The sequence below is a fragment of the Crinia signifera genome, chromosome 5 (assembly GCF_055691185.1).
Source record: "Crinia signifera chromosome 5, ASM5569118v1, whole genome shotgun sequence".
Classification (NCBI taxonomy): domain Eukaryota; kingdom Metazoa; phylum Chordata; class Amphibia; order Anura; family Myobatrachidae; genus Crinia; species Crinia signifera.
The window spans coordinates 123,198,147-123,315,885 of NC_139221.1; the positions used below are offsets into that span (position 1 = coordinate 123,198,147).

The following is a 117,739-nucleotide window of genomic DNA, read 5'->3' on the forward strand; positions in this document are numbered from 1 at the left end:
CCTCAAAAGCAGCTTGCAGTTTGTCAAAATTCTCCTGCTGTCACAAACCTATATTGTAGCTGTAGAAGATCATGGCTCTCCAGTAGTGTGCATTGAGCTCCATACTGAGTTTGAAGAAGTCAGCATGATCACTTCCTTTGCAGTGTGGATTATATTCAGTTCTGTGCCTTGATATTTCACAAGAACTTCAGAGATTACAATTCACAACCAGACAGTCAGATTGTGTCTACCCATGCACTGTATATCCGAAAATGTATTGCACCTCCCCATGGATAGCTGTCAAGCATTTGTGAGCTACATGCAAAAGCAGCCAGTATTAACTATACATGCAAAAAAAAAAAATTATATTTGCATCCTTGTATTGCAACATGATTGTGTAATTATACCTAGGGATAATTATCAGGCGCTACTATGACACCCCTAATGAGCTCTCTGCAGGATCCTGTTCCTATAACAAATCTGTTATAGAAACAGGATCCTGCACAGAGAGTTCATTAGATGTGTCTGTACTTGTTTAGTTTCATGGTGGCACTTCCCAGCAGATCGAATTGTATGCAAATATCGGATGCGAGTTGCATATGATTCGATCCGCGATGCGATTTAGCACATCCCCACTATCCACATCAGCCCGAAGCGTAGCGATCGGACGCGGTACGCGTCCTCACGACCTGTTCATACCCTACTATCCACGGCGGCGTGGAGTTTATGTTATAAAGTGTGGCGAGCCCGAAGCGTGGCGAGCCCCGCGAGTGGACCCGTAAAACGACCACGAAGCATGGCAAGCAGATGTGGAAAATGAGCACGAAGTGCGGCGAGCGCAGCGAACCCCGCGAGGGAACACTGATTACTTGATGTGTATTCCGTGTCACCTCGCCACGTTTTACAGGCTCGTTTTTCACGTCCGCTCGCCACACTTTATAAGATCAACTCCACGATCAACATACGATTTGCTGGAAAGTGCCGCCGTGAAACTAAACAAGTACCGAGGTGTCTTTTCCCCCCAATCCAAGGCTATTACATTTTTATTTATTGTAATAATCTATTTTTAACAGTAAAGGTGTTACATTTATGTGAATAAATTGTTCAGATTTTACTACACGCTGTGTGTTAATCCTTCCTCAAAATGCAGTTTTTGTATTGAAACTTGTTTTGCTCAGGTGTACTTGCTTTCTTTTACCGCTATATTGGGCAAAAATGTTTTCGAGGAGACCTCTGTAATCATTTACAGTAAGTAGTGTGCTATTTTATAGATGTTCAAGTACAAAAGATCAGTCTGTGACCATGTTTTAAAATATGAATTTCTGTTATATAGAATGACCGTTTCCCAATATTCCAGTGACAGGGGACCACAGCAGGAAATATGGCAATTTATTGCCGCCACTAACTTATATTTTGAGAAAGACTCAGGAATCCTACCTTCCTGCCAACAATCATTTGGAAATGTTGTCATGCCTCAGGGGTAACAGAGAAAGGAGGGGCATGGCCGATGTCCCCAGGGATACAAACTTGAATAAAGAAGAATGTGGCTCAACATTAAAAGGTTCAAATGGCAAACAATGTGTTATCAAACATATATATTTGGCTGTGCTTGTAAACTCAGTGCCTTTGTCTCTTAATACAGAAGTATGTAAATTTACCATTCTAGAACTGGTTACTAGGCTGTGAAGAATGAGTATGCTATCCTACATCACCAACAGGCCATAGTGAAAAATGCATGCATAAAATATAAGCAATGCATGTCCCAAATTTGTCAGTATAGTCCCCATATTTTTTTTTTTTTTATAAATTCTTTATTCAAGAACATTTTTAGCCTTACAACATATAAATGGTATAGTCCCCATTTTTATCAAGTGAATGTTTACTTAGGAATTATTATTTTTTTTTTCAGTCTACTTTCGGTAACTACTGATAAAAGTATATATAATCAGGATTGTTGAAAATAGAGCAGCAGAGAGCAGTTTATGTTTTTATCTTTAATCATTAAACCATTAGCTGAGACTTCCATACAAATTATTAAGGTAATGTCACCAGTGCAGTTGAGTGATATTCCGTTCATTAACAATAATTGCCTGCAGCAGTGAGCCTGAAATCACCTCTTCATTGGCCAGTCTGGCTGCCTATGCATGAATCATATAACAGTGTGTTACAGAACAAGATGTATACTGTATATTTCTTATCACACAGATTCGGTGGGTTTCATCAGACGAAAACTAACCTGCCAGTATGTCTTTGGAATGTGGGATAAAACTGGAGCACCCAAATGAAACCCAAACAAACAAGGATAACATATAAACAGATAGGATCCTGGCTGGACTCAAATCCATGAATTCGGGTGTGATAAAGCAATATTAACCACTGAGCTACCTGAAGGTGTGTACACATTCTTCAATTTGCTTTAGATTCGCAGTCCGATTCGATTTTCCATTAAATTTGGCATTAGATCTGTACTTTTGCATTAGATATCGAATTAGATTTACATTCAAGGTACAGTTTACACATTCAATTTACTGGATTCGATATTTCCTTGCCTGCACCGTCTATTTTTCTTTTAGATATAGAGAAAAAGGGAGCTTGCATCAAATCGAATGCAGATCGAAAGCATCTTAAAAACCATTGGATTTCGATATGATTTTGCTTCTATAAGCAAAATCGAATTGAAAACCTGTTAAAATCGAAGCGTGTGTACGCCCCTTGAGCCACGTCAGATGTCTTTCAATGAAATTTCCACTGGTTGAATTGATATTGTGGCTGCATTTTAACAAGAATAAAAACATTTATACTGATAAATCATGCATATTTATTTTTAAAATGCATACAGTCATAAATATTTATTCAATAAAAAAAAATAGTAAAGTGTCTCTCCCCCCAAATAACTTGGGGGGACTGGGCAGATGTGACTATATAAGCATTGCATGCCTATACACACAGTGTAATGTTACCAGCTCATCTGTAAGATGATGTGTTACACAGCACGTCTGTACTGGACCTTGCTGCACATCAGCAAATTCCCTATTTGCCTTTCTTTGTTTTTGCCGTTTTCTCTTTTCTTTTTTTCACATGTTTTGGAATCTTGTTCTTCCTCTTCTCCCTCTGTGCTTCTTTGATCGTTTTTTTTCTTTCCTATTAAAAGAAGTGAATGTCACAAAGTTAAGAGCTAGCTATAATCACTTTAATCCACAGGAGCCCATGCGGGAATTTACACAAACAAGGCCAAATAAGGAAAGACTTGGCAGTGCATCAGAAAGGATGAAAGTGGCCCGCACACAGCAGGTTAACCAGGAATCTGAACCCGATCACAAGTGTGTTAGAACGTATTATAAATCGGAATGAAGTTACAAATATTTAACCCTTTGAGTGCCAACGTCGCTGTGAGCGATCCTCAAAATATCCACTAAAAAACGCCAGCATTGCTCACAGCCACTGTTCTTTTAGTATAAATAGAGCCAAGCCAATTAATTGAAGTTTAGGTAAATATTGCATTCAGAAATAGAACAGTCGCAGTGAGCGGTGCTGGCATTTTTAATGTATATTTTGATAAATTCCCTTGGCACTCAAAAGGTTAATACTCACGTCCCCTGTACTGTGCACAAGGCCTCAACTGAATTGCTCCTGCTGGATACATGTCACCATTTGCTCCTACAGCCCCGACTCTCCTAATGTGTCAGACATCACTGACGGCTTACTGTTGATGGGAACTATGGTTCAGTAGTTTTAGAGAGATCCAGAGACAGCCATACAAAACTTTCTCCAAATAAATAACAAAATCAACACTTGTTATTTGTAAATGCATTGCGTGTTATTGCAAACAATGTTCTCTGCTTGAGGTTATTGAGGTTAGGGGCATTGGGCCTAAATCAGATGTGGTTGCTGCATCGCTGCAGTTTATTTACACAGATATGGTAATGCAGCAGAAGGCATCTGGTACCAGTAGACGCCTCCTATTATGATCCAGTGCAGAATCCGAGACTGCAGCATTGGATCACTTGCGACACCATTGGCCGGCTAAGTGTCCCATGGGGTCACGCAGGCCGGCTGCCGCAGCTCCTTCCAAGCCGCCATTACATCTCTGTCAGGAGATGAACACCCTTACTAGGACTACAAAAAATGGAGCCAACACGTAACCTGACCCAAACAGCTGCAGATTGTCAATCACTTGATGCCTGCAGCTGTACGGTGTCCAATGTAGCATTACGGGTCTGGCGAAGGAATACTGTTCTTTGTGACAACGCACTGTGTCAAGACCTAAATCAGGCCAAATTTAATGCGGAAATCTGGTGTATTTAGTACAAGGCAGGAGCTTGTCTAGCAATACGGTCATGTCCTTCATTTCCCTACTCATCACGTCCCACCCAATCTACCTCAACGTTACACTACCTGCCATCAATCTCCCCAACTCCATCACCTCAGTTACTCATGGCCACATGGCCATATATTTGCCAGGCAGTATTATGCCTAACAGAACTGGATGGTGTGATGTATATAGTACATGTACACCTTACTGAACTACAGTTCCTTAGCTCTGCAGAGATAATTAAGGCTAAAATGAAAGGGAGAGCACCACTTTGTTACTAAATGTTGTGACTCATTGAGTGACTCACTGACACTCCTTGCATTGGCATGGAGCGGCACTGTAAATTTTAACAGCATCCAACATATGCACAGACCCACCCTGGATGCTATGTGTGCCGAGACAAAGATCTGGTACACAAAACCATCCACGGAGTTACACTTCTCAGACTGAATTTTTTTCTGCAACACAGACAGTATTAGCGCTTATGATTGTTTTAGTTATTACATTTTCTTTGTTCACTATTGAGGGTTGTCGGTGTTAACCATATCGAATTTCAAAAACTCCTCATAGCTGCTTCAGCGCAGATCTTCAGTTACACATTCTACACACATTATGAGGTTAAGGTCCCATGGCTGATCTGTAGGAGCATGGTGTTGTTGGACATGCAGCACACACCCCCTCCTGAATATTCTAAAATTCAGGAATGCTGGGCAGTTTTTCCTAAAGAAAATAACCAAAGTAAAAATTTGTACCAACAGGGAGGTCAGCTTTATCTCCTGTCAAGCAAAAATGAAAAAGGGGTGAACCGATTAAAACAATGATATGTGGAGATTCTACTTCCACGCCAAGGGATGAAAGACTCCAGTGGTGGCACTGCAGCACAGTTCAAATTTGGGAAAAACAAATTGCCAGTGAATCAGTTTGGAATGGCAGTTGGTGTGGCTCTCACATAGCCTCCCCTGTAAAAATCTCATACTCTATGGTGGGTTTCGGAAGTTATTAATTTTCTGTCAGAATGATACAGCTTGTATAAAGGAAAAAGGTTACAATAGTGTTGTAAGGCAATAGCAAGATGAATGGATTGCTTATTCCCCTACGGGCTATGGTTAAAATATGGGCAGACAGGATGCCAGCAGTCAAAATACGGATGCCAGCATCCTGAAAAGCAAAGGTTAGGTTTGGGCTGTATGTAGGAATGATAAGATTTATGCATACTGGACTCCTGCCGAGATTCTATTTGGATGCCAGCGCTGATAATGTGACCGCTGGTCATCTGTATGTATACCTTCTCCACCATCTGTAAGGAAATATTAATATGGTACAATCTCCTAACCTTTTTATCCACTTCTGGGTTAGTACTCTGATCTTTTGGGTGAGTTTCTTCTTCAGAGTCTGTAGCGGACTCATCGTCACTGTTAGCCTCAGACTCGGATTCTCCCTGCTGTTCATCATCACAGGTCTGCAGTAACGCTGGTACCTGAATACAGACAGTATTCAAATAAAACATGTAGAATTCATTCCAGATCACATACACAAGGAAGACCATCATAGCAGACATTCAGATTGACTTATATTTGGAGAAATAATTTGATGGTCGGCGACCATCGAATGATTTTTCCGACTGCGGCACATAAGGGGATGTGTCTTTGTAGATTGTAAGATTGCCAGTTTGACTGTAACTTCCCATTTTGTTTTATCCCTATTAATTGTAAAGCACAATGGAACTTGCTGTGCTGTATAAGAAACTGTTACTAAATACATGACAGCGGAGCATCCTTGTCATTAGAAAAGTTACCTACAATATAGCATACCGATGTGCCAGCCGATGTTTGAAATGTCAGATTCACTGATTGTTAGAACAGCTGCAGCTGTCAATGCCCCATCACTCAGCATTGTCCCAGGCTGTCTGTTCCCCAACAGAGCCGTGGGTGTGGCTATTTCTGACAGGCACATACACAGAATGTATGCAGTACCGGTCAGTGACAAAAACAGCCACAAGAGGAAGGGTGCATGTCGGCAAACAGGTACTTAAATACTCTACCTCTATAGCAACTAATTATTAATACAATCTACAATTGCATGCTTCGATGCGCTAAATGGGAGAACCTGATCCTGTCAAATAATGGCAGAAACAGAATTATGACCGAGGGGAGAATGGAGATGGTATAAAACCACAATTCACCTTTACGGATGTAAAAGATTTTACTAATCCGGTGCTATATTTTAACCAAAATTCTACAGGAATGTCTTAAAAAAGGAGAAATTCACAGAAAATGCAGAGCTCTTACCGTCTCAGCACCTGACAAATCCTTCTTCAGGCCAGTCACAGTCTGATACAGAATCTAAAGGAAGCAAAAAAAACATATCAGTAAAAATGAAATGGTTACTTAAGGCCTATACACACTAGAATATATTGGCACCAATATCATTCAGAAAGGGGATTCTAAACGATATTGAGGACAACATCTTCTAGTGTGTATGCCTAATCTAATCTTAACAATGCACGTCCTGTTATCGAGCGTCGGCATCTGCCGAACATGCAAGTCAATCCGGCCAATATCGTTAGGCCCATCATTACGCGTGTACGCTGTGCCTAACGATGGTAACGATATTGCGATATTGCCCCCGCCGCCTCCGTTACACACCGACGCCTCTCCTCCGCCGTATCCACTGCCTCCGTTACCCGCCTCCTCTGTACCTCCGCCTCCACTCACCCACTGCCTCCTCTCCCCAGATAGGCGGGGGAATGGAGCAGCAGTAGTAGCACAGGCACGCCGTAGATCTAAACAATGAATAAATAATTTATTCCCCCTGCCCACCAATGTCAAAACATTATTATCCCCACTGCCCACCAATGTTTTATCATGTATGCATGCAACCCAGCAATCAACACTGAATGAGGGCCATTATGCCCTTACACATTATGCCATACACTTGATACCCCCGACACAGTATGCCGCACACCGCAATGCCTTTTACACAATATGCTGCATACCGCAAAGCCCCCGACACATTAAGCCCCACAATAAGCCTTCTAAATTAATTTTTAGTTAATAAATTGCAGCACAAAGGGACACCTTCCCACAAATACTGGCCCTTTATTTAAATTTCAGGGTTTCACACCAGCCCATTATTTAAATGTAAAGTCACTCAAGTGTCTCAGAAGATTGTCTCGGAAGATTGGTGCCAATATCTTCTAGTGTGTATGGGCTTTTAAAACAGAGCTTATCATTATGTAAATATTGGTAATGCTATACAGCAGAACACTGAAACCACCCTGATTAAACATAATGCTCACTATTGTAGGCAAAAGTGTACCCTTGCATTATCTACATGGTTCAGAAACTAAACTTCACTTTTAAAACACTTTGAGCAATCTCTGTAGGTTTATTTTTTTATTCTTTCAAAATAAATTTTATTAGAGATGTCATGAATACAAAGAATAGGAATCACAAGAAAACCTACGTGGAGGTTTCATAATAAAAAAAAGAAAAATACTAATTGGCACACAACATATTATATAGATAACTCTTGTTTTTTTTAACTCTTTTAAGATACTATAATGTTAAAGAGTAATAAAAACTAGTAATGAAAGAGGAAAAGCCATAAAAAGGCCAAAAGGAGGAATAAAAAGAAAAGCGAAAAGAGGGGGAGAAAGGGAGTTGGGTAGGGTGGGAATAGAAAAAGGATCCAACCCGGCTGGACAAAAAAAATCACCTTAAGGCAGTGGTTCCCAAACTGTGTGCCGTGGCTCCCTGGGGTGCCTCGGGGCACATGCATGGGTGCCCTAGATTGGTGGTCCAGGACAGACTCAAATTATTAATGGTTAATTATTTATGAGGAAAAACAGCGCAAATGGTTAATTATTTATGAGAAAAACAGAAGCAAATCCTGCCCTTTACCACATAACTGACCCTAAGAATCACATATAAACCCAATCTAATGAAAAAAAAAAATTGGCCTAGGGGTGCCATGAAAAAATTCTGATACTCTAGGGTGCCGTGATTCAAAAAAAGATTGGGAACCCCTGCCTTAAGGTCAAGCAAACTAACAAAGGGTCATTTCTCAGGTCAATTAGTTAAAAGCCAGTGGGACAGGGTTCCCAGACTTAATTTTGTAGAAGTTCCTTTCAAAATGCTGGTAATGTACTCCATAGAATAAATATGCCAGATCTTGGCAGTGATTTCAGCCAATGTCGGTAGAAGATCTACAATGTAGGAAGATCAACAATGGCCCACAATACAGGATCTGGCCGCAAGAACTATATGAGTGAACAGTTTGTTCTGCGCGCGATATTCCTCTAGGACAGTGGTAGCCAACCCTAGCCCTCGAGAGCTACCAACAGTTCACATTTTCCAGACAACCTAGCTACTGCACAGCTGCACTCATTAATCACTGACACATTTTAAAAGATCCACAGATGGAGCTAATTAGCTCACTTGCTCTAGGATATCTGTGGAAAGGAGAAAACAGCCAGCCCTGAAAGGAATATGTATTGATAAAATAGAGTTAAGCTGGCCATACATCTACAGATTTATTGTCTGGTTGGAACAAAATCCTGTAATGGATGAGCGTAAATGACAGTTGACCATTTGCATTGAAATGCTGGAAAAAAAAACTGCCATTCAGATATTACCAGGACTTTGTTCCAACCAGCCCAATCTGACAATCGATCTGTAGATGTATGGCCAGCTTTAGCCAGAGCTGCTATATTTTACCAGAGGCGCACTAAAACAGGGCAATCCCACCAAATATGTAGAAATGTGCCATCCATACATTTACATCTCCAACAAAGGGGGGAAATATCAGCGTTCATTTTGTTAAGCCTGACTGGGACATAGTATCATCTATAAAATTAATTTGTATGCGTTTTCTTTTAAACTTACACATATCAAGCTAGAAACTACATTTGTATAAATATCGGACCATTCATCATCCTCAAGTGTCTCCCCTAAATCACTTTCCCACGCTTTTTCATGTGAATCTAGTTCTAATTTAAACTATAAAGGCAACAATAAAAAGGTACAGAGAAGATATAAGCCCCTTAGTGGATGCTTTACAGAAAAATAGGGGTTTATTTTTGTATTGTAAAGTAGTACAGTGTGTGTGTGTGTGTGTGTGTGTGTGTGTGTGTGTGTACACACACTTAGGGGAAATTTACTAAAGGTTCTAATAATAAAAAGAGGTGAGGATGTTGTTTCTCTATTGCATCCTAGAAAATTAAATACAGAATCAGATTGGTTGCTATGGGCAACATCACGGGTGACATTTATTAGAGATCAAGGTTGGGTTTTTGGCGATTTATATTGCAAAAACTGCCGTTTTTTTCATTTTTTTCCCAAATCGACTACTTAATGGGTGGCGATTTGCGGCATAAATCACACTTTTTGCCACGAAATCGCACTTTCTGAAAGTGCAATTTTTTAATGAGATGCGAATTTGGAAATCGCCAAAAAAAAATGGTCTAAAGTTCAAAAAAAAAAAAATAGACCTGATCCTGACTGGCGATTTTGTCAGAAACATGGCGATTTTGTCAGAACCATGCACAGATCATTGTGATCTGTGTATGGTTCTTTGGTAAAATATGTGTAAAAGTAAAAAAAAAAAATTGGCGTGAGGTCCCCCCTCCTGTACATAACCAGCCTCGGGCTCATTGAGCCGGACCTGGTTCCAAAAATACGGGGGCCAAAAAGCGTAGGGGTCCCCTGTATTTCTGAAACCAGCCCCGGACTCTTGGACCGGTCCTGGTTCCAAAAATACGGGGGACAAAAAGCGTAGGGGTCCCCCGTATTTCTGAAACCAGCCCCGGACTCTTGGACCGGTCCTGGTTCCAAAAATACGGGGGACAAAAAATCTGGGGGTCCCCCATATTTTTAAACCAGCACCGGGCTCCAACAGCCCGCAGTGTCATGCCACAGCCGGGGGACACTTTTTACACAAGGTACCCCGGCCGTACCATGAGCACCGTGGCTGGTCAGCCATGGACGGGATACCTGGAGGAGTGGGGTCCCCCCCCCCCCAGGCTTCACCCGTCCAGGGCTGAAGCCCGGGGCTGTCACTGGCGTCCCTGGCCATAGGGCGCCGGCCTGACATTCCTAACATTGCTTAATACAGGAGAAATACAAGTGCCAGCAGACCTCCCCGCATGCTGGGACTTGGAGAACCACAAGTCCCAGCATGCGGGGCATTATGTACAGGAGGGGGGACCTCACGCCAATTATTATTATTATTTTTTAAATCACAAAATCGCACATTTTAACAAAATCGCACCTTTTCATGACTAAAAAAAAAAATCACACTTTTCATCCCGAAAATCGCCCTCTCTCGCACTTTTCATGCCGGAATACACACCTCATAAAATATGCGATTTCTGGGAAAAAATGAGATTTAAAAAAACGGCGATACAGGGATGATTTGAGCAAAAATCGCATTTTCGGAAAAACGGTCAACACAATAAATCTCGCCCCACCTCTTCATTTTTAGGAGCTTTAATAAATGTATTATACACAAACCATATATTAATTACAAACACTCTTTCCTATCTTGAAACAGCAGGATAACATAAAAGCCCTTCTTAATTAGGGAGGCTAATGCCGGGATCGGGGGGGATCCCGGGATAATGGTCAAAAATTGGCAGGATATGAATACCGAGATTGAAGCTTCCAATCCCGGGATTCCAGGATTAGTACGCCCATGCAAAATTAAACTTTCTTTTTAAAGCCGGGCAGCGCTGAGCACCTTAGTATATGGCTCAGATGCTGCCCGGTTGCCTGCTACTGACCCCCGGCGGAGCGGATGTTTTATTTATTTATTTATTTATTTATTAACAGTTTCTTATATAGCGCAGCATATTCCGTTGCGCTTTACAATAGCAGACAGTGATACAACAAAACAGGGTATTTACAGACAGTCAAAATGTAGGAGGACCCTGCTCGCAAGCTTACAATCTATAGGTCAGAACCGTGTGCTGACAGTAAGAAGTGGCATGGTGGCAGCGGGCCTGTGCAGCGTGGCCCCTGACATTACGGTGAGCTGCGCATCTATCCAGAGAATACGGCGAGGGGGTTTGGCAGTGAGGATGGCTTATATTAAAAACACCTCGCCAGCTGCATTGAATACCCCTCCATGCCGAGTCATAGGTTGTAGTACAGGGTTTGGGTCATAGGGTCAACCCAATTAAGGTCGGCAGTCAAAATGTCGACCGGTCCATAGGTCAACACATGGAAAAGGTCGACATGGTAAAAACTCATGTCTACATATTGACGTAAGGTATATCATTTCCATGTGTCAACCTATGGATGCACATGTTACATCTGCTGCCCCCCCCTCCCCCCCTGCAGTGCACATGGTTTTGTCCATTTGCAAAGGAATAAGGGCCACTAGGTCCATTTATCTCCTAAGAACTGATACCGGTTTGATCTCAACGGGGACAAGGGCATCACTACTTTTGACACTTTTGGCCAGACACTTTGGAGTGATTGATCAGATAGCAATACCACTGAATTGCCCCGATTCTCATAAGTATCCTGATGACAATCGGTTGACAACTGAAACGTTAATCTACACATTTTAGTGTACCGGCCATTTACTTGAACAGAGTGCCACACCTACAACATTTTCTCTCTTTCTCTGTGTGTGTGTTGAGAGTGGTTTTTTTTTTTTGTTATTAAAGTTGTCATATTAGGTTTTCTTATTGCTCTATTAAGAGTTAAACATACATCTTTACATTCTCTGTAAAATAACTGTCACAGCCAATACAAAACAATCTAATAATGGGGATTTCCGGTATAATAAGGACTTAACTGGAGATGCAGAGAATAAGACTGAAAAGTTGGTTATAGTACATTTTTCACCAGCTTAGTTCTGTGATTAATAAACTAAAGACAATGGCAAGACAAGATGTGGATGACTTCTATAGCTGCCACCACAAACACTGCCATGGTCTGCATGTGAGAGAGTGGTCCGAAGGAAAAATTTTCTATGACTACAACACGTGTCATTGTCTTAAGCAGTGTTTTTAAAGCTCGTTCCTCGTGAAACCTAAAAAAGGCACACATTACATAGACTACTCACTATACAATATGCCAAGTACAGTGTTCACAAACTATTGTTTCAGTGTTTTACCGATAAACCAGAAAAATCTTCCATACAAACATGCCCATCGGTCAGTTCATCTTAAAACCGTGACCTCAAATCTTCAGATATTGTGCAGCGTTTGTCCATTCTCAATAATCAGACCATATATCCCACGAGCGGGGTGGCAGGAAATCTGTTACTTTAAAGGAAACCTTTTAGGGTTTAGCTCAGATATTGGAGCCTTCAATTTCTTAAAAACCGTCTCAACAGTGCATGTTTTCAAGGTATCCGCAGAATAAAATTTGTAACACCTGCAGATTTTGTGTGTTAGTCATTCAACACACCTGTGTTACAGTTAGGTGACCTGGAAAATAGCCACTCTTATAGTGGGTACACACGGTGCGATTTTGCTTGCGATCTGATACCGAATGGAATGGTAAGCAAAATGCATTCGATTTGATCTGTACTATATAGTCTTGCCTGCCAAGACTATTTTTCTATTCGATGTACACTACACGGGATTGTGCATGATATCTAATCTGCATCGAATGTAGAAAAACCATTCAATGCCCATTCGATTTTCTATTAGATTTTGCTTCTATATAGTGTGTATCCTCTATTAGGGTTCTTCAAGGACAATGTTTGAAAAACTAAAGTCTGCAGAAAATAAAACAAAACAAAAATAAATCTGTTTTGTTGCAATCACGAAATATTGAGAAAAAATTATGTATTTATATTTTTGTCTTTAAAGCTGCCTGGGTATATGCATTTGTGATCACTTAGCCGATTGAGTCAACACTGCAGAGTATCCAAGCCCCATACACAATGTGCTAAGAATAGCTCAGTGTGTACAGGCTTCTATGGCATTGGAAGAATAGGAGACCTATATTAAACACTAGCTGACCCGCCCGGCGTTGCCCAGGAAAACCTTGGGGGTTTTTTTTTCATTCAAAAATTGCTGTAAAATGTTGTCTTATGTTGTGCCAAAGGCCCAAGATTGTAATTTGTTAAAACCTCCACCATAATGTTAGAATGTGTTTGCATTGATACTCGATGGCAGCAATGAAATCAGGTGTGGTGTTGTTGTTTGAAACACACCGCTCCTGACTTGATAGCTTGTGTGTGTTGATGAATACTAAATCCACTCCTGAGATGTAGCACCTATGATGCATTTATTTTTTGTGTTTTCTGTGTGTTGTACTGTATGTGGGTGTGTGTGTACTGTGTGCGGGGTCTTGTGTGAGGTGTGCTACGTATATATGTGTGTGTGTGTGTGTGTGTGTGTGAAGTGGTCAAACTGGAAATTTTGAAGTGGGGGTATGGGAAATTGAAGGCTGAAGTTATGTGCACACGCCAGCAAAAGAGGGTGCGGACACTCAAAAGGGGGCAGGACCTTGTATGTAGTGCACCATGTCATATGCCCCTTATACACATTATGCAACATAGTAGTTGACCCCCTTATATTTGCCCCTTAAACATTATGCCACGCGGAAAGAGCAAAAATTCCCCCTATATGACACAGAATGAGCAAAAAAATTACCATGGAATGAGCCAAAATTCACATTATACCACTCGGATTGAGACAAAATTCATGTTCTGCCAAACTGAAAGAGCCAAAATTCACGTTATGGCACATGGATTGAGCCCAAATTCTCATCTTGCCACCTGGAATAAACCCAAATTGAATGCCTCCCGGATTGACCTAAATTTACATTATGCCACACAGATTGAACAAAAATTCACATTATGCCACCGGCATTGAGCCAATATTCACAATATGCCACACGGCGGGGTGACGCAGGGACAGAGACGGTGGGGTGACGCAGGGACAGAGACGGTGGGGTGACGCAGGGACAGAGACGGTGGGGTGACGCAGGGACAGAGACGGTGGGGTGACGCAGGGGCAGAGACGGTGGGGTGACGCAGGGACAGAGACGGTGGGGTGACGCAGGGACAGAGACGGTGGGGTGACGCAGGGACAGAGACGGTGGGGTGACGCAGGGACAGAGACGGTGGGGTGACGCAGGGACAGAGATTGTGGGGTGACGCAGGGACATGCACCTCTATGTCACACTGCATGTCACATTCCTCCCACCTGCTACTGGTCATGCTGTAGGGTGAGGGCAGCAATTAGAGGGCAGATGTGGAGAAAATGGATGCAGGAACAATATATATTATAATGAGCACATATGAGAGGATACCATTGCAGGAGACAGCTGGGGTGGGGTTGGACGGATGGAAGCTGCACGGTGAAAGAGGCCAGCAGAAGTGGCTACAAAAGTTGTAGCAGAGTGGAGTGAGTGCAAACACTGTGCATGGGGGCAGCAGAGGAGCACTGTGTGTAGCTTGCTATGTGTATATGTGCAATGTTTAAGTTTGTGTGTATTGTACTGTTTTTGGGTGTGTGTTGTAGTGAATGTGGGTGTGTGTTGTACTGTGAGTGGTGTGTTATGTGTGTGTTGTGTGTCTGTCCAATGTGTAAGTGTCTGAGGTGCGCTACGTGTGTGTGTGTGTAGTGTGTATCTGTGCAATGTTTAAGTGAGTGTTCTGTTTTTTTGTGTGTTGTACTGCATGTGGTGTGTTGTGTGTGTATCTGTAAATGTGTGAGGTGCGCTACATATAAATGCTGTGTGTGCGTATATGGTGTATATCCCTTTAATTCAGGACACATTAACAACACAGGTTCTGTGGCTGGCTGACTTCAAGACTCCATTTCACCTAGTTTTAATCAGCCACAGAACCTGTGTAATTAATATGTGTCCTGAATTAAAGGGATGAGTTGGTAACCCTAAGTACTGTGTGTGTGTGTACAATGTGTACGTGAACAAGAAGGGGAGAGCACAGAATGTCTGGGTTGGTGCCCCTTGAAAAAAATATACAATAAAATTTAACTTTTAATAGAGAACGTCTAAAAGGTTGCGAAAGATAAAAACACACTAACATACATATACACACAACTAGTGATTTAAAAAAGGATTTAATCCTTATGCAGTGTGCCCCTGAGATATTATGTTTTATAATCAATGTAGTGTCATGTGTTTCTCCTGGTGTATTGTGCACCTAGGAGAGACCCACTTGGTATTTGCTTATTTATCAGGTATTAAGACAGATTGCGACTTTACATGTAACCCATATATAAGATCTACCATGAGATCGGGTTTAAGATTAATATTCCAGTCAGTGACCTAGGGAGGCTCAAGGCTAGTTTGGGTATGTAGGACGTGACCAGTGGCGCTGGGTGAGGAGAATGCCTCCGTCACCTGCCCGTGTGCTTGGTCACTGCTACCGCGTCCAAAAATTGCCTGGTCCCTCACAATTAGAGGACGCCTGGGGTATGTGCCCGTGCACGGCCTCAGGAGAGTAATACTGCTGCTGTGGTGGTAGGGTGACGGCCGTCAGACCCTGTCCAGTTAGCAGTGGGGTTCCGTTTACAGCGGAGACCCGTGGTGCGCAACTACAGAAATCAAAATGCAATAGTAAGTGGCGAGGGGGGTATCGGTGGACACCCTGAGTGCGGTCGGCGCACGCTTCACAAGAGCTTCGTCAAAACCCTGACGAAGCTCTTGCGAAGCGTGTGCCGACCGCACTCAGGGTGTCCACCGATACCCCCCTCGCCACTTACTATTGCATTTTGATTTCTGTAGTTGCGCACCACGGGTCTCCGCTGTAAACGGAACCCCACTGCTAACTGGACAGGGTCTGACGGCCGTCACCCTACCACCACAGCAGCAGTATTACTCTCCTGAGGCCGTGCACGGGCACATACCCCAGGCGTCCTCTAAGCGTGAGGGACCAGGCAATTTTTGGACGCGGTAGCAGTGACCAAGCACACAGGCAGGTGACGGAGGCATTCTCCTCACCCAGCGCCACTGGTCACGTCCTACATACTTAAACTAGCCTTGAGCCTCCCTAGGTCACTGACTGGAATATTAATCTTAAACCCGATCTCATGGTAGATCTTATATATGGGTTACATGTAAAGTCACAATCTGTCTTAATACCTGATAAATAAGCAAATACCAAGTGGGTCTCTCCTAGGTGCACAATACACCAGGAGAAACACATGACACTACATTGATTATAAAACATAATATCTCGGGGGCACACTGCATAAGGATTAAATCCTTTTTTAAATCACTAGTTGTGTGTATATGTATGTTAGTGTGTTTTTATCTTTCGCAACCTTTTAGACGTTCTCTATTAAAAGTTACATTTTATTGTATATTTTTTTCAAGGTGCACCAACCCAGACATTCTGTGCTCTCCCCTTCTTGCTCTCCAAATTTAATGTCTTACGGTAGCACACCCTTACTGGTTCTATAGCGAATTCCACACAAGCAACCTTTAATACAAGGGTCCACCTCACAAACGATTGTCAGTATATTTTCCTGTGCGACTGGTAAAAACCCTTGTTCTGTTTATACAATGTGTACGTGTCTGTGATGTGTGGTCTATGTATATCCCCAATTATTGAAAGCCTCCATCATAATGTTAGAATGTGTTTGCATTCATACTCAATGACAGCAATGAAATCAGGTGTGGTGTTGTTTCTTTGTAATCAGTTTCCCAGATCGTCAATCTTTTCTCCAGATCACCAATCAAGGCAAATTGAACCTTGGTGTTTTTTTAAATTCTAAGCAAAATTTCCTAAATTGGCTTCGAGGTGCAAACCACCAGGTCCAGAGGTACCTTGTTGCCAAATATGGTGGCTCTGAGTACCACGGTGTGTCCGCAATGCGACAGACACGCACACACACATTCTTCAACTTATTATATAGATAAGATAAGATGTGTCTTCCCGATCCTAACAGTGCTGGACCATTCAAAGTCATTTAGCAGGTAACGCTCCCACAACAGACCTAAATTCACACCTAGCTAACCATCTGCCTGTTCACCCAAGGTAATGACTAACAGGGGGCACAAATTTCTGCATATTCAATATACTCCGGTTTATGATTTTAAATCTGTAATGAGAAAAACACGAAGGCCTGCAAATAAGCGGTACTTCTGTATAAATATTTGCAGAGGTTAGGATTAACTTTGTACCATTTCTGTGGCCATGTTAACTGGTTTTCAATTATTAATTAAAACATACAATATGAACTTTGATGCCTGAATGTTTACAAATAATCAAAAATATAATACAGGTTGAGCATCCCTTATCCGAAATGCTCGGGAGCACGAGCATTTCGGATAAGGGACTTTTACGGTTATTGGATTTTTTTTTCCATACTTATATGGTCCCCCCCAATGGTCCCACGGCCTCCTCGGCATCCTTCAGGATCCTCTTCGGGGGTCCCAGTGGTGCATTGCGCAAGTTTTGCAGGCACGCCGGTGGGTGTCCCAGACGCACCCACACAATGCACTCCTGGGACCGCTAAAGAAGCTCCTGAAGGCCGCCGTGGACATCGGGGTACTGGGTAAGTATGAATAGAAGGGGCGGAGAAAATAAATTCAGACATATTAAAAAAAAAAAAAAAATGGTTTTTGGAATATTTCGGATGAGAGATCTCTCTACCTGTACATCATTTACTGTTGAGACCATTAAGGAAAAATAATTAAATCAATACAAAACTAAACAGTAAGGCATTCTTAAATTTTATTATGACACAACTGTTCCGATTTCAGATCGCAAGGCCAGGTCCATCACTTTCACATTAAATCCGGGTTGCCCATTATACAGAGGGCAACAAGGGTTTAACCTTACTTATATCCCAGGTTGAATTAGCGGGTCGGTCGACCAGGGTTATAAGGTTTGGTGCTTTCACACCGAATAGACCTGACAATAACTCAGGTTTGAGTTGTGATCTGAAAGAGTACTTAAGCGAGACTTAAGAAGTTAAACCAAAAGGCAAGTTACTCACATTATCCTGCTGTGTGTTAAGTGACATATCTTCCTCTTTCAACTTGTGCATTAAGTCTACATCCCTCTCAAAGTTCTTCACCTCATTCAGAGTTCTGGGAATGTAAGCCTTTTTGAAGACCTACAACAGTAGAAAAAAAAAAAAAAAAAACAAGCACTTACATATTTAAAAATGCAAAACAAATAAAAGGAGGAACAAATGAAGGGAATGACATTTATCCTGTTGGAAACCATATACAAAAGTAAAAAAGGATTTCCAAATTCTGTAAAAAAAAATAAAAATGGTGCAGAAGAGGGCTTCCCTGCCATTAATATTGTCATGGTGGCAGTTACTAATACCGCTTTCACACTGCCAAACCGGTATTTTTAAACGGTATTTCAAACGGGTCTAAGACTTCACATTGCAGTAGATTACCGTTTTAAATACTGTTTAAGTACCATTCACATCAGTCAACCCGTTAAAACCCCTGAACACGTTTCAAGGCAGAACGCAGGGGGCAGCCTATCACAGGTCTGTAATCTGTTGTTTTTATTAAATACCGTTTCAGAGCCATTCCCACTGCATAAAAAACGTGTAGGACTCTGCTTTTTAAACGTTTTGAAATACCGGTTATCTTTAACCAGTAAATGAACTCTGGCGCTTTCACACTGCAGCCTTAAACGTTTTAAAATGGTAAAAAAAACAGCAATATACCGTTTAACAAGTGCGGTGTGAAAGGGGTGTAAAAGACTTCCAACTAAGATGAATGTAGCCATGCTGTTAGAATCAGATTAACCAATTCATGATGGAAAAAGGTTCTTTGTGAAAGAACATTCCAGCTGAATGATGATAGCCAAAAGCCTGCCTATTGGTTGAAGTATCTCACCAGTGCATCACTGTACATTTGCACTCACGTGATCCCCCCTAAAAAAAAATGGCGTCTACTAGGTCAGTGCCAGGTGTATTTCCCTCAAAACTTAAATAGGTAGACCAGTGTCTTGTTATGGGGCATACACAAGGGGCAATGTAAGCCCAATTTCTAAGTGATCTCACTAATTCAGAAATGTACACTTACTAAATGTTAACGCATATTTCCGATAGTTTGAGATCTGCGGTGAAGCACAGTGCCCTGGCGCTCTCTAATAGACTGCTTCTATTGGGGTTTGGGGAGGGGAAGGGTTTGACATAACTGGACGCGTCAGCCTCCTATTGTTCGCATACCAAGCCCAAGGTCTGCTTGGTCTTACTGGCTTCTGCAGGTGATATAAAAGGCATCCTGAGGATCACTCAGTTGTCCCATGGTCACGAAGTTGAGCTGTTGCTGTGACCTCAGATGCAGCAGCAGATCACAGAACCACGAAGTATGTGGCTTATACAGATTTTCGCATTGCCGCTGCGTACAAAGACACAAAGTATATGTTACTAACCTCTTCATCAACCTTATCTTGACCTGATCTTTGTTCTTCTGTTCTTTGAGCTGCTATCTCCATTGACTAAAAGAAAAACAAAGCCATCATTCCTGTAACATTATCAGCAAATATGTCACTTACAAATGTGTTTGGGTAGACACATTTTTATTTAAATATTATATTATGTAGTATCACAGAAGCAGGGTATAGACCACACATACACTTTTCAGTGATAGTTAATGAGGGCCAATCTCATACGTGAATTATCTCCTCAACTGTAGAAACTGGAATTCAAAGCTTTTGCTTCGAGCGGCGCTCAACCCAATACAAAGACAATTGTTTCAAAGCGGCAGCCCAACCATTAGGTTCCCTGAGGGCCAGAAAACCAAAAATAATATGCAATCCAATAATGGTATGGCGCCTATATTACATATACATATAACTGGAATAGTAGTATAAATAACCCGTATTACAGGGTACACAGTTTTCAGTCCAATAAAGAAGATGTAGAGGAAAGTGTTTTTTTAGTCTCTCAACCGGAATATACAGGTAATGTGGTGGTACAGAAATGTTTTTGGCTTGAGAAAGGGGTTCATCCTCTGAGTGCCACCTTTTACGGTTCATATATATATATATATATATATCTCTATATATCTCTATAGATCTATATATCTCCACACACATATACATACACATATATATCCAATCTCCAAGGAGAAAAAAAAGGCACTCAGTAGTAGGTTTTTGCAATCAAAACAATTGTATAGGGGGGGACGGTTTCGGGGTATGAGCCCCTTCTTCAGCCCACAACCTACAGCACCGAATACATTACACAAACAAAAATTTATACTCACATACTGGCAGCTGATAGCACCCAGTCCTCCACATGCTGTGTCCCCACAACCGGAAGTTATGGGCCCCATACATCAGCAATTAATTGTGACAATCCGTAGATCTGGAGATGATTGTCACAATTAATCTTTAATGTGTGGGCTCCCCCTTGGGCCAATCGATTGCTGGATCAGATTTTTAAACATGATTAATAATCTGGTATTATCTGCGGTTGTTTTTTATATGTGTGTGCATTCCCGTTTTGTCTTCTTCTATTTAAATTATGAAAAGAAGTAACATCTGAAATCACAATCGATTGAGGTGATGTATGGGCACTTTCCAGATATGAAGATGCAATCTTTAGATGGGAAAAATCTGCCGATCACTGAAATAAATCTATAATGTGTGGGCAAGTCAAGTAGATTGTAGAAACCATTTATCTGGCCAAAAAAATCACTGGATCTGGAAAACCATTAATTGTGATTGCTGATGTATGGGTCCCATTATCCGCACCTACTTCTGGGCGGAATTACAAGCTCCGTTGCATAGCAACTGGATGCTTGCGGCCCAACCTGCAGAAGCACGGCCCGATCACTGGCAGGGGGACAGCGGACACATAGAAAAGACCTGTGGACCAGCGGCCAGATAACATATAATCATAAACATAACTGGCTGAACAACATGGTCTGGCTCCACTACTCCAAACAGCGTCTGCTAAAGCCACGGACACCCCAGGCTTACATCACACAGCATGGTTGCCAAGCATAAGATAAACTGAAATACATTATGTCACACTGTTCCAGTTTATCTTCTAATTAAGACCTCTGGGGTAAATCGTATCAAGCCTAAATATCCATTTGGATACTTTTTTGCTCTGCTGCCTCCCCGCATAGACTCACTGACATGAGCTATCATGTAATACAAAAGAGAATTAATCGGGTGGCCCATCTGTTTGAAATGGCGCGCCACAGGCTGATTAATCTCCCTCCCCATTAATAAGAGGTTGACAGCCGACCTGTGGAGCACCATCCGGTCGTGAAAAGAGCGTATCTTTTGCCCAATGTAATAAAGCCCGCATGGGCAAGTTATTACATAAATAACATGTGATGTCTTACACGTGAGCACAAATCTTATATCAAAGAATGTATCACGGTGGGGATGTTTAAACTTTTTGCACACTAGTGTTCATTCTAGCACCCGCCATATCTGAAAACCCAGGCAGTTACTCTTCCCTACTTGGGGTGTCGCGGTCTGCTGTAGTGCTTCTAGTACAGTGTGGTCTGTATATCAGCACTGATATGCAAACCAGACCTGTGCTAGAAACACCACAGCAGACAGTGACACCCCAGGCAGGAAACAGGAACTGCATGGGTTTTCAAATATAGCGGGTGCCAGAATGAACACTACCATATGCTTACAAGTTTCACATGAGAAACAACTGTAGCAACCAGGGGGTTTAAAAGTAGTATTAGGGGTTCTAGGGACACCCATTCCAGTGATCTCTGTCTTTACCAGACGGTCTCTGATATTGGGGCCCCGTTTGAATGCAGCTAATGGTCTGAGAGTGTTCAGACCCGGCAAATCTCAATCAGTTTTAATGATCGGCCACAGTGCATTCGTTGCGTGACGGATGACTGGACTTACAACAGAAAAGGTACTGGACCAAGGTAAGACACTGGTGGAATCCCTCTTTTTAGGCAAAAATAATTGTGATCTAGGTATGTTCAAGATGTGTTTTTTCTGTTCTAACAAGACGGATCTGTCATATCCTCTAGTGGTAAATGTCTCAATGAGTCTATCCAAGCGGGATGCATCACATGATCTGTCACTCATGATTCTGCAAACCCACATCATCTGAGAGAGAGGTAAACCCCTCTTCAGAGCCGGGGGATGACAACTAGATGCCATCAGGAACGTGTTGCCGTCCACATCATTAAAGAACACATCTGTACTGATTACACCAGATGTTATACTCACAGCCATGCTTGTGGATCGGGTATTCGTGATACAGTATTAATTAGCTTTTTTTGCCAATGACCTTCTAGCCATTGGATTCATTTAAGACTGCACCAATCTCTAATCTAGAAATTTGGATCACTTTATAAGTTTAAATTGAATTGCCGAAGAACCAAAGCTGTTCATTTGACAACACCCGCTCATGTGGTGTGGAGGCTGAACACTGCCATTGCATTCTCATGGCATCGGTCTACCCGATAAATCTGGACATTATATTTGGTATTGACAGGTCTAGTCAGTGCTTGGCAGAGGGACCTTTTCCTGGTTGGGGGGTCTTACAATAATTATTTAGATGCTTAAAATGCTCCATATACATGTCTATAAAAAACAGATCACTAGTCTAGACCATAGTCTTAAAGACTTTGTAAAGGACACAGATCTCTATGGATAGAAGCAATGCATCTGGCCGCCTTGCCAGTGTGGGTGCTGGTAGTAGGTAGGGTGATAAAGTATGATCTATTTCCTCACTTTGGGAAGTGAGCCATGTGCACTGGTACGGTTTCTCTACACAAATCAAATGCTTGCTATGTAAGGATCCAGACCACCTACATTCCTGTTCCAAATACAGGATGTTGGGGACATTTTTTTAAAGTCACCTGAGCAACCATAATCCAACTCAGGGCTAGGCAACGTGTGAAACTCCAGCTATTATATAACAAAACATCCCACAGTATGCCCTGCCAGTTTTGTTTTGGGGCATGTTAAAAAATGTAGCAGGGAATGCTGGGATGTTCTACAGTAGCTGGAGTTCTGAATACTTAACGCTGTCCTAAATAGTTCCATTTTGTCATTAAATTATAAAATTATTGTTAAGGACTGGTGACCACTAACTTTTTCAATATATATTTGAAGATATTACCTTATTTTCCTGGGAGTCTTTAAAATATACATTTGGATTTTTCAAACAATTATTTTTCCTGTACATTAAACATGAATGGTTAGCTTACCTTCTGTAGATAAGCATCCATGTTATCAGGAGTAATGGATGGATCTGTAATGAATTCGAACAGCTCACGCACAGTCATTACTGCGACTCCATACTTCACAAAGAAATCTGTCATACAACAAAAGAAGGTTTAATTCATTATGTTTTTTTGAGAATGAACAGAAAATAAAGAATGAGAAACCGACACCTGAAAATAGTCAGGGATTAGGCTGAGACATGAAATAGGTCGACATGGCTAAACGTGAAACTTATCTTGACCTTTTGACTGTCAACCTAATGCTTGTGTCGACCTTCCGACCCTCTTGACCTATTTCAAGTGTCCACCTAAGCCCCTTCAACTTCCAGTGGTTGACTGGATGCATGTCGACCCTATTACCCATACCCATATTTTGTCATATGAACTTGCCGAAGATGCTATAAAAAAAAATTCTGTGGACCACAGACAAGTATTTTCTCCCACACTCCGTCGGCAGAAATGTTAATACATTTCAGAGTTACTGCTTACTGTGTTCTCAGTAAGTGGTGAGGCAGGAAAAGCTATAGCGGCACAATAAGTACATCTGCCCCTTAAGACTCATACACACGGGGCGATTTTATTCCTACTTTTAAGTGACCTGTCTAGATCGCTTATAAATTAAGCACACATCGCCCCATGTGTACAGCCCATAGCGATGGCGATCCTGCGTGTCACCATCGTCGGACTAGATCTTGACTACATGCAGTCAAAATCTAGTCAGATCGCCAGTGTTTTCTAGTCAGTACAGACTGCTCAGCACACATCGCTGGCGCATCGTATGTGTGCTGAAATACATCGCTCAGCACAGGGCTGAAATCACCCCGTGTGTACGGGGCTTTATTGTGCACCCAAGAATTCTACCTATGTGCAGATCATCTTGTTATAGGCAGCTGTATAATTTACAGATGTCTCCTAGATAATGCAGACACTAGGATGGTTGTCCTCTTTGCATGCTGCAAAGACATCCAACATCGTAGAATTAAAATAAAAAGTGACGTGCAGATTTCATTTTATCCATGTACGATTGCTATATTTTAGCACAAAATAGTCCAAACTTGTATTATCATTATCTAACCTTGTATATACATCAATCAAGACAGTGCCTTATCTCTGGAATTGTTTGCACATCCATAATGCGGACATGCAGTAGACTGGAGTGAGTATATCAACACAGTTAAAAATGTTGCATTTTAATTGGGTCACCAGTATAATTGTAAACATGCCGCTTTATAGTTATACTGCTGACTTGACAGGTGTTCTAGAACTGTGTGGGTATATTAGTGCCGATCTCCTCCTTGTCAACATTACGGGATGCAGTTAAAATCCCGGCGGTCAGGATCCCGGCATTCAGAATCCCGACCGCCGAAATCCAGACACATTCTCCCTCCGTGGGTGTCCACGACACCCCTGGAGGGAGAATAAATTAGTGTGCCGAGCATAGCGAGGCACCGGGCCCGCTGCGTGGCGAGCCCGCAAGGGGGAGGGGGGGCGATCCACGTCCCCCCCTTGTCGGGATTTTGGCTGTCGGGATGCCGGGATTCTGAACGCCGGGATCCCGACCGCCGGGATTCAGTACTGAATCCAACATTACGTATGTCAAACAACTATATGTCTCCAGCAATGGGAATTGTGCCACATTCAGTATTATTTATATATGAGGGGTTTGCAGTAAATTTCCGGATGTGCAGTGCATAGGTAGAGTAGACAATCTGACTGGTGGTGAACCCTAATCTCTGACTAAACTTTTATGAAATGTTAAAGCAGAACCGTATATAAGAAGCACTGCACACTAAAGCAGTCAGCAGGATTACGTCCATCGCATCCTCGTTATGGATCTTCCCAGAGGCCAATGGCAAGCAATGATCATCTAGGGCTATGAGAGTGGTCTGCATCAGGAGGAAAGTTTTGACCGAATAAGATGTGCTTTTAGGAAGGAAGCACCATCACAACCCACTGTATCCTTGGTTTGCAGAATTTTGAAGAATCGTCCCTGGAAGACTAAGAGCACTGCAGCCGATTTGTGTCCACCATCACCAAGAAAGACGTTGCTGCCATGTGGGCCATGGCTCATAAGGTTTTTGTACCTCTTGACCAAAACGGGACCAGTGCTTGGCTGAGTGCAAAACAGAAGCGCATTTGCAGGTGACACCGGATACTGGAGGTGTGCTGCTGTTTTATAACAAAACTGCCTGCATTGGACACTTATTTGCTTGCTTGTACTATACCTAAGTTCTCATTCAGACTGCGTTCTGTTTATTGTACATTCCACCGTGTCCAAACCTGTGTATCCACAAAGTTTCTCAGATCATCTTGCACCTTTGGGGATATGCTTCTATTGTTCAGCCCTCCCTCTGTAACACTATCATGATTAGAGACTTTGCAAAGCACCAACATTTATTAGCTACATAGTTTTAGTGGTGACAGAAGTATAGGTAAGGGAGACACCTGCTGGGAGCATACATTGTGCTCAGTATGCAGAAAAATAATAAGACACAAGGTTCTGTTCCCATATCTTGTGAAGAGCACTGGAATAAATCAGTAGCAAGGAGTAGAACGCTATAAAGGGAAAACAATGCCTCCTGTAGGCAGGTATCTAACTTATAGTGTTTGGTCTCATACTGCAAATAGAGAAATATTAACTAAAACTCACCATTTACATTGCCACAGTCCTTCCGTAGGAATTCCAAAGCATGCGGGTGATCATGTTCCACTGACTGAGATACATCAATTATATATACCTGTCCATTGTTAAATCTGAGGAATAAAAAATAATTACATTTAGTGAAACCATAAGAGAGAGCCAGAGAAAATACAAATGGTACTACTTCCAGCTAGCTGCGATATTTACCACCATGTGCTGTATTAGCAACAATGGTTCATTTCAGAAATACAAGCTATACTGAGAACACTATTGATGTACAAATTTTCCCATATGCATTCGTTTGGCTTTTTGTCCCAATATGACCGTAAACCTGTTGAATGCAAGTTGCAGTTGTGTCAGCATTGAATGCGCAGTAATAAATGTGAACCTTAGCATGTACTCAGACAGAGCTATCTACATCTTGCAGATATATTGGCATGTCTGGCTGAGTGTACAGGCAACCAGCCAACCCCCGTATGCTGGCTGCAGGAACTAACATCACAGCTGGGTGGGCAAATTCTAATGCGCACCAAGCTGTCATGTCAAGACCAAAACATGGAGTGGTATGCTTTCCATAATCGGCTGCTTTATTGTCATGGTGTGTACCAAGCATTCAGCCGTATGTGGTGAGCAGACGATATGTATTTAAATCCACCAATAGTTGGTCAATGCTGCGTACACTTCGCTTTGATGCATTTACTGTGAGAAAACTGACTCCGCCCTATAGTTTTTACTTTCTGTCTATAATGTAACATTCAGAATTCTTGCAATATCAGCACACAGACATTTCACGTCCGTTTTAGGAAAAACGAGCCCGATAGCTTTTAAAGTCTGGTCCATTCTGTCGAGCTGCGTCCTCAATGCTGTTGGGACCGCCCGCCCGCATTTTGCCTAAGGCGTCTTCAATCCCTGACGCTGATTCCCTTAGGCAAAATAAAGGCCGGTGGTCCCGACAGCATTGAAGAGGCAACACGACAGAACGGACCAGACTTAAAAGCAATCGGGCCCAGTTTTCCTAAAATTGCCGTGAATTGTCAAGATCACAGATGGATCTCGACAACCACTGCCGTTTTCGCAGACACGCCACCTTTTTGCTGATCGGCAGGTGGGCATTGAATCCCACCTGCCGATAAACTTGCATGCTGATCGAAAACAGGCCAGGGTCCCGACTGCCAGGATGGGTGCCGGATGGGGTCCCGACAGTCGGGATCCCATAGTCATTTACCCGACATCGGGATCCCGACTGTCAAAACACAGACAGCTAGGTGCCCGACGGCCACTGGCTATTCTCCCTCGTGGGGGTCCATGACCCCCATAGAGGGAGAATAGAGTAGGTGGCGAGCATTGACAGCCACCGTGCCCGCAGCGTGGCGCGCACAGCCCCGCAAGGGGCTTAGTTGCGCTCACCATGCTGTCTGGGTCCGGCCAGTCGGGATCCTGACGTTGGGCTAATGACTGTCGGGATCCCGACTGTCGGACCCCTATACCACACCTGCCAGGACTTACCGACAGTAGGGACCTGGTATTGAATACCCCCCTTTAACCTCGTCATTAATTTCTCCACTACACATCACATGTCAATTACTAGCATATTAACTAACTTACAGCATGTTAAATTCACTGAGATCTGCATGCACCAGCCGGGCATCCTGGTACATTCTTCTCATATAGTGTATAACGTCCAAGTAAATTTCTCGGGCCTTAGAATCGGATAACTGGACATTCTTCAACAAAGGTGCAGGCCTTACAAAAGGAAGCAGAGGTATCACGTAAAGGACACTTAATAGACAATAACAGGAATTTGGTACTTACCGATAATTCCCTTTCTCCGAGTTCACAGGGGACACTGACATCTGTTTTACTTTGGGAATAGAGAGTATTAGCTAGGATTCGGGCTTTTCAAATTTTTGTTGAAGTGAGGTAGGCTCCTCATCTCTACTTCCCCACAGACCTCAGTCTTAAAAAAAAAATATGCCTGAGGGAAGAAGAGACCAAGGGCCAAATGTTATAGGGGGGGGGTTTGTAAAAAATTTGCACATCTCCCTAAAATCACACATGTAATAAGGAGCTAACTGCGGTAAAAATAACACTTTTTGCAGCAAACTTCTCACATTTTGACCTGGCGATTTTTGCTCACACTTCACATCCAGATGTTTTCCCTTTATAAAGTATACAACTTGCAAACGTATTAGGGTGCGTTTTTTGGTCAACGTTACCAGGAATCCTGGCAGGAAAGACGCCAGACATGACTGAAGAAAAGCAACCGCGCCCCACCCCTATTTCCCCCAGGAACTGAGGTATGGCGTCAGGCTGAAGATTTGGAGGATGCAGAGCCAGTACTCTGGGAGCTGGCCAAGGTGGCTCTACGCTGTTTTCCCGTACCGTCCCTGGCAGCATTGGAGGCACCACTGGGCTTACTCCGAACCTGCCCCCACAAAAGAACTGCAAGGGGGAGTTGCTGAGGGGAAGAAGATGGATTTTACAGCCGTGGCTTCAGAAACCCCATAAAGGTAACTGTCTCTATGATCTTTTTGGATTCGGCATCATACATCCATGTATGCAGCAATAAGGATCTGTCTGCTTAGACCGTCATGGTGGAGGTTAATGACGCCGACCTCCTTAAAGGTATCACAAAGGACACGCTTAGAATCATTAATGTGTTTAAACAGGGCTCTCATATCAACCAGGGTCTTTACACCGGCCAGGACTTCCTGAATTTGACCCGCCCATGAGTGAATGGCGCGAGTCACCCAGCAGCCTGCAATTATCGGTTTCTGGTACGTACCTGCAGCAGTGTAAATAGATTTTAACATGCCCCCAATCTTTCTATCGGCCAGATCCTTCAAGGCGGTCACCCCAGGAACTGGGCAGGACTGTCTTTTTGACAGATGTGAGACCGAGGCATCCAAAAAGGCTGGAATAGACATCTATTCCGTGCTGACCTCCTGGAACTGGTATAAATACAATTGCTTGTAACAGTGTGTCTACAGCTGCTAGAAAGACGACTTGTTCATCCGGTTTGACTGGAAGAGCCTTTGTAAAGAACCGCTTTGGTGGTAGGCAGGCAAATTTCAGACTGCAGATGACAATATTCCAGAGACAATGACAAGGGGGGGTTGGAAGCCCATCATGCCAAAGGCTTGTCTGTGGCCCTGAGCTCTGGGAGACGGAAAGCAGCTGTGGAAGACAGGGAGGAAGAGGGAGCACGTCTGGACATAACCCTAAATTTAGGGGAGCGCCGAAAGGTTGGGCCAGAAAAAAAACTTGCTTTGGGGTAGGTGGAGCCGAGGGTAAAAATTGACTTTCTGCCTGTTGCTTGAGCAATGAGCTTATCCAGCTATGTATTATCACAGCGCCCGATTTTACTACGTACGCAAACGTAGTAAAATAGCATCGCATGCCATTATGGTATGGCATGCAATTTTGACCTTTTCATAACCCCACTATCCACGTAGGCGTGGAGTTGATTTTATATAGTGTGGCGAGCGCAGTGAGCCACCGTGCCGGAAGCGTGGTGAGCCCCGCATATTATGTTACATGTATTACGTGTCCGCTCGCCACACTTCGGGCTCGGTGGCTCGCCACACTATATAAAATCAACTCCACACTGACGTGTCATGATATGTCATTTAATGGTATAGGACATTAAATGGCATTATTATAGGTTCAATCAGAACCGATATCTCATTGCATCGCATGCCATACAATAATGGCATGCGATGCAAATTTTTTTTATCGCACCCTATCTTTTTAATGGATTCACTGACACAGAGCAGGAAAATCGAATCGCATCGCATGACATACAATAATGGCATGCGATGCAATTTCACTACCGTAAATAGCCCACTACACAAATGCCGTAGTGGGCGCCGTGATAATACACAAGTACCTCCAGCTCTGGGCCAAAGAGGGCATCCCCCGAGTAAGGAATGGATTCCACTGCCCTTTAAATTTCCACTTTCGCCTGCTGCCGGCGGCCAATTCAGGTACATCCTGGGAGGCCTCACCTAAATAGACTGACGACTCCCTGTGTTCCAACAAGGCTAGCATTTCAGAATGAGGCCGGTCCTCCTCCAAGGCCGTAGTCATCTGTTCATCCCACTTCTCCGTCGCTTTGTTAACCAAAGAAGCTACCAAAGCGGGACGTAACAGAACCCCGGCAGTCGTATAAATATTTTTCAGAGAGATCTCCAACCTACGATCGGAAGAATCCTTTAGGACGATGGAACCGGCAAGGTAAACTTTTGGACAAGCCAGACACGGAGATGTCCACAGGGGGCGGTGTATTCCATTCAATGCGGGACTCCTGTGGAAAAGGATTGTATAGCTTAACCCAGTGGTTCCCAAACTGTGTGCCTAGGCTCCCTGGGGTGCCTTGGGACACTTGCAGGGGTGCCTTGGATAAGCGGTCTAGAGGCAATTGAAATTAATTATGGTCATTATAAAAAGGCAAAAACATTGCTGGTGGGCTACCAATAATAAAATATGTGGACAAACAGAAGCTAATCTTGTCCCCACCCATAAATGAACCCATGTATGACATACAAATCAATTTCTAGGGAGCCGTGATTTTAAAAAGTTTGGGAATCACTGGCTTAACCTGTTTAGACAGTTGTAACTTTTTGTCTGGAGATTTCCAGGCCTTTAACAAAGGTATCTCCAGATCTTCAGACACAGTAAGTAAGGCACAGGGAATTTACTAAGATGTGTATTCTACTACACATGTGATGTTGCTATGGGCCACCAATCAGATCCAGTCTATCTTCTAGAGGGTGCTAAATAAGTAGATTCTGATTGCTTGCCCATAGCAACATCACATGTGGAATAGAATACACATCTTAGTAAATTTCCCCCATCTAGCATGTGTAGCGTAAGACGTACTGCTTTTATCAGGGCCTCTTATAGCCTGAGATTCACCCTCCAGGTCCTCTACATGGACCTGATTCAGGTTGGGTTCCTGAACGAACTCCCCATCCTCAGGACCTGATCCCTTCTCTGATGAGCCATCCAAATGCACGAGAAGAGGGGTAGTCCTTTTCCTGGGCAAGAGAGAAGCCTGAGTTGGAGGATTAAAAGTTTTAACTAAAGAGTCCACAGAGTTAACCAGGACCCTGGCCTAAGATGGCTCTACAGTAGTAAGGGATGTGAGGTGATTATGAAACAACTCCCTGTCCCTGCGGGACTGGGCTAATTGTGCAGCTAAGGCCTACATGACAGAGAACATGCTGTCCCCTTCAGGAGGGACAGGTGTCTGTAACTGTTAGGTAGCCATACCAGCAGGCTCATAACAGGGTTCACAAAGATTAACCCCTTTTAGGTGGGGGGTAAACTTCTCTGCATTGTTTGAAACATAACTGCTTTTGGGATGCTTTTGATGAAGTCCCCTTGCCTGTCATAGTTGTAGTTGCAGTCACACACCACACTCACCGCAAAAATAGGGTTAATATAAAGGAGAGGAGCCCCCAATCACCATATTAACCTCCCCACCGACACACAAATAGAAAACACTTCCACTCGCAATGTAAGAGCACTTACAGTGACTTGAGAGCAGTGTGGAAGAAGTGCTGGTATGTGACTTGCGGGTCCTGAAGCCATGTACGCTGAGAGCTGCGGTGCAAACTTTGAAAATCAAGGTCTCCCTGCCAGTCAGTGCACCACACTGCGGACCCCTGAGCGTGTGGCTATCGCCACGGACCCTAATCGCAGGCAGTTGCACCGGTGGCGGGGTCACGGAAACACCACAGGCGGTGGCAACCTGACCCATCAGGGGTGTCCCATGGCACAGGCAGACAGCGGCACCATGTCTGACTACCAAATTGTAAAATACATTTCAATGAATACAGCCGCCCAGAGGAGACCAATAATCAGGAATATGACTCCTCTTGCACTTTTTCAAAGACTAACAATTAGAGTGCCCAACTCCTAGCTAACACTCTATTCCCCAATGTAAAGCAGATGTCAGTGTCCCCTGTAAAAGAAGAAAAATGAAATACAACTAATGCATAAGATTTAGTAGTATATACAATATATCCCCATAGCAACATCAAATAAATTCACAAGAAAAATTTTTTTTGCTATCAAAAAATATAGAAACATATTCTTACACAAACTGGCACTGATGGAACTGATGCATTGAAGAAATATCTTTAACAAAACCAATTACGTTTTCATACATGACATAAAGCTACAGTATGGGTATAATGCAGTGACATATGTGAATAAGAGGGCCAGTGGAGAAGTTGTCCATAGCAACCAATCAGCTTTTACCTATCATTTTGGAGACTGTACTTGATAAATGCTAGCTAGCAGCTACTTTATTGATCCATTTCCCCCACTCTGTTCACTGCATGATACATCAGCCCCATAAAATGCACTGGTTCATCTTCCCCCGGATAGTCTACTGGGTCTGCAGCTACAAATAGCATAAGAGAGCATGGTCATATACACTGTGTCATACCTGTGGTAGGTATGGATCATTGTGTAGACAGCCACTAGGTCGACAAGCATTAAGGTCGACATGACTGAAGGTTGAGACAAGCATTACGTCAATATGGGGAAGGTCGACAGTCAAAAGGCCGACATGGGGTTTTTCACCTTTTTTGTCCTAAATTCCAACACAGTCGACACCGAGACATAGCACCGCTACGCTTGGCACACTATTTAATTCTTCCACCATGCCCTAGTGGATGGTAAAGCATGAAATACCGCCTGTCAGCTCAAAAAAAAGAAGAAGTGAAAAACCCCATGTCGACCTTCCTGCATGTCGCCCTAGCATAACACTTTATACATGTATGCAATCTGAAGTAAAATCAGTGAGACTGTGAAGCTTTTGGTTAGTGCTCTGTGCTCATCCTTTCTAACTGCAGAAGATGAACCCTAATGTTAACTATCAGCAATGGGCTGCTATTGTTAGTTTGCTAGCCAGTGAAGGACTGACAAACTGAAGACAGACAAGTAGCTCTAATGGCCCCCTTACACTTTGCATCTTCTCCGTGGGGACAAGTTGCATACGATGCCCCTCGTAGGGACTTACATGATATTTGGTATACAGTCCTTCTGCATACAATATATCATATGCTTTCCCATTCTCTGCTGCCGGGAGAAAGGTAGGTCGGACGGGCCGCAGGTCTGACCTCTGACTCCAATCAGATGTGCACAGGACCACGTCTGATTTGTCCACTTTTCACACAATTTCTTATCCCAATCCGCCGGAATCAGGTGAAAAGAGGCCAAATCGGTCAAGTGTATGGGGGCTTCTTAATATGAGCAATTATATTTGTTGACTTCAAAAGTTTGAAATATACATTACTGGTCAAAAAGTTTTGGAAACGCTCTTTCTCCAACTTTTATTGACATGTTTTTAGTATATGGCCTCCGTGTACTGTAAAATTAATCAAGGAACAAATAAATAATTGGAGATAAAATAAGATCATAGAAATATTATGTTTATCTCAATTTAACTCTGAGTGCCAATGTTGCTCTGAGAGATCCTCAAAATGTCAGCCCCGCTCACAGCGACTGTACTTTTTTGGGGTGCAATAATCAACTAAACTTCAATTAATTGACCTGGCTGTACAGGTTGACTATCCCTTATCCAAAATGCTTGGGACCAGGAGAATTTTGGATTCTTCCGTATTTCAGAATAATTTTATATTTCAATTATGTATCTTGAGATATCTTGCATTTATGTTGTACAAACACATGGAATACACACAAATATATCTTATTTGTGCATAAAACAAGGTTTCAAAACATGAAACAAAGTTTGTGTACTATTTCAGGTACTAAAATTGAATACAAAGCAATCCTTTTATTATATAGTTCTTCGGAATAATTTGGAGAACGGTTATTTGGATAAGGGATACACAACCTGTCTTTGTATTTATTTATACTAAAAGAGCAGTCGCTGTGGGGGATGCAGGCATTTTTAGTGAATAATTTGAGGAGCTCTCAGCAACATTGGTACTCAAAGGGTTAATGTTTGGCTGGTCAAAGTATCCACATTTTTGCAAATCTGACCACACTTGTTGCATTCTTTCTACAATGGAAATAGTTTCTTCCCAACACTGTTGTATAAGTTGCTACAAGGTGTTGTGCTTGTAGGTTGTTTTGCTTTCACCTTTCCATCCAGTTAATCTCAAATCATGTCAAAGGGCATAAGCCTGAGAAATTGTGCTGGCCATTTCATGATTTGAAGTTTAATCTTGTTCTTTTTTAAAAAGGTAGTTCAGAACTAGCCTAAGAGGTTTGTGTTGGATCATTGTCTTAATGAACCTTTGACAAACGAGGTATAGGGTATGGCACTGCAAAATGCTGTACTAGACCATTGGGGTCAATGTGTCAGTCACTTTGTGCAAGTCGCTGACTCTGGATCTTGCGAAAAAGCCCAACACCATCACACTTACTCCATGTTTGACATTTGGTGTCGTTGCTAACGCAGTTTATTCATCAAGAAGTAGACTTTAATAAGAAAACATGTGGTTAAAAAATGTTAGGCTACGAGCCATCATTTAGTAATTCCTTTTGCCTATTCCACAGCGCCCAGAAACCCTGTGTTATAAACTAAAAGATTAAGGGGGGTATTCAATGTTGGGTCACGGCTATCGGGCTGGCCTGTCAGCCGTGACCCTGTCCTGTTCTCGGTCTGCTCGACCGAGAATTTGCTAGCTGCGGTCAGGAATCATCGAGCTGCGGCCGGGAGCTCGTCAATTCCGGCCATTCTTGGCAGAACAAGCCCGACTGCTTGTGAAGTAGGGCTTGTTCTGCCGAGATCCCCTGTTCAATGCTGTCGGCGAAGACAGCATTGAATAGAGCTTCCCAACAATCTCACCTGTCGGGAATGGTTGCGGGAGGATTGAATATCCCCCTTAAACTTTGGATTCAATGCTCCATAAATGCTTTCTTTCAGACTTCAGTAGTCCGCTAGTCATGCTTCATGGCCCAGGCAAATCTTGTATTCATTGTTCAGAATTGCTGTAAGTTCTTCAAAAAAGCAGAGCAATTCAAACATTTTGTTTTGTGTTTTTCAAATGTCACATTATTTTTCCACTAACCTAAACCTATTTTTTAACCTCAACAAGTGTATGGCTTACCTTTGTACTATTTCAGGTAATGCAATGGACTTGAATTGAAAAAATCTTCTAAATCTTTCATTGGTATTAAATGTGGAAGTAGGAGGAGATAGATTTAAGTCTACTGAAGTCTACTGAAGAACACCTAGTCATGTAGGATTACTTCCTCTCACTCCGTGCTGCCCTGTACATCTAGAATTCTCTCCCCATCAGACTCTCCACCTCTACAAAACTTCAATCACGCACTCAAGACCTACTTCTTTTTCAAAGCTATTATACTAACTATCTGTCCGGTGCTCAGTGTCTACCCCTCTCTTTTATAATGCAAGATCTCATGACGGATGTTTTTCCTTCTCTTACTTATACTATAATATACTCCCTACTACTGCACCTCACCTTTGATTTCTGCCACCCTGCAGCTTATTTGTTTGGTAGGATTCATTGTGCTGTAAGTAGCTGTCTTCTTGTTTTGCTCATCTGTTTATGTAGTTTGTTAGGCACTGCAGAGCCCTTGTGGCGCCATATAAAAGATTAAATTAATTATCCCTGCCACAGTAAGTAAATAGAAAACTTCTGTAAGAAAGAATTGCAATGTGGACATAATTCTCTCTTATTTCCAGGTTCATATTTAGAACAGTTACTCACATGTCATTTTTCCCAATAAACCCCATGACAAGAACATGGCTTCTTAACATAATTGGCTCTGGACAGGGGATTGATGCAGTGTTCAGCCTACACAGTGGGGGAAAAAAAACAGATTATTATTAAAAACACATTTTAAATACATTTAATATTTAATCATAGCAATATGTGTAATACACTATAGTACAGCAGAACTGGGAGAAGCCAAAATAAATTTTACAAGTATACTGGACACAGTAAAGGGCTTGTTCAGACTATAGCACTTTGGTGCTCCAAGGGTGCAGTACATTTTGACCATCTTAGATATACCACACTTTTGTATGGTAGCATCCAAATAACCATGAACAGTGGTAAAGCAACAACATCTGAATGGCCAAAATATTTCAGAATTATAATGTATTCAAAAGTGACCATACAGTCCACAACCACATGCTATACGTAATACCACGCAAGTGCCCATCTTATATCAATTTATACCTGTGTGATAGTTAGGCATTATAGGGAGGAAAATAACTGCAATTAGCCTGTTTTCTATAGGTTTAAATTAAAAGTTATGTGAAAGGGCAAGCTCCCATGTCTAATTAAGTGGCCAGTCCGTTAATGGAGACTTGGTCATGATGTCACTATGGGGGAAGATGACAACAGTTCTATGGCAGACTAGGGAGACTGACCTGCATTTCCAGCAGTGTTCCACTGCAATAGTGTAAATACAACTGTGTAACCTGTAAAACTTTTCAATTAAAAGGTTTACAGATCATCGCCCGCAGAGATAGACAGTGCATGCACAGTCTATCCTGCTTAGATTGCAGGGTTTGCCTATAAGCATATGCAAAATCCTGCACAGCACAGATCGCTCAGCACACATCGCGGGTGCACCGCATGTGTGCCCGCAATGTGTACTAAGCAACCTGTGCTTAAGCATAAGGGAACCACTGACCCCTTTGTATTCCGAAAGTGGTGGTAGTAGAGATGTAAGTTTTAATGGGCAGTGTGATAGAATATTCATTGCACTATGGGGGTTATTCGGATTCACTCTCTAATGGACAAAACCATATTCACTGCAGGTGGGGCTGTAACATGTGCAGAGAGAGTTAGATTTGGGTGGGGGGTGTACTTCAAACTGATATCTATATTGCAGTGTACAAATAAAGCAGCCAGTATTTACCCTGCACAGAAACAAAATAACTCACCCAAATCTAACTCTCTCTGCTCATGTTACATCAGTCCCACCTGCAGTGCACATGGTTTTGTCCATTAGAGAGTGATTGTGCCTTTCCGGGTAAACCAGAATAACCCCCTATATTCAGCTCTCACTTCATCAGGACGATCGCAGTCCTAAGCTATTGTAGCACCAGTCAGGGTGATACAGTTATTGGCTCTAACCATAGTGATAATGTGAAAAGTCATAAACAACCAGCCAATCAGCTCCTAGCTGCGATATCAAAACTGGGTTTGAAAAAGGACAGTTTGGACCTCGTTGGCTGGTAGTTTATCACTCTCCACCATAATTCTTTTAATCTTTACATCTGGGCCATGATCATTTAGAATTATACCCCTTTTTACACCAGCCTAAACAACCCAGGTTTTTGCACAGGAACGCGCAAAAATTCGGATTTGCAGGCAGTGTAAATGCTCCAATTGAAATGCATTTCAATCCGGGTAGTATTTCAATCTGGGTAGTGAGCAGGGTTGAACACGGGTTCAACCCAGCTCACTGTGCGGTGTAAATGGGTAACCTAAGTCAATGCAGCCCGGGACCCATTCACTGCAATGGAAAAGTGCTGGGAGATGCTCTCATCTCATCTGCTCTACAGCGCCGGCTCAGGACCCACCTCTGGTGACGTCACCCGTCCAGCATTATGCAGGGCAGGGACACTGGTGAAAAAGGGGCCACCAGCAGGGTTGGAGCCGGGTACAAAATCACAGGTGCGACCCGGCTTGGAGGTGTAAAAAGGGTATTATTTGGAGAGTACTAACTCACAGTTTGTAAAAACAGTTAATCAGGTAAAGAACCAGCCTGCAGAGACTTTGGCATCAATGAATTAACAGATAATGCAAAAATTAAATTTAGTTTCAATGAGAAATTAGGCAATGTATATATCAATTAAAATGTTACTTAAATTCACCTTATTAAATTTCTCATTTCCTTCTCTGCCCATGTTTTAACCATTTTTCGAGGGTTCCCCTTGCAATAGCCATGTCGAAACCTGAAGATCAAATACAAAGCATTGAGAAACATAGAAATATAGGTATTAAAATATAAAAACTAAGAATGGCTCAAACCAACATCTTAAACATGATCTAAATTATATAGTGAATGTATGAAAGTTTGAGGATGGCTAAAGAACTTCCAGGAAACCTAGAATGTTGAAAACTGTCATAAAAAGCCTTACTGCAGTCATTCCGCTAGTATAAAAGTCGCCGCATGGTATGATCATTGAGTTATCAGACATACAGGGTGGTATTTGATAAGCCATGTTCATTTACCACAACACTTTTGTTGGTAAGCTGCTCAATCAGAGGTGTGTCACTCAGGTGCCAAAAGGGAGGGGTAATTCTGTCTAGGAAAAAAACATTTGGCATCCCAATTGCACACTGAGTGAAACATAACTACATAATAATCAGATAACACAGAGATTTTGGTTGCGTATATCTGCAGATATAGGGCTAAGCCCCCAGGCCGTACGTCAAGGTATCTCTGTCACTGGGGGTCCCTAATACTGGGTATGGGTCTGGGGTGTGGGCATGTTGGGGGCCCACACCCCAGACCCATACCCAGTATTAGGGACCCCCAGTGACAGCGATGCCTTGACGTACGGCGTGAGGGCTTATGCTGCCCATACACGCCCCGATACGGGCGTGCTTTCCGTGCTTAATTAGCACGGATCACATCGCATTGCATTGCCAGTGCACACGTTGTGCATGCAATGCGATGCAATGTGATGAAAACTAAGTACAAAAAATATGTGCAAGCACATACTTTTTGTACTGTGCTATGAGGTGCCGCGGGAGCGCGCACCTCAAAGCACACATCGGGACAGCCCCCATCGCAGCGTGTATGGGCTGCTTTAGCCCTATATCTGCAGATATACGCAACCAAAATCTGTGTTATCTGATTATTATGTAGTTATGTTTCACTCAGTGTGCAATTGGGATACCAAATGTTTTTTTCCTGCCTGAAAAAGGCAAAACCAAATCCACGAAAACCATGCATTTATTTCTTAAATCGCAAAATTCCAAATTATCTATACAAAACTGGGCACAGTAAAATACCAAAGTATATCCTGCTGAATATAACCTGCTCTTCAAGCTTATCAGCATACTCCTCTGTCTGATCTACGCTGGACACAATAAGCATTCGATAACAACTACTTTAACATTTGACAAAATTCAAGTATGCCATGATATTACGGGGAAAAAAAACCCAGCTTACATTATTGAATATACAGAGGAAACCCACCAACATAACCGAGTTGAAGCCGTTTGCATGGGGTAAAATTTCTCCAAGCCGATGTTCAGGACTAATCAACAATAACATTTAGATGCAATTATTGCTGCACAAGGGGGTCATATCAGATATTGAAAGCTAATGTTCACATTTTTTGCCTCACAGATATGTGATATTGGATCATGGACCATTCTATGATCCTGGAATGAATGGCAAAATCCTCTTACCTGAATTCCCCGCTCACATATTTATCACGATCTTTAAACAACAAGATTGAGGTTTTGAAAATTTTTATTGCTCGGCTCTCTCCATCGGAAGTGCTGGCATGGTAAACATTAGCCTACAACAAAAGAAAGTTTATGAAAATGGTGGACAAAACTAAGCAAAATGTCTCCACAAGCTAATGATAAACTCTATAATTTAACCCTTTTGTTTCTGAGGCTTTTCTCACCGAAGATGGAGTCTACTTTGCACCTTTTGGGCTGGTCACTATACCACATGAGTAATCTGTTTACACACTACCCACACAAATGAAAACTTCTATTCCCCCAGAAGACTTAGGAAATAAAATTAGCCGGTTTAGATTTCCTCACATCTCACGGGAAATGTACCCAAAACAGCTAAAGAAAGTGTTTTTTTTTGTCATAAAAAGTGTAATAAAAGCAAAGGTATTTATATAGCCAGAGCCGGCCCTAGGCATAGGCAAACTAGGCAAATGTCTAGGGCGTTTGGAATGCCTAGGGGCACCAGCAGCTTCTGCTGATTAAAATGATAAGCAGCATGCCTATATTCTGTGTGTGAGTGAGGCTGTATCTGCATATGAAATAGTGTATTCATGGAAATCACTGTAACATAGCATTCTGTATGCAGGTACAGCCACAGTCATACACAGAATATAGCCATGCCACATATCATTTTAATCATCGAAAGCTCCTTGTGTGTACTGGTCATAACAATGCAAATAAGACGAATCTTCAGCAAAAAAGGCACCCAGCGCTGGCCTGTTGAGGCAAGATGTATGAGGAAACTTCTGTATCCAAGCAGAGGTCAGTGTTAGCGGCTGTGCGAGTGCTGTCTGCGGGTGGGTTGGTTGTGCAGAAAAGTGTTCGGCATATGTGTAAGGGGCATTATGTGTGTCATGTATAAATGCATTAATAATGTGCGACATATGTGTAACAAGCATTATGTGTGTCATGTGTATAAGGGCATTAATAATGTGCAACATATGTGTAAGGGGCATTATGTGTATGAAGGGCATTAATAAAGGTTGGCATAATGTGTAAGGGGCATTATGTTTATAAGGACATTAATAATGTGTGTCATGTGTAAGGGGCATTACTGTGTGGTATTATCAGGGGTGCAGAGAGAAAGGGGTAGGGGGTACAAACTACCCAGACCAAAGTCTGATGGAAGGGCCCAGTGGGGACCCCGGGATCCCTCCCCTTAAGTGATAGCAGCAACTGCAGCTCTTCTCCTCTGCCCAGCACACACTGCTTTGTGCTATGTTGCAGTATGGCCATGGAGGTGCTTAAAATACAATATTTTCTCAGGATTTTTTTCTAAGGGTATAATGTGAGGAGTAATGTATATAAGGTAAAGTGGTACTACTGTGTGATGTAACGTGAATAAGGGACACCATCGCATGATATATTGTGAATAAAGTTGCACTACTGTGTGGCATAATTTGAATTGGGGGTACTATTGTATGGCCATGCCCCTTCCCAGCAAGAACACACCCGTTTGGACTGTACACCGAATGTGTGCACTGTTTCTATTTAAAATATTGCGGGTAGGAACACCAAAATGATGACTGCTATGATGAGGGTTGATAGTGCTGGGAAAGGGGAGCGGGGTCAAAGGCGGAACTAGTGGCGGTGCTAAGGGGCACCAGCCAAAATCTTGCCTAGGGCGTCATTTAGGCTAGGGCCAGCTCTGTATATAGCGCACACATATTCCGCAGCGATATACTGAGAATATTCGAACATTCACATCAGTTCCTGCCCCAGTGGAGCTTACAATCTATATTCCCTACCACATATACACGCACACAGACATTCTAGGGTTAATATGTTGGGAACCAATTAACCTACCAGTATATTTTTGGATTGTGGGAGGAAACCAGTGCACCTGGAGTAAACCCACAAAAGCACAGGGAGAATATACAAACTCTGCACAGTTAAGACCTTGGTGGGAATCTAAACTATGACCTCAGTGCTGTGAGGCTGTAATGCTAACAATTATACCATCCGCACTGCCTCATGCATGTATTTTTTGTGTTTGTTACTACCATTAAGAAATTTTTTGAGATTCTTGATTTGACATTAATCAACTTTCAAAAAACCAGGAATGTACACAGTTTTTCATCCCTGAGTAGTTGGAATTTTTCAGTTCTTTAGAAAATGTGCAATATATTTTGTGAATGGGACTCAAGTCCATACACAGAATGTTTCGGTACTTGTTTCCTAGCACGGCGCCCATCGCATAAGATTGTATGCCACTTTAATTAAGGCATACAATCTTATGCGATCTGATACAATTGAAAAGATTTTTAATTGTATGTACAATATCGCATCTTATGGATCTCATCTTATGGATCTCATGGATCTTATGCATCCATAAGATGCATAAGATGCCATAAGATAAAAGATCCATCAACACCAATCCGAAGTGTGGCGAGCGCAGCGAGCCCACGAGGGGCGGCGGTACGCGTCCTTCGACCTTTTCATACCCCCACTATCCACGTCGGCGTGGAGTTGATTTTATATATAGTGTGGCGAGCGCAACGCGGACGTGGATAGTGGGGGTATGAAAAGGTCGGAGGACGCGTACCGCTGTGCTCGCCACGCTTCGGGTTGGCGTCAATAGTGGGGTGGCGTTAACAATGGGGTGGGCATTTCACCCATGAGGGGGGTTCGCAATTAAAATTGGGGTTTTGGGGGCTTTTTACATTGGAATCAATGTAAAATTGGGTCTCAGGGACCATTTCACATTGATTCCAATGTAAAAATCTCGTTGATCGCATTGCATGCATCTTATGCCACACAAACACATAAGATGCATGCAATGCTTGTGATATCGGCCCGACGCATACAATCTAGATCGTGGGCGCCGTGCTAGGAAACAAGTACCAATGTTTCATACACACATTGCCTAAAGGTAATTCTATACAATATTTGTAATAATTTTTAACATAAATAAAAGGTTTGTGTACATGGAAACATGTCACTATCTCAGTTATGCTAAAAAAAAACTCAGAGTTCTGAATCATTTTGATATTGGCATATCAAGCTGTATCATCTTTTCTAGTCAACTAAACGTGACCAGGTTTTTTGTGTGCTAGCTATACGGAGACTGAGCTTCTGAAAGAGCCTACCCCTGTCGTATTTAGCACTAACTGCCTATGAGCATAGTATAATGTCATGTGACGTTATGACACTGCAGTAGGTTACAGGCTGTAACACTACAATAAAAACAATAAGCCGTTAATCACAGAGGGTAGGGACAAATGAGTCGTACTGTGAAAGCGCTCAACTGCAAAGACTTCATGTATAGAATACAGCAAGTGGCACTTCCCTTAAAGAGTAATTAAAGGACAAGTACTAAACATACAGACACTACAAGAGATATCCCGCACCAGTATCATGTATCACTTAGATGTGATCCTCCTCTCCCAGTTATTTTCAGATATTAAGGAGACGTATTATTCCCTAATATTGGTCTGGGAGGTGCTACCCACTACTTGTTAACTGACCTCCAACACTCACAAAGAAAAAAGGGGATTTTTGTCCTTACCTGGAAAATCCTTATTTCTGAATCCTTTGGTGGACACTGGGACAGTGGGAAGGGGGCGGAGCCATGGCGACAGGCACCAAGTAGCTAACACTTTAGTGGTGCAGCCCAGGCCCCTCCTTCCCCACACTCCATCCTAGGTCAGTTTAGACTACCACCGGACTTAGGAGCACAGGAAAGGAGAGAATGAAAGAAAGAAAAAGAGAAATCTTGTATCACCATGAACAAGAGCATTTCCCTAAAACCAACCCATCCGCCGATCAGGGGCGTCTGGGCGGGCGCCCAGTGTCCACCAAAGGATTCAGAAATAAGGATTTTCCAGGTAAGGACAAAAATCCCCTTATTTCCTTCATACCATTGGTGGCCACTGGGACAGTGGGACGTCCCACCGCTGTCCCCTCACGGGAGGGAACGCTCCTGAGCTGCAGAAAGAACGCCACGGCCGAATGCAGAGTCGACCTCGGTGAAAGTATCAAACCTGTAGTGGCGTATAAAAGTGTGCATGGAAGACCATGTGGCTGCGCGGCACAGCTGCTCTGCGGAGACTCCTGAAGCCGCAGCCCACGATGATCCTACCGAGCGAGTGGAATGGGCCGTGAGCCCTGCTGGCGCCGGCCTATTCGCCAGGAGGTATGCCTGCTGAACCGTAAGCCGCAACCACCTGGCAATGGACTGTTTAGATGCGGGCCAACCCCGCTTCTGATGATCATAAAGAACAAACAAAGCTTCTGTTCTTCTAATCTCCTTGGTCCTATCCACATAGATGCGAAGGGCCCGAACCACATCGAGAGCCCCTCCACTTCTTGAATCCTGGAAAGCAGGAACTACGATTTCCTGGTTTACGTGAAACCTGGAAACCACTTTTGGCAGGTAACCCAACCTGGTACGGAGGACTGCCCGATCTTGGTGGAAGACCAAAAACGGTGGCTTACAAGATAGAGCGGTCAAATCCGAGACCCGCCTAGCTGACGCAATCGCCAGAAGGAAACACACCTTCCATGAAAGCCAACGCAACTCCACCGAGTCCAGAGGCTCAAACGGAGCCACCTGAAGAGCTCTCAGAACCAAAGGCAGATCCCACGGGACTACGGGACTCCGAAAGGGAGGAGTCACGTGCATGACCCCCTGGAGGAAAGTGCGAACCTCCTGTCTTGTCGCAATGCGCCTCTGAAACAGAACCGAGAGCGCCGAGACCTGAACCTTCAAAGTGGAATGTTGAAGGCCCAAATCCACTCCCGACTGCAAGAAGGCCAAAACCTTGGGCAACGAGAACCTCCTTGGATTCTTCTCGTGCTCTTCACACCAGCGAAAGAAAGAACTCCAGATCCTGTAGTAGACTCTTGCTGAAGACGGCTTCCTGGCCGCTATCATGGTTCTTATCACAGAATCTGAGAACCCCCTGTCTCTTAAGATCTCCCTCTCAAGAGCCAAGCCGTCAAACCGAGACGAGCTAGGTTGGGATGTTGACAGGGTCCCTGAGACAGAAGGTCTGGCCGGAGAGGTAACCGCCACTGAGGTTCCTCCGCCATGAGCAGGAGATCGGCATACCAGGCCCTGCGTGGCCAGTTTGGGGCCACCAGGATTACCCTTACCCGTTCCCGCTTGAGTCTTCTTAGGAACCGAGGAAGAAGAGCCACCGGCGGGAAGGCGTACACCAGATCGAACGGCCAAGGTGCCGACAGAGCGTCGACCAGAAATGCGCCTGGATCCCGAGTCCTGGACCCGTAGCAAGGCAACTTGTGATTCCACCGGGATGCCAGGAGGTCTATCTGAGGCCTTCCCCAACGAAGGGTTAGAGAGTGAAACACCTCTGGATGAAGAGACCATTCTCCGGAGTGGATCTCTTGGCGGCTCAGAAAGTCTGCTTCCCAGTTTTCGACGCCGGGAATGTACACTGCCGACAATGCCAAGAGGTGACGTTCTGCCCAACGAAGAATTGGCTGTACCTCCAGAAAAGCTGCTCTGCTCCGAGTTCCCCCCTGGTGATTGATGTATGCCACCGCCGTGGCGTTGTCTGTCTGTACCTTGACTGCACGAGAGCAAATCAGGGGGGCCGCTTGGAGAAGGGCTAAGTAGATTGCCCTGAGCTCTAGAACATTGATCGGCAACCCCGACTCCTGGTGGGACCAAACTCCCTGGTAGGATCGGTCCTCCACCACCGCTCCCCAGCCCCTGAGGCTGGCATCCGTCGTCAAGAGTACCCAGTCGGAGACTAGGAAGGGCCGTCCCATGGACAGGTGACGTGGCTTGAGCCACCAGAGCAACGATAGTCGAACCTCCTGAGAGAGTACTACCTCCTGCCTCTTCAGAGCCTGTGGTGAACGGTTCCAATACTTGAGGATCTGGTGTTGCAACGGACGAGAGTGAAATTGGGCAAATTCCACCATCTCGAAGCACGAGACCATCTTGCCCAAAATCTTCATGCATAGATGAAGAGAGACTCTCCTGTGCTTGAGAAACCCTCGTAAGAGGGCCTGCAAAGCCAGCCGCTTCTTGTCTGGAAGATAGACCCTCTGGGCCTGGGAATCCAGACGCGCTCCCAGATGTATCATCTCCTGGGAGGGTTCCAGGCTGGACTTGCGCCAGTTCACTAGCCAACCGTGAGCCTGGAGCAGGTCCAGCGTAATGCCTAGATGTTGCAGGAGTAGTTCTCTGGACTGTCCCAGAATCAGAAGGTCGTCCAGATAAGGCAGAATCCGCACTCCCTGGAGGTGAAGGAAGGCTGCCATAACTCCCATCACCTTCGTAAAGACTCTTGGTGCTGTAGATATTCCGAAGGGAAGAGCCCGAAATTGGACATGAAGATCCTTGGTTGCAAACCTGAGGTACTTGCGGTGATCCGGATGAATCGGAACATGCAGGTATGCATCTCTGATGTCCAGAGATACCATGAAATCCCCCGGCTCCATTGCCTGTATAATGGACCGGAGGGACTCCATGCGAAACCGCGGAATGTTCAAGTAACAATTGAGATCCTTGAGATTCAGGATTGGTCGGAATGAACCATCCGGCTTCCCGACCAGGAATAAATTGGAGTAATAGCCGTGGCCCCTCTGCTGAGGAGGAACCACTTCTATCACCTGAGACTGGAGAAGAGTCTGAACGGAGGCGTTGAGAGCCTCCGCCTTCAGAGGACAGGCCGGGCGCCCCGTGATAAAGAATCGGGTCGGCGGACGCCTGTTGAAGGAGAGATAGTATCCTTCCGACACTATACTCAAAATCCAATCGTCCGATGTCGTCTCCCTCCATCTGTTGGCAAAATGGAGGAGGCGAGCCCCTACCGGCAGGGAGTCGACCTGAGGGGTCCCTGAGTCATTGGGAGGCCTTCTCCGGGGCCTTAGGAGGCTGACGTTTGCCAGACTGGGACTGTCTGCTCTTACCAAACGACTCCCTCCTGGGAGGACGGCTTCTTGTTGAAGATTGTCCCCTCGGCTTTCCCTGCGGCCGAAAGGAGCGAAAGGACTGCTTCGGCTTAGAGGGTGCCGACGGGAGGAAGGCTGTCTTGGAAGTGGCTACCGTAGTCACAATTTTGTCCAGCTCCGGACCGAAAAGCATATCGCCCACAAAAGGAAGGGCCTCCAGGGCCTTTTTGGACTCTGCATCCGCATTCCAAGTGCGGAGCCACAAGGCTCTTCTGGCTGCAACCGAAGACGCCGAGATCCTAGAGGCTAACGTAGCCGTGTCCAGGGCCGCCTCGCCCAAATACATGGAGGCTTCTCTGATATGTTCCACCAGACAAAGCAGCTCCGACCTGCGTATGCCTGACGTAATGTTCTCCGTCAACATATCTGCCCATTTGCCTACCGCCCTAGCCACCCAGGCCGAGGCCAAAGCTGGCCTATTAAGCGTACCCGCATGAGTAAAGATAGATTTAAAGACATGTTCCATCTTTCTATCCGTGGGGTCCTTTAGAGCCGCCACAGTGGGAATAGGCAAGGTAGTAGCCTTTACCAGCCGGGCTATGTGGGAATCCACCTGAGGCGGGCGTTCCCATTTCGTGCGCCCGTCTGCCGGAAAGGGATAAGAAGAAACCATCCTTTTAGAAATTGTAAATTTCTTATTAGGAGCAGACCAGGCTTTTGCCAGGTCTCCCTCCAGCTGCGTTGAAGATGGGAACACAGCCGGATCCTTCTTCTTGCGCTTAAAAGAGGGTGCCTCCTCCGCAGGGGGTTGGTCTGGCTCCTGTATGTTTAAGCAAGAGCGGACCGCCTTCACCAGCGCATCTACCCTGGACTGAGTCATAACGTCGTCCTGGGATGTAGCCTCCTCGTCAGGGTCGTCCGGGTCATCCAGGTCAACAGGGTCATCTGTGTCCGCCTGGTCATCCCCTGAAGTATCCGTCCCCGTAGAGTCAGCTCTCTGGGTGCGGGCTCTGGGGTTCTTGCGCTTGCTAGCGGCACCCAGCAGGTTCTGTAGAGAGGAAGAAACCTGAACCAGTCCCTGCACTGAGGAAGAAAGGCCCTGTACCCAAACAGGCTCAGGCGCCAGCGTCAGCAACTGAGGCTGGGACTGCGTGAGCGGAGCCGGTTGAGCTGGTGGAAGAGTCGCCTGTGAAGGCTGACTCAGCACTGGTGGGGGCTGAGGGTGTGAACGGGAAGCGGCTAGCTGTTCAGCAAGGTCCCTCATGGCTGTCGTCAGGGCCTGCGCCCAACCCGGTTCCCCGGAATGGGATGCCTGTGACGGGGCCGTATCCACAGAGTCCCCACCATTACAGCGTGTACACACACCCCCATGGTCTGTCGAGGTGGAAGAAAAATTCTCCTTGCACCTAACACACTTAAAGGCCCTCAGGGCAGGAGCGTCCCCTGACCGCGAGGGTCCTGTGGACTTTGAGCCTGACTTAGAAGTCATGGCTATGCTCTATTGCACTTCAATACAAGACAGAGTGAATATAGAGAGATTTGCACAGAAAAAACCCCTATATAGAGAGGGGTGTGAAAACACAGCACTGAACACCTCAAGGGTGCAGTGTCAATGTAATACAACCTGACCCGTCTGGAGACCGGGGAAGGAAGGGTGCCACAGTGTCCACACAAAAGCTGCTTTTGCTGCTGCTCCTCTGCACCGATGTGTGACAGAGTCAAGCCTCCATTAGGACAGGACGCTGGCAGTCCCCGGCGGGAACTCATATAGAGGCTCCCTGCCGGGGATTGGGCGGGGAGGAGGTGAGGGACCTCCCCCCCCCTCCTGGAACCTTGCCAGGGCTGAAAAAAATATGGCGGCCCCCACCGCTACAACAATAGCCCTGGTGGTCTAGTGGCCTCGGTTTCCCCTGTGGGGACCGAGTGTCACCGCCAGGAAACCGCCGGGAGCGCACCCACCCCCGGCGGCTACGTGCGCTGGGTTCCCTCCCTCCGGCGTCTAGTATCCAGACGCCGCTGCGAGACAGAGCGTCTCGCGGTCACCGTTGCGGGACAGAGTCAAGCTTCCATCGGGAAGCCTCTCTGCCTCGCGTCTCACTGCGGTCACCGTTGCAGGACAGAGTCAAGCTTCCATCGGGAAGCGTCTCTGTCTCGCGTCTCCCCCAGCCGCAATACCGCTGCGTGCTGTGGGGAGGGAGGGGGGGAAGTGCGGCTTACCTGCTCCGTGGCGCACGGTCCCTCTGTGCTGGGACCCAGCCTGCAGGTCCGTGGCAGTTCACGACGAGCTGGCTCCGGAGCAGGTGAGCAGCCTGGGTGGTCCACCCGGCTTGCTCACCGCAAGTGTAAAAAAAAAAAAAAAAAAAAACTTTTTTTAAAAAACGCTGCAGAAAACTGCAGCAGCTACTAAAAACGTGCCTGTGCTCCTAGGCACCAAGAAAAAACTGACCTAGGATGGAGTGTGGGGAAGGAGGGGCCTGGGCTGCACCACTAAAGTGTTAGCTACTTGGTGCCTGTCGCCATGGCTCCGCCCCCTTCCCACTGTCCCAGTGGCCACCAATGGTATGAAGGAAATAAGCAAGTATCCTTTAGGGTGCACTGAGGATCTAATGATTGTTTTAAAAATTAACTTTTATTGTTATTACATAAAATAGTCATACTGACAGCAGCAGGAGGCAATTGCGTGTTATATCAATCCCGGCGGTATACTGCTAAATTTCGGGTATAAGCAAGAAGGCAACAGATGTGTGGAGAGTATAGATACTGAGGTCTAGTGGGGGCTGATTAACATAAAGATATAGCCATATTAGTCCCGGCGGTTATACCGCTCATTTTCAGGCAAACAATACCAGCAAGATACTAAGCACTGGTTCTGTCTATATGAGCTGTTATGTATCAGCCCTTTCAGGGTATGAAAACATCCACATATGACCTATAAAACCTGCTCTTGGAACACAGCAGGATAGAGGGTATTCGGTACTTGTGTATTATCACGGCGCCCAGGATATTAAGTTGTACGATATATAATCGCATCGCATGCCAAACACCCGATGCACAGCGATGTGATTTTAAATTGTATAAGGCCCCTATACGATTTTTAATTGTATAAGCACCCTAATGGGGGCTTACAATGTTAAATGCACCCCCACACCACCCCCACTATGAATGCCAACCCGAAGCGTGGCGAGCCTGCGAGGGGCGGCGGTATGCGTCCTCCGACCTTTTCATACCCCCACTATCCACGTCGGCGTGGAGTTGATTTTATATAGTGTGGCGAGCCACAACTGTGGCATGCGCAGTGAGCCCCGCGAGGGGACACATATTACTTTACATGTATTCCGATTCCGCTCGCCACACTTTGGGCTCGGTGGCTTGCTGCGCTCACCACACTATATAAAATCAACTTCAAGCCAGCGTGGATAGTGGGGGTATGAAAAGATCGGAGGACACGTACCGCTGAGCTCACCACTCTTCGGGTTGGCGTTGATAGTGGGGGTGGAGTGGGGGTGCTTTTAACATAATAAGCACCCATCACGTTTAATTATGTTATAGGGGGCACTTTTAACATTGAAAAACCCATTAGGGTGCTTATACAATTTTAAATTGCATACCATTGTATATGCGATACAATGGCATACAATGCCATACAATGCAATGGTATACAATTTAAAATTGTATAACATCGCCTGCCATCGCATCGCATAGCATACCATCGCATGCCTTATGGTCTGCGATGCGATGGGCGCCGTGCTAGTACACAAGTACCGGGTATTCATTCATATGAAAGCACTCTGTTTAAAATCCGGTGGATACATAGTACCGCTTAGTCACAGATGCAACATATGTGCACAGATTTCTAGACATGAAAATATGAGCACACTTTAAAGCTAATTGGATACACACAGTGACATCCCCAGTATTATATAGCATGCAATCTTATTAAGAATTTACTAACAATTATTAAGGGGAACAATCCCAGCAGATATACTGCTCATTTGAGGGTATATATTAACATTTATATCACTGGGCTGGCTTGACCGTCATTCCTCCTATAAGTACTACATACAAGTGGTGTGGAATTATTGGCACACCGTTAGGCATTTCAACAAGCTCCAATATAGGCTGAGAGGATATTGCAACAATCTGGTAATATTGATACAGTTATAATTCTGCTGAAAACCACAGAGAATTGCCAACCATTTAACTCTCATAAGAAGCCTGGTAAATAGCTGCTACAGAATCTGTGACCTATAGGTAGCAGCCTGACATATATATTATAAAGGGCAATATTAGCCCATGAAAAACAAGAAATAAACTAAGCAAACACACATTTGTCTTTAATTTCTTATTCTTTATTCACACATCTTTCTTTTTTAATATTTCACTAATACGAGGTATGTTTGTCTCCTGACGACGATAGGAGATAATTTTTATGTAATAACAATAAAAGTTAATTTTTAAAGCGATCATTAGATCCTCAGTGGATCACTAACTTTTTTCTTTGTGGGTGTTACAAGTACTGAACATGTCCATGCTATTCTACTCTACAGAAATTAATATTTAAAAACGAGCATAATGTTATTGTTTAGTAATGTACTTACTTCTTTGCCTGTGCTGATACAGCCATTGATTTCTGATATTACCCCTCTTGTAAGCATCTTAAAGAGAATCATTCGTGTTCTAGGATCCAAAACCTTGCAAGCAAAACAAATGAATTGACTGTATTGTATTTTAACAGTAATTATATATATTTTGAAATAACATGTGTGAACGGTCATATGGTTTCAGGTTATAAAGGGACATGAACAGTAACTTATTCTACTTCCTGAGGCAGCAAGTGAAAGGGCAACGTTCTTACCAGCTATACAGATACTACATGTATAGAATTTTGCATGTATTTGAAGCAACTGCATTAGTAAATCTACAACAATATAAATGCCCCCAGTTTTAACTTGCTACATTTGTTAAATAACTTTCCTTCCTTTTATTGGCCTTCCTCCATTACTGAATGGCAAAGAGCGCATCTTCATTAACATTCCACTTATTTCATGATATACTCAAACAGCCATTGGTAGAACATACCTGTTCCACAGTAGCTCTGTCAGATTTATCCTTAACCCGATACCTGGAAATGAGGAAAGCTTTATGAGCGCACGCTATGTGTAACACACAAATTGCATTAGTCTTTAACCCCTTCCTGACAGAGCCAGTTTTTGCGTTCCTGACAGAGCCCTTTTTTTCAAATCTGACATGTCTCACTGTTTTTTCGTGACACATTGTACTTCAAATTAGTGGTAAATTTGGGTCGATACAGTCTGTGTTTTTTTGTGAAAAATACCAAAATGTCGGAAAAAAATGGAAAATTTAGCAATTTGCAAAATGTTAAATTTTCTGCTTGTGAGACAAATAATCTTACCACTCAAAATAGTTAATAACTAACATAGACCATATGTCTACTTTATGTTGCCATCATTATTTCAACTTCCTTTTCATTTTTTTGGACACTAGGAGGCGTAAAATATGAATAGCAAATTCTCAAATTTTCAAGAAAATTTCAAACACTGATTTTTTTAGGGACCAGTTCAGTTCTGATGTGACTTTGAGGGACTTGTATGTGAGACACCCCCATAAATGATGCCATTTCAAAAACTGCACCCCTCACAGTATTCAAAACAGCATTTTGGAAGTTTGTTAACCCTTTAGGTGTTTCACAGGAATTAAAACAAAGTGTAGGTGAAATTTCAAAATTTCATTTTTTTTGCAGATTTTCAATTTTAATACATTTTTCTAAGGAACACAGTAGATTTTACTAGAGAAATGTGACTAAAAATTGATTCCCCCAATTCTTTGGTTTTCATAAATGTCCTATATGTGGCCCTAGTGTGCACGGTGACCAAACCACAGGCTTCATAATAGAAGGAGCACCTACTTGATTTTGGAGCCTCCTTTTTATGAGATTATTTTTTAGGCACCATGTAGGTTTCTAGGCACCATAAGATGCTAAAAGTTAGGAACCTCCCCCACAAGTGACCCCATTTTGCAAACTACACCCTTCAGGGAATTCATCTAGGGGTATAGTGTACATTTCAAACCCCCAGGGGTTTCACCAATTTTGATACAACTGGGCTGTGCAAATGAAAAAATTTAATTTTTCATTTTCACAGCTCAGTTGTATCAAAATTGGTGAAACCCCTGGGGGTTTGAAATGTACACTATACCCCTAGATGAATTCCCTGAAGGGTGTAGTTTGCAAAATGGGGTCACTTGTGGGGGGGTTCCACTGTATGGGTGCTTCAGGGGTCATTCAACCAGAATCTGTGCTGCAAAAGCCGCCGGTAACACAGAAAACGCTGCAATTGGCTGTTCACATTTGAACAGCCAATCGCAGCGATCGCCGACCGGGGCTCAGGGACAGCAGACATCTCCAAACTGTCACCGCGTCTATGGACGCGGTGACAGTTTAAAACCATGACGTATATATACGTCTTCGGTCGGGAATATCTATCTGTAATATATATATATATATATATATATATATATATATATATATATATATATACACACACACACACACACACACACATTATATATGTGTGTGTGTGTGTGTGTGTGTGTGTGTGTGTGTGTGTGTGTGTATATATACACACATACATATATACATACATATATATATATATATATATATATATATAATCATTTCATTTCATGTCTCATTTTATTTTTTTCATTTTTAAACTGTCCCTAGTGCTGCTGCTGCTGGCGGGGGGAGGGAGGGGGGAGGCAGCGCTGCGGCGCATAGCAGAGGGAGGAGAGCGGCTGCCGGGTGCCGGCCGGGTAAACACATAGTGCTGCCGGGTGGGAGGGAGGGGGTGTCCGCGGATCGGTGGTGATCGGTGCTGTACTTAACAGCACCGATCACCACCGTTTTCTGTGTTACCGAGCGGCATAGCCGCCGGTAACACAGAAATAGCTGTGATTGGCTGTTCACATTTGAACAGCCAATCACAGCGATCGCCGACCGGGGGGGGCATCCCTGCCCCCCCCGGGCGGCGAGGGGGGATGTCTGCTGTCAGGGACAGCAGACATCTCCAAACTGTCACCGCGTCTATAGACGCGGTGACAGTTTACATCCATGACGTACATTTATGCCATGTGTCGGGAAGTACTTCCCGACCATGACGTAAATGTACGTCAATTGTCGGGAAGGGGTTAAAAGGTCTAAATTCGTAGATAATTGTTGCTATTAACCGTTTGAGTTCCAATATCTGTAAGAGATGTGCAAAATATCCGCTAAAAATGCCAGCATCATTCACATTTGTTACATAAATTAAAAATATTGTGTAAAAAAATATATTATATTTCCAATATAAAAGGTAAACATAACACGTTTTATGATGAATAATAATGTTTGTGGCAATTTTCACACATATTTTGACAAATTCACTTAAGGTGCCCATACACAGTACAATAATTGTATTCGTTTTGAACTAGATCACATGCAATTTGTGTTCGATGTGAACTTGTTCAAAAAGTATGTGCAGCACATACTGTTTGAGATGTGCGATGGGATGTGCGCGGGAGAGCGCATCTCAACGCACACTGCAATTGCATCGTGTATGGGCACCTTTAGCACTCAAAGGGTTACACACCAGTGACGAATGTTTATGGCTGGCAATGACAAAATAGAAAGCAGTGTACATTATGAAGGAAAACAACAAAGAAAAAGAACTGAATAACTCCTATACTGACGTGTCTGCATCCTTCTGTCTTGATTTTTCAGTGACTTTATTCATAACGGAGTCTGAAAGATTAAGCTTCCCTGAAAAAAACATAGGTAATTATGTATCTGATTTTATTGACTTAATTTCTATTACTTAAAAAGCAGAAGCATATTGTGCAGCGGTGTGCATTGAGGGGATCAGGATACAGAATCACATACAACGGTATGAAACTTAAGGTAACAAAGTGTATCCATGTGTGTTAGGGAAGCTAGCACACATTCAGAGAGGAATAGTCCTGAGTGAGGCAATCATGTCTGAGAGGTGCATGTGTGTGTAACACCATAATTGTGTCCCCGCTATCTAAGCCATGGTAAAGTATTTAAATTTGAATTGCATCATCAGACCTCAGAGCAGCCCACTTCACTTGGGCAATTAGAGGCATTCCGGAGGCTGGACAATTTTTTGGGGTGTTTGTGAGAGCTCCGATATTTGTGGGCATCTCCCAGACTTTCCAACCATTGCTGATATATGGGCTTTCCCCAATTGACGATTGCGCTCACAATCACAATTGCCACTGCAGATTTACCAAAATGGTAGTCAGTCTGCAAGGGATTGGATTTGCAATTGCTACTGTAGGGTGGTGACAATCGAATGGTCAGCAAAATGCCATTGTTTCCTCTTATCACACCATCATATACTAGGGTTCACTCTAGAAATTTTGCCGGGGGGCGGTCCGGGGCCGCAGAAAGCACACTTGTGGGTGGTCCCAGAGCGCCAACATCACTAAAGTGGGCGGGCCGGGCCGCCGACATCACTAAAGGGGGCGGGCCTGGCCCCGCCGAAGATGCCGTCACCATGGGAGAAGGTGCCTTGATGCCGGGGAAGCTCCGGGCATCGCTGGGCTTCCCTGTGCAAGGAGTCGGGCAGGCACCAGGCTGTTTTAGCGGGGCGCTGCTAGAGGGGCAGGGTGCATTTTGCCCTTTAAAAATCGGGCAGGGCGCAGCGCCCCGCTAAAACAGCCTAGCGGGAACACTAATATACAGGCGTTTGACTTTCAACAGATATACCATTTTTTCAAAATGAGCCACGTAATGGTTAGCACGGACAGTTAGCATTACAGCCGCACAGCGTTGAGGTCATGGGTTTGACACCCACCATGGCCCTAACTGTGCGGAGTTTGTATATTCTCACAGGAGTTTCCTCCGGGTACTCCGGTTTCCTCCCAAAATATACTGGTAGGCTAATTGGCTGCAACAAAATTAGCCCTAGAATGTCTCTGTGTGTGCGTGTACATGTGGTAGGAACATAGATTGTAACCTCCACTGTGGCAGAGACTGATGTGAATAATGCAGAATATTTATGTGCTATATAAGAAACTTAATAAATAATTAATAAATAAATGAGCTATGGAAATGCGTGCTGCCAGCATAGGTAACCAAAAGTATACGATATAGCAAAACAGATTCTGCCAAGGTGTAATGGGAAAAATACTACATTTATGTCTTTGATTTTGTACATTTAGAAAAGATTTCACGAGGAAGTCATCCACGCGCGTCATGCCATAGAGAACACCAATACTGCTTGTGCTTACCAAGATGAATTTTATTCTCATACTTCTGCAAGACTTTGTCCGTCGTCATGTACGCTTTAGATGAGCCGTTATTCATATGCTGTCTGTTGGCCTAGAACACAAGAACTCAGCTGATGACACATAGGTTATGTTTCCGCTGACACCTTTGACAGGTATTTCTTTATTTAAGAGTTAGAAAGGTTATGTTTCCGCTGACACCTTTGACAGGTATTTCTTTATTTAAGAGTTAGAAATGCCATTTTAGCAAAGAATAATTGGCCCAAGGATTATATGTAAAGCTAGTAAACCTGCTCAAAGCAAAAGCTTCGAAAGCTAGAGTGCACGTGCGAGAAAGATGTAATCTCACTCTCTGCCAGCAGATGGCTGTGTTTCGGAGACTCATGGACGCAATATATATATATATATATATATATATATATATATATATATATATATATGTGATAATAAAAGTTAATTCATATATCCTTTTTATTTAAAACATATTTTCACTACCATTTACACAAAATGAACACACTTTCAAGGATACACAGGCATTGAGAATCAGTGATCGCAAATACATGCATTTTATCCTAAATTGCGGACCAGTGACTCAGTTTTACAAAATGAGTGGATCCCCGGGACGTGCTCTGCTGTAGCCAATCCGTTTTAAGGGGACATTGCTATAAGTTTTAACTGAACATTTTTCCCTCTAGTGTCTCCGTGTGTTGTGCAGAGTACAATAGCGGCAGCCACCGTCCATGTGTGAGCCATAAGCCAAGATCTGCAGCATGGTTGAGAGGGACACTATAGTGGACCCCGCTGTCAATGCAGCTAGACAGTAGCCTGGGGCTCTGTCCTGCTTGGAGTAATCATCAGCCTGTGGGTCTGGACCCGAGGTAAGAACACCAGCGCACATGACAGCACGATGGCTGGCACTGGGAAGCAGGAGAGCCCGGAAGCCGGTAAACGGAAGACCCACCAATCCTGGTAAGAATGAGACCTGCCTCCTCTCCCCTCCTTACCTCATCACCTCACCCACCATTGCCCAATCGTCCTCCTCTCTTTCTCTCTCCCATATTCTCTTCCCCCTGCCCGCTCTTTATTAGTGTTCATTCTAGCACCCGCTATCTTTTAAAACCCATAAAGTTCCTCTTCCCTGCCTGGGGTATCGCTGTCTGCTGTAGTGCTTCTAGCACAGTGTGGTCTGTATTTCAGCACTGATATGCAAACCAGACCTGTGCTAGAAACACCACAGCAGACAGCGACACCCCAGGCAGGGAACAGGAACTGCATGGGTTATCAAAGATAGCGGGTGCTAGAATGAACACTATTTATGGGCGTCCAAAAACTATTTACGTGCAAAACAATTATTGATTCCCCCAAATATATTTCTTTACAGGTATCATAAGGCAGGCAATACCTGAGGATTACTTGCTCTAGTAGAGGTATAGTGCTTTGTGAGATTAGCACCGCTGCCTTCCCAATACCAATCATCCTCCTCGTCATCATCATCATCTTCCTCACTGTTCTCTCCATAGTACTCCTGGGCAGAAAGCTCTTCCTTTCTCTGGATAAACTGTTCATAACTTTGCATTTCATCACTATTAAATAAATAATAGTATTACCAATGAGATATGCGACAATGGCAGAGCAGATCCAAAGAGACAACCGTGTTCTCCCTCCATTTTTTTTTTTTGCCAAGCACTGACCGGGGAGGACCAAATCTTAAGTTGCCCATACACTGGGCGATTTATCTGCGATTTGGGCTATTTTAATGCGATGTGTCCAAATTGCATGTGATTGACAGCAGGTGCGATGCGCGGACCCATACATACTGTATCACACTGGAGCCTGTGAGTCCCAGCGGAAGCAATCTGTTGGAACAATATATTGTATGCGAAAGGGGGGATTGTGTGCAACTTCTCCACTCAGAGAAGTCGCCCTAGTGCAGTGGTCAGGGAATTTAGGGGCAGATTTATTAAGCTCGGAGAAGAGATAAACTGGAGATAAAGTGGAGAAAAGGTAAAAGGAGATAAAGCACCAGCCAATCAGCTGTGTTTGAAAAAGACAGTTGGGAGTTGATTGGCTGGTGCTTTATCTCCTTTTACCTTTTCTCCACTTTATCTCCAGTTTATCTCTTCTCCAAGCTTAATAAATCTGCCCGTCAGTCCTCATTACCCCACACAGTGCATGCTTTGCTGGTAACCCATCAGGTGCACAGGTGTACTAATTACACAGACACATTTTATAAGGTCCGCAGGTGGCGTTAATTATTTCACTTGTGATTATGTGAGGAGACCTGCAAAACATGCACTGCATGGGTTCCTGAAGACCGAGTTCCCTGACCACTGCCCTAGTGTATGAAATACAGTGTAGAGAGAACAGTGGACAAGACATACTACTAGCAGTAGAAAAACCCTTCAGTATGTGGAGGACAGGTCAACATTCACTAGGTAGACAAGTTTAAATGGTCGACAAGTTTTCTTAATTTGACTTTTTCAAACTCTAGGTGGACTACAATTGGGATGGGTAATCTGTGCCAAGCAAAGCAGTAGTGGAGTGAGGCATCTTGCCTGAACATAAAAAGAGAAGGGGTACATTAATTGAGGTATCTTGTGTTAATTGTGAAATGTTCAATTTAACACCCCAAAAAATAGTGAAAATTTTCTGTCAACATTTTCCACATGCTGACCTCGTGCATATTGAACTTTTAAGGTCAAGGTAACCATAACCAATCACATCAAGGCCAACGTTGCTAATTCTTGACAACCCCTCAGTGGTGTGCAGGAAACTAGTGATGTTAGAGAGAATATATAGTGGGATATACAATCCTCCGTCGGAAATAGCAACGGGTTGCCTATTCAATGCTGTCTACCAACGGCACCGAAGAGGCATCATGGCAGAACGAGCCCGACTTTAAAAGCTGTTGGGCTCATTCTGCCGATAACGGCCGTGGATTGTCGCGATCCTGGCCGTATCTTGACAATCCACGGCCGTTTATTTGGACACACCCCCTTTTCATTGAATCACGTCTGCCGATTTACTGTCGGGCAACTTGTAAACGGGCCAGGGTCATGGCTGTCGGGAGGGACCGACAGTTGTGATCCAGGATTGCATATCCCCCATAGAGCGGATATTTGCAGTTAATCAATTCTAAGCACAACATAACCTAACAAATTGCCCACTAAGATTCTTCTTTCAGCCTGCAACATTCAAACACAACTTTTTTTTTTTTTTCGTGACATTCCTACTTTCAAACAGCAGTCCCTCAGTGTTTATTCACAAAAGCAACTGCCAAAGGTTTTTATGAGGGCTGATTAACAGGAAAGCTTACCAAGTTCTGGTAATGAAATTCAGTCACGGTCATGGGCTATATTCAACTTTTATATCGCAATCTCCTGTATAAAGTGATGGGAGATTGTGGGGCAATAATTTGACAGATCTATTTTTTCCGCACTCAGCACAATCAAAGTAATGGACGTGGTGCAAAAACTCCTATTTGTGCTATCAAGTGGGTGACATTTCACACATTTCGGCTTGCCACCACCGGTGTCGACGTCAGCTGATCACATCCAAACAGAGCAACAATTAAATATCTCTGCTGAGCGCCATCTAATGATGAAAACAATTGAATAGCACACATTAGGCCTCTTATATTATCACTTCCCACTTCGCCTCATTAACAAGGCGAAGCAGTTAGGGACATCGTCAAGACGTATTAACATCTTGACTGCCAAAACAGGGGAGCACAAACTCCCCCCTCCGGCGACGTTCCGTTGCTGGAGGGGGGCATTTGTGCTCCCCTGCCTCATGTCATGCTGCCTCCTTCACCCCAGCTGGCAGTACTGGGCAGGCCTGAGATCTCGCTACTCACGCACCAAGTTTACATTATATGTTCCATTGGTTACTTGGTCCAAACTGCATTCACAGCCTGGGAACTATCTGCTACCCATCTTTCCAATAGATTCTCTTTTACAGATCACTCTATATATTGTCATTCGCTGTATAAAACAATACAATGTTCACAGTCACACTGCATCTCTTAATAAATGCACCAAGTTTACAGAAGGAGCCAGGTACATAAACGCTAGGATGAAAGTAACCGGCAAAACCCTTCCTACAGCCACCATTCCGAGGAACAGTGTAGCTAGAGAGCGCTGCTCAGGCCTAAAGCATGGAAAAGATAGGTTACAGAAAGTAGACGTTACAGAGTCCGACAGCCTGCCCTGGCCTCGGCTACATGGCAGATCAATCCGTATAAAACATGGGATATTAATGCATAATATTAGGGGAATACACATCACCTGTCCGGCTGCTCCGGAACGGCGCCGGCCATCTTGGTGCTCTCAGCAGCAACAACACGTGTCCGGCTCCGACCCGCACAGTGACAGCAGCAGCAGCAGCACCCTGGCAGCAGCAGCAGCGCCACCATGTGCTTCTCCCTGTGTACTACTGGCTAAGAGCCAGCCACCTACTGTTCATTTACATTGTCGCTGCAGAAATTGTATAGCAATACTAGCACGGAATGCTCCAGGGAGCCCCCCAGACAAATTCTGTTACAATGAGAATAAAAAAATAAAAGTTTGCTTTTTCGTTATTATTTCTTTAATACGTAATACATGCAGGCAGTGGTGTAAGTTTGTCCAAGTTGCCCGGAGGCAAGATGTATATTGGTGCCCCCCCATATTCACACACACACACAATCTTGTATCAAATATATATAAAATGTATCTTATGAAATATAGATCTAATATAGATCTATATATCTATATATAGATGAGAGAGAGAGAGAGAACATATATTTTAGAACTCAGCCACAGATGCTATATTAATGGCTTTCAATTAATGAATTTAAACTCACAGGGGAGGAGAGGTGCCCCCTTGGGTGCAGGAGCCCGGCGGCAGATGACTCCATTGCCTCCCAGAGTTCTGCCTCTGCTTGCAGGGTTGCCTACCTAACCCTCTGCTTCAGGTAGAAAATGCTCTGTTCCTGGACTTCCCTGGTAATGTATGATTTCCATCACCTGTATGGAGCTAGTTAATTGCTAATGTTACCCATAGGCTGGTTTCACACACTCCGGCTCCTGCCGGACGGTGAAATGCCGCACACACTAGTTTATCATGGAAGGGATGGCCACAGCCCGGCAGCCATCCCTTCCAGTGGTGGGATCCGGCTGCAGCCGTGCGGCCGGGTCGTGGCCGTCCCGTGTGAATAGACACAATAGTGTCCATTCACAACTAATGTGTGCGGCACGGCTCCCTGGCCGTGCGGGATTTCACCGTCCGGCAGGAGCTTAGTGTGTGAAACCAGCCAAAGGCTGGTTTCACACTGTCCGGCTCCTGCCGGACGGGAAATTACCGCACGGCTTAAAAGCCGTGCCGCCCCTACAGTGTGTGATGGACAGCTCTGTGTCCATTCACACTGGATGGTCACGGCGCGGCCGCCGGGTAGCAGCCAGATCTTACCACTGCAGTGTCCGGCTGCCGTGCCGTGGCCGTCCCGTTCTGCCCATTCAGTGTGGTGTGGAAGGCAATTGGCGCCTTCACACACCACGGAAATTACCGGATACTTACGCCCATGTGACGAGTAGGGCGGGCGTACACCCCGTCAGACTGGAAATGCCAGTCAAAGTGTTTGGACCCACCCCCATGTGACGAGGGGGCGGGGCCACCGGATCTCCAAACCGGACCATGTGAAAGGTCCAGAAATCCGGCTATAAGCCTGACAAAGTGGGTCCGGCTTTTTTCCGTCCGGTCAAAACCGAAGTGTGTGAAACCAGCCATACACTGCTGCAATGTCTCGCATTAGTGTTCAGACACCGATACCCTGCAAGGCCTTCCCGGCAGCAGGGACACATGTGATTCCTTTGTGATGGATTGCATGTGTCCCTGCTTCCTGCCTGCCTCACCACCAGGAGGGAGGTCCCAGAACGGGTGGTCGGGTCCAATGGCCGGGCACGGGACCGTGCATCGGATCCGACTGCATGTCAGGGAGAGACGATTTGGTCCAATTTAATGCATACCTCCCAACATGACCCTCTCCAGGAGGGACACATTGCTTCGCTCCTGTACTCCCCTCTTAATGCTGGATTGCCATCACCTGTGTTTAAGCACCTGTCTTATCAATTAACCTTTGCAACACAGGTGATGGTAATCCTGCATTAAGAGGAAAGTCCAGGAGCAGAGCATTGTGTCCCTCCTGGAGAGGGTCATGTTGGGAGGTATGTTAATGGGCCGATTGGTCGCAATCGGCTGAAATCGGACCAAATGGTACTTGTGAGTTATCCGGGCTGCCGATTTTTTCATCGCGCCCGAAAAATCGTGGGCATCGAGTCGGTCACGGCCATTATAAGGGGCCGCGACGCGACCGACGCGATGCCCACGATTTCCCATATACAGTAATGTTAAAAGACGCGATGGACCCGATTTCCCATAGACAGCAATGTTAAAATAAAATGACAATGTGAAATTGGCCAATATGGCCATTTCACATTTCAAAAATGTTTCATGGCCCCCCACCACCGTTAACGCCACCCTGCTATTGACGCCAACCCGAAGCATGGCAAGCGCAGCGAGCCCGCGAGGGGCGGCGGTACGCGTCCTCCGACCTTTTCATACCCCTACTATCCACGTCGGCGTGGAGTTGAGAATAGAATAGTGTTGCGAGCGCAGCGAGCCACCGAGCCCGAAGCGTGGCAAGCGCAGCGAGCCCCGCGAGGGGACGCGGACACCTGTGAAGCCCGCAAGGTGACGCGGATACCTGTGAAGGTATCCGCGTCCCCTCGCGGGGCTCGCCACGCTTCGGGCTCGCCACACTATTCTATTCTCAACTCCACGCCGACGTGGATAGTAGGGGTATGAAAAGGTCGGAGGACGCGTACCGCCGCCCCTCGCGGGCTCGCTGCGCTCGCCACGCTTCGGGTTGGCGTCAATAGCGGGGTGGCGTTGGGGGGCCATGAAACATTTTTTTTTAAAACATATCCAATGTGAAATGGCCATATTGGCCAATTTCACATTGTCATTTTATTTTAACATTGCTGTCTATGGGAAATCGGGTCCATCGCGTCTTTTAACATTACTGTCTATGGGAAATCGGGTCCATCGTGTCTTTTAACATTACTGTCTATGGGAAATCGCGGGCATCGCGTCGCGGCCCCTTATAACGGCCACGACCGACGCGATGCCCCCGGTTTGGGGCTAAATCGCGGGCATCGCGTCGGTCGGGTGTCCTTAAGTTAACTAAACTTAAGGACAAAATCGGCAGCCCGGATAATTCACAAGTACCGACCAAATCGCCTCAGTGTATGGGCACCTTAAGAAAGGTGTTTCACCACAGGTGATGGTAATCCTACATTACCAGGGAAGTCCAGGAACAGAGCATTTTCTCCGTGAAGGACAGGGTCAGGTAGGCAACCCTGCGAAATAGGGAAAAAAGGGGAAGCAGACAGGCATACTTTTTTTTGCTAAAGGTGTTGATTAGGTAACAGACTATGCGGACAATGGCACTGATATAAGGGACACTTGGAACAGGGCGAATTCATCCCCATTCCGTTGTTTGGGGGTCTGCACATGCACAAGTGCGTATTTGCGCATGCGCAGTACCTCGAAAATGAATGGCTTTGGTCAGTTACACACTTGCCGGACCGTTCGTTGCGGGGAGGGAGGGCCGGGGGGCAGTAATGGTGCTGGACCATGGGCATCCCCATGAAAATGCTGGGCGTTCCTCAGGTGCCAGATTAAGGGGAGGCCTCAGGGGGGTCAGTACCCCTGGGCCCCCTCTATCTAGGGGTCCCCTGTGGTTGGCATTTATTTTTATTACTTTTTTAGCTAAAGGTTTTGTGCATGGGAGTGGGGTAGTGCTGCAGCTTCACCTATGTGATAATGCCAATATGATAATGACTAATGGTGCTGAGCACCGGGAGCCAAGCCAAGGCACACTGACTGCACAGTAGTGCACTGCATTACTGGGAGTTGACTAAGTCCCATGAGATTTTGCACAAGAGGTCAGAGGCTGAGAGGCTTGTGCTAAGCTCTGCTTAGTGGAGCTCATCATATGCTTCTCAGGCCCATGGAAGACAGCAGCAGCAGTGGCCTCATCATGGTAGGGTTTTTAATCAGAGGTAGCGCTAGGCATGATGTCAGGGCTCCTACAGAGTAAGGGACAGAGGGACAGGCTTTTCATGTGGTATTTTTAATATATATATATATATATATATATATATATATATATATATATATATATATATATATATATATATATATAGATATATCCAAACCACAAGTGTTATATAGCGCCCTGTAAACTTATCAGGATATTTCCTGTCTTTCCTTTATAATACCAGATGGACCATAAACAATTTCAAAGTAGAAAACATTTATTTAAAACATTTAAAACAGAAACCTCATAACATCTTATGGAAGGTTTTTCTAATACAGGTGAATTCTTTGGTTTATGGATCACAATGGTAGTCAATGGTTACCCAACGCGTTTCGTCTCTTTATGAGACTTCATCAGGGGTGAAAATAGTATTGTAGTGGCTCTACAAAAAGTAGAACATAATTTTAAAATTCTAAAATAGCATAACATAACATAGGAAAGACAAGTACAAGTATATACAGTTGTACATAATAATCGAAATCAAATTGGAAAGGGGGGAAAAAGGAGGAGAACAGCGGAAGACAAAGGATATAAATAATTTTGACAAAAATATATATTTTGACAGACTGTGTTTAGTCGGGTTGGGATCATTTGGTCTATTGCATTATGGTCGAAAGTCATTAGGTCGAATCCATTAGTTCGACATGCTAAAAGGTCGACATGACTCTAGGTCGACATGGGAAAAGGTCGACATGATTCTAGGTCGAAAGGTCATTAGTTCGACATTGTCTATGTCGACATTCACAAGGTCGACATGGGGTTTTTCACAGTTTTTTTACCTGAATGTCAACACAGTCAACATGGACACAGTTTAAAGTGCACTGCATCCCCTCGCATCGCTCGCTATGCGTCGGGCACGGTGCCTCGCTACGCTCGGCACACTATTTTATTCTCCCACCACGCCCTAGTGGATGGTAGGGCATGAAATACCGCCTGTCGGCACATGTTGGCTCAAAAAAACAGTGAAAAACTCCATGTCGACCTTGTGAATGTCGACATAGACCATGTCGAACTAATGACCTTGTCGAACTAATGACCTTTCGAACTAGAATCATGTCGACCTTTTCCCATGTCGACCTAGAGTCATGTCGACCTTTTAGCATGTCGACCTAATGGATTCGACCTAATGACTGTCGACCATAATGCAGTAGACCAAATGACCGCATCCCGTTTAGTCCTATCATAAAGGAATAAGTGGGGAACAAGAAAAACTCTGCACCCAAAGTTGATAATTGGTGTGAAAAAACACCACTCTTTAGCATGTAATTAGATTAAATATGATGGTACTGTACCTTCTTAGATCTTTAATCAACAGTATTGTAAATTTGCAGTGGTAAGCGGTCCGGTTATAGACTCAAACAGTTTACTAGAAGTGGATATAAATACAGATGTAATTTCAAGGGTTTACCTATAGTACCCGATAATGTTTAATTGATAAATATTAATTGTCTAAGGTACTATACCTTATTAAGTCCTTTAATAACAATAAATTTGTTGATTGGTAGTATAGGTTCAAGCTTTTGGCTGGAATAGATATAGGTATATTTATAATCTTATAGGTCTAATTAAAGGATGTTAATTGATAATAGAGTAATACTTAATAATTACCTGTAGTGGATGTAAACCCGAATATCTTTAATTAGAACAAGATCTTTGGGCAATGGGCGGTGCCCGTAATGGGATTTGTAGAACTTCTTTTAGATTAATTCGGGTATTTGAGTACCTAATAATGCGTTATAGAAACATATGAATATTTAAATTTTTTTAAAATTTTTTACAATGTAGCTGACCATTTAATTAAATTAGGTGTAACTTTATACATACCGTTAAATGAGATAAATTGTTCTGACCATATAAAAAGCTTTTTAAGTATATAATCAATTGGAGTGTGGTCCCCTTATATTATAATCCGGGATATACTGTGAAATATGAATTAAATTTTAATTAATGTGATTATAAAGGTGGTGGGCATTATATAAATATAGTGATCATTAATAATCTATCATACCTCCAAATTCCAAAATGCGATCTCCTTGAAGAACACAGGAGTATGGATGTGGTCTATAAAGGAATAAAGACCTGCCCGATACATAAATTAATTAATTAAGTGCTTCCATAGAAGTGTTAAATGATACTAAAGTGAGTGACAATATATTACCTTTCTGGCTCCTAGAGGTGTGTGCTCTCCTGTGTCCAAACACCAAGTGAACTATCAACTGCCCCAGCAAGGGTATATATAGGGAGTGACTGGTGACATCACTTCCTGTTGAATGAATTAGTGCTTTTTAATTTTATTTAATAATAAAATAATATAGTGGTGTTGGTTTTAGTAATATGTATTAATTTTAAGATCAACTACTAATTTTAATTTAAAAAAAAAAAAATTTGGAATTAATTTGAAATTTTATATGTTAATTAATCATTGAATAATATTAATTTATGGTGCATTACCTATACCTAAGTGATTTAAGGCTTATCGCCTTATATGCGGGGTTATATTCCCAATAGTTTTACCTTAAAAATCCTAATTGTATGGTTTGCGTTCCACCTGTCCGATGGTGGAACGCACAGCCATTACTATGAATTTTGCATAGTGTAGCGTCGTGGTGCTGAAAGCACCGTCTCTAAAGCGCGGTGCAAATATAAGTAATTACCTTGCGCTCCACCTCATAGTAGGTGGAACGCTCTGTCAGTTTAAAGCGGGTAAGGTAATCGCTTAAACGAAGCGATAACTTTTTGCGTTCCACCTTATTACAGGTGGAACGCACCGCCATTTTAAAGCGGAATAGGATGCTGTGTGCATCGTTTAAACGGAAGTGATCGCTTAAACGTAGCGGTAACCTTTTGCGTTCCACCTTATTACAGGTAGAACGCACCACCATTTAAAAGCGGAAGATGAATATATATATAAATTAATCCTGCCCCTGCAGTTACAGATTGACCAAGTTTATACTGCCTTTACCCTGTGTCATACTTTATCCCCCGTCATTCATCACTGCTGCCCCATGCGATCCTATCACAGGGATGTATCATCTCTGACGCGCAGGGACAGGGCTCTGGCAATGTGCTGAGCCGGGGGTCTGCACATGTGCAGTTAGCACTGACCCTGCTGACCTCACTGCCCCCGCAGCAGCGCAGTGTGTATCCCATAAGCTACATTGGGCTGCCGCCATCTCAGAATGGAGGTAGCCCAGGGATGTGATGTTGATACATCGAGCAGCTTCGCATCTCCTATAGTTTACGGCCGGCGGTGGTGCAGGAGGGATCGCAGTAGGGCTCAGGTAGGTACTGGTTTGTGGCTAACCCCCCCAAAACAAGTGTTTAGCTGCAAAGGCCCATACACACTTGGTGTTTTGAGTGGCTTTCAGCTCAAAGCACCCAGTGTGTATGACCCAGCTATGAGCGGTGATGCGCGTTCTTGCATCATCACAAGGAAAGCCGTTCATCTACTGGTATTACCAGCAGATGAGCGGCTTTGTGGATGGCTTTCCATGCGCTGTGCTATGGAAAGCCATCCGTCCCCCACTGACAGTTCAGGGGGGAAAGCTGCTCTGTGTGTATGCACTGAGCGGCTTTCCCCCCATCAATGATAGCGATCATCGCTGTCCATACACCATACCTACCAACATGACCCTCTCCAGGAGGGACACAATGCTCCATACCTCTCAACTGTCCCGCTTATCGCGCACAACGTCTATTCCTGCAGTCGGAGGGGCTGGTGGCATAGCCAGTATAGCCGCGAGTATAGACGAAAGCCCTTTCCTGTTAGGCCATGCCCCAAAATTTCAGGCGTGCAACCGCGCACTGCCCCTCTTTCAGGGGCACAGAAGTTGGGAGGTATGATGCTCTGTACCTGGACTTTTCTCTTAATTTATGACTGCTATCACCTGTTTTGAACAGGTTAAGTAATAATAATGGTGTCTGAACACAGGTGATGGCAATCATGAATAAAAAGGAAAGTCCAGACACAGAGCAATGTTTCCCAGTCCTGGAGAGGGTCATATTGGGAGGTATGCCTATACGCTGGGCAAAATTGCCAAGTGTGTATGGACCTTTAGTCCTTTTGGGATAATTACTGTTTTATATCTATGTAGTGCGAGCTGGGGGCCGCTAGGAGGCGCTGCTTTAGACTTGGCGTGCTAGAACTTGCAAGCCCTTATTCCTGCAGCAATTGTAGCGCGTTGCGCAGGCGTCATGTTTCCACCGGCGACGCAGGCGTAGTAGCAGGCAGGCGTGTTTTCGGGAACCAGGCCCAGGCACCGAGAGTCTGCTGGGAGCAAGGCTCCTGTAGAATGGCGACTTCGCTTGGATCTAATACGTACAACCGGCAGAACTGGGAGGACGCGGTGAGTAACGGCGAAGGTGTGGTGATTTGTGCAACTGTTTACGGGGTCTGCAGCCTCCCACCACCCCGTATGGCCGAAGCCCGGTGTGTGACGAGCAGCCTGGGTAGGCCACAGCAGGTCTCCTGGTGCTATGTGCTCATGTATGAGTGCCTATGTGTGGCTATACAGGTGCTTGTAAATGTGCCTTTAGCAGCACATGTGCTAGTGCCTGTGCATGGATGCCCATGTATTTGGATGAGTTGGTTACATCTTCCTGAGAGACCTAGCATATTGTCCCTGTAGCATAGTCTATACTAATACTTCTTGAAGATTTAAGGGCTCTTGGCCATATGTACGGTTGACCTGCCAGCTGCTTGTACCTTGGCTGTAGGTACTGAGTGGGCAAATGCTCACCCAGTTGTGTAGTCAGGAAAGAGCCATCGACCAGCAGTTGGTTTGTATGCTTATCAAATTGACCGCTGTGTCTGCAGATCCATCTGCATATTGTGTACCCAGCTTTGCCTTTAGATAGCCATAGTCTAGTCGTATTAGTCTACAAATAAAATATAACTGTGCAGAGATACTTAGACCTTAAACCCCATACACACTAAAGGGGCCGCGTCCGATATGTTGAACAATGTTGTGCGCAACTACCAATAATGCATGTACACACTGAACTATATTGGCAAATTATACCATACTTCCAGATATATGGGGGTATCCTATTATTCCCATTAAAACATCGGGACATTATTATTCCCATTACATTTAACCATTTTTATCAGGCCACCCGAGACCTGAAAACTCTCAGGTTCAGTGTAACTTGTGTGTTTTCGCAAAGCCGTCGTCCCGCTTTATAAAATTGGACACAACTCTTGTGCAGTAGAATTGTGAAAATCACGGATGCCAGATAGTGGCCTGATGGTTGGAATTCTGGTCAGTAAATAGACTGTTTAAATGTCTGACAGTCAGGATCGCACTGATGGGCTATTTTCCCTCATAGGGGTCCATGACCCCTATAGACGGATAGTAAAACCTGTAGTGAGCCTGCAAGGTGCTTCATTGCGCTCATCACCGGGATTCTGACCCTCGGAATCCAGACTGTCGGGCTACCACACCCAAAAGCACAGGGTAGAGTGAACCAAATGCAGTCTTTCTCTGGCTGCCAATTTTTATATTGGTTCCTTTTTTATGCAAATGTCTTGAAATGAACAAAGTGAAATTGCGAATTTGAATATGAGCATCTTAAATTATGGAACGCAGTACAGTTTTATGGAGCTGTTACTTTGAATGCTGCATTATAAGGTAGTTCAGTTTACTTTTCCTGGAGTCTGCAATCTCTTTTTTTTTTTTTTTTATGTGGTTTTGTGAAGTGGTAAGATATTTCCGTGTATTGATCATGCTCTCTCTATACAATGTTTTTCAGGACTTCCCAATTTTGTGTCAGACATGCCTGGGAGAAAATCCATATATTCGGATGGTAAGCTTAATACAAATATTTACCTTTGTAATGCTAACCATAAGAGCAGTGAACGTGGCAATTTTGTTGATGTCTTTAGTATTAAAGCTTGTACTGAACAGCACCATGACAATTCTATTTTTATTATGCAATTATATTCTCATTAGGCATTTAGATTGTAATGACCCACATGATGTTTTATTTTTGGGGGGTCTGTGGGGTTAGATTTGATAATTTACCGACACTACTTGTACATGCGCAAATATTTTGCCATTTGGGGGAACTGTTTACGTAAAAAAAAAGCATTTTCTTTAACTACATGTATGCCTGGCAAATAGCCCTGAAAGCTTGCACTCCCTTTCTAAGCAGGTTATTTGTTCAGGATTTCTGTCTGTGGGATAATACTGTCCTGGCTAAATAGATTAACTCAAAACATGGCCTATTGGTGGTACTTGTGGACAGGAGTTGGGAATCCCCGCTCCAAAAGATTTGGTACTTTGCCTTGGACTGACCTAAAGGAAGCTATTGGAGATGTGTTTGAGAAAAAAATATTACAAATTGCTGAGCCATTTCTGATTTTAGACTGTTACTTTGATCTTTGTATTTTAGCTCTTTCACATTTTGTGCACATTGGGTTTGTTTTGTCCTAAGACTACTGTACGAGTAAACAAATGTGTGTTTTCTTTCAGACCAAAGAAAAATATGGAAAGGAATGCAAGGTAAAATGAAAAGTTACTAATGGTTTTCTGTAACACTTAGCAGAGAAATAATTTTTTTAACGGCCATAGATACCATAAACTTTGCTATTTAATTATATCTCCATTGTACATTCCAAACATATCCTCTGATATGGGGACCTTCTGGGCGATAAGAAAGCCTGCTTTTCCTTATTCTGTAGGAATTTTTTTTATTCCAGAATTGGACCTCTAATGGGGCATACACACAGTGCAAGATGACCTTCTGTTATGGACTATAAACTATATAGTAGGTATTCCACCGTTTGTGTACAGCTTGCAAAGCTGATTTATGCCCCCGTGGGGTCTTTATCACAAGAAAAAAATAGACTGTGCAAGCAACACAATTTTGAATAGAAAGTGTACAATCTATAGTGCAGTATTGTCAAAATTGTACATAGCTAAAATCATATATAAGGGGTTATTCAGACTTGATTGCTGTTGTGGGATTTTACGAGGCGATCGATTATGGAATTCTGGCGTTTTCTGGGAGTGTCAGGAATAATGCAGGCGTTTTCATTGAGGGTGTGCGATGTCTGCTCTGGCCTCCTTCAGCCTGTCTGTCACAGTTGTGGAAGGGTCAGAGTTACAGACTTGGACAGACTGAGGAAATCCTTTGATGGTGCGTGAGTTGCGAATTGATTTGCAGAACAGCTATAGATTTGCACGCCGTTCACAAACTTGGACGGGATTTCACTCTGTTGGGGCGGTGGCTAACTGAACGCAGACCACTGCAATTGTGCACAGTAGCAGTCAGATCTGAATAAAGCTCATAGTTCTGTGTAGAGTCAAAACTGGTGCTTCTGGCCTCCGGGAGTTTAAGGGACAGCACATAGTCAAAATCGCACTGTGTGTATGCACCTTAAGACATCATTTTGTCTTTCGGTGGCAGCTTCACAATTTTCATTTTCTTTCCTTTTACCCACAAGGTAAAGCCCGAGTGTCAGTTATCTTTTGGATTCCTGGGCTTTTCCACCAAGGGTTGCAAGTCCCAGGGTAAACAGCCCTGGCCTAATAGACGCCTGTCCACCAAGCCAGCTGACAGGCCTGTCACAGGGAAGGCCAGCTTCTGCTTTTCTTTGACACCTGGGTATGCTCTGAACTTCTGGAAAAGTCTTCCAGCCTATTGTGTTTTTTTTTTTTTTTTTTTTAATGTGACTTCCAGAGGATCCAGAAAATGCAAAAGCACTGAAGTTCATTTACTCTCTATTTGCCTCCCAGGGCAATTATTCCAACCCCCTGCCTTAGAGACACATGGGTTTCTATGCCAACCTCTTCTTAGTTCGGAAGTTGAAAAGATCATTTTGTCCTTTTCTCAATCAACACCCTCAACAGGTACCTGTGTGTCCAAAAGTTCTTCCTGGAGTCTCTGAGGTCGATCATTCTAGTGCTGGAGGCAGCAAGCCTTTCTGTCCTCCCTGTACTTGCAAGCTTCCTACTTGCATGTTTATCTGGCTCAGAGATCAACTCTTCCTCTGCATTGCATTGTGCAATGATCATTCGGGATCCTCGGCTTATGACTGCCATGACCCGAGGATCCAATTCTTCTCCTTATACTACTTCTCCTTAAGTTGCAACTGGGCTACCTCCTGAAGGGGGTTTCTCAATGACACATCAATCAAGAGAATGAGGTTCCAGCCTTTCAAGCACCGGATGCTGCAAAGGAGGTTATCTATTTAGATATGATATTGGGCCCTCTGGTTTTATGTGGGCAAAACTCAGGGAATCGATAAATTTGAGTCCCTTTTTGTCCTCCTGCTTTCACAAATGGGGCTGGCCAGCTACTAAGCAAGCCATAGTCCGTTGACTCTGTGACCTTTAGCAGCGTACTGGCCAACCCCTGCCGTGGTGGCAGCTCTTTCCGCCCAGTCAGGTGGAACCTCTTGGACGACCAGCCCTCTGCTCATTTTTCTCAAAATGTATTTTTTCTCTCCAGAAAACAGCAATAGTAATTGTATTGAGTAATTTTTGAAGATATTGTGTCTAGCCTTTAAGTAATATAAATAAAAACCTGTGTAATAGTTGCCTCAAACGTTAGCTCAGTATTATTCTTGTCTTCCAGATATGCGCACGCCCATTTACAGTATTTCGCTGGTGCCCAGGGGTGCGCATGCGCTTTAAGAAGACAGAGGTGTGCCAAACATGTAGCAAGTTGAAAAACGTCTGTCAGACTTGTCTCCTAGACTTGGAGTATGGTTAGTAATATTTTTTTGCAAGGTTATATTGCATTTACGCAATTTTTTTGTTTTCGCTAGTTTAAATGAAATAAAGTATTTTATATACATTGTAGCTATGTTCTTTATAAACGAGCTAAAATAATTTGGCATAAGGCAGTGGTTCCTAAATGCTGAGGTGCTGTGAGGCTCTTGCCGGGGTGCCTCAGGTTGCTGGTCCAGGACCAAATCAACTTATTAATAGTGTAAGTAAGTGGGGATAATGCTAGTGGCTGTAAATTTTAAAATGCGGACTATCAGAAGCACAATTGTCCACCAGCATAACTGACCCTAATGGTGACAGGTAGGCACAATTTACTTAATGTAATGTCTTTTCAAATCTATATCATTATTAAACGTTAATCCTAGGGCTTGTCATGACAAAAAATTGCTGATACTCTATGGTGCCCTGATTCATAAAAGGTTGGGAACTACTGGCATAAAGATTTTTTTCATTTTATTTTGTGGAAAGCTGCTCTTGCCACGCTAATGTAAAGATCTGTATACGATAATACAGTTTTTTTTTTTATAATGTAGGTCTTCCCATTCAAGTGCGAGACACAGGGGTTTCCTTGAAGGATGAAATGCCTAGATCTGATGTCAATAAAGAGTACTACACTCAGAATATGGAACGAGAGGTAAGGTGTAGGACGCCAGTGTAAAGGTTATGCAAATAGCAGTTGGAAAAAGGAAGGAATTTATATTAAATACTCTTCCACACTCAGATGGGGAGTTAACAAAGCTTTGAGAGTAACAATCAGGTTCTTACTCATTTTTCAAACACAGGGCCAGATTCTCTAAGCTTCAAAAGTGATAAAATGGAGAGTGATAAACAGCCAGCCAATCAGCTCCAGGCTGACATTTTTCAAACAGTCTGTGACATGGCAGGAAGGAGCTGATTGGCTGGCTGTTTATCACTCTCCATTTCATCACTTTTGAAACTTAGAGAATCTGGCCCACAGCCTGTAACATGACAGAATCTGCCTGCTTATGGGGCTTACACACCGGGGCAATTTCAAGGCACTTCCTAAGCGATCTCTTAGAAATTGCCTCTACATCGCTCCATGTGTTGGGGCGTTAGCAAAGGCGATGTGCAGCCCAGTGTGTCGCTATCAGAGCAGGGCCAGTGTTCTCACCGGAGAACACTGGCCCTGACAGATTGCTCAGCACACATCGTTGGCACACCACTGTGTGTTGAGTTATCCTGAGCGATCTACATTGCTCAGGTCTCTCAACAACATCTCACTGTGTATGCCACTTTAGTCTTATCTCTCTCCACTTTGAGATATTTACCCATTAGTATTTGAACTGCATTTTACAATTACCAGAAGTTACATTGCTCCATATGTAAAAATAAATAAAAGGTATTGATTTGTATTTCCTACAAACTAATTTGGATGGATATTCATTTTCTTTTTTTCTTCAGATTTCAAACACTGATGGATCTAGGCCAGTTGGAGCTCTGGGAAAAGCTACGTCCAGTAGTGATATGCTTTTAAAACTTGCCCGTACCACTCCTTATTACAAACGTAACCGTCCCCACATCTGTTCTTTTTGGGTGAAAGGAGAGTGTAAAAGAGGAGAAGAATGTCCATACAGGTGAAAAACGATAACATTCCCCTTTTCTATTTTTTTTTTTTTTTTTTTTTTTAAAGGCTCAATCATGAAAATGGTTGAAGACCAAAGCGGCCATCCTTTTATGGGCTTATAACTGCTCACAGTGCTAAAACCAGCTGAAATGTTTTAGCTTAGCAGGCAACAATACTGTAATACCCCTTTCACATCGCACTTTTAAAACGGTATATTGCCGTTTTTTTTTCCATTTTAACCCCTTCCTGACAGAGCTAGTTTTTGCGTTCCTGACAGAGCCATTTTTTTCAAATCTGACATGTCTCACTTAAGTGGGGATAACTTTTTTTTTGCTTTTACTTATCCCAGTGATTTTGAGATTGTTTTTTCGTGACACATTGTACTTCAAATTAGTGGTAAATTTGGGTCGATACAGTCTGTGTTTTTTTGTGAAAAATACCAAAATGTCGTGAAAAAATGGAAAATTTAGCGATTTGCAAAATGTTAAATTTTCTGCTTGTGAGACAAATAATCATACCACTCAAAATAGTTAATAACTAACATAGACCATATGTCTACTTTATGTTGCCATCATTATTTCAACTTCCTTTTAATTTTTTTGGACACTAGGAGGCTTCAAATATGAATAGCAAATTCTCAAATTTTCAAGAAAATTTCAAACACTGATTTTTTTAGGGACCAGTTCAGTTCTGATGTGACTTTGAGGGACTTGTATGTGAGACACCCCCATAAATGATGCCATTTCAAAAACTGCACCCCTCACAGTATTCAAAACAGCATTTTGGAAGTTTGTTAACCCTTTAGGTGTTTCACAGGAATTAAAACAAAGTGTAGGTGAAATTTCAAAATTTCATTTTTTTTGCAGATTTGCAAATTTAATACATTTTTCTAAGGAACACAGTACATTTTACTAGAGAAATGTGACTAAAAATTGATTCCCCCAATTCTTTGGTTTTCATAAATATCCTATATGTGGCCCTAGTGTGCACGGTGACCAAACCACAGGCTTCATAATAGAAGGAGCACCTACTTGATTTTGGAGCCTCCTTTTTATGAGATTATTTTTTAGGAACCATGTAGGTTTCTAGGCACCATAAGATGCTAAAAGTTAGGTACCCCCCCACAAGTGACCCCATTTTGCAAACTACACCCTTCAGGGAATTCATCTAGGGGTATAGTGTACATTTCAAACCCCCAGGGGTTTCACCAATTGTGGTACAACTGGGCAGTGAAAATGAAAAAAATAAATTTTTCATTTTCACAGCTCAGTTGTATCAAAATTGGTGAAACCCCGGGGGGTTTGAAATGTACACTATACCCCTTGATGAATTCCCTGAAGGGTGTAGTTTGCAAAATGGGGTCACTTGTGGGGGGGTTCCACTGTATGGGTGTTTCGGGGGTCATTCAACCAGAATCTGTGCTGCAAAATCCAAAAATCACTCCTTCCCTTCTGAGTCCTGCCATGCACCCAACTGGTATTTTTTGGTCACACATGAGGCATTGCCGTACTCGGGAGAAATTGGGGCACAGATTTTGGGGTGCTTTGTCTCCTTCATTCCTTGTGAAAATGAAAAATTTTGAGCCAGATCTGCATTTTTGTGTAAAAAAATGTAATTTTTTACACAAAAATGCAGTTCTGGCTCAAAATTTTTTATTTTCACAAGGAATGAAGGAGACAAAGCACCCCAAAATCTGTGCCCCAATTTCTCCCGAGTACGGCAATGCCTCACGTGTGACCAAAAAATACCAGTTGGGTGCATGGCAGGACTCAGAAGGGAAGGAGTGATTTTTGGTGGCGGAATGAATGGTGGGTGCTATGTCGCATTAGCAAGACCCCCGAAGCACCAATACAGTGGAACCCCCCCACAAGTGACCCCATTTTAGTCACCAGCTTTGGGAGGGGGGCTGGCGCTGCGGCTGGCGGGGGGGTGGGAGGGGTGCTGGCGCTGCGGCAGCCGGGTGGGTGGGAGGGAGGGGGGCTGCCGGGTGGGAGGGGGGGGGGGGGGGGCTGGCGATCGGTGGGGTATACACACACACACACACACACACACACACACACACACACACACACACACACACACACACACACACACACACATATATATGTGTGTATATATGTGTATATATATATATATATATATATTTATATATATATACATATATATACACACACATATATATATATATATATATATGTGTGTGTATATATATATATATATATATATATATATATATACATATATTTTCAGTGCATATATTTTATTTTACAACTTTTTCAGCAGCTTGATGCTGCTGCTGCGGGGGGGAGGGGGGAGGAGGGCAGCGCTGCGTGCGCTCCAGACGCTCCGGGGGAGCCGTGGGAGCCGCTGCTGCTGCCGGGTGAGTGCCCGGCGGGTGCGAGGGGTGGGCTGCACATCGGTGGTGATCGGTGCTGTACCTGACAGCACCGATCACCACCGATCCCTGTGTTACCGAGCGGCTTAGCCGCCGGTAACACAGGAAACGCTGTGAATGGCTGTTCAGATTTGAACAGCCAATCACAGCGATCGCCGACCGGGGGGGGCACCCCTGCCCCCCCTGGGCGGCGAGGGGGGATGTCTGCTGTCAGGGACAGCAGACATCACCTAACTGTCACTGCGTCTCTAGACGCAGTGACAGTTAGAAGTCATGACGTACATTTATGCCATGTGTCGGGAAGTACCTCCCGGCCATGACGTAAATGTACGTCAAATGTCGGGAAGGGGTTAAAACATTTAAGGCTGCAATGTGAAAGTGCCAGAGTTGATTTACCGGTTAAAGTTAACTGGTATTTCAACACGGTTAAAAAGCAGAGTCCTACACGTTTTAAAGCCCTTTTTTTGGCAGTTTGAACAGCTCTATTTCAATGGCTTTAAACGTGTCCCTTGGGGGTTAAACGGGTTGAATGTTTGAATGGTATTAAATGATTTTTAAAACGGTTTTCACCTGCAATGTGAAAGGTCTCAAGGCTCTGTCCCGTTTTAAAGTCCCATTTAAGAATACCGTGTCATTACCCATTTCTGCAATGTGAAAGCAGTATAACTGATACGGATCCATGGCCCAAATTTATGAGTCACTCTAACAAATTGTATACTAGTGTCCCTAACCTAATCTTTACATTTTCCTAGACACGAAAAGCCCACCGATCCAGATGACCCACTTGCTGATCAGAATATCAAAGATCGTTATTATGGTATCAATGATCCTGTTGCAGACAAACTGTTGAAACGGGCCTCTACGATGCCTCGCCTGGATCCCCCAGAAGACAAGACTATTACTACCTTATATGTTGGAGGATTGGGTGATACCATCAACGAGTCAGAGCTAAGGTATGGCATTGTTGTTTGTTGGGTACTTATGTACTAACTGGGCTGCCGATTTTGAAATCGGGTCCATCGCATCCGACCATATCGCATGCGATGCGATGGACCCGATTTTTCCATAGGATTCAATGTTAAAATGGACTGAGTCCATTTTAACATGGAATTCAATGGGAAAAGGGGTCCTTTTCATACCCCTACTATCCAAGTGGGCATGGAGTTGGATATAAACCTGTGGCGAGCGGACACAAAATACCGTCCCCGCTTCGCTCGCCACGCTTCGGGCTCGGTGGCTCTCTACGCTCGCCACAGGTTTATATCCAACTCCATGCCCACTTGGATAGTAGGGGTATGAAAAGGACCCCTTTTTCCCATTGAATTCCATGTTAAAATGGACTCAGTCCATTTTAACATTGAATCCTATGGAAAAATCGGGGCATCGCATGCGATGTGGTTGTATGCGATGCGACATCGCATCTGATTTGTATGCCTTAAGTTAAGGCATACAATCAAAATCGGCAGCCCAGATAATACATAAGTACCGTTTTTTGTTTTGTTAGTGCTGCTTTTCAGTTATTCGTGTGATTTCAAGTCCAAACTACGTTCTATACTCCATTGTATACTTGGTGACATGCTCCATTTGCTTTGTAAATATGTACCTGAGCACCCTTCTCCTCTTTTATTTTTTTAATACCTACAGGAGTCACTTTTATCAGTTTGGTGAGATCCGAACAATCACTGTAGTTCAGAGACAGCAGTGCGCCTTTATTCAGTTTGCCACAAGACAATCAGCGGAGACGGCAGCAGAGAAATCCTTTAATAAGCTCATTGTTAACGGACGGCGGCTTAATGTCAAGTGGGGAAGGTGAGCGATCAAGGAATTGAAACAAATTTAAATGTGTTCGTAATGTAAGTTTCTGAGCATGTTATTACAAGTTATTCGCAGAATACTATTTCCGATTTTATGCAATTCATAGTAAGAGAGCATGAATGTGGGGCACAGTAGCTAAAAATCTACACTTAATTGATTTAATATTGAATTTTCCAAAAAAAAAATTTGACAAACATGTACACACCTAAGTATAGACACAATTATTATGATGGAAGTCGTGTATATCCTGGTTTATGTATAAGGAAGCTATGACTGAAGCATTGGGAGCAACAAAATGTTAAGGTGTAAATTCCACCACTGTGATTGGTTTAACATGCCAGTAAGTGCTGTTGAGTGTGTAGCTCAGGGGTGGCCAAAAGGGTCCTCGAGATCTACCAACGGTCCACGTTTTCCAGGATACCTAACTGGTGCACAGCTGTAGTCATTACTAACTGTCACATTTTAAAACATCTGCATTCATTCCTACTATAGATGCACAGGTTGCCTGGATAACATGCACCGTTGGTAAATCTTGAGGACCGGTTTGGTCACCCCCAGTGTAGCATATATTATGTACTACTCACTTTTGCTCACGCTGTCAGCAGAAGTTACTTATAAGCTGCTTCAGTTACCTCCTGTTGCCTATTTTGGTGGTTAATTAATGTTTATTGCTGCCTTTTTACTAATTACTATTCTGATGCCAAATTATTTTATTTTTGTTCCAGGTCTCAGGCAGCCCGAGGGAAGGAAAGGGAGCGAGAAGGCATTGTTGAGTCTGGATTGAAACTTGAACCTGTTCCGGGTCTACCAGGAGGTATGTCTATATTTAAAAACACACAATTCTTTTATATTTGTTATCTTGCTAATTCATGTGACAAATTATCAATGGCTTCTGCTGGGCATTATGTGTTACCATCCAGTATTATTACTAGATGCATGGTGCAGTAGTCATTACGCCCAGGCATGTTTCCAACCTATCCCCATTAGTAAATACTTTGTATTGACAGGCACATCCAGGGCAGGATGTATCCAAGCAACCAGGCTTCCTTTCGGCAACACCATCTGTAGATGGCATTCAGGGACAAGCTCCAGAAAGTTTCGCTTTCTGGTGCTTAATACATATGGGAATTTCGGTCAAACATCCAAAATCTGCAGTTCTAGGACATTAGACTGCATTTCCCTACTTTTATTAGCTCCTTCATTCCTGTCCACAAATAGGTCACTGGGCACTTAGAGGTTTATTTACAAAGATGGGAATTAATTGCAGATGGGATGTTGCCCATAGCAAGCAAACAGATTCTACTTCTTTATTTAGCACCTTCCAAAAGATAATAGAATCTGATTGATTGCCCAAAGCAACATCCAATCTTCAATAGAACTCCCATTTTTTTGTAAAAACAAACAAACTTTTGACGCTTGACACACACACTTAAAGATGTATCTGTCTGGTGGTAACACAAATCTGGTAATGTATTGGGGCAAGTAACAATCAACCATTTGCTCTTGGATGCTCAAAAATGGACAAAAAAAATAAAAAAATTGCTAAATCAAACAGATAAAACCAATCTGTTTGAACAACCAAAGTCGCTTCCAGAGTTTAGAAGCAAACCATTGTCATTTGCAACTATACATTTCCAGATTTTTGTTTCCATCAAGGAGATTGGACAGTTTATCTATAACCTACATACACATCAAAAGATTTATCTTTTTAACTAGTTGGCTGGTTGGAATGAAAATGTGGTAATGTATGTCAGTCTACTATTTGCTTCAAAACAGTGGAAAATGGCCAAAAATTATTGTTTGACAGTATCCAGATGATGGGTTGGCAATGTCTAGGTCAATAGATCGACACCAAAAGGTCGACATGGTAAAATTATTTTTTTATATATACTTTTCCAACTAAAGCCCACCTGGATGGTAAAGTGACTGAAGCCACAAACCATGCAGGGGGGTGTAGTATATTCTTCGGGGGTATATTTATGACTCTGGGTTTTTAAACGCTTTAGTGGTGTGCATGCCCCAAAATTTTCCAGGCTAAGCTGTGCTGTCACAGAAAATATCCGGGCATACCACAATACAGTATATACATGTGCGCCAGTGCTGCCTCGCGCACTATGTGCCTACTTACTGTACATCACACACACACACCCCCCCTTCCCCCGTCACTTGTCCTTCCAAGCGGCCACTCAGGAAAGTTTGGGGCCGCTGCTGCTGCTTCTAGCTGCAGCGCACGACCTGCAGAAGATGGTGGCTGCAGTTGAGTGGTAGGTTTTCTTGGGGCAGGACAAACCTACCTGCCCTGGTAGTTTTGTCCTGCCCCATGAAAACCCACCACTCAAGGTGTTAAAAGTAAATGTTTCCCAAAGAAACCAATCAGATTAAATTTGTTTATTTAGCACATTCTAGCTAGAATGTGGTTGCTATGGGCAACATCTCCACTTGTAAAAATAAATATACCCAGTTATGTCCTGCCAAGTTTCCTGACCATCACTGCAATCCATCAGTTTTACCGATCTGGAATGTAATATATGGGAGCAAATGTCAGTTTCCAAATACTGGAAAATAAACAAAAACTTATATGGTATATAAGGTCAATTCCAAAAGGTCAACTGAAACAAGGTTGACACCTAAAAAGGTCAACATGGGTTCTTCACGTTTTTTTTTTTTTTTTATTGGAGATTTAATTGTGTGTTCTCTGTAGTTGTTGAGGGAGAAACCATGTATGAATGGTTCCTTATCTCCTTGCTCATCGGATTTTTACCATTGTTTCCTGGTAACGTGCTTTTAGAAGTGCTAATTGGGTGGAGACCGTAAATATTAAATGGTGTGTTTTCTTTGCAGCTTTGCCACCTCCCCCCACAGAAGAGGAATCTACAGCAAACTATTTTAATCTTCCTCCAAGTGGATCATCTGCATTGGTTAATATAGCACTGCCTCCTCCTGGGCTAACTGGACCACCTCCAGGTAAGTTTAACTCCTCCATTATTTTACAGTCCAATAATAGTTGCATAGGCAAAGGTTTTTTGTTTTTGTTTAAATTCTTAAATAAGACCCTGCATTAAAAGGGAAAAAAATTATCCAGGATAAACGCATTGACACAGAATATAGACCAGCTAAAGAGCTTAACATTATTTTTTTTGTTTAATAAGGAGAACTAGGAATGCTTTGTAATATCTCTACAGTAATTGTAGGCTTTAAGTTGTAAGCCACATACTATATACATTTTTCTTTTAATCTGAAAACCTAATTTTTATTTTGTTTTTTAAAATGTAAGAAAACTTCAAGTATTGGGTGCAAGAAATATAATACTGAATTTTTTGGGGGGATGGGTGCATTACTTACAATAATGGGTGCAGCTGTATTATTTTGTCTAATATTCAAAAATATATAGTTTACTCAGCAAATGGCTAACCTATGCCTGGTCACTTTTGGGTTTTGGTTTAATTCAGCAAATGTCTTGACAAACCGCTTTCATTTACCTGTAAGATATAATGTAACTTTGAAAACTCCATGTGTTTTGAAGTGCAATACAGTTTTTTTTTTTATTATTTTAAACCAATAATGTACACGTAAGTAAATTAACATAACTGACTCTGTTGCAGGATTTGGCCCACACATGTTCCCACCTATGGCACCACCACCATTTCTTCGTGCTCCTGGTCATATCCACTACCCTTCTCAAGATCCCCAACGGATGGGAGCACATGCAGGAAAACCTAGCAGTGCTTAACACTTATCCAATTTCACTTTGGTGGAAGTTCTCTGACTGTATATAACTGTTATAAACTTCCACATTGGATGTCCATTTTTAAAAAAATGTTTGTCTTGACAAGGACGAGAAAAGGAGACTGTAAAGAAAATCAAGAATTGGAGAAATCTTACTAAAGCTTGTTTGTCTTCTTCCCAATCCTATCCTTTTTTTTGTTTTTTTAAAGCACCGATTAAACTATTGATGATATTTGTACATTATCGCTTAAGATATATCTCATCAATCTTAGAGGACCTACTTTCAACTAAAACCTATTTTAAATGTTTGGCAATAGGCCAGTTTAACAATTTCGTTGGTGACGAACGTGTTGTGTAATTTTTTTTTTTTTTTTTTTTTTTTATTCCTAGCTTGCTAATATGTTTTTATAACATTCCCAATAATGTTTGTTCTGGAGAAAGTCAGATAAGTGTGCATGTGTTTGGAATGGAATATTTAATTTGTTTGCAATGCAGTAGTTGTACAGATCTTAATACAAAATTTGGAAAGTTCAACTATCTTCAGTTTTACACAACATATAAAAAAAAAAAATAGTATATTGATTGTCTTCATTAAATGTATTAAGCGCCGTTCTTCCCTATACAGGTATATATTTGACCTGGCCCATGTAATACAATGAAAAAATGTCACAAAGGAAGAACACGTAGGGTTTTGGGGCACACATGATTAAATAGTGAAAAGATGAGAAATGAGTGAAAATGTATTTTGTCCCTTTGTGACATGTTTTCAGACTGTGAGCTGAACCTTTCTTTGGGAGCATTACCAACCTAGTAACTTCTTAGACTTGCTCTATTTATTCGGTCCTATGTTGGTTTTGTAAATGAATATATAGCAAACATTGTTTTCTTGCCTGTGACAATTCACCCCACTATTATCAATACCATGTAATACAGGGGACCTCATACTATTTTGCTCTGGGACCCCATCAGATGCTAAAATAATGACAGGACCCCAGCAAGTTACTGCAGAAGGCCATCATATCACATGTGTAATCAGCAGACAGCACATACATGCCAGTATTGGGTAGCAACAAAATGATGGGAGGAGTCTGAAGTAACCGACCATTAAACAGAATTTTCAGACTCCTTGAATCACTGATTGAGATTAGAAAAGTCATCAGCCTGATGGTCAGCAACATAGTCGCGACCCCATGCTGAGAAGGTCGGGACCCACTTCGGGGTCAGGACCCACAGTTTGAGAACCCCCGATGTAATACAATGGCAGAAACATAGGGGCTAGTGTGTGTGTGCGCAAAACAATTGCTGTAGATATAGGGTAGTATTCAATGCCGGGGGCGAGCGGTGACAGTGAGCAGGGCTGCCTGCTCGCTGTTACCGCTCGCCCCATCAGTATTCAACTGCCCCCTCCCCACATACGCTGATTCCCCCTATGCTCCATTTTGAGAGCGAGGGGGAATTGGCATATGTGGCTACAGAAGCAGCTAGACCAGCGGCTAAATGCAGTGGGTTCCCTGCATTAGCCGTGGGTCTCGCTGTTTGGGGGAATCAAGGATCTCTCCGGAACATAGGGTAAGCAGCCGGCGAGGGGGTTAAACAGGGAGGAACACTGGTTTTCTGCAATCTCCGCCGTTTAACACCCTCACTGGCCGCTCACCCTGGTATTGAGTACTACCCATATAATGACACAATCCATAAATGTACAAACAATTTAATAGACTTCAATTTTAAAACAAAAATGTGAATAACAGAATATATGGATAAAAGTAAATGGTATTCACATGCCTGACATTGTCAATAGAAATTGTTTTACAGCTATTCCACTTTTCTTGGAAAGGCTATCAGCAAGATTGTGAAGTGTTTCTAGGGAAAATTATGCACATTCATTTTTGTCAACCAGCTGATTAGCTGGTTGTTAATCACTTTACCCATTATCACCTTTTGGAGCTTAGTGTATTTGGCTTTATGTCTTTATAATCCTTGCTTTGTGCATTGGGGCCCAGTCATGTAGGAATAGAAAAGGTTTGAATATGTTGCCCTAAAAGTGGTAATGCTGAAACATTAAGATTGCCTTTCACTGGATATCAGGGGCCTAGCTCTAAAAAACAGCCTCATGCCATTATCCCTCCTCCACCAAACTTTAAGGCCGCCATACACTATGCGATTTGGCCCCGATTTCACCCGATCCAGATGGATTGGGCAGTGAAATCGGACCAAATCGCAGGTTTTGACACCCGGTCCGACCCGATGCGCGGTCCCCTGCGCATCGGGTCAGAGTCGGGATGTCGGACCGGCTGCACATAAGATAAATCTTATGTGCAGCCGTGGAGACTCTGAGGACGCCGGCGAGGGAGGGGGGCGGCAGGGGGAGCCGGAGCAGGGAGCTGTCATGCTCCATCCAGGTAGGGGGGGGACACACGCCGCTAGTAGTGCGGACGCTGCGGGGGACACAGGCGGCAGTGAATGGCCCATACAATGAATGGGCAGCCTGTGATTGGCTGAGTGCTCTCTCAGCCTGTCAGCAATTGGCTGAGAGAGCGCTCAGCCAATCACAGGCTGCCCATTCATTGTATGGGCTTTTTTTTTTTTTTTCAGTACTGACAGCTCCCGGCTCTATGTTACTGCCGCCTGTTTCCCCCGCAGCGTCCACACTACTAGCAGCGTGCGCCCGTCCCCCCAGCCACCTTGCAGCATCCCCCGCCCGCCACCTTGATGTCCCCGGCCCCCCTGCTCGCTCCACATTGCAGCTCCCCGGGAGTTGCAAATGATACATCGCATGCGATGTATCATTTGCAAAACTTGGCACATCAAGTGCCAAATCGTGTGTCCCCCTCCCGGGGAGCTGCAGGGGGAAATCAGGTCCGGCTTGTCCTTAGGACAAGTCGGACTAATGTATGGGGGCCTTTACAGTTGGCCTAATGAAGTCAGGCAGGTAATGTTCTCCTGGCATCTGCCAAACATAGACTTGCCCATCTGACTGCCAAACAGAGAATCATGATAAGTAATTCCAGAGTGCCATTGTTTAGGTGCTTTACACTACTCCATCCGATGCTTGGTATCTGATTTTGTGATATAATGTTTGCATGCTGCTGTGGAAGCCTATTACATTAAGCTCCCACTGCATGTTTTTTTGCTTACATTAATAACCTTTAGAATTGTGGAACTCTTCAGCTATGGAATCAGCAGAGCCCAGGTGAATTATACACACCATGGGCCTTAGCAGAAAACCAAGTAAAATGGTTTAATTCACTGCTATGTGGCTGACTTGCTGGTGTTCCCAAATGCTTCTAATATCTAATAATAACTTACAGTTGACCATGCAATATCCTGCAGGGATGAAATATCAAGTATTTACAAATGTGGTATCCTATCAACGTAACATGCTTCAAGTCAATGAGCTTTTCAGTAAAACCCATTTTGTATCACAAATGTTAGCAAATGGAGACTGCATGGCTAGGTGTTTGATTTTATACACCTGTGGAAATGGGTCTGATCTGAAATACCTGAATTCAATAATTTACAGGTGTGGGCAAATTTGTATATAGTATAGTGTAAAGCCCCCATACACACGGGGTAATTTCAAGCTATTTCTAAGCGATTTGACTAGATTGCTTAGAAATAAAGCACACATTGCCCTCTGTGTGCACCCCATAGCGACTGTGGTCCTGCGTGTCGCTATCGACTGTGGATTGTGACTGCATGTATGTTTAGGATGAGCACAAGAAGCTTGTATCGCCCACTATGGACTATTTTCAGGAGAGATGTAAGGAGCTCAGACAGCCTGCTGCCTACTCTATGCTTGGTCAAGCCATGCCACCCTTCTCCTCTGTATTTTAAGAACAAGATACCTGTCATAGTACTCAATAAATAGATTAACTTTTAGAAAAAGTAATGAAATTCCAAACAAAAAAACCTGACATCTAAAAATTCACAAAACTACGGATTTTTTTTCCACTCAAACTCCCTAAAGCATTGAAATTACAATCAGTAAGGCTTATGCCTTAATGGAAGTGTTTCTTGTGCAATACAGATACGGTATGGCATCACACCCTGTGGTTAACTGCAAATTCAGAGATTACTGTCACACACAATTCTGTATTCACAGAATTGTGTGCATATTGGAATACACACATGCAGTCTATGCACCTGTAACATGACACTATAACAACTACTGTTTTGCCTCAGTACCAGATTTTTATTCAGTTGGATGAAAGTTGGTGTACTGTATGGCCAGCATAATGCCTAGAACTCTATAGCTAAGGGTTTGAAATTGTTCTTATAAACCCCTTGCAGTACCTGTTTTCAAGATAACAACAGAAATCATTAGGACTGCATGTTGATATATTCTAGTCCAGTGGTTCCCAAACTTTTTTGAATCACAACGTCCTTGCTACTGTTTGTCCACATATGTTATGATTAGCAGCCACAAGTGCTGGGTTTGCTTGTATCATTGATAATAAATAATTTGAATTGATCCTGGGTCACCAACCCAGGGCACCCCTGCTAGTGCTCTGAAGCACCCCAGGGTGCTACAACACAGAGTTTGGGAACCATTGTTCAAGTCCATGAACACACCTGTGCTCCTGCTAGGTGATCTGGAAAGAATGCACTGTTAGGTTCCCATGATGACTGAGTTTGAGAAACACTAAAGGCTCTAATACACTATTTCAAAACAGGTTTGTATCCTAGGATACACATGGGGGTTAATCCTTACACCAGCGCTTGATCACAAAATTATACCATACATCCCTTATGCTGTGTACACACGGGGGCGATAGGGGCTATAATCGCTGGGAATATGGTCGCAGGCGACCATATTCCCAGTGATGGAAGTGTGCCCCGGCGTGCGCGCTCCCGTTTTCTGCCCCATTGTAATCGCTGGTCGCAGGAGCTTGCTCCTGCGACCAGCTAATTACCTCTGCGGCTCCCCCAGCAGAGGTTCCTTTTCATCAGCGACCATCTCTGGTCGCTGATGAAAAGGAGACACTGAGCAATATATTGCTAGCAATATATCTCCCCCCCCCCCCCCCCCCCCGTGTGTACGCACCTTTAGGATCAATGGGCGACTCCTCTTCTCCAACAATGATAGCTTAAACGGGTACACTCCTAGTCCAGGCTCTCATTCATTTCCCATGAAGTCACTCGCTCTCATACATGAATACGTGAGCCTAAGAAAAAAGGGAGAGATGTACTGTATAGTGTAATGCCGTTTAATAAAACACAATTACAAATAGCACAAATAGGATCCCATGGAAGAGAAAGGGTGGATAATACCGGGTATGATTTAGAACCAGGCAAGCTCTCAAGCAAGCATGGGTGGAAGTAGATGGTAAACTCGGGAACGTCCCACTGTAGGCACTGGTTAAAAGTTCCACTCTTCTCTAGGTCACAAAGCAGCCACCCCAACGCGTTTCAGACACTCCTTTGTCCTTTTTCAAGGAGAATGCATAACGCATATCCCGCCTAATAGAGGGCAAATTCATCATTGGATATCCAATCACTGGGTCCCGGTTACGGCTTTTGGCGGTAATCAGTCCTGTCGGAAGAAGCACATATTGCCCCAATTCCGTCTGGGACCGTCTATCTTCCTCCCATAGTTTCTATAGATGGATACCACACTTCATTCATCCATAATGCCCCACTTCCGGCACATGATATCCCGTGCTTCTGTATGTATATCAATGGTTAGTCCACATTATTTACATACATCCAAATATGTAAACTTAAGCGGTGGATGCCCATATCAAAAGCGGGGGATAACTAAAACATACAAAAATACCATAATAAAATTATTATCAGATAAATACATACAAAGGATAAATACAATAAAAATACCAATAAAATTCTAAAAATGTCATAAAAACCATTTAACATCAAAATCGTCATTTAATCCCTTACCCGTAAGAGTATCAAAATTGTAAATCATGAAAATTTCTTCTTTAGCTAAACAGGTGTTGGTATCTTTGTTTCTAAAACCACTATGAGCAATTTTAATACCAAAAAAACGCAGGATATGGGAACTTGAGCAGTTGTGGATTTTATAATGTTGGGATAAGGAATGTGATTCTAAACCTTTTTTTAATATTGTTGAGAAATTAAGAGTGGTGAAGGATGGGGTGTCTCACTTTTTCGCCACGCCTAAGGAGGCGGCAACATGGCTCGATCACATTGCCCCTGGTCACCGGCAATTGGCACCTGATTGACTTATATTAAATGTAATATTATAACTTAGTGTTATATTATTAAAACCAGGACCAGATTGTACAACATCTAATATAATTGAAAGAGTTAATCTAATAGATATTATATGTATAAATGAGTTGGTGAAATAGTATTTACACAAATTTGTGAAAAATCACTTTGTTAGGCTGTAGTAACATGTCAAGGGAAGCACCATTGCATTGGTGGTTCTTAAAGTTTATTGTCCCTGTAGTTTATTATTTTCTTTGGGGTAATGTTAGGGATTGGTTTTCTGGGGATCCAAGTATGCCTGAGTTGGGTAGGGTATACAGGGTGGGGGGATGGTATGGAAATTTTATCTTTAGTAATTAATTCTTCTTTTGATCAAATTTTATTTCCTTTTTTTTTTTTTTACATGTGTATGTATGTATGTATATATATGTATATATATATATATATATGTGTATATATATATATGTATACGTTATTTTTTCTTACCCCATTACCTTCCTTCAGCGATTCCAATCGAAACTCATGTCTCCTTCCCATTATGATATATTATTATTCAATATTATTATAAATAATATGATAATATTTTATACCTTAATTAAATGGTACAGTTTTTAACCTGGAATGTTAGGGGTATTAATGATAAGGTTAAAAGATCACTTGTGTTAAAAATGGTAAAACAGTATGGTCCTGAAATAGTATGTCTCAATGAAACACATCTATATGGGAGTAAGATACTATCCTTAAAGCGTCCATGGGTGGGATGGGCTTATCACTCATCACATACTTCTTCCTCTCGAGGGGTTTCAGTTCTTATTAAAAAATCTGTGCCCTTTATTTGTAACGCCGTCAAGATTGATCCATATGGTAGATTTGTTTTTTTAGACTGCAAAATACATTCAACTCCATTGTTTATATTGGCTGTCTATATTCCCCCACCATTCTCATATGAAGTTTTAAAAATGGCGGCAGAATTTATTGCCGTGTCTCAAAAAACTCCTGTGATATGTTTGGGAGACTTCAACAATTTAATGGATCCTAATTTAGATAAATGGAGGGAGACACCTATGACAGCTAAAATGATGGGAGTTGGTAAATTTGCGAAATACGTGAGTAGTATGGGTTGGAGTGACGCTTGGAGAATTAGGCATCCTGGGGAACAGCAGTATTCATGTTTTTCGTCTAGTTATCGATCCTTTTCTAGAATAGACTTGGCCTTAGTTTCTCATTGCCTTATACCCTTGATAACTAAAATTGAATACAAAACAAGGGGAATATCTGATCATTCACCCCTAATGATAAATATAGATGTTAATAGCTCTAGAGGGAAGACCTATTGGAAATTCCATCCATCCTGGCTGTTACAGATGGGAGCAGGCTCCGAGCTTGAAGCATTGTGGTCTGATTACTTTGTGGATAATAAAGGATCAGCCTCTACGGCTGTTGTCTGGGATGCCTTTAAGGCGTTCATGAGAGGGACCTTAATTAAAAGAGTTGCAGAGCTTAAAATATTCTATAGAAAGAGGGAGATGGAATTAGAATCTGCATGTCGTTCTTTGGAGTCAAAGTATCTAGGAGATGGCTTGGAGGATACTCATATTAAGTGGTTAGCATCACAGGAAGAATGGACGGCTCATCTTACTGACAGAGTAAACCGACGGCTTATGTTTCAGTCTCACTCACATTATTCGTATGCAGACAGAACAGGAAGTTATTTGGCGCATCTGGTACATTTAGATAGACCATGTGCGACGGTTACTGAATTGGTGACGACTGATGGCATAACTGTCTCAACGGTTCAAGATATAGCAGATACCTTTTTTTCTTTTTATAGATCTATTTATACCTCTAGAATTTCATGCACTGAAAATGAGCTATTGATGTATGTGAGGAGTGTTGCCCTTCCAAGTTTGTCTCAAGATGAACGATCCTTTTTAGATGCCCCATTTACATTAGATGAAATAGAAGGTGCAATTACTTCCTTCCCTGATGGTAAAGCTCCTGGCTCTGATGGCATTCCAGTGGAGGTTTATAAGAAACATGCTAAAATGTTAGTCCCAAGGTTTCTAGATCTTTTTAATGGATTGACAGAGGAAGGTAGGTTCTCTGAGTCCATGTCTGAAGCAGTCATAAATGTAATACCCAAGCCAGGAAAAGATACTAAATTTCCTGAATCATATCGCCCAATTTCTCTGATTACCACTGATGCGAAGATTCTGGCAAAAATTTTATCTATAAGACTAAATAGGGTTATAACTAGGGTGGTGCATCCAGACCAGACTGGCTTCATGCCGGGGCAATCGACTTCGGTTAATATTAGACGTTTATACTCGCATCTGCAGGCCTCCCATAGGGACGAGTCCACCTCTGTCATTGTGTCATTGGATGCGGCAAAGGCCTTTGATTCAGTGGAGTGGCCGTTCCTGTGGGAGGTTATGAGATATATGGGAATAGGACCCATTTTTTTGAAATGGGTTCAGCTACTTTATTATAAACCCACTGCCCGTATATCAGTAAACGGTTACATTTCTGCCCCATTTTCACTCTCACGTGGTACTCGGCAGGGTTGCCCATTGTCTCCCGCACTTTTTGCATTAGCGATAGAGCCACTGGCATGCCTTCTCCGGGAACATCCAGAAATTTGTGGCCTTCAACTGAATAGTCGGGTGGATAAAGTTGCATTATATGCAGATGATATGTTGCTTTTCATTAAAGATTATTCGATTTCCATGCCGGTGGTATTTCAAGTGATAGAAACATATGGGAAATACTCCGGTCTTACTATTAATTGGGCCAAGTCCTCAATCCTTCCTCTTAAGGGTCAGCCCCCTATCACTCCCCTTATTCCACTTCCATTACAGTGGGTAGCCTCGTTTAAATATTTAGGTGTTGAGGTGTCTAATAATATGCAGGAATTCGTCTCTCTGAATGTATTGCCTCTCTTCACCTACTTGAAGGATAGGATTAGGTTGTGGTGTAAACTTCCTCTGACAATGACTGGAAGAGTTAATTTAATAAAAATGATAGTTCAACCAAAATTTCTATATATATTTCAACAGGCCCCAATATATCTCTCAAATTCAATTTTTAAAAAACTTAATAGTATGATATCCTCCTTGATTTGGAAGAATAAGAGGCCTCGCATAAAATTAGATGTACTAACTAGATCTAAAGCATCGGGTGGACTAGCACTTCCAAATTTTAAATTATATTATTATGCGGCACAGTTATCTCATTTGAGACTATGGCTTCAGGATTGCCCCTTAGATTCCCTTCCGAGCTTATTGGTTTTAGAAATGAAACATGGACTCTCACCCATTCAGGCATTGTTTAGTGAAATTGTTTCACAAAAGAAAATACCACTGGTTTTTCAGGCACAAAAAATATGGAGAGAAATACATGTTTTAATGAAGTTCCGGGATATTGACCCAGACACTCCTTTATGGAATTTTCTAAATTATTCAAAACTTACCTCCCTTAAGCCTAGAATGGTGTGGGGTGAAAGGGAAGTAATTTCTGTGGGTCAGCTATATCAGGAGGGAGTTTTGAAATCTTTTAATTAGCTGAAAGATGAATCTAATTTTGCATCTATGTATTTCTTCAGATATCTTCAACTTCGTCACGCATTGTCTTTGCAGTTTCCTCAGGGACCTCCTCTTATTCGACACTTTCCTTTAAAAACATTCCTCCTACAACTGGGCTCTAAACGTGCTGTTTCATGTTTATATAATTTTCTTCAATCGTATCATCATACTGATGACCTACCGAATCTGCAGCAGAAATGGGAATTGGAGGTGGGTGGGTTGTCTGAGGTTGAATGGAATGAGGCACTTGTATGTCCTCGTAATTCCACTGCTTCAATTAGATTTCAACAAATTCAATTGTTTATTCTACATAGAACGTATCTGACTCCAGTTAGATTAGTACATTTTGGAGGAAGAACTTCCGATATATGTCCTAAATGTAAATGCAACTTGGGAACATTTTGGCATCTATTATGGGAATGTTCGGTGGTGAAATTATTTTGGACTAAAGTGCTTCAAGCTATATCTGTAACAGGAATTCCCTTAAATAAGCTAACACCGAGATTTTGTTGCCTTGGAGTGTCTGGTAATGATGTCCTGGATAAACATTCGAGACAATATACAACTAATTTGTGTACATTGGCTAAGGTTTGCATAGCTAGACTTTGGATGGATTCATCAGGGCCTGATTTTAAGGCTTGGATTTCCTTAGTAAATGTAACAGTGCTACATGAGAGATATTTGTATATTAATCGCAAAACAGAATCTAAATTTTATCTTATCTGGTCCCGTTGGCTTTCATCAAAATATTCATCGCATAAGATATAATTTTATTAATTAAAGATTAATTATTAATTCATGTGAATTTGATAACGCTATCTGTTCGATTGGAAGATACCACTACTAATGTAACATATAATTTATTACTGTATTGATATGTGTTTTTTTACTTTATTTATTTATTTATTTTTTATTTATTTTTATTTATTTATTTTTTAATTATTTTACCTCAAATTCAATCGATAAAGTAGTTTATGTTTGCTATGTTATTCTGTGTATCGAAAAATTTAAATAAAAATCACTCAATGGAAAAAAAAAATATTGTTGAGATGCTCACTTAAACAAACCTTAAAAGGTCGTGATGTTCGACCAATATAAAATTTATTACATGAGCACTCAATCCCGTAAACAATATTTTTTGTGTTACAGGTAATAAAATCATCTAAAATATATTTTGTACCATTGATACAATATATTTTGTACTGTCATTTTACTAATCCCATTACTTTTAATTTCCCTACAAGCTTTGCAAAGCCCACACCGATGGAACCCTTTTGTCAAGGTCCTGCCTGGGCGTTTAACAGTAGGAAGGGCACTTCTTACTACTTTGGACCTAATATTTGGAGCTCTCCTATAGATGAATTTGGGACGAGATGGTAAATATTCTCCCAAAATAGGATATTGTTTCAGGATATCCTAATTACTTTTAAAAGAGTGTTCTAAACTTTTATGCTGGGCATTGTAACCTGTGATAAAAGCCATATTAAAATCACTCCTCTGAGTATCCTGAGAATTTTTTATGCTCAAGAGATCCTTTCGCCACAAAAAGCCACAAGAGAGTTTATAGACAGTTATAACCTCTTAAGATAAAGGTACTTATGTAGTATCTGGGCGTCCGATTTAGAAATCGGATCGGTAGCATCGCATGCGACCAAATCGTATGCGATGCGATGCGATGCAATGGTCCCGATTTTTACATAGGATTCAATGGGAAAAGGGGTCCTTTTCCTTTCCCCACTATCCAAGTGGGCATGGAGTTGGATATAAACATGTGGCGAGCGTAGCAAGCCACCGAGCCCGAAGCGTGGCGAGCCCCGTGAGGGGACACAGAATACTTTTTAAGAAATCTGCGTCCCCTCGCGGGGCACGCTTCGGGCTAGGTGGCTCGCTGCGCTCGCCACGCTTTATAAAATCAACTCTGTGCCCACTTGGATAGTGGGGAAATGAACAGGACCTTGTTAACATTGAATCCTATACAAAATCGCATCGCGTCGAATCGCATCTGATTGTATGCCTTAAGGTAAGGCATACAATCAGAAAATCGGCAGCCCAGATACTACATAAGTACCAAGATAAATTTATCAGCCATCTCATCCGCCTGTTCTCGAAATACCACCTAATTTGTACAATTTCGTCTCAGACGTTTAAATTGGCCACCTGGAATGGCATCAAGCCAGTTGCGGTGATGGCAGCTAGTTCTGTGGATAAAGGAATGAGTGTCGGCGGGTTTCGAAAAAGTTTTTGTATCCCACTCATTGACTCTTTTGGAAATAGTGACATCTAAAAAATCGACAGATGTCTGACTCATTAAAAGATAGCTCTATATTGCAACTGTTTTAATTAAGTTGCGTACAACATTCATTCAATTCCTGCTCAGTTCCTTTCCAAAAAAATAATATATCGATATATCAGACCCAGATGTATGAAAATAATGTGGAATAACCATTGCTATACATAAAGACGCACGGGATACCACGTGCCAGAAGTGGGGCATTATGGATGAATGAAGTGTGGTATCGAGCCATAGAATCTATGGCCGGAAGACAGACGGTCCCGGCTGGAAGTGGGGCAACGCGTGCTTCTTCTGACAGGACTGATTACCGCCGAAAGCCATGACTGGAAGTGCGCGGCCGGGAACCGGAAGTTCCCACTCAGTAAACAGTGGGACCCGGTGATTGGATATCCAATGATGAATTTGCCCTATATTAAGCGGGATATGTGTTATGCAGCCATTCTCCTTGAAAAAGGACACAGGAGTGTCCAAAACGCGTTGGGGTGGCTGCTTTGTGACCTAGAGAAGGGTGGAACTTTTAACCAGCGCCTACAGTGGGACATTCCCGGGTTTACCATCTACTTCCACCCATGCCTGTTTGAGAGCCTGCCTGTTTCTCCATCATACCCGGTATTATCCACCCTTTCTCTTCCATGGGATCCTATTTGTGCTATTTGTAATTGTGTTTTATTAAACGATGTTGCACTATACATCTCTCCCTTTTTTCTTGGGCTCATGTATTCATGTATGAGAGCGAGTGACTTCATGGGAAATGGATGAGAGCCTGGACTGTTTAAGCCAGGCATGTCCAACGTTGGCCCTCCAGATGTTTTGAAACTACCCATCCCAGCATGCTTTGCCACAGTTTTGCTAATAGAGCATGCTAAAACTATTGCAAAGCATGCTGGGATGTGTAGTTTTAAAACATCTGGAGGGCCAACGTTGGACATGCCTGGTTTAAGCTATCCTTGTTGGAGAAGAGGAGTCGCCCATTGATCCTAAGGATGCATGGTATAAATTTGTGATCAAGCGCTGGTGTGAGGATTAACCCCCAGTGTATCCTAGGATACAAACCTGTTTTAGTCTATGTGTCTACCGACACAAGGAATTTGGCTTTGTGGGAGTAAAACCACATACTAGCAGCTTTTTTGAGTGGACTGTATTTGCACAGGACTATTTTAAGTTGAATCACTACATTTTTGTGTTAATTCTCATACACTATTCCGACTTGTCTGAAGGGTAAGGCAGACACGATTTCCCTTAAACTTCCCTGTCAGCTCCCAAGGAGGGCTTCAATATGATTTGGCACTTGATGTGCCACTTTTTACATGTGATAAATAGCATGTGATTTATTGCATCAGAGCCAGCCCTAGCCTAAATGACGCCCTAGGCAAGATTTTGGCTGGTGCCCCTTAGCACCGCCACGAGTTCCGCCTTTGACCCCGCTCCCCTTTCCCAGCACTATCAACCCTCATCATAGCAGTCATCATTTTGGTGTTCCTACCCGCAATATTTTAAATAGAAACAGTGCACACATTCGGTGTACAGTCCAAACGGGTGTGTTCTTGCTGGGAAGGGGCATGGCCATACAATAGTACCCCCAATTCAAATTATGCCACACAGTAGTGCAACTTTATTCACAATATATCATGCGATGGTGTCCCTTATTCACGTTACATCACACAGTAGTACCACTTTACCTTATATACATTACTCCTCACATTATACCCTTAGAAAAAAATCCTGAGAAAATATTGTATTTTAAGCACCTCCATGGCCATACTGCAACATAGCACAAAGCAGTGTGTGCTGGGCAGAGGAGAAGAGCTGCAGTTGCTGCTATCACTTAAGGGGAGGGATCCCGGGGTCCCCACTGGGCCCTTCCATCAAACTTTGGTCTGGGTAGTTTGTACCCCCTACCCCTTTCTCTCTGCACCCCTGATAATACCACACAGTAATGCCCCTTACACATGACACACATTATTAATGTCCTTATAAACATAATGCCCCTTACACATTATGCCAACCTTTATTAATGCCCTTCATACACTCAATAACACACATAATGCCCCTTACACATATGTTGCACATTATTAATATCCTTATACACATGACACACATAATGCCCTTTGCACATTATTAATGCCCTTATACACATGACACGCATAATGCCTGTTACACATATGTCGCACATTATTAATGCATTTATACATGACACACATAATGCCCCTTACACATATGCCAAACACTATTGCACAACCAACCCACCCGCAGACAGCACTCGCACAGCCACTAACACTGTGACCTCTGCCTCTGCTTGGATACAGATGTTTCCTCATACATCTTGCCTCAAGGCCATGCAGCTCCTGGCCAGTTCTGATAACGTTGGGTGCCTTTTTTGCTGGAAATTCATCTTATTTTCATTGTTATGTGACTAGGACACACAAGGAGCTTCCAATGATTTAAATGATATGCGGCATGACTATATTCTGTGTGCAACTGTAGCTGTACCTACATACGGAATGCTATGTTACAGTGATTTCCATGAATGCACTATTTCATATGCAGATACAGCCTCACTCACACAAAGAATATAGGCATGCTGCATATCATTGCATATCAGCTGCTGGTGACCCTAGGCATTCCAAACGCCCTAGGCATTTGCCTAGTTTGCTTATGCCTAGGGCCGGCTCTGCATGGTGGCTGTAGTAGTGAGGACAGAGCCTCACTAATTCACATGGCAATGATTCTGTCTGGTTGCCCGACAACCAACTTCCTTATGTCCAAAAGTGCCAGACCTTTGTAGGACAGGGGACAGAGTAAGTCAGTTTTCTGTTCTCATACAATTTAAAGACCCATAATGTATGTACATTAAGTCATTCTTCGCTATAAATATTTTTTAGATATTAGTTAAATTAACATCATTTTACAATAAAACATTTAAATGGTCTTTTAAATGAAAATCTATATCTCTAATTCTACAGTATTTATTTTCCTGTAATAGCTCGGTACCATTTAATAACATTGTCTATATACATATTTGCTCTTACCCGGAGAAATGCTTTGAAGGAAACAGAGCATATTAAAGTGTGTTGTGGCTACACAAGAGTGGGTTCAGCAGGCAGGGAATGGATTGGCCGGGCTAACAGAACACATCTGTATCGCTATTTCCAGATGGCAAAAATAGAAGCACTAACATTTATAGATACTGTACTCCAATTCCCATAGAATAGGGAGAAATTACATTCTACAAATAGGCATTTTGCTTGAAGCACCCTTTCCCTGCCAAAGACTGGTCCTTAGGAAAACACAAATAGGGATCCCTTTCCCGAAGCAAAATGTTTATTCACACAAAATACAGCCGATCGGTAATAAATCATTACCCGATATAAATGGCACAATAGTATCACTGGGATACACACAGAGGCGTAACTAGAACTTTGTAGGCCCCATAGCAAAATTTATAATGGGGCCCCCCTAAATAAGTTCTCTACCAGTGCACATCGTGTGTGGCCACCATTAGTGGGAACAGTTAAAAATGTGCCCCTCCAATATATATTTTGAAAATAAAAATGCACACATTATAAAAGGTGTGTGGCCTCGCTTCAAAGGGTAATGCCCCTCACACATTATGCAACACAAAGCAAAGCCCATTACCTGTTCTGCGATACACCGTAAAGCCCATTACATGTTATGTGACACAACGCAAAGCCCATTTCACATTATGCAACACACCGCAATACCATTACACATTATGTGACACATCGCAAAGCCCATTACATTTTATGCGACACACCGCAAAGCCCATTACATGTTATGCGACACACCGCAAAGCCCATTACATGTTATGCGACACACCGCAAAGCCCATTACATGTTATGCGACACACCGCAAAGCCCATTACATTTTATGCGACACACCGCAATGCTCATTATATGTTATGCGACACACCGCAATACCATTACACATTATGTGACACATCGCAAAGCCCATTACATTTTATGCGACACACCGCAATGCTCATTATATGTTATGCGACACACCGCAAAGCCCATTACATGTTATGCGACACACCGCAAAGCCCATTACATGTTATGCGACACACCGCAAAGCCCATTACATGTTATGCGACACACCGCAAAGCCCATTACATGTTATGCGACACACCGCAAAGCCCATTACATGTTATGCGACACACCGCAAAGCCCATTACATGTTATGTGACACACCGCAAAGCCCATTTCACATTATGCAACACACCGCAATACCATTACACATTATGTGACACATCGCAAAGCCCATTACATGTTATGCGACACACCGCAAAGCCCATTACATGTTATGCGACACACCGCAAAGCCCATTACATGTTATGCGACACACCGCAATACCATTACACATTATGGCACACACCGCAAAGCCCATTACACATTATGTGACACACCGCAAAGCCCATTACACATTATGTGACACACCGCAAAGCCCATTACACATTATGTGACACACCGCAATGCCCATTACACATTATGTGACACACCGCAAAGCTCATCATACATGTTGTTACTTTTTTGTTTTATTTCTTTCTAAGGGATGGTATCAATGAGGTGTGCTCTGTCTAGATTTGTCTCTGATCTTTTTTATGGGTAAGAACTTTTTACCGTGGTCCTGGCTTCCAGCGGTATATCGGGGAAAAGATCAATTATCCGCCTCTTGTCACTCCTGCCGGTATCCAGCTGAGGCAATTGGTGGGGATGGTTCTATATTTGTGGAATCCACAGTTATCCTACAAAGTTTGTAGAATTGGTGTGCGGCACAAACAAAAAATAAAAATGAATATAAAAACAAAGGGTGACCACATCCACCCGTGCCGCACACCAATTCTACAAACTTTGGTGGATAACTGTGGATTCCACAAATATACAACCACCCCCACCAATTGCCTCAGCTGGATACCGACAAGAGTGACCCCGAAATACCGCTGGAAGCCAGGACCACGGCTGCGACGGGGAGGAGACGTCTGGCGGCTTGTGGCTGGAAGTAATAGCCGAGAAACAATCAGTGCACGGGAGTGGAGGTACGAACTTTACATCTTTTTCCCACCCCGTGTATTTTTATTTCAGTGAGGACTTCTGTGACAATTGGCTTCAGGTGGATTGTGCTGCACATCAAAAGTGATTTTAAAGAGACAGTTTATTTTTTTGTGTTTTGAGACACCCTTGTTCTGTTGTGCTGCAATTTAAATGTGCTCTTAAAGAGACATTTTCTTTTTTAAAGAAGATTGTAATTTTGTATTTTATTATTTTTTTGTGCTTGAGATGACCCAGCTCTAGGAGGTTATAATACATGGGGACCAGGGTGAGCACGAGGAGCCGAGGTGGGGGGTGGATTCCGGGGACCGCAGTGAGTGTAGACGGCGGGGAGAGTATCGGCGGCACCCGGTGGGAGGCTGGGGGATGTGGCGGCCGTGGTGAGCGGGTGTGCCTCTCTGGACACAGCCACCACCATACATCACTGGCAAGATTCCTACCTCGGCCGCCCCTCGCCGTCCGTTTCACTGCCTTCAAAGTGCCATAGCCAGGCTGCAGACTCCCACAGGCTCTCTTCCGGACTCGCGCCCCGCCCCCCTCTTTACTTACTTTCCCTGGCTCCGGCGAGCAGAGCAGATCATAAGCCACACAGGCAGCTGCAGCAGTGGCTCCCTTAAAAAAAAATACCTAAGTGCGGTGCAGGGGTCAGGGAGTGCTTACTGTCCATCGGGCCCCCCCAGCCGCCGGGCCCCATAGCAGCGGCACCCCCTGCACCCTGGGTAGTTCCGCCACTGGATACACATTTCCCCAGGTCAATGGTCCTCCATGTATCCGGTGGTGCTTTTTATAGTACTGTTCTAGGGGGTGATGTATCAAGCCTTCTAGAGAGTGGAGAAGTTAGTTTTTAGGTAACATTTCCTAGAATGTACTTGATAAATACTAGTTAGGAGCTGATTAGGTGATTGGGCAACTCCTCTACTTGTCCACTTTTTAGATGGCTTGATTCCCTTTTACTATAATGTGTTAAGGCTAGTGAAATGCATATGAATAGGGGGTACGGGTTATTGGTTCAACCATACATTGGGTCGACTACTAAAGGTCAACACAGCTTAGGTCGACAAAGGAAATAGGTTGACATGCTCAAGGTCGACAGGGTTGGTAGGTCAACACAAGCATTAAGTCGACAGTGTCTAGGTAGACATGGGTTTTTCACTTTTTTTGCCCTGGCTGTCGACATACTCGACATGGACACCGTATCAGTGCACCGTGTCCCCTCACATGACTCGCTGTGCTTGCCATATTTTAGGCACGGTGCCTCGCTATGCTCGGCACACTATTCTATTCTTCCTCCATGACCTGTTGAATAGGGGTATGTCACTGCGCTTGTGTTTTTTAGCAGCCTTAATTAGATATGGACAGTAAATTTTGGTATTTAAGGCGCTTGTAAAAATAATTAAGTGTGGAAGGTAGGGCATGAAATACGGTCTGTCGGCACATGTCAGCTGAAAAAAAAAGCGGTATTAGTTTCCTAGCACGGCCACAATCTTTGGGATTGTGTACCTTTAAGTTAAGGTACACGATCCCCGCGATGGACCCGATTTCCTTTGAAATCAGGTCCATTTTGCCGGCAAAGAAAAAATCGGGGGCATCGCGTCGGTCGGGACCATTAACATTGGTCCCGACGCGATGCCCCCCGATTTTGCCATAGGCTTCAATGTTAAAATATTTGTTAACATTGAAATCGGGAGCATCGCGTCGGTCTTGTGCCATTATAATGGCACAACATTTTTATTGGTAAGCTGCTCAATCAGAGGTCTGTCATTCAGGTGCCAACAGGGAGGGGTAAATCTGGTTAGGAAAGAAAAACAGTTTGTATCCCTTTTGCACACTGAATGAGAAATATACATATAATAATCAGACAATACAGAGATCTTGGTTGCATATATCTGCAGATATAGGGTTAAGCCCCCAGGCCGTACGTCAAGGCGTCTCTGTCACTGGGGGTCCCTAACACTGGGTATGGGTCTGGGGTGTGGGCCCCCAACATGCCGACACAGGCTGACTACTCCAGGGCAGCACACAAATGAAAATTAGTAAGTGTTAAATAAGAAGCACATAAGTGCTATGTAGGGAGGTGAAGGTGTGATTAAAATAATACATACAATAGGGAAAAAACATAAATGTTAATAAAGTGTTAGGGTGTGCTACCCTGGAGCAGACCAGCCATACCAACAAAGGGGGAATCACACTCCCAAACCCATCCCATGCACAATAACAAATTTATGGGCCTAATAGCCCAGTGTAAGGCCACATGATAATGGCTTACAACATCTGAGAGCCAGCTTACCTGGAGATACCCCTGGCTTCTCCAATGGCACTCAGGTGTCAGCAATCCCTCCTATTGCTGACCCATCTATGCCTCTCAACTGCACAACATTTTTATTGGTAAGCTGCTCAATCAGAGGTCTGTCATTCAGGTGCCAACAGGGAGGGGTAAATCTGGTTAGGAAAGAAAAACAGTTTGTATCCCTATTGCACACTGAATGAGAAATATACATATAATAATCAGACAATACAGAGATCTTGGTTGCATATATCTGCAGATATAGGGTTAAGCCCCCAGGCCGTACGTCAAGGCGTCTCTGTCACTGGGGGTCCCTAACACTGGGTATGGGTCTGGGGTGTGGGCCCCCAACATGCCGACACAGGCTGACTACTCCAGGGCAGCACACAAATGAAAATTAGTAAGTGTTAAATAAGAAGCACATAAGTGCTATGTAGGGAGGTGAAGGTGTGATTAAAATAATACATACAATAGGGAAAAAACATAAATGTTAATAAAGTGTTAGGGTGTGCTACCCTGGAGCAGACCAGCCATACCAACAAAGGGGGAATCACACTCCCAAACCCATCCCATGCACAATAACAAATTTATGGGCCTAATAGCCCAGTGTAAGGCCACATGATAATGGCTTACAACATCTGAGAGCCAGCTTACCTGGAGATACCCCTGGCTTCTCCAATGGCACTCAGGTGTCAGCAATCCCTCCTATTGCTGACCCATCTATGCCTCTCAACTGCACAACATTTTTATTGGTAAGCTGCTCAATCAGAGGTCTGTCATTCAGGTGCCAACAGGGAGGGGTAAATCTGGTTAGGAAAGAAAAACAGTTTGTATCCCTATTGCACACTGAATGAGAAATATACATATAATAATCAGACAATACAGAGATCTTGGTTGCATATATCTGCAGATATAGGGTTAAGCCCCCAGGCCGTACGTCAAGGCGTCTCTGTCACTGGGGGTCCCTAACACTGGGTATGGGTCTGGGGTGTGGGCCCCCAACATGCCGACACAGGCTGACTACTCCAGGGCAGCACACAAATGAAAATTAGTAAGTGTTAAATAAGAAGCACATAAGTGCTATGTAGGGAGGTGAAGGTGTGATTAAAATAATACATACAATAGGGAAAAAACATAAATGTTAATAAAGTGTTAGGGTGTGCTACCCTGGAGCAGACCAGCCATACCAACAAAGGGGGAATCACACTCCCAAACCCATCCCATGCACAATAACAAATTTATGGGCCTAATAGCCCAGTGTAAGGCCACATGATAATGGCTTACAACATCTGAGAGCCAGCTTACCTGGAGATACCCCTGGCTTCTCCAATGGCACTCAGGTGTCAGCAATCCCTCCTATTGCTGACCCATCTATGCCTCTCAACTGCACAACATTTTTATTGGTAAGCTGCTCAATCAGAGGTCTGTCATTCAGGTGCCAACAGGGAGGGGTAAATCTGGTTAGGAAAGAAAAACAGTTTGTATCCCTATTGCACACTGAATGAGAAATATACATATAATAATCAGACAATACAGAGATCTTGGTTGCATATATCTGCAGATATAGGGTTAAGCCCCCAGGCCGTACGTCAAGGCGTCTCTGTCACTGGGGGTCCCTAACACTGGGTATGGGTCTGGGGTGTGGGCCCCCAACATGCCGACACAGGCTGACTACTCCAGGGCAGCACACAAATGAAAATTAGTAAGTGTTAAATAAGAAGCACATAAGTGCTATGTAGGGAGGTGAAGGTGTGATTAAAATAATACATACAATAGGGAAAAAACATAAATGTTAATAAAGTGTTAGGGTGTGCTACCCTGGAGCAGACCAGCCATACCAACAAAGGGGGAATCACACTCCCAAACCCATCCCATGCACAATAACAAATTTATGGGCCTAATAGCCCAGTGTAAGGCCACATGATAATGGCTTACAACATCTGAGAGCCAGCTTACCTGGAGATACCCCTGGCTTCTCCAATGGCACTCAGGTGTCAGCAATCCCTCCTATTGCTGACCCATCTATGCCTCTCAACTGCACAACATTTTTATTGGTAAGCTGCTCAATCAGAGGTCTGTCATTCAGGTGCCAACAGGGAGGGGTAAATCTGGTTAGGAAAGAAAAACAGTTTGTATCCCTATTGCACACTGAATGAGAAATATACATATAATAATCAGACAATACAGAGATCTTGGTTGCATATATCTGCAGATATAGGGTTAAGCCCCCAGGCCGTACGTCAAGGCGTCTCTGTCACTGGGGGTCCCTAACACTGGGTATGGGTCTGGGGTGTGGGCCCCCAACATGCCGACACAGGCTGACTACTCCAGGGCAGCACACAAATGAAAATTAGTAAGTGTTAAATAAGAAGCACATAAGTGCTATGTAGGGAGGTGAAGGTGTGATTAAAATAATACATACAATAGGGAAAAAACATAAATGTTAATAAAGTGTTAGGGTGTGCTACCCTGGAGCAGACCAGCCATACCAACAAAGGGGGAATCACACTCCCAAACCCATCCCATGCACAATAACAAATTTATGGGCCTAATAGCCCAGTGTAAGGCCACATGATAATGGCTTACAACATCTGAGAGCCAGCTTACCTGGAGATACCCCTGGCTTCTCCAATGGCACTCAGGTGTCAGCAATCCCTCCTATTGCTGACCCATCTATGCCTCTCAACTGCACAACATTTTTATTGGTAAGCTGCTCAATCAGAGGTCTGTCATTCAGGTGCCAACAGGGAGGGGTAAATCTGGTTAGGAAAGAAAAACAGTTTGTATCCCTATTGCACACTGAATGAGAAATATACATATAATAATCAGACAATACAGAGATCTTGGTTGCATATATCTGCAGATATAGGGTTAAGCCCCCAGGCCGTACGTCAAGGCGTCTCTGTCACTGGGGGTCCCTAACACTGGGTATGGGTCTGGGGTGTGGGCCCCCAACATGCCGACACAGGCTGACTACTCCAGGGCAGCACACAAATGAAAATTAGTAAGTGTTAAATAAGAAGCACATAAGTGCTATGTAGGGAGGTGAAGGTGTGATTAAAATAATACATACAATAGGGAAAAAACATAAATGTTAATAAAGTGTTAGGGTGTGCTACCCTGGAGCAGACCAGCCATACCAACAAAGGGGGAATCACACTCCCAAACCCATCCCATGCACAATAACAAATTTATGGGCCTAATAGCCCAGTGTAAGGCCACATGATAATGGCTTACAACATCTGAGAGCCAGCTTACCTGGAGATACCCCTGGCTTCTCCAATGGCACTCAGGTGTCAGCAATCCCTCCTATTGCTGACCCATCTATGCCTCTCAACTGCACAACATTTTTATTGGTAAGCTGCTCAATCAGAGGTCTGTCATTCAGGTGCCAACAGGGAGGGGTAAATCTGGTTAGGAAAGAAAAACAGTTTGTATCCCTATTGCACACTGAATGAGAAATATACATATAATAATCAGACAATACAGAGATCTTGGTTGCATATATCTGCAGATATAGGGTTAAGCCCCCAGGCCGTACGTCAAGGCGTCTCTGTCACTGGGGGTCCCTAACACTGGGTATGGGTCTGGGGTGTGGGCCCCCAACATGCCGACACAGGCTGACTACTCCAGGGCAGCACACAAATGAAAATTAGTAAGTGTTAAATAAGAAGCACATAAGTGCTATGTAGGGAGGTGAAGGTGTGATTAAAATAATACATACAATAGGGAAAAAACATAAATGTTAATAAAGTGTTAGTGTTAGTGTTAAGCTGTATTGTCTTATTATTATTTGTATATTTCTCATTCAGTGTGCAATAGGGATACAAACTGTTTTTCTTTCCTAACCAGATTTACCCCTCCCTGTTGGCACCTGAATGACAGACCTCTGATTGAGCAGCTTACCAATAAAAATGTTGTGCAGTTGAGAGGCATAGATGGGTCAGCAATAGGAGGGATTGCTGACACCTGAGTGCCATTGGAGAAGCCAGGGGTATCTCCAGGTAAGCTGGCTCTCAGATGTTGTAAGCCATTATCATGTGGCCTTACACTGGGCTATTAGGCCCATAAATTTGTTATTGTGCATGGGATGGGTTTGGGAGTGTGATTCCCCCTTTGTTGGTATGGCTGGTCTGCTCCAGGGTAGCACACCCTAACACTTTATTAACATTTATGTTTTTTCCCTATTGTATGTATTATTTTAATCACACCTTCACCTCCCTACATAGCACTTATGTGCTTCTTATTTAACACTTACTAATTTTCATTTGTGTGCTGCCCTGGAGTAGTCAGCCTGTGTCGGCATGTTGGGGGCCCACACCCCAGACCCATACCCAGTGTTAGGGACCCCCAGTGACAGAGACGCCTTGACGTACGGCCTGGGGGCTTAACCCTATATCTGCAGATATATGCAACCAAGATCTCTGTATTGTCTGATTATTATATGTATATTTCTCATTCAGTGTGCAATAGGGATACAAACTGTTTTTCTTTCCTAACCAGATTTACCCCTCCCTGTTGGCACCTGAATGACAGACCTCTGATTGAGCAGCTTACCAATAAAAATGTTGTGCAGTTGAGAGGCATAGATGGGTCAGCAATAGGAGGGATTGCTGACACCTGAGTGCCATTGGAGAAGCCAGGGGTATCTCCAGGTAAGCTGGCTCTCAGATGTTGTAAGCCATTATCATGTGGCCTTACACTGGGCTATTAGGCCCATAAATTTGTTATTGTGCATGGGATGGGTTTGGGAGTGTGATTCCCCCTTTGTTGGTATGGCTGGTCTGCTCCAGGGTAGCACACCCTAACACTTTATTAACATTTATGTTTTTTCCCTATTGTATGTATTATTTTAATCACACCTTCACCTCCCTACATAGCACTTATGTGCTTCTTATTTAACACTTACTAATTTTCATTTGTGTGCTGCCCTGGAGTAGTCAGCCTGTGTCGGCATGTTGGGGGCCCACACCCCAGACCCATACCCAGTGTTAGGGACCCCCAGTGACAGAGACGCCTTGACGTACGGCCTGGGGGCTTAACCCTATATCTGCAGATATATGCAACCAAGATCTCTGTATTGTCTGATTATTATATGTATATTTCTCATTCAGTGTGCAATAGGGATACAAACTGTTTTTCTTTCCTAACCAGATTTACCCCTCCCTGTTGGCACCTGAATGACAGACCTCTGATTGAGCAGCTTACCAATAAAAATGTTGTGCAGTTGAGAGGCATAGATGGGTCAGCAATAGGAGGGATTGCTGACACCTGAGTGCCATTGGAGAAGCCAGGGGTATCTCCAGGTAAGCTGGCTCTCAGATGTTGTAAGCCATTATCATGTGGCCTTACACTGGGCTATTAGGCCCATAAATTTGTTATTGTGCATGGGATGGGTTTGGGAGTGTGATTCCCCCTTTGTTGGTATGGCTGGTCTGCTCCAGGGTAGCACACCCTAACACTTTATTAACATTTATGTTTTTTCCCTATTGTATGTATTATTTTAATCACACATTCACCTCCCTACATAGCACTTATGTGCTTCTTATTTAACACTTACTAATTTTCATTTGTGTGCTGCCCTGGAGTAGTCAGCCTGTGTCGGCATGTTGGGGGCCCACACCCCAGACCCATACCCAGTGTTAGGGACCCCCAGTGACAGAGACGCCTTGACGTACGGCCTGGGGGCTTAACCCTATATCTGCAGATATATGCAACCAAGATCTCTGTATTGTCTGATTATTATATGTATATTTCTCATTCAGTGTGCAATAGGGATACAAACTGTTTTTCTTTCCTAACCAGATTTACCCCTCCCTGTTGGCACCTGAATGACAGACCTCTGATTGAGCAGCTTACCAATAAAAATGTTGTGCAGTTGAGAGGCATAGATGGGTCAGCAATAGGAGGGATTGCTGACACCTGAGTGCCATTGGAGAAGCCAGGGGTATCTCCAGGTAAGCTGGCTCTCAGATGTTGTAAGCCATTATCATGTGGCCTTACACTGGGCTATTAGGCCCATAAATTTGTTATTGTGCATGGGATGGGTTTGGGAGTGTGATTCCCCCTTTGTTGGTATGGCTGGTCTGCTCCAGGGTAGCACACCCTAACACTTTATTAACATTTATGTTTTTTCCCTATTGTATGTATTATTTTAATCACACCTTCACCTCCCTACATAGCACTTATGTGCTTCTTATTTAACACTTACTAATTTTCATTTGTGTGCTGCCCTGGAGTAGTCAGCCTGTGTCGGCATGTTGGGGGCCCACACCCCAGACCCATACCCAGTGTTAGGGACCCCCAGTGACAGAGACGCCTTGACGTACGGCCTGGGGGCTTAACCCTATTTCTGCAGATATATGCAACCAAGATCTCTGTATTGTCTGATTATTATATGTATATTTCTCATTCAGTGTGCAATAGGGATACAAACTGTTTTTCTTTCCTAACCAGATTTACCCCTCCCTGTTGGCACCTGAATGACAGACCTCTGATTGAGCAGCTTACCAATAAAAATGTTGTGCAGTTGAGAGGCATAGATGGGTCAGCAATAGGAGGGATTGCTGACACCTGAGTGCCATTGGAGAAGCCAGGGGTATCTCCAGGTAAGCTGGCTCTCAGATGTTGTAAGCCATTATCATGTGGCCTTACACTGGGCTATTAGGCCCATAAATTTGTTATTGTGCATGGGATGGGTTTGGGAGTGTGATTCCCCCTTTGTTGGTATGGCTGGTCTGCTCCAGGGTAGCACACCCTAACACTTTATTAACATTTATGTTTTTTCCCTATTGTATGTATTATTTTAATCACACCTTCACCTCCCTACATAGCACTTATGTGCTTCTTATTTAACACTTACTAATTTTCATTTGTGTGCTGCCCTGGAGTAGTCAGCCTGTGTCGGCATGTTGGGGGCCCACACCCCAGACCCATACCCAGTGTTAGGGACCCCCAGTGACAGAGACGCCTTGACGTACGGCCTGGGGGCTTAACCCTATATCTGCAGATATATGCAACCAAGATCTCTGTATTGTCTGATTATTATATGTATATTTCTCATTCAGTGTGCAATAGGGATACAAACTGTTTTTCTTTCCTAGCCATTATAATGGCACAAGATGAGATGGACTTGATTAAGTCCATCTCACATAGTAAAAAATGTGAAAAATGTGAAATGGGCCAATATGACCCATTTCACATTATATATGGCCCCGTCGTCACCCCACGATATACGCCAACCCGAAGCGTGGCGAGCGCAGCGAGCCCGCGAGGGACGGCGGTGCGCGTCCTCCGACCTTTTCATTCCCCTACTATCCACGTCGGCGTGGAGTTGAGAAAATATAGTGTGGCGAGCGCAGCGAGCCCGAAGCGTGGCGAGCGCAGCGAGACCCGCAAGGGGACGCGTATACCTGTGAAGTTATACGCGGGGCTCGCTACGCTTCGGGCTCGGTGGCTCGCCACACTATATTTTCTCAACTCCACGCCGACGTGGATAGTAGGGGAATGAAAAGGTCGGAGGACGCGCACCGCCGCCCCTCGTGGGCTCGCTGCGCTCACCACGCTTCGGGTTGGCGTCTATCGTGGGGTGGGGTTTACGTTTTAAAATTTAGGGGTCTAGGGAATATTTTACATTGAATCCAATGTAAAATCGGGTCCCAGGGACCCTATTCACATTTGATTCAATTAAAAAATCGGGTCGGTCGCGTCGATCGCATCGCATGCGACCAAATCGCATGCGATGGACACGATTTTTCCGACACGACCACCCCGTTGGAAATCGGTGTGGCCGTGCTAGGTAACAAGTACCACAGCAGCCTTCAGAATCCTCTTCAGTGGCATCTCCGGTCCCAGGGGTGCACTGCCATCTGCTTCTGGTCTGCAGGCTTCTTCTTAAAGTGACAGTATAGTATAGAGGAGGCCAGGGCCGTAACTAGGGGGGGGGGACTCCTTTCCCCCTCCCCATGTCGCCACCATTGCAATATATCCCAGTTTCCATCAATACAGTAACTGCTGCATCCCCCAATACACATTACCCCTGCTCTCTTATAAATAATAACTGTATATATATTTTATTAATGCTGCTACCAGCTAGCTGACTGCTGTGTCTTGCCCTGGTTCGCTCTGGATCCCTCCCTTTGCTGTCCACAGCTTGCTTTATTGCCTTACGGTGTCCCCCTTATTGCCTTACTGTGCTTACAGTACTGCTCCCCCTAACACTGTCCCTACTACCCTAAGCATACTTTGTGAGGAGTTTGTATGTTCTCCCTTTTGCCAGAGTATAAAGTTGTTGTGGTGTTTTTAGTTTTGGCCCTGGAGGAGACCTCAGACATGGCTGACCAAGACTGACTAAGGATTTGCTTGGATTACTATGTTACAATATTATTATTATGAATATTAATGTACAACACAGTGTATGCAGCAGTTCTTCCACAGTCTCCATAGTTAGTATGTAAATGATCAAGCTGTGCTTTAAACATGTGTAAATTTAATGCAGTATATGAATGGGAATCCTGTTAAGGTTACGTGTTTATTTAAAAATAATTTTTAAGGCCTACTCCTGTTGCTAAAATAACATTCCCTCTTTGCAAATAACTGATCAGGCATCTTACAAATAAAACACCTATTCCCTTGAAATAGTTTTGTTTTGCAATGCAAAGAGCTAATGTGTCACAATTTTTTAATCAGAGATGGTTTATGATTTACAATAACTAAGTGCACCTAAAGCTCAGCAAGATAGCCAGACATTATAGTGTATCAGCCGTTCAAGCTGAGATACTCCAATTTATCTCCAATTGCCTGGAGTCCTATAGGAAATGCTTGTGTAGCATCAAGAACCAATCACAGGCCAATCTCTCTGAGAGTGGTATCTATACACTCTGCGTTACAAATAAGCTCTGTTCCCTGTGGGATTTGGCAGGTCTGGTGCAAGTGGGAATTTAGTATTTAAAAACCTGTTTTGGGGATACGTCTAAAGCTTAACTGACGTGTGCTCTCAAGTATAGATAACTGACTAGGTGGTTGTCTATTAAATAGAGTTGTAGAGAGATCATAAGGAAATACAACAAGTTATCCTGCAAATACATGTATAAGAAAAGCTTCCAATCTATATGGAACATATGCAGGGCCAGATTGACGGGTGCTGGATGACTGACAGTCGGGATTCCGACAGTCATTACACCGACGTTGGAATCCCGACTGTTAAAACCCCGATCCCGGCGGCCAACGGCTATTCTCCCTCGTGAGGGTCCACGACCCCCATAGAGGGAGAATAGAATAGGTGGTGAGCTCACAAGGGGCTTTGTGGCGCTCCCCTCGCTGTCTGAGTCCGGGCAGTCGGGATTCCTACATTGGGCTAATGACTGTCGGAATCCTGACTGTCGGTGTGCTAAACCACACCCAGAATAACAATGGGGCGGATGGAGCTGCAGCTCCAGGCCTCAACATAAAAATAGGCAAATTATCATGGCAGCATGAAGATCACCAGGCAGACACTACATGGCCACATGATTGGCCATAAGTCATAAGTTTTACAATTGCATTTCTATTTTCACACATTATGCAATGTGGGGGGAGGACCCCATGCCTATTTTTTTTTTTTTATATATAATTTTAACAGAAATCCACATACTTCCATTATTAAAAAAATTGCCAGAAATCATAAGCGAATTCTGCATTTGTCTAAAAAAAGTCATACCCTATTACATTTGGCTGTATTGTGTGCTGTAACATAGATGCTGTCCTCTCACTTTATTGAGTGACCAGCATTAACGCAGTGGTACCGCCCCCACACATGCACTTGTCATCTCTATTAGCGCACATTTGGACAGGCTGTATACTTGGTACGATGGATCCGTCTTACATCAGCTTAGTCTCTGAGTATGGCCACCTTCCAAATGTTGTCAATTCCATCAGTGTTGTCAATGGGCCCAAATCAGATCTGAATGCAGGGCTTGGGGGCAGTAACCCTTTCTGGGGGGGTGCCGGATGGGGTCCCGACAGTCGGGATCCCAACAGTCATTAACCCAACTGGTAAAATACCCCCATAGAGGGAGAATATAATAGGTGGCGAGCGTCGGGCTAATGACCCTTCTGGGGCACAGGCTTTCCCCCACCATTGGGAGCAGCCTCTTTCTCCCCACGGCCATCGCAGCGTCAAGTAAGTCCTGGCTTGCTCAGCACTGCACACAGAGAGAAAACCATTCCATGGTGCACATGGGCAAGAATTTGCTTGTGCGGGGCAGGTTTACCGTATTGCTGGACTCTGAAAACCCTCGGCCCAGTGATCAGGCCTGAATTGGGCCCCAAGTGCAAATTCCCCAATGCCCTCCAGTGACTCCTACGTAGCCACAAGAGGATGTGTATTCGTTTTGCACACACAGTCCACAGATCCATTGTTATGCATTTGTCTGACTCAGAGGGCGAAATTTACTAAGATGTGTATTCTACTTCACATGTGATGTTGCTATGGGCAACCAATCAGAATCTACTTCTTATTTATTTAGCACCCTCTAGAAGATAGTAGACAGGATCTGACTGGTTGCCCATAGCAACATCACTAAGTTAAGTGTGAAGTTAAATACACATCTTAGTAAATTTCCCCCAAAGACATGTTCAGGGTGAACAATGACCAAGATGCGGCTGCTTCATGTCCCCTGTGATTATTAAAAAAAAATGTGTTAGGCTAATTTGGTAATCTGATGTCCCCTGCACCAACCACACAATAATAACGTATCACTGTTTACACTAAACACTAAAATAACATTAACAAATTATATTAAAAGATTCAGAGTAATTTGGCATCAGCAATGGTCACCTATTTGTATATTTATATATATATATATATATATATATATATATATATATTTATTTTTTATTTATTTACTAGTAAATCAATTAAAGAACTGTATAGTGGTAAAGCATGAAGATCCATAAGCCCTCTACCATATGAGGGGTGTCCCGTGTACAGTATATACCATATAACCACGCACTCATAATTAACCATAATATAAATAAAGACTCGGAGACATGAATTTGGCAGAATAAAAGATGGAATTTATTTGAAACACATTAAGAATATTCAAATATGTTTAATGAACTAAATTTTTGGTGGCAAAGGAGCCTATTCGGGAATCAGTGAGAAGAGTGGAGGGGTGGGCCAGTGGAGATGTTACCCATGGCAACCAATCACACTTTTCCCCTCTTTCACTGCTTCATGAATAGCTCCCAAAGAATTAAATCTTAATAAAATGGATGATCTGCCAAAAAAAAAAGAGTTTGTTTAATTGAATGCCAATTAGCCGAATTAAGACAAGCTTCAGGGCCAATCAGAAGCAATATAAAGACACACGAGGGGAAAGGGGGTTGGGGGAGAGCAAGGATAACACAAGTAAAACTCGGCAAGAGGGGAACCCAAAACCCTGCTGAGGGACTGAGGAATTTGAATTGTTGCCAATTAGCCAAATTTAAATGAGCCAAATTAAGTCCGTCAGTTCAGGTAAAAAAGGTAAAATCCCTCAAGACTTCTGCTGACAACAGCAGCAAGTAGCTAATCCCCGAGTAGGGTAGACAGGGGGAGACAAGACAACAAGGACACGACCAGCAGTACTTACGTCCTCAAATTTCCTCTAAAGATGACGCAGGAAAAGTCTGCTCAGGCATCGGGAGCGGCACAGGGGGCAGATGGTGTTAATGTCCAGCCACTGTGTCAGGCATGAGATGTGGAAAACATGCCTGCAGGATGTGACCGCCACTTCCTCTCCAATCTGAAACTGGGAGATGCAGATGGTGCAGGACTCTACAGCGCCTCCTTCTGTAAAGGTGCATCTCCTGTAGGATGGAAGGCGGGCAAGGATGACTGCTGGTCTTCGTGCTCCTGCCACTGCTGGTGCTCCTGAGGACGGCACTGCTGCTGGTGGTCCTCCTGATGTTGGGGCTGCTGCAGATGGTACACCAGAAGATGGTCTGCGGTGCCCTGACCGTAGCCAGGAGGTGTTCGGATATGGCCCAGTTGCAGTTAACTGGGCCAATTCCCTCCGGCTCATCGTTGTTGGTAAATTGCACCAAAGGTGCACAAAAAAAAAAAAAAAAGAAAGAAAACACAGATGTTAATGTGCGCTGATCACTGATCACTGGTATTACCTGGAGTAAACTCTGTAAAAACTGGTTCTCTCTAGGGGGGGGGACGATTTTTCTTGCACTCACCTCTGCTTCTGCTCAAGAAATGCCAGTGAGAGGTCAGTGCACTGAGGTTTTATACCTGGCATGTGGCATGCGGGCGGCAGTTGGAAATGGCAGTTGGTCTCTCTGCCCATAACCCACATCATCTTCCCACTAATACTACACAGTAACTAATTTGGGGAATCAGTGGGAAGTGACATATTAGTGCTAAAGAGTCACCACGAAAAGAACAGGGTGGTTTGGGGCATCTACTGAAGCCATCTCCGTTCTGCTGCTGGGCCCAGTGATTTTATCTGTCATTGCTGCTGCCATCTCTGCTCCTTCTTTGATGATCTCTGTGATCATATATACATGTTAGTAGGTGCGGATCCTAAAACATAATCCTCACAGGAACAGCAGTATTTTTGTTAGAATATAAATTGGGGGGACACCACAACAGTGTATTATGATTACAATAAATTGAATATACTGTAGAAATTAACATTTATTGCAAAGACAACTACTGCAGCCTATCACAAAATACCTGTCTGCATCCGCTGCATCGTGAGTAGCCCAATCACTGCTTATAAGCTGTGTTACCCTGAGGAACCTCACACAGATACGGGGAGAATATACAAACTGTACACAGTAAGGGCCATGGAGAGAATCGGGCACATAAGGGGGAAATTTACTAAGATGTGTATTCTACTTCACATATGATGTTGCTATGGGCAACCAATCAGAATCTACTTCTTATTTATTTAGTACCCTAGAAGGTAGTAGATAGGATCTGATTGGTTGCCCACAGTAACATCACATTTGTAGAATACACATCTTAGTAAATTTCTCCCATAGCTTCAAGGGGATCTTGTGAACATATTACGCTAGTGTGTGTTAATCATGATTCTTATAGGGGAATTCAATGCCGCAGCCAGCAGCCGGCGAGGGGGTTAAACAGCGAGGATTGCTGAAAACCAGCGTTCCTCGCTGTTTAACCCCCGCGCCGGCCGCTCGCTCTATTCAACGTACTGGGGAAATCCTCGCCATCACAGGACGGCGAGAATTCCCCAAAACAGCGAGACCCGCGGCTGCTGCAGAAAACTCGAAGTTTTTAGCCGTGGGTCTCGCTGCTTCTGGAGCCTCATCCGCCAATTCTCCCTCGCTCAAAAAACGGAGCGAGGGGGAATTGGCGGATGCGGAGGCTGTGTTGAATACTGTCAGGGTGAGTGGTGACAGCGAGCAGGAAGCCCTGCTCGCTGTCACCACTCGCAAACAGCATTGAATACCTGCCTTAGGGTTGCTGGAAGCAGCAGACTCTACCCAGAGTCGGCCCTAGCCTAAATGATGCACACAACAGTGCACACATTCGGTGCGCAGCCCAAACAGGGGTGTTATTCACATTATACCCTTAGAAAAAAAGGTACTTGTTTCCTAGCACGGTGCCTGCGACTTAGATTGCATCCTTTGGGTCCTAAAAAATTGCGTTGATCGCATCGCATGCGATCAACGTGATTTTTATATCGGAACCAATGTAAAATGGTCCCTGAGACCCGATTTTACATTGGGCCCAATGTTAAATGCCCCCCAGACACCAATTTTCATTGTATACCCACACCCTGATGGGTAAAATGCATTGTTAACGCCACCCCACGATGAACGCCAACCCGAAGCGTGGTGAGCTCAGCCAGCCCGCGTGGGGCGGCGATACACGTCCTCCCTCCTTTTCATACCCCCACTATCCACGTCGGCGTGGAGTTGATTTTATATAGTGTGGCGAGTGCGAGCCACGCGCATTACTTCACAGGTATTACGCGTCCGCTCCCCACGCTTCGTGCTCGTTGGCTTGTCACACTATATAAAATCAACTCCACGCCAACGTAGATAGTGGGGGTATGAAAAGGTCGGAGGACACATACCGCCGCCCCTCGTGGGCTTGCCACGCTTCGGGTTGGTGTTCATTGTGGGATGGCGTTAACAATGGGGGGGGGGGGGGGGGGAGAGCATTTCACATGTAAAATACCCATAAGGGTGGGTATACAATGAAAAATCGGGTCCATTGGCCCATTTAACCTTGTTAATCGTAAAATAACTTAAGGCATTGTTAATCGTAATAAAACTTAAGGCATGCGATGGAAGCGATTTTTTAATTGTCGGGGAAAAGGCTAAAAATAGCCCTGAAATCGCGTCTGTCGCGTCCATTGCATACCTTAACTTAAGGTATGCGATCACCTGCGACGGGCGACGTGCTAGGAAACAAGTACCGTTTTTTATTTATCAATGGTCATCCATTTGCTTTTAAAGATTGACCTTTGGGCCAATCAAAATATGGAGGCGGGGCTTCATGGGTGTCATGGGTGTGTCCCGGCCCCTCAATGAAAAATGAAACTATTCACTTAAGCCTGACATCGATGGTGGGAAACCATCTGGTTCTCCCCCATCAATGTCACAACTATTCAACATCGGCCATAAACCATCGATGATTTCGCCATCCCATGGACTGTACACACTGGGCGTATTCTTGAAAAACTATTGCTCAGAAGAGCCCTTCTTTTCATTTCCCGTCTAGGGTGCAACCTATCAGCTATGACTACAAGCAGCATTACATTACCAATAATAAAACAGCATACTAATTATTAGTATGTAACAACACGTGGCTTGCTATGTTAACATTCACAATGTATAGTCAGCAGAGCGTGTTCCCGCCCCCCATGGACTGTCAGCATTACGTCCATGGTCCATATCGACACGACCGCACCCCCTCCGGAACAGCTACAGAGGCAGCCACTTGCCCTAATAGCTGGGGGTGAACCTCCCGGTCCCTGTGCCCTACTACTGCCGACTCCGAGCCGACGCCTCTGCAGACATGATGATGCCGCCGCTGTAATACATGGTAGTGTCTAAAAAAAGATCGGTAGTGTCTAGATCCCATACAGTTTTGGTAATTTTCCCATCATGCCCTGGGTCCACGTATACCTGGAGGGGGAATATAAATCTGTGGCGAGCGAAGCGAGCCACCGTGCCCGAAGCGTGCGAGCGTAGCGAGCCCGCGAGGGTACAATGGTGCAAAAATAAAACAAAATTACCGACACCTACATAAATTACACATAAATTAAAAAACGTTGTGAGGGCATCTAACAACTTCCGCCCTCACTGAACGTCACATCCTGTAACCTATACTGCATGGGAACTAGTCTCTACCCTGTATTTACATGGCCGCTGCCGTGTAGGGTAGGCCCCGCCCACGCTCGCTGACACGCCACTCTGCCGGCTGCTCGGGACAGCCACGTCCGCTTCCCTCATTCGCCGGAAGGGGCGGTGTGTTTGCGGTCCCCCATGCCCGGCCCAGCGCAGGACACGCCCGCTGCCTCCCATTCTGCGGGATACGTATCGCGTCGCCATTGAGTGAGGGGTCTGATAATAGTAGGAGAGGCGGCGAGAGTGACCCTCCACCCCCTGCTAGTACTGCTCCCCACAAACGGCACGGCCGCTTCTCACACCGGACTCCGACATGGCTCTGTTCCGCCATCTGCTGCTCCTGCTGCTGGTGGCCTTTCCGGTCACACTGCTCTCCCAGGGCCGAGGTGATAGACGTGTGTGTGTACATGTATGATGTATGTGTGTGTGTCTGCTCTGTGATGTGCGGCTACATGTGATATGCATGTGATACTATCTCCTTACACTGCATACCACACATACACATGCCAGCCCGCAGCTAGTTGTGGTGTGTGTGCCCGCTACACATCGGTGTTTTGTGTGTCAGGCCTATGGCTGACGTGTCACTCCGCGTCTCCTCTCATTCATTCTATGGCACCTCCCCCCCTACATATATACACACTCCTATATATACACCTATACATACACACATAGCAGCTGTATGCACATTTAGGGGAGATAGTGTCCTGGTGCATAGCAATGGCAGCATGTGCCTCACCTCCAGTGTAACCCACGAACCTTACTGGGGGAAACAGTAATTTGTTATTAGAATTTGTTTTAGCATATACTATACAATTGTCCATTCTGTAGCCTTGGGTGAATGTTGGTGTTCCCTGAATGCTCCTCTTCTCGTGCATGCTTCTCACTTCACT

General features: G+C 43.7%; 3 protein-coding genes across 4 annotated transcripts in view; 2 read left to right on the forward strand and 1 right to left on the reverse strand.

Annotated features, from left to right (window-relative positions):
* Nucleotides 1–1,856: 1,856 nt before the first annotated feature.
* Nucleotides 1,857–60,061, reverse strand: RIOK1 (RIO kinase 1). Its single transcript, XM_083187971.1, has 17 exons — nt 59,973–60,061; nt 57,089–57,269; nt 55,690–55,780; nt 54,127–54,196; nt 51,460–51,502; nt 50,979–51,071; nt 39,457–39,569; nt 37,908–37,988; nt 35,785–35,871; nt 27,674–27,811; nt 26,078–26,181; nt 23,413–23,519; nt 19,637–19,702; nt 18,231–18,350; nt 6,580–6,633; nt 5,625–5,768; nt 1,857–3,120 (listed from the first exon to the last, which is right to left on the reverse strand). The coding sequence occupies exons 1-17, from the start codon at nt 60,002–60,004 to the stop codon at nt 3,010–3,012; spliced, it is 1,635 nt and encodes a 544-aa protein (XP_083044097.1). The 5' UTR covers nt 60,005–60,061; the 3' UTR covers nt 1,857–3,009.
* A 7,926-nt stretch (nt 60,062–67,987) lies between these two features.
* Nucleotides 67,988–82,325, forward strand: RBM22 (RNA binding motif protein 22). Its single transcript, XM_083187972.1, has 11 exons — nt 67,988–68,172; nt 69,578–69,631; nt 70,300–70,329; nt 72,407–72,539; nt 73,095–73,195; nt 73,984–74,156; nt 77,294–77,494; nt 78,186–78,350; nt 79,082–79,170; nt 81,198–81,320; nt 81,959–82,325. Exons 1-11 carry the CDS (start codon nt 68,119–68,121, stop codon nt 82,084–82,086), a joined length of 1,251 nt encoding a protein of 416 aa, XP_083044098.1. The 5' UTR covers nt 67,988–68,118; the 3' UTR covers nt 82,087–82,325.
* A 34,607-nt stretch (nt 82,326–116,932) lies between these two features.
* Nucleotides 116,933–117,739, forward strand: part of SSR1 (signal sequence receptor subunit 1) — a 17,800-nt gene continuing 16,993 nt past the window's right edge. Inside the window, exon 1 of one of the 2 annotated variants that reach the window (XM_083187973.1) lies at nt 116,933–117,235. In XM_083187973.1, the coding sequence (XP_083044099.1) occupies nt 117,163–117,235 (73 nt within the window). In that variant the 5' untranslated portion in view covers nt 116,933–117,162. The remainder of the gene's footprint in view (nt 117,236–117,739) is intronic. The other variant, XM_083187974.1, reaches the window with a different exon arrangement.

What these genes read in the sequence shown, in the direction of transcription:
- RIOK1 (XM_083187971.1), bottom strand. Translation starts at nt 60,004, where the DNA reads ATGGCCGGCGCCGTTCCGGAGCAGCCGGACAG. An exon ending in TGAGAATAAAATTCATCTTG is followed by an intron (nt 54,197 to 55,689) that starts GTAAGCACAAGC and finishes TGTTTTTTTCAG; the next exon opens with GGAAGCTTAATCTTTCAGAC. An exon ending in AGACAGAAGGATGCAGACAC is followed by an intron (nt 51,503 to 54,126) that starts GTCAGTATAGGA and finishes CCTCATTTCCAG; the next exon opens with GTATCGGGTTAAGGATAAAT.
- RBM22 (XM_083187972.1), top strand. Translation starts at nt 68,119, where the DNA reads ATGGCGACTTCGCTTGGATCTAATACGTACAACCGGCAGAACTGGGAG. An exon ending in TCTCCTAGACTTGGAGTATG is followed by an intron (nt 72,540 to 73,094) that starts GTTAGTAATATT and finishes TTTATAATGTAG; the next exon opens with GTCTTCCCATTCAAGTGCGA. An exon ending in CTCAGAATATGGAACGAGAG is followed by an intron (nt 73,196 to 73,983) that starts GTAAGGTGTAGG and finishes TTTTTTCTTCAG; the next exon opens with ATTTCAAACACTGATGGATC.